This window comes from Xenopus laevis, chromosome 3L, assembly GCF_017654675.1.
Source record: "Xenopus laevis strain J_2021 chromosome 3L, Xenopus_laevis_v10.1, whole genome shotgun sequence".
NCBI classification, from domain to species: domain Eukaryota; kingdom Metazoa; phylum Chordata; class Amphibia; order Anura; family Pipidae; genus Xenopus; species Xenopus laevis.
In genome coordinates, this window is record NC_054375.1 from 151418463 (window position 1) to 151562641 (window position 144179).

Here is a 144179-nt window from a genome sequence, read left to right on the forward strand (position 1 = left end):
CCTTTAAATGCTGCCCTCGCTAGACCCACCCTCTGTTCAAAAGCATCTTCAGCCTGTAGCGTTAAATGAATGGAACAGAAAGGTAGGCCTACTGCGATCGGCCAATATCTGCCCATAGGTTGGATATTAAACAGTATCGGCCGCCTTTAAACAGAGGTGTGGGCTCTAGGGAGCGGATGTGTGTATAAAACTGTCTGAGGCTGCCGAGCACTCCGATAAATAATGTGCAAATAGGTAGATTCGATAGCCAGGCCACACCAGTCCCAGTACACAGACTGGATTCAAGAAGGCACGGCCCCAGCTCATTTCATTCACATTCATCTGCCTACAGAAAATACAATCCAAAAATGCCTCCAAGCAGGAGTTTGTTTTACTGATCTCAGGCCCCATCCCTCTACCCTCTGCCCTCTCCACAGAAGGAACAATTAAAAGGAGAAATCCTAAAAGAAAATACCCTTTTTGTCACGGCATGTACAGAGCCGGGTATTACCCCATTCCTTCAATAGCTCAACCAGAGAAAATTCCTTCCCATAAGAAGAGGCTGGTAAGTCAGGTTATGAAGTGGTTAACTTTTGCAAGGGCAAATAAGCGGGTTTAGAGGAGGAGCCACTGAGATATCATTAAAAGGGGGAGGACAATGTCAGGGGCTCATATTCATTTGCCTAAAGCACAGAGATGTGACAGAGATCAGTGAAACAAAACGAGGGTATAAAGACATCTACAAGGTGCTGTCGGGGATATGAACCAATGCAGGTTATGTCTGCCCCAGTCTTGTTACCCCTAGCAACCAGTTTTCCGATTCCAACAGATCCACAAATCAGTAGGTAGCCCCTGCCAAACGAGTGTACACAGCTGGAGCCACGGAATACGGGTCCTTCACAACGTACAAGCGCACAGCCAGGTATACAAGCGTGGGAGAGTGTACGTGTGTATGCACATTATATACATACATTTGTTACATCTGTGTGTGCCAACATATAAAGCCTTCAGCTGACATTTCCCTGTTTGTCTGGGCTATAGCGTATACATAGACAATGTACGCAGGAGGATGGTTTATGGATACGATAAAAACATACAAAGTCTATCCTTCCCACAGATAAAACCAGTGTGTGTTTGTGTTGGGGGGGAGGTCAATATACATACACCGCCAATAAAATGGTCGCTATTTCACAATGTATGTATATCAGTGGGACGGCATGGCCACTCCCCCCAGGCAGGGGGCGGGGTTAGCAGTAGGCCTCGTCGTCGTCCTTGTCGTCCTTTAACCCTTTGAGTCGCAGGCGAGCAAAATCCTCAAACACGATATCGTCATCCTGGGCAAAGCTGCAGAGACAGAAGAGATGAGTGAGTCAAGGAATATTAAAGAAAAAATATACCCCCCCCCCCCGAACAATAGTTCTCTATAAAAAGATATGGCATAAAACAGCTTATACGTAAAACCCTGCTTTGTGTAAATAAACGATTTTCATAATAATATACTTATTTAGTAGTATGTGCCACTGGGTAATCATAAATAGAAAACTGCCATTTTAAAAAACAAGGGCCGACCCCTGGGATCGTAGGATTCACGGTGCACACAAACAAACCATACATGTTAGGTCACATGAGCCAATTAACAGACAGAGTTGTGTCTTTTGCTTCCACACTTCTTCCTGTTACAGTTAGAGCTGCAGTATTTCTGGTCAGGTGATCTCTTCCTGTTACAGTTAGAGCTGCAGTATTTCTGGTCAGGTGATCTCTTCCTGTTACAGTTAGAGCTGCAGTATTTCTGGTCAGGTGATCTCTTCCTGTTACAGTTAGAGCTGCAGTATTTCTGGTCAGGTGATCTCTTCCTGTTACAGTTAGAGCTGCAGTATTTCTGGTCAGGTGATCTCTTCCTGTTACAGTTAGAGCTGCAGTATTTCTGGTCAGGTGATCTCTTCCTGTTACAGTTAGAGCTGCAGTATTTCTGGTCAGGTGATCCCTGAGGCAGCACACAGACCATCACAAAATGTTGGCTCAAGGCAAGAGATGTAAAAGGGCAATATTTACTTAAATATATATTCCAGTTTGATAAGATTCTTTAGTATGTCACTTAATATGATATAAACTATCTGTTGCTCAAGTGTTCATTTTGGGGGTATAGTTTTCCTTTAATGGCAGGAGAATTTGAATAAACAGGTGAATGCCCCCCGTGCTTACTTGGTGTCGAACTCAATCAAGTTGGTATCAACTGGCACATCTGTCTGAGGGTATTCTGTGAGAAAGAGAAGGGATAACACACATGAGCTGCCATATACATAAAGCTTCCGTCAATATCATGCCGCCTGACTCACACACGAAAGGGAGAGATTACATAAGAGGAGAGAAGAAAAATAAGCATTCAGATCTCAAGAAAAAAAAATCTGTTACACAGATCAAGTGAGTCTGAGAAGCCGAGAGCTATTGAAAGGGCAAAGTGGGAGGATCGGTTGAGGAGAGGTTACAATAGCAACACCACACAGTATGGACACACGGGAAATGGGAAGGGGCATGTTAAAGGGATACTGTCATGGGAAAACATGTTTTTTTTCCAAAAAACATCAGTTAATAGCGATGCGATGCTCCAGCAGAATTCTGCATTGAAATCCATTTCTCAAAAGAGCAAACTGATTTATTTATATTTAATTTTGAAATCTGACATGGAGCTAGACATATTGTCAGTTTCCCAGCTGCCCCCAGTCATGTGACTTTTGCTCTGATAAACGTCAGTCACTCTTTACTGCAAGTTGGAGTGATATCACCCCCCTCCCTTTCCCTCCCAGCAGCCTAACAACAATGGGAAGGTAACCAGATAGCAGCTCCCTAACACAAGATAACAGCTGCCTGGTAGATCTAAGAACAGGTTCCACTGAGACACATTCAGTTACATTGAGTAGGAGAAATAACAGCCTGCCAGAAAGCAATTCCATCCTAAAGTGCTGGCTCTTTCTGAAAGCACATGACCAGGCAAAATGACCTGAGATGCATCTACACACCAATATTACAACTAAAAAATTTATATTGTAGAGTGAATTATTTGCAGTGTAAACAGTGTAATTTAGAAATATAAACTACATCATAAAAAAAAGCATGCCAGAATCCCTTTAAATATTGGAAAAGGCCCTACCCAGATGGGAGTGAATTCAAACGGAAACTAAAGTTTTAAAGGGGATCTATTGTGAAAATTAAAATGTAATAGAAGCTTCATCTCACTGAAATAAGAAACTTACTCTCATATGTAATAAAAGGCACTAAGTTTGCCCCGGAGCAGTAACCCACAGCAGCCAACAAGATGCTTGCTTTTAAACAGGTGACCAGTAAAACCTACCTGCTGATTCGTTGCTAAGGGTTACTGCTCCTGTGCAAACTTAGTGCCTTTTATTACATAACCCCCTTAATCAATTAAAAAAATTCTGTACCATTTATGAAATAATCAAGTTACTCTTCACTCTCCACCTCTGAGCAACCTGTCGCTCTTCATTGTGTCTTCCTTAAGTAGAAGGAGTCAGTTTTTGATTGACAGTTAGGTCCAATACATCCTGTGTGTGTGTGTGTGTGTGGGGGGGGGGGTTCACCCTTAAACTAGGTGCTCACTCTTTAAAAATAACCGACTTTGATGGAAATCCTGTTTCTCTGTGAGCAGGGTGTTTGCCAGAGTCTGTTATTTTGTTTATCTTTTGTTTGTGCTGGAGTTGGTTGTTTGAGTTACTCTGCTAAGAAAGGCAGGCCCCCTATAAGACGTATTAACCCTACATCTTACAAAAACTGACTCTACCTATTGCAGGAAGACAGACTGAAGAGAGACAGGTTGCTCAGAGAGGGAGAGTGAAGAGTAACTTGATAATTTCATAAATGGTATGGAGTTTTTAACTGATTGTACATCGAAAGTGTCATATCAGAGAGATGAAGTTTATATTAAATTTATTTTTTTCAATAGATCCCCTTAAAAGGGGATATAAAGGCAAAAAAAAAAATAAAATCCCATTTTTACTTTCTTTAATGAAAAAGAAATCTATCTCCAATATAATTAAAAAATGTGTGCCGCTTTTACAATAAACCTGACTATATGCAGTGAAATTCGCCCTTCGTTTTACTTGCTCTGACTGCTGTGGATAGAAAACTTCAGACTAGGGATGCACCGAATCCACTATTTTGGATTCGGCCGAACCCCTGAATGCTTCGCAAAAGATTTGGCCGAATCCGCCAGGGATGCACCGAATCCAGGATTTGACCTTTTTTAAGCAGGATTCAGATTAGGCCGAATCCTTCTGCTAGGCCGAACCGAATCCAAATCCTAATTTGCATTTGCATATGCAAATTAGGGGCGGGAGGGAAATTGTGTGACTTTTTGTCACAAAACAAGTAAAAAATGTTTTACCCTTCCCACGCCTAATATGCATATGCAAATTAGGATTCGGATTCGGTTCGGTATTCGGCCAAATCTTTTGGGATGGATTCGAGGGTTCGGCCGAATCCAAAATGGTGGATTTGGTGCATCCCTAGAATCCGCATATGCAAATTAGGGATGGGAAGGGGAACACATTTTTACTCCCCTAATTTGCATATGCAAATTAGGATTCGATTCGGCCGGGCACAAGCATTCGGCTGAATCCAAATTCTGCTGAAAAAGGCAGAATCCAGAACCGAATCCTGGAGTAGGTGCATCCCTACTTCAGACGGTCCCTAACTGCTCTGCAGGAAAATGATCATACTTTCAAACTACTTCCCTGACCTCAAGCAGCTTTGTTTGTTTCTCTGTAGAGCAGCCGGCGACTGTGTAGAGATTAGTACCTGCAGACCCAGTGCAGTCTGTATATTCTGATTATTAATCAGTCTTGCTGTATCAGCTTCTGGCAGATATTATTTGACTTGTGCTGTTTTGATAATTTATGACGGTCCCTAAATTTAACCTACCAACTAAAGCCCAGACCACACCGAGCATGTGCATGATCTTGCAAAGATGTATAACAAAGTTACAAGATGATGAGAGCATAAATCATTTGTTTAATTAGGCTTGGGGTGCAGTAAGTTCATATTTATGTTTAGTATACAAAATACAGCATTTCTAGCCTTATTCTATTTTACACTTAAGTTCCCCTTTAAAGAATTCGGCTAGAAATACTGCACTTTATGGTCAGGCTTCTGTATCAACCCAAGGCAACCCACGAGCCCTTTAGCAGGAAAGATCTGAAGATCAGTAGACATAGAGTATTACAAATAGATAAAGGCACAGAGACATAAAAAAAACTCATCTCCCGAAATGCTGCTTACCCGACAAAGGTCGTGAGATGTTCTCTGGTGGCTTTGGATGCATAAGGACAAAGGGCAGCTCTACAGCCACATCCCTGTAAGAGATTTGCGCAGACATTATGAATCCATTATGGTTAGGTTTATATTAAAGGAACAGTAACACCAATAAATTAAAGTGTTTTTAAGTAATGAAAATATAATGTACTGTTGCCCTTCACTGGAAAAACTGGTGTGTTTGCTTCAGAAGCACTACTATAGTTTATATAAAAAAGCTGCTGTGTAGCCATGGGGGCAGCCATTCAAGCACAGGATACACAGTAGATAACAGATAAGTACTACTATAGTTTATATAAACAAGCTTCTGTGTGGCCATGGGGGCAGCCATTCAAGCACAGGATACACAGTAGATAACAGATAAGTACTACTATAGTTTATATAAACAAGCTGCTGTGTAGCCATGGGGGCAGCCATTCAAGCACAGGATACACAGTAGATAACAGATAAGTACTACTATAGTTTATATAAACAAGCTTCTGTGTGGCCATGGGGGCAGCCATTCAAGCACAGGATACACAGTAGATAACAGATAAGTACTACTATAGTTTATATAAACAAGCTGCTGTGTAGCCATGGGGCAGCCATTCAAGTACAGGATACACAGTAGATAGATAAGTACTACTATAGTTTATATAAACAAGCTGCTGTGTAGCCATGGGGGCAGCCATTCAAGCGCAGGATACACAGTAGATAACAGATAAGTACTACTATAGTTTATATAAACAAGCTGCTGTGTAGCCATGGGGGCAGCCATTCAAGCACAGGATACACAGTAGATAACAGATAAGTACTACTATAGTTTATATAAACAAGCTTCTGTGTGGCCATGGGGGCAGCCATTCAAGCACAGGATACACAGTAGATAACAGATAAGTACTACTATAGTTTATATAAACAAGCTGCTGTGTAGCCATGGGGCAGCCATTCAAGCACAGGATACACAGTAGATAGATAAGTACTACTATAGTTTATATAAACAAGCTGCTGTGTAGCCATGGGGGCAGCCATTCAAGCACAGGATACACAGTAGATAACAGATAAGTACTACTATAGTTTATATAAACAAGCTTCTGTGTGGCCATGGGGGCAGCCATTCAAGCACAGGATACACAGTAGATAACAGATAAGTACTACTATAGTTTATATAAACAAGCTGCTGTGTAGCCATGGGGCAGCCATTCAAGCACAGGATACACAGTAGATAGATAAGTACTACTATAGTTTATATAAACAAGCTGCTGTGTAGCCATGGGGGCAGCCATTCAAGGCTGAAAAAGTGCAGTGCGTCTTACCAGAGCAGGGCAACACTACATTATTTTGTCATTCCTTTAAAACACTTTAATTTTTTTTGGTGTTACGGTTCCTTTAATATGCTCTATACTTCACAATCACTTACATTTCCCCAAGACAATCCTAAATATTATATGACATCATCTAAAAACCTAGTGATCCTTTCCAGCACAAACATGAGCTAATACAGAAAAAAAAGAGCAATATATTACATATATCATCAGTATCCCCCTTGTTCCTGCAAAAAAAAAAAAAAAAGAATACTTACCCCCCACGCGACACTACAAGTTTTACTTTGACTCTATAGGACACCAGAATACCCAAAACCTCCTTGCTGGAGCCTTCCTTCACACTGCAGAACAAAGAGAAGCCAATGAGATCCAGCAATTCATACGAAGAGAATAACAGTGCAGGGCTTGGGCACTTACATGGTACTGGATGCAAGGTTGGTGTCCTCGTGTTTCAGCTTTCCGTCCAGAGCCAGTCCCCTCTTCTCCCGATTATTGGACAGCAGAGGGGTCAGGGTGTAAACTTTACAGAATGTGGAACTGGCGGCCACCAGATCACTGAGGGACACAGGCAAAATGATTAGTCAGTGAGGGTATATTTATCAAAGAGTGAAGTTGTAAATCGCAGTCCTCGAGTGAAATTCCAACTCTCTCCATTCATTTCTATGGGATTTTGAAAGGAGTATTTATCAAAGGATGAACTTTCACTTTCACCCACTGATAAATATTCCACAGAAATTTATGGAGTGGCGGAATTTCACTCTAGAGGACTGTGGCGACCTCTAACTTCAGTCTTTGATAAATACACCCAAGACAAAAAGATATTTGCACTCACATATATTCAAAACATTTTCCAGCTTGAAGAATTGCCCCCCTCATTCATTCACATGAGAATCGCTTGTTTTACCACCCACCCACGAGCTGAAAAAACATTTGGCACTATTTGCCCATTCCCTTCAGGCACCATGAAGAAAAGAGAAATTCAGGCACCATGAAGAAAGAGTGTATATATATATATTATATATATATATTATATATATATATATATATATATATATATATATATATATATATATATATATATATATATAATATATATATATATATATATATATATATATAATATATATATATATATGTATATATATGTATATATATGTATATATATGTATATATATATATATATGTATATATATATATATATATATATATATGTATATATATATATATGTATATATATATATATATGTATATATATATATATATATATTATAGAATGGCTAATAGTAATTGTTCAATTGGTTTTTTTTTTATAGTTTTTGAGTTATTTGCCTTTTTCTTCTGTCTTGTTCCAGCTTTCAACAAGACAAATGCTCTGTAAGGCTACAAATGTATTGTTATTGTTACTTTTTATTCCTCATCTTTCTATTCAGACCTCTCCTATTCATATTCCAGTCTCTTATTCAAAGCAATGAATGGTACCCACTAGTAACCCCTATGCTACTGTGGCCCCAGCCTTCAGCAGTACCCCCGCACTCCACCCCCCTCTGTCACTCACTCCATTTCTCTGTCAATGTGTGGAAACTGGGGGGTAATAAATCCCTGCTGCTCTCTCTCAAGACCAACCGGCACTCCAGAGTCAATGCGTATAAGGCGCAATAGCTAGAGAGAGACCAGACGCCGAATACCTTGGCGCGAGCACTGGGAGGAGGGGCAGGACTCGGATCGATGTCCCTGTTTTGGATCACGCCCATTTTGTCCATGGCGTTAGCACAGAGGACTGGCAAGCTGCAGCGGAGCGGTCTAGTGCAGGGGGACTACCACTTGACTCCGCTCACGCACACTGCTCACCTCTCAGGTGATACCCAATAGCAGAAGGTAGGCCAGTGGGATTATTCACAAGGGCGGGGGGGAGAGAGTACCCACCACAGCACAGGTGACATACTTTGCCTGTACAAAATGTCAAACTAAAATTACAGGGGGCCAGAGCCTGTTCAAGTGACAGCCCCATTCCTACAGTGGCACAGACAGAGAACGACAGTGCAGAGAATCTACCTCAGAAACCAGGGCCCAGTCGGGCACAAGACCAACCGGCCCCCCTCTGGGCAGTCCAGCTTTCCCAGTGCCTGGCCTCTCTGCAAGGTCTGCCCGCTATTGCTGACCATTTAGGAAAGGCGCTGGCCAAGTTTAACCAGAAGCCTTCCAGCAAGCGCACAGATGACGCTAAGGAAGACAAATTACTGCACACATCCCCCGACGAGTCGTTGGCAGAACAGGTTTCTTCAGAAGGTGAAATTCCATTGTCAGATGATTCCTCGGAAGAGGAAAATCAGGATGGTGAGAGAGACTGTGATTCCCAACATGATATAGAAAAAATCATTAAAGGGGTTCTGGAAGTACTTAATATCTCACAAGTACCAAAGCAACAAGCAGAAAACCACGATTGTTCAAAAGGCAACATAAATCCACAAAATTATTTCCATCACATGAACAGCTGCTGGAGATAATACAAGATGAATGGAACATCCCAGAGCGAAAGTTCCAAGCTACAAAGAAATTTTCCAAATCCTACCCCTTTCCTAAATAACTGGTGGATAAGTGGACTAATACTCCAGTGGTGGATGCCCCAGTTTCCAGACTGCCAAAGTTTCCTACCCTTCCAGTGACTGATTCAGCAGCTTTCAAAGACCCTTCAGACAGGCGTTTGGAAGGGTTTCTACGAGCCATTTAACGCCTCTGCTGGCTCAACATTAAGGCCTAGTTTGGCTTCCGCTTGGATTTCCAGAGCCATCCAGGCATGGTCAGAGTCACTAATCAAAGACATCTAAGAAGGAGTACCCAGAACTGAATTACTGTATTAACTACAGCACAGACAATCGCAGAGGCATCAGCTTGTCTGTGTGACACCTCCCTCGATACCTCCCAAATCACAGCCCGGATTTCAGCCTTATCCATAGCGGCACAAAGAACCTTATGGCTTAAAAACTGGTGAGCTGAGCTTAGTTCCAAGAAATCATTGACATTGCAACGGTTATTTGGTGAGGAACTTGAGAAAATAATCTCACAGGCAACCGGAGGGAAAAGCACCTTTCTTTTCGAAAAGCAGGTCAACGGGAGCAGCCAGACGCGGAAATATTTTTTGTGGCCAAAGTGGACGATATACTCACAAAACCAGTCCACCTCAATGCTCACACTTTCGTAACAAGTCCAACGATAAGAGTCGTAACACATGGAACAATAACAAAACCTACAACAAGCCGTCAGGAGACAAGTCTACCTCTGCCTGACAGGCCACCCCCCCCGAATCGTTGGAACAGATAGGGGGCAAGTTACTACGATTCCGGGAGGTGTGGACCCAGCACTCCTCAGACACATGGGTCAATGAAATAGTCACGGAAGGCTACCATCTCTACTTCACAAACCTAACCCCATGAAAATTTTTAATGTCCAGAGTTCCATCTCACCCACAAAAGGCACAAAAGGCATTGCATTTCAAAGTTGGAGCAAACCAGAGTAATTGTACCAGTACCACGGCCAGAGAGATTCTTGGGGTTCTACTCCAATCTGTTTATAGTACCAAAGAAAGACGGGTCCTTCAGACCAGTGTTAGATCTCAAGCAGTTAAAAAAGTTCATACGAGCCGTTCGTTTCAAGATGGAAACCCAACGGTCAGTGATCCGAGGAATGGAACAGGGTCAGCTGATGATGTCCCTAGACATAATTGACGCATACCTTCAAGTACCGATTTGGACTCCCCACCAGAAGTACCTTCGATTCGCATATCAACACTACCAATTCGTAGCACTACCGTTCGGACTCTCACCAGCCCCAAGAGTGTTCACCAAACTTATGGCGGTAACAGTAGCAAAATTACGTCTGCAAGGAGTGTCAGTGACCCCCTATATGGACGATCTCCTTCTGAAAGCCAGATCAGAGGAGAGAGCCAAGCAGGACCTACATCAGACAGTCCTGCTGCTGCAGAGATTCAGCTGGACCATCAACTGGTTGAAATCCAACCTACAGCCCAGCCATCAGATGATATTCCTGGGTCTGGAATTCAACACAATCTCACAATCAGTATGTCTCCCACGAGACAAACAACACAAGATCACACACCAAGTATGCTCCTTGCTGTCCAATCAGAGGCCAACTGTTCACATGGCAATGAAGGTATTAGGGCTCATGGTCTCGGCCATCGAGGCGGTTCCCTTTGCACAGATTCATCTGCGAGCCTTACAAGAAAACATACTATCGTCATGGAAAGGTGGCCCTCTTTATCGAGCCCTCAATCTGTCTTAAACGACAAGGGAGACTCTCCAGTGGTGGCTGAAAACAAACAATCTGGCCACAGGGCAATCCTGGGCGACTGCGGACTGGGAGGTAATTTCAACGGACGCCAGTCTGAAAGGATGAGGAGCTTCATGGAACAATCTATCTGCACAAGGTCAATGGTCTCTAGAGGGGGCCAAACTACCCATAAACATTCTGGAGTTAGAGGCCGTAAAACGGGCACTAAACCATTGGTCTCTCCATCTGCAGGAAAAGTCAGTTTGCATCCAAAGCGACAACGTCACCACAGTGGCATACATAAATCATCAGGGAGGAACACGCAGCAAGGCAGCTCTGACAGAAGCCCAATCAATAATGGGGTGGGCGGAAACCAACAGAGTAAGATTGTTGGCCATTCATATTCCAGGGGTGTCAAACATCAAAGCAGATTTCTTCAGCTGAAATCAAGTGCATCCAAGCAAATGGGAGATTCATCCAGAGGTGTTCATGGAGCTAGTAAAGCATTGGGGCCAACCACAGATAGATCTGATGGCATCCAGAAACAACCGAAAGGTGCACACATTCTTTGCTCGAAGTCAAGACGGACTAGCAGCAGGGGTAGATGCCATGACTCAAACTTGGATGTTCGATCTAGCATACATCTTTCCCCCTCTACCAATGTTGCCTCGGGTCCTCAAGAAGATAAGGCAATCAGCCACCACGGTCATTGTGGTGGCCCCCTATTGGCCTCGCAGAACATGGTTTTCAGCTCTGCAGATGTCAATAGACCAGCCAATTTGTCTGAAATGCAGGCCAGACCTTCTCAGACAGGGTCCACTGACACATCCCAATCCCGGCCTGTTCGCTTTGACGGGATGGCTGTTGAGGCAACCATCTGGCGAAGAAAGGGGATAGAAGAGGAGGTTATTTCAACAATGCTAAAGGCACGTAAACCCACTTCTTCGAAGTCTTATCACAGAGTGTGGCATTCCTTCTGGTGTGAAGAGCTTGATCTGCCCTTTCTAGAACTCAACATTCCCAGAGTGCTATCATTCTTACAAAGAGGTCTACAGCTAGACCTAAAACTCAGCTCCCTAAAAATCAGCCTTGTCCATTCTGTTCCAACATCGTCTAGCATCAGAAGATTGTATATGAACCTTTTTACAGGGAGTCGCAAATGAAACTCTTCTGTTTCTACCACCGGTTCCAGGTTGGGATCTTAATCTAGTGCTCGAGGCCCTGCTCGACCCTCCATTTGAACCAATGAGACAGTGTTTTTGGTGGCAATTTCATCAACTAGGACTCTGGATTGCGTGACTTCCAGATCCTAGCAATGACGAGGAACGACGGATCCACAATCTAGACGTAGTCAGAGCACTTAAGTGGTACCTTGAAAGGTCAAAGCCCTTTGGTAAATCTCTTTTCGTCATTCCAACCAGACCTCGCAAAGGTCGGCCAGCATCGATGACAACCATCACCAGATGGATCAGACAAACCATCAGACAAGCTTATTTGTCAAAAGGAACACCACCACCCGAGGGTGTCAAAGCCCATTCAACAAGAGCAATGGGAGCTTCTTTAGCGTGGCGAAATTCGGCCTCACTGGACCAGATCTGCAAAGCAGCTACCTGGTCCTCTGTTCATACCTTTACCAAATTTGACAGACTCGACACAATAGTTATTCAGTTAATTCAGTATTCCTGTTATAGTTTTTTTGGGACAAACTGATTGTTCAGCACTGTGTGCGGGGTTAAGCCAAGTAGGGCACGCCCCTTAATTAATTATTGTCAAGTGTCCTGCCTCCTGGAGGGTGGAGCTTAAACCTTCCCTAGTTCAGGCCTCACCAGAAAGTGCAGAGACCGGGTCAATATCACACCATGGACCCCAAACGTTGTCAAATTCGGTGGGTGAACCTCTAACTTTGTTTGTGAGTATGAAGAGTGGGGCAGCATTGTTAACCAGCTGCTTCCAAGCTCTAATGGAAGGTTGAGAGTTACCCATCCAGTACATCGTAACTGAGTAATAATATACGTGATCTTAACTTGGCGTGTTTGGCCACCCTCTATAACCCCCAGCAGACATATAGCTGGTGTTATTACCCTTGGGAAGTCCAGGTTATCCGCCAACTAATTGGCTCCAGAAGTTAAAGATGTTTGGGCATTCCCACATCAAGGGGAAAAAGTCGGCTGCTGGTTCCTGGCACCTAGGTCAACCTGACTGTCCCATCTCAGCCTGTCAGAGAGTTTCTAATACTAACGGAATCCTGCTGCACAAATATGGCAACTCCCTCATAGACAAACATGGGGAATCAGAAGAAAAATTAAAGAAAAACTATACCCCCCAAACAATGTAGGTCTCTATAAAAAGATATTGCATAAAACAGCTCATGCATAATAAGTTTTTTTTTTTTTTTGGTTTTTTTTTGGAGTTTTAACTGTCCCAAAAACAAACAAAAATAAAATACAGATGCAAATTAACACCGTTTTCAATGACAGCCAGCATACAAACCCAGATATTTCATTCCGCCTGTGTGACATCTTGTTATTAATACAATATCTACAGATCACTTATGTCCAGCGGCTTGACTGGCTCTATGTTTTAATGTTACAAAGATCTGTGTAAAGTTACTATTACTGTAAAGTAATTTTCCCTCTATTTACACTACTGTCTTTCTTGACCCTGGGAAAAAAAAGTGTGTGCGTGTGTGTGGGGGGGGGGATGGATTACCCACTCATGAGTCAGCCTGAGGTAGCAGGCCTGGTAGATGTTCAGAGAGCCACAGAGACCACACCGTATCAAACTTTTTTGGGCAACCCCATCTCAAGTATGTAAGCTGATACATAGGAACGGAGGCTTTTAAAATTTCCACCCACTGTTTCCTCTTTGGGGATTGTTTTGATTTCCAATTGAGAGCAATAAGTCTCTTTGCTTGAATTAGAAGGTAACATAGTAATGCTCTTTCTGCCGGGTTAGGGGCGGTTTCCTCTACCTGGTTCAGTAGAAGGATTAGTGGATCAAGTGGGATTATGAGAGCCATTATTTTACTTATTTTGGTAGACACTTTCCCCCAATATTTCTGTATGTGCCGACAACTCCATACCATGTGGATGTAATCCGCCGGAGTGAGACCACAGTTTGGACAGATGTCTGGATTGTCTAAGTATGAGTTTCCCCAAAGGGGGAGGTGCAACGATAATATAGGTGGGAAGTACGCTAGGAGTTTGAGAACTAATAGCCAGGTTTTATGGGGGGTGATAAGAGTAGCAGGTAGTGGCTCTGAGTCTTTGGGTGGCGGTATGGGAAGTTGCAGAAGATACCAAAAGTGCCTGGAGTTGGGAATTGGGGTTATAAGGGGAGCATTTGTTTTTAGATAGGGTCTGTGACCCCATTTGAAACCTGGAAAGAGTCAGAAGAAAAAGGCAAATTTAAAATCTATATATAAAAAAAAAAAAATAACGAAGACCAATTGAAAAGTTGCTTAGAATTGGCCATTCTATAACATACTAAAAGTTATCTTGAAGGTGAACAACCCCTTTCATTTAAAGGTGACCAACCCCTTGAATACAGCTAGACAGGAGGGCAGGCAGAGAAAGGAAGGAGACATAAATGGGAGGTACTCACTCCAGTTCGATCTGAGCCACCGGGCACTTGTACTGCGCAGTACTGAACAGGCAGATGTCTGCGTATTGTCTGACTGCAGGATATAAAGGAGGAGTGAGTATATCACATACGTGGCTCAGTACTATTTCTATGTATGTCTGGCCTTTACAATGCAAAGTACCTACCTGACACTTTCACCCTCTTCACAGTCTTACTGGAGTTGTTGGTCACATGCACATTCACATTAATTGCCTCTCCGTGGTAATAGAGCTAGAAGCAGAAAGAAAAAAAAAAACACCTAAGAGGCAGATTTATCAAGGGTCGAATAGAAAATTCTAATTTTGAATACTAATTTTCAATTTTTTTTATGGCCAAAACTGTCAAATTAGACTAGGGAAATGTTAAAATTCTTGAACTATTAAATTCAAATTGGGAGCAGAGTCAGTAAACATTAGTGATATACATGCCGGAGACCTCTAGTGACCAAACAGAGGTAAAACCATAAACTCAATAATTTCTCCAAGGCATGCTAGTAAGTAAAAAAATATACTTTATTTACATCAATAGTTAAATCACATGAAATGTATCCCCTCTAACGCGTTAGAGGGGATACATTTCATGTGTTTTAACTATTGATGTAAATAAAGTATATTTTTTTACTTACTAGCATGCCTTGGAGAAATTATTGAGTTAAATGTTAAAATTCGATTTGAGTTGTTTTTAAAAAAAATTTGAATTTGATTTTCGAGGTTTATCATACACTGGCCCTTTAAGAACTCGAATTCGACACCTAAAACCTGTCGAATTGCTGTTTTAGCAATGGGAGACATCCTGGGATCAATTTGGAATTGTTTGCAGCCTTCCTGACAGGGTTTTTTTTTTTTGGAGAAAAAAAACTCGACTCAAATCGGGTCGATCCTATTCACCAGAGTTTGGAAAATTAGATTTTTTAATAAGTTTGGATTTGTCGAATTTCGAGTTCATAGGAGTTTTTAAAAACTCCCATGAACTCGAAATTCGACCTTTGATAAATGTGCCTCCCCGTGTCCAGACCTCTCCACCCCCTCTGTAGCGGATTTATTCTGTATTCCTGGGGGATTTTTTGCTAACCCACTTACAGCTCTACTGCCATTGCCAATCTCTTCAGCTTGTCAGTCAATGGATTTGAGAGCCCAACTGACATTCTCCTGTATAATTGTGCTTGGTACAGGGGAATACCTGCGCTGGCATTACTTAAAGGAGAAGGAAAGCTACTGAGGCAGATTATTGCCAATAGATTAGACCCAATAGTGCAAGCTATAACCATATAATTATTCTGCAGAATGATTTACCATACCTCAGTAAACTGCTCTAGAAACTCTGTTTTCTTAAGATAGCAGCTGCCATATTATCTTAATGTGACATCACTTCCTGCTCACTCAGTTCTGGGCTTAGATTACAGCAGAAACGGGAGGAGAGGAGTAAACTGAGCATGCTCAAGCCCTAGCCCTGGAGGTTTAAGATGAAACCAGGAAGTCTGATACAGAAGCCCATGTGTACACAATAGAAGGAAGATATGCTGTGTTTACTATAGTTCATATAAACAAACTGCTGTGTAGGTTTCATCCAAGCACTGCGGGCTTCCGGCACCTAAATTTATAAATTTGTGCCTGCCTGTTTTGTGATGTCACTGCAGGTCGGGTCTATAGAGGGGGAACAATGGGCCTGGTACAGGTTGGGAGGGGGCACACCACTACTTTGTAGCAATGGCAGAAACTGAAATAGTGGATAACAGATAACATTATGTTTTACAGAGCCTATCTGCTGTGTATCCTAATGTCAGGGCCCGAAGGTGCAGTTTGTAGTGTGGACCAAGGAGGAAGCAGTGTAGAAATAACGCAGTTTGTGGTACAGAAGGGTAAGGCAGAAGAATCGTCAATGAGGCAAAGGGTTGGTTCAGGTGGCAAGGTTTCGAGGTCGAGATTCAGGCAAGAGGTCAAAGATCAAGAGTTCAATCAGTAGAACCTACAATCGGGCACTGTCTGTAGGGCTCAGGCGTCTTTTATAGGCAACTATTGCGCCAAAACGTGTGTGGTCACGTCATGCGCTGACATTGGGTGCTGACGCTGCACGTTTTGACCCTGGCATTGTAACGTTCGATGCTGGCGTCAGATGCTGAGGCAAGGGTGTCAGCTAACCACTTGGCTTCCCCTGGGCACCGCCATCTTGGATGGGGTGCTGCCACGGAAGGACACGCAGGCGAGCGCTCCTCACACGTGAGTCTTCTCTACTTTGAATGGCTGCCCCTATTTTTACACAGCAGCTTATTTATATAAACAATAGTAGTGTTTCTGAAGCAAACACAGCAGTTTTACCAGTGCAGGGCAGCACTGCATTATATTTTTATAACTTTAAAACACTTTAATTTTTTGGTGTTACTGTTCCTTTAAGCAACTGCAAGCTGAGGCAGTACAAGACCATATATAGAAACAGCATGGTATCACCCACTGGAAATAATTGAACCTATACAGGTAAGCCAAACTTGCATTAGTGCATCCTTACACCCATTCCATGCTGAAAACGTACCTCTTTATCTAACGACGCTTCTAGGTGCAGAGACCTGTCAGACATCAGGAAATGCCGCGTTGTCTCCGCCACTGGCTGGGGTCCGGGCTTCTCTGGTGCAAACTGCACTTTTCTAATAACCAATCGTACAGAATTCCTGCCGGGTAAAAGGAAAACACTGGGCTCGGGTAAACTTGTCACAATAAAAATACCAGGAACCAAACAAGATAAACCCAATAAAATCTCCATTTCCCAGACGCACTCAAAGGACAAAGAGATATCACACTTCAACTTGGCAAAAACAGAAAATCCACATGACTGATTTATCCCTTAAAGGAATTGTTTAGTGTAAAAATAAAAACTGGGTAAATAAATAGGCTGTGCAAGCAAAATAAATAATGTTTCTGATATAGTTAGTTAGGCAATCATGTAATGTATAAAGGCTGGAGTGACTGGATGTGTAACATAATAGCCAGAACACTACTTCCTGCTTTTCAGCTCTCTAACTCTGAGTTAGTCAGTGACTAAAGGGGGGCCACATGGGACATAACTGTTCAGTGAGTTTGCAATTGATCCTCAGCATTCAGCTCAGATTCAAAAGCAACAGTTATGACCCATGTGGCCCACCCCCTCAAGTCACTGATTGGTTACTGCCTGGTACCCAATCAGTGGAAACCAAGAGAGCTGAAAAGCAGGAAGTAGTGTTCTGGCTATTATGTTACACATCCAGTCACTCCAGCCTTTATACATTACATTTTTGGCTAACTAACTATATTAGAAACATTTTTTATTTTGCACAGCCTATCTATTTACCCAGTTTTTGTTTTTACACTGAAGAATTCCTTTAAGCAGGCCATACCCACACCAATAAATGTATGGTAACCCAACAAACTGAATACTGAATTGAGTTGGCTGGTGAATGGCCACTTCAAGGGCAACAGCAAGATTGTATAGTCTGAAATACGAACACACACTTGCTGGTGCCTTATCCTGCGATGCCATGGCTACTCCCATCTCCCTTAGCCACTTGTGTAGCAACTGCTTTGGACTTCCCTACCGTCATTTCAATATTTATGCATGTGATAACTCGTTGTTTACAAACACCAAACAATATACACATTTGCAAATACAGCCTTTTTTTTTTTTTTTATAAAAAAGGGGTAACTATTGCAAAAACGAAAATTTAATTTAAGCTTCAGCATACTGAAAGAAAATTTCTAAATACAATAAATTAAACATTCTGTATTCTGAAATAATCAAGATTATCTTCACTATTCCTCTCTCAGCATCTGTTTCTCTTCATTCTGTCTTCATTCAGCAGTTGGGTGTCAGATATTCATTGACAATTAGATCCAATATATCTTATAGGGGGGCTCCTTTTGCCTAGAAGATGTATTAGAGCTCACTCTATTAAAATCACCAGACATCATGTCTCTCTACATGCAGGATTTGTGCAAAGGCAGTTATTTTGTTACATTTTGTTTGTACTGGAATCAGTTATTTGAGTGAGCTCCAAAACATCTGCTATGAAAGGAAGGCCCACTATAAGATATATTGGATCATTCATCTCACACCCAACTGCTGCATGAAGACAGAATGAAGAGAAACAGATGCTGAGAGAGAAACAGTGAAGATAAACTTGATTATTTCAGAAACCATACAGGATTTTTAATTGATTGTATTTAGAAAGTTTCTTTTTTCAGTATGAGGAAGCATTATTCAATTTTCACGATAGTTACCCCTTTAGGACAGAGACAAACGTGGAGATACAGGGAGATGCAGTTGCCTGGCGACAAATAGTCTCTTCTTCGGCGACTAATTTCCCCGAAATGCCTTCTCGCCAGCTAGAATCTAAATTGCAGACGGGTGGCACTCAGAGCGCTTTGTTTTCCGAAGTTGCCCCATGAGGAAACTTCGGGCGACTTTGTAAAACGAAGCACTCCGAGTGCCATACCATCGGCAATTTCAATTCTAGCTGGTGGGAAGTCATTGAGGGGAGATTAGTCGCCTGAAGAAAAGTGATTTGTCGCTGGGTGAATAATCTCCCCCAAATAGCATTGTGTGCCTCTACCCATAAATATATACTGAAGAGCGTTGTCAGCCCAGCGTAAAAAGAAAGCAACTATTTTAACTGGGGGTGCCCAGTAAATTGACATCACCCAGTGAAATTCACTTTCCTTGTCTTTTTAAAAGAATGTTTTTCACTGCTCCCGCTGTCCTGTTTGGGCCGTACACATACTGATAATAAGAATTGTTATCTGCTGAGATACTGTTGGCCAGTGTTTAAGCAGATAAAGAAGTGAAGAAGAGATAAGGCTCTGAATGTTCAAGTGGTTGAGCTCAACCGATGGAACAATAGACCATACCATGTATTGTAGGATGGATATTGAATGGTATTGGCCATAATAGGTGACTATTTGCTCATTTTGTATCGAGCACATATTTTGTGTGTCTTTTTGCATAAACAACAATATGTTGGATAACTTATTATAGACGACGGAGGCTCAAAGCAGTGTGCCATTCATCATACTCAGACTGCTCTGATTAAAGGAAAGCATCAGTTAAAAGAACAGTAACATCAACATATGAAAGTGATTTAAAGTAATGAAAATATCATGTACTGTTGCCCTGCACAGGTAAAACTGGTGTGTTTGCTTCAGAAACGCTACTTTAGTTCATATAAACAAGCTGCTGTGTAGCAATGGTGGAAATTGAAAAAAAAGGCTACAGTATATGGCAAAGGTGAAATAGTGGATAACAGATAACATTATATTCTACAGAGCTTATCTGCTGTGTAACCTGAGCATTTTCTCCTTTGAATGGCTGCCCCCATTGCTACACTGCATCTTATTTATATAAACAATAGTAGTGTTTCTGAAGCAAATCAGTTTTACCAGTGCAGGCAACACTGCATTATATTTTTAATGTTACTGTTCCTTTAAGAAAAGAGTTTGGGTACAGATAGTAGTTGGCAGAATATACCCTATAAATTTTTATAAGTATGCATGGGAAAGATTCTCCCCAGGGAGTAAAGGCCAGTCAAAGTCAGTAACCAAATCTGTTTATCTCTAGCACATACAAGGAGCTTACAATCAAAAGCACCTACCTGCAAAAGGCAGATCTTTATCATACCCAGAGAAATGACAGAACCATGACTTAAAGGGATACTGACACTAAAAATTTTCTTTTCAGTTACATATAGGTCCTGTTGATCGTTTTTCACCGAGAGTTCTGCTTTTGTAAGTAATTGCCACTTGAAGTTCATAAACCTGACTGTCCCTTCTCAACCTGTCAGTTACAGTTTCTAATGCTAACGGACTCCTGCTGCACAAATATGGCAGCCCCCTCATATAGAGGAACATGGGGGTAGGAAAGGTGATGGAAAAGCATCGGGCAAATACATTTATGGCAAAATTATAAATAGCATTCAAAGACAATGTTATGATAGACAATAAAAAAGGTTATTTTCTGGTGTCAGTATCTCTTTAAAGGAACATTGGCACCAAAATAAAAAGTGGGGAGTTTATTTGCTGGGCATCAAAGTGGCTCTCTATACTTACTTTCTGGCAGGAAACAGAAATGTAAAATATCACTAACCTTTTATGCATCTTTTCTTCCATGTTCCTGGCACAGAAGGCACGAATTTCATAGTCCACGCCACAAGCCTGATGGGCAAGCAGAAGAGAGTGAGACTTGCACTGTGCAATATATACAGGCACCAATTAATGCGAGTATGCCAATTAATGCCCACCTTCCCTGTGTCCTCTGGTCCTGGCTGCAAAGTGACTGAGCACGGCAGATTTTGTGGAATCTGAAAACAACAATGGGAGAGGCAGTTAAAGGGGTTGTTAACCTTCCAAACACTTTTTCTAGATGAGTTGTTTCCAGCTTGTTCTCCTTAAATAAAGACTTTTCACTTGCTTTCCATTTTTTTTTTTTTTTTTTTTTACTGTTTTTTCACCGTTCGTGTCTCTAGTGTTTCATGTCTGGCAGCTCAGTAATTCAGGTGCACATTTCTGAACGGTTACAATTTTGCAACTTTTAGGGGCAGATTTATCAAGAGTCGAATTTTGAGTTCATGGGAGTTAATTAAAACCTCCATGAACTCGAAAGTCGACCAATCTGTATTTATAAAAAAAAAAGAATTTGATTTGAGTTTTTTCAGTGCAAAAAACTCAAATGTCAGGAAGGCTGCAAACAACTCCAAATTCATCCCAGGACATCTTCCATAGGCTAAAACAGCAATTCGGCAGGTTTAAGGGGGCGAATAGTCTAATTCGAGTTCTTAAAGGGCCAAATTCGATATTTTTTTTAAAAACGTGAATTTTAACTATTCCGTAGTCGAATTTCAGAGTTTTGACCATAAAAAAAACCTTGAAAATTCAAAATTTCACTTCCACCTTTCATAAAATCTGCCCATTAGTTGATCCATTTCTCAGCAGTATCTGTGGAACATTAGCAACTATTGTATCAATTCTAACAGCTGCCTTTAAGGGTAAGGTCACACTGTGAGATTCGGGGAGATTTAGTGACCCGGTGACTAATCGCCTCTTCTTTGGGGGCGACTAATCTCCCCGAACTTCTTCCCCCTGTCTTCCGCCTGCTAGAATGAAAAAAAAAACGCACTCGCGTCACTTAGTTTTCCAAAGTCTCCCCGAATCTCAGTGTGACCTTACCCTAATGAAACCCAGAAATTCTGCTCAGCAGGAACAAAGATAAGAAATGTATCAACTAAATGTATCAATTTAGAACAGTGACCCCAATCCCAGAGCTGCTTCAGAAGGTGAAAATTTAGACTTTACACTTCAATATTAGAAAAACAGTCACAAATAGAAAATAGAAAGTAATTGGGAAAAAACTTAATTTTTGGTGAACTGTCTGAAAACAGCTGAACTGGAAAAAAAGTGTTGGAAGTTTAACAACCCCTTTAACAGACAATGAGTGATCAAAAGGCATAGCTGTAGGAGGAAGGATTAAAACTAAAGGGGAAGCAACAGAGTAAAGAAAAGAAGAATACAAGTCTTATAAGGAAGGGAAGGATAAAGATACAGGAGGAGCAGTGGAGGGTGAAACTGACGGTAAAGTAGAACGGGTGTGCTTGTTCTCCCAGCTTCTTGATCAGCCGCTCCTGCAGGCGGGTGAGGGGTTTCTTTTCCTCCGGGAGGGGTGGGTAAGCTTGGAACGTGGAAATGAAAAGATCCTTTCGAAAGGACAAGCCCAGGACATCCAGGTCCTCCCGTCCATATCGGAAAGCACAGGTCAACGTGACGTAGACTGAAGCAGGGAAAGAAAAAGTGGTAAGGGAGGACTAGGGGTTCATCGGTAAGGTTGTGAGGGGAGATGGAAAGAAATATGGGGGGGGTATGTTTAAGAAGCGAGACGGCTACAAGTTTAAAGGGCTGCTATACCCTACGATTGTTCTGCACCTTTGTGTTCAGTTGAGGGGCAATGTAAAAGTTCTGAGAAGGCTATAACAGATGAGAAATGTTGAGGCTACAAAGATAATGGCAGATTAAGCTGGCCATACACAAACAGATCTGCTTGTTTATCGATGTCGCCAAATGAGCGGATTTCATTTAGGGCCCAACGATCGGATCATAATCAAAGGTATATTGGTGGGGGCAGGGCCACATTAATGAACAGATGCAGTCCGCAATCCGAAAGGATTTTTACCCCCGCCCGATCAACATCTGGCCGACTCTCGGCCAGATAGCGATCGGGGTAGCCCGTCGGAGGGCCCCATTCACGGGCCAATAAACTGCCGACTGGCCACCTTAAAGGTGTGAAAATAAAAACTGGGTAAATAGATCGGCTGTGCAAAATAAAAAAATGTTTCTAATATAGTTGGGCAAAATGTAATCTATACAAATTGGAGCGACCGGATTCTAACATAATAACAAGAACACTACTTCCTGCCTTTCAGCTCTCAGTCAGTGACTGTAAGGGGCGCCACATGGGACATAACTGTTCAATGAGTTTGCAATTCATCCTCAGCATTCAGCTCAGATTCAAAAGCAACAGTTATGACCCACTTGTTCCCCCCCCTCAAGTTACTGATTGGTTACAGCCTGGTAACCAATCAGTGGAAACCAAGAGAGCTGCAAAGCAGGAAGTAGTGTTCTGTTATGTTACACATCCAGTCACTCCAGTCTTTTTTATTTTTATACTGAACAATTCCTTTAAGGCAAGGCTGAACCCCCCCCCCCTTTATAGGGAAATAAGTATACATGCACCTCTTAATATTTCCAGTAAAAATGATATAGTAGCCCTTTAAAACACAGGGAAAAGCTTTCGGTCATAATAAAAATACAGGGCAGTGGAGCAGAAAATGGGGAAATGGGACTTACCTTTCCGATCTTTCAGATAATCTGTATCCACAAGGACGACGCCATCTTGAAAAGAAAAAAAAAAAGAAAGAAGAGAAATGTTGATGCACAGCAGGAATGCGCAACCACAACCATTGTCGACACACTGCCTGGCATTAAAACAGTAGCTGTAGAATGCCAGGCATATAAAAAAACACACACACACGTCATTTATAAACACTGGGCACCTGGGCAGTTACCCATGGCAACCAATCAGATGTTGGCTTTCATTGTTCTCCTTGCAGCTGGCTGAAAGAAAAAAATCGAATCCCTGATGGGTTGCTACGGGTTACTGCCCAGGTTTATAAATAAGGCCCACGGTGTATCGGTCTATGGCATAAGCAATGTATATTTAGGGTGTCCTTACCCACAGGATCAACCCGATCCAGGTGATCGACAAAATCTCGCTTTCCAAGGTACACGGTGAGCTGGAAAAAAAGATGAAGTTTACGGTCGTTAGCATTAATAGCCGGTAATTAAAGGAAATCCTTCCACCTCTACCACCACCAGGACTGTGGGGCTACTACACCAGTCACTGAGCATTACCACGGAGCCCAGCTGTTTCTTGTATACAGTAGTACCACCAGGCACCACACAGCTAATCCGTTCCAGATCCAGAGGTTCCATATTTACACAACGTCCCTCTTATCACTTTACGCTACTGCTGACACATCTATCTGAATTTTTTCCTATTTACCTCCCCACCCCCCTCTCACCCCCAGGGAGACATTTCTGGCCTCCTGAGATAAGGTTCTACTTAGGATTGGCAGAGGACAGGGGCCGGGGAAGCTATGGTGACACAAACACAACTGAAATATTAACCCGTTCATTGCTAAACTGTTAGGAAATCAGGCGGGGGGGGGGGGGCATCTGTTCATATCAGGAGGGAAGTAGGTCCCAGATACTGACCTTGCAGTTAGGGCTGGATTTCTTGAAAACCCTTGAACAGAGAGGAGAGAAATAAAGATCATTAGCATTTACATTTATTGCTATTATTCATTAAAGGGGATGTAAAGGCAAAACAAATAAAATCCCATTTTTACTTTCTTTAATGAAAAAGAAGCCTATCTCCAATATACTTTAATTAAAAAATGTGTACTGTTTTTATAAGAAACCTGACTGTATGCAGTGAAATTCCCCCTTCGTTTTACTTGCTCTGACTGTTAGGAAACTTCAGACAGTCCCTAACTGCTCTGCAGAGAAACAATCATACTTTCCAACGACAGGGGGGAGCCCCCCCCACCTTACTTCCCAGAACTCGAGCAGCTTTGTTTGTTTCCCTGTAACAACTGTGTGTAGATTTGTATCCACAGACCCAGTGCAGTCTGTATATTCTGATTATTAATCAGTCTTGCTGTATCGGCTTCTGGCAGATATTATTTGACTTGTGCTGTTTTGAAAAATGTATGATGATCCCTAAGCAGCCCAGACCACACTGAGCATGTGCACAGTCTTGGTCTTGCAAAGATGTATAACAAAGTTACAAGATGGTGACCCTCTGCGGCCAAATTTGAAAGCATAAATCATTTGTTTGATTAGGCTTGTGGTGCCTACATAAAATACAGCATTTCTAGCCTTACTCTATTTTAGACTTTGGTTGCCTTTAAAATGGATTTTGTTGATTGCAATTAGTGTATCATTAATAAATACAGTAAAGGACGGCTATATCAAGGGTCGAATTTTTAAGTTTTTTTTAAGGGCAAAACTGTGAAATTCGACTTGGAAATTGTTAAGATTCGATTCAAGTTTTTTTTTATAAATTCGAATTTTCGAGTTTTATCATACTCTGGACCTTCACTTTACGTTAGCTTTTAGTATGTTATAGCATGGCTAACTTTTCAATTGGTCTTCATTTTTTTTCTTTATTATAGTTTTTGAATTCTTCTTCTGATTTTTCCAGCTTTCAAATGGGGGTCACTGACCCCACCTAAAAATAAAAATGCACTGTAAGGCTACAAATGTAATGTTATTTCTACTTTTCATTGCTCTTCTTTCTATTCCGGCCTCTCCTATTCATAGTCAAGGCTCTTATTCAAATCAATGCATGGTTGCCAATGGAACTTGTACTCTAGTAACCAGATTGCTTAAATCACAAACTGGAGAGCTGCTGAATAAAAAGCAAAATAACAAAAACCACAAATAATGTCAAAACTTTAAAAACTCCCATGAATTTGAAATTCAGCTTATGAGTAAGTGCCCCAACAGGCACGATAAGGTTTAGGCCTTTGCCAAATATGTCCTAATAAACATTTTGTATTTTTTTACTTGCTGGCTGATTTTCTTGGAGGAACTCACATCCACCGGTATGTAATTTGAAATTAGACCCTTGATAAATCTGCCCCTAAATGTTATATTATCATGTAAAGAAGCATGTTTTTCAGCAGACGCAAACGTTGTGTTGTTTCATGGCACCCCAGACTACTGCATTCTATGGTTCCCCTATAGCAAGGTGACTGTTACCCCAATGTTTCTATATATCTGTAACCTTGTTATGAGCTAAGGGGGCCCAGTCTGAAGGTCAGTTAGGGGAGATTTGGGGTGAGTGCTTATTTGTGCCCTGGGTACCCCTGGAACTATAGCAGGGTGACTGTTACCCCCAATGTTTCTATATATCTGTAACCTTGTTATGAGCTAAGGGGGCCCAGTCTGAAGGTCAGTTAGGGGGAGATTTGGGGTGAGTGTTTATTTGTACCCTGGGTACCCCTGGAACTATAGCAGGGTGACTGTTACCCCAATGTTTCTATATATCTGTAACCTTGTTATGAGATAAGGGGGCCCAGTCTGAAGGTCAGTTAGGGGGAGATTTGGGGTGAGTGCTTATTCGTACCCTGGAACTATAGCAGGGTGACTGTTACCCCAATGTTTCTATATATCTGTAACCTTGTTATGAGCTAAGGGGGCCCACCCTGAAGGTCAGTTAGGGGGAGATTTGGGGTCAGTGTTTATTTGTACCCTGGGTACCCCTGGAACTATAGCAGGGTGACACCCCAATGTTTCTATATATCTGTAACCTTGTTATGAGCTAAGGGGCCCAGCCTGAAGATCAGTTAGGGGGAGATTTGGGGTGAGTGCTTATTTGTGCCCTGGGTACCCCTGGAACTATAGCAAGGTGACTGTTACCCCAATGTTTCTATTTATCTGTAACCTTGTTATGAGCTAAGGGGGCCCAGTCTGAAGGCCAGTTAGGGGGAGATTTGGGGTGAGTGCTTATTTGTGCCCTGGGTACCCCTGGAACTATAGCAGGGTGACTGTTACCCCAATGTTTCTATATATCTGTAACCTTGTTATGAGCCAAGGGGGCCCAGCCTGAAGTCCAGTTAGGGGGAGATTTGGGGTGAGTGCTTATTTGTGCCTGGGTAACCTGAAACAATGTAGCAGAAATCAGTTCTCCTGCAGGTATGATAGTCAGCTGGCTTTTGCTACAGGAGTTATAGAGAGCAGTGCAGAGAATATAAACAATCAGGGAGCTTCTGCTTTCAATAGCAACTGCATTTACAAATAATGTTAAAACCAGTGAAAATTGGTAAATTGGCAATAAATGCATATCGGATAGTTGCTTAGAATTATACTGAATGCCATTATATGAAAGTTTTAAGGTGGCGTTCCCCTTTAATTTAGAGGCTAACTTCCCTCGGACCTGTACAGAAACAAAGTTGCACAAAACATGATTTGGGGTTTCCTGAGTGTCATACGAGCATAGAAGTTCCTTCCTGAAAGCCCAACACCCAGTAACGAGCTGCTAACCAGAGCGGGTGCCGAGCGGGGGAGCTGAACCTTTGTAAGAGGACACAGAGAGCAGAAGGGGAAGAGGAAATGAAGATAGAAGACAGAAAACAACATTAAAGAGGCAAAGTGTGAAAATCTGCATTTTTTTTATGGAAAAAAATAAAAATGCTTTAAAAAAAACAAAAAACACACACTAATTATATTGCACTTGCTGAGGGAGTCACTTTCTCTTGCCCTCTGCTTTGTGCTCAGATGCCTCTCAAGGTGCAGCATTTAATAACGTCCCTCTGTCTGAAGCACACTGCATGCAGCACAATGTGTTTTTTTTATTTTAAAAAAGCATTTTCAGATAAATGTGGGTTTTTTGTGTTGTGCTGGTTCACACCAGCAGTACCTTTATTTACTCAAGTGGAACCTGTATTCTGCCGTACAAATTTGCCCATGAAATGAAAGGGGAGCATAGAAGACATCAGGCCTGGAGGAGACCGAGAAGAATGTAAAATGGGAATATTTAGCCTGTGGCTCAGACAACAGTTTGGGAGGACGACCAATCAACCGAGCCAACAGTTTGGAAGCACGACCAATGAGCCGAGCCAACAGTTCAGCAGCGTGACCAATCACCTCTGACTTAAAGGAGAACTAAAGAAGAAGCTAGAAATGTTGTACATGATGTTTTGTGCTTCTGTACCAGCCCAAGGCAACCACCGCCCTTTAGCAGTAAAGATCTGTGTCTCCAAAGATGCCCCAGTAGCTCCCCATCTTCTTTTCTGCTGATTCACTGCACATGCTCTGTGCTGCTGTCACTTACTGAGCTTAGGGAGCCACTCACAATATACAGTACACATAGAATAGAAATGTCACAATATAAGGCTGATTAGTAATTAATACACATAATTACTACATGGCAGCACAGAAACCAGTGCAATTAGCATCAGAATTTAATAATCAGCAAACCTGTAGCATCAGCTTATATTACAGCCAGGGAAGCTCATTTTCTGCTGGATAATTAGTGACAAGCCCTAAGCTTAGCTTCTCAACAGCCAATCAGAGCCCACTGAGCATGTGAGTGTCACAGACACTTTCCAAGATGGTGACCCCCTGTGACAAGTTTGAAGTCCTGGATCATTGCTCCTATTGACAAGCTCAAACTTTAGCCTTGTGCAATAAGTTCACTATATAAAACATGGCATTTTTAGCCATATTTATTCTTACAGTTTAATTCACCTTTAAGCTGCCCCTACATGGAACAAACTGCTCATTTGGCAGCAGTTATTTGCCATATTAACCACTGCTATTCTGGGAAAAATAAGTCGGATCCAATCACTAGGCTGGGGGTTGAAGAACTATCAGAAGAGTATCCCAATAACCCTCATCTAGTCAATCCCCAATGAGATAGTGGTCTGCCAGTCACTATGGCCCCATGGATGTCAATAAACAGTCAATGTCAGCCTACGAATAGCTTAATTAACAATGAACGAAACAGCTGCACAGTTCCGCAATGGATCGAAGTGGATATGCGTAAATTATCTAGTTGGATGAAAGGTAAGAAAACCCTGCTCACCCGGTAACAGACGTGACCTGGGTGTAAAAACCCCAGGTCCAGCGCTTGATTCAAATAAACGGTCGCTGATATATAAGTGGAAAAACACTCACCCGTAGTCTTTAGTGGTCCGGGTGCATCGCCCCGAACCCGTAGCAGGGGGTGTGTGCACAGTCAAGTATAGAGGAAAAGGCAAGCACAGCCGGACGTCACTTCGTATGGATAAAATTTCAACTTTTATTTCAAATACATTAAAACCAGAATGTCCTGACGCGTTTCGTATCTAAGCGATACGTAGTCATAGGCATGCCTATGACTACGTATCGCTTAGATACGAAACGCGTCAGGACATTCTGGTTTTAATGTATTTGAAATAAAAGTTGAAATTTTATCCATACGAAGTGACGTCCGGCTGTGCTTGCCTTTTCCTCTATACTTGACTACGAATAGCTTAAGACTAACAACATCAATCCAGAGCTGCAATAGACTATACCGAGAGTTAAACCTTTTTATTCTCTGTCCTCACTGCTGGCTCTGACTACAGAAACACCATAGCAAAAGTCTTCTCTCCCACTGTTGATATCTCAAACAGGCTTGCATGTTTCCTCGCAGGTCTGTATCAATCAGCTGGCTTCTATTACATTGTCTCAGTAGTCAGGACCAGCAGTGCAGAGAATAGCACGGGGCGGGCAGACAGACACTACTTTCATTAGGAATTACATACAGAAACATCTGTAAAACCTTAAAAAAAAAAAACTCAGCAGTGAATGTACAATCATTTATTTTTGGGTTTACTTCTCCTTTAAATTTCCACTACAGCTTTCTAGAACTTTCAGTATGAGTAAGTGAGAAATATCCGCAGGCTGGAGAGCAGAGCGCAGGTATTCGGCATGCGATTTCATGTCTGTATACGTTGGGCCGCCTTTGCATGAACCTCAACTGCCATAAACATACAACTGTCAACGCAATTGCCACAACAGGACTTCAGGAGCATATCTGCTCGGCCCTCCCTGCTCATACAAAGTATATACTCTTCCATGCCTCAACCCACTAAGATATATAAAGCTCAGGAGGCAGACAAGCTTTTCACTCACATACGCCCGGAACCCGAAATACAATTTCTGCAGCAATGTTCCAAGAGGGTGAGGCCGGGGTGTGGGTGAGGATTAGCCTGTAAAGGTAAAGGCAGAGAAATTGAGGCTGTAAAGGGAGAAGGTTTGCAACAGCCACAAGGACACAGGCTACAAAGATCCATAACGCAGTATGTTACGTGTTTAAAGGGATACGGTCATGCGCAAAAAAAATATGTTCTGCAAAACACATCAGTTAATAGTGCTGCTCCAGCAGAATTCTGCACTGAAATCCATTTCTCAAAAGAGCAAACAGATCTTTTTATATTCAATTTTGAAATCTGACATGGGGCTAGACATATTGTCAGTTTCCCAGCTACCCCCAGTCACGTGACTTGTGCTCTGATAAACTTCATTCACTCTTTACTTCTGTACTGCAAGTTGGAGTGATATCACCCCCCTCCCTTTCATCCCCAGCAGCCTAACAGACCAATGGGAAGGTAACCAGATAGCAGCTGCCTGGTAGATCTAAGAACAATACTCAATAGTAAAATCCAGATCCCACTGCAACACCTTCAGTTACATTGAGTAGGAGAAACAACAGCCTGCCAGAAAGCAGTTCCATCCTAAAGTGCTGGCTCTTTCTGAAAGCACATGACCAGGCAAACTGACCTGAGATGCACCTACACACCAATAACTAAAAAAAAATACACTTGTTGGTTCAGGAATTAAATTTTATATTGTAGAGTGATTTATTTTCAATGTAAACAACGTAATTTAGAAATAAAAGCTACACCATAAAAATCATAACAGAATCCCTTTAAGTTGCCTTTTAAAAAAACAAAAACCCTCACACCTGCCTTAGCCTGTAGCCATATTACGAAGTCAGTGGGCACACCCAGATACTTCAGCAATAGCTGGAGGGCCTGCATTTTTTTCTCTCATTTACGCTCCTTTGTATTGGGACATACGCTGGCTCCCTGTTATTGCCAACTACAAAAAGAAAAACCCCATCGAGCTTAGGTAGAACGGCAATTGGGACAGACACATGGCGGCTCTCGCAGCCACCATCCCCTCCCCCACCCCACTGCAAAAGGGTTTGGCTATTGACCAAAAAAGGACACAAAATGACAAACCACAAATATGAATAAGTAAGTAAAAGGTCTTCCGCAATGAGCCACACTTCCTGCCTGGGGACGTGGAGCCTGCAAGCACCCAACATGACTTCCTAAAATTCTATGTTAAAGGGGGTCTACCCCCCCTTATTTGTATGCCAAGCCATCAGTATCTAGATCACATTAAATGCGTTTCAATTCAAATATATTCTCTAACCAAGGTCTGAGTGTACTTATTTCATGCATATTTATTACATATGGCTGCCGCCATGACGCTTGTTGATATGGGAACAGTTCTAAGACTAGGCATGCTCGAGGAGTCAGCTGATAGCAGCCTCCCTGCAGCAGGGGCTTTATTGGATGCTAATAAACAAGGCCTGGGTTGAAAAATATAACTTTCTTCCATTTGTACCAAACAATTTGCTTTACGTCCAATCACATCGCTTTGCAGAGCAAATGTGGGAGGCGGAAAGCCTATGTAATGAGAGATGCCTTACACATAAACCCCCTCGTGAGACAAAGGCAGTAATTAGGGAAAGGAGAGCACTCATTATACTAAGCTTGTTAGCTCTAATTAAACAAGAACTGATCACTAACAGGATAGACAAGCTGCTATCATCATTAGTCTTGTATAAAAGCACGAAAAAAAACAAAAAAAAACATATAGTTTTATACTTATTTGCCTTTTTCTTTTGACTCTTTGCAGCTTTCAAATGGGCGTCGCTGACCCCGTCTAAAAAACAAATGCTCTGTAAGCCTATACATGTATTGTTATTGCTACATTTTATTACTCCTCTTTCTGTTCAGGCCTCTACTATTCATATTCCAGTCTCTTATTGAAACAAATGCATGGTTACTAGGGTAATTTGGACCCTAGCAACCAGATTGCTGAAATTGCAAACAGCTGCTGAATAAAAAGCTAAATAATTCAAAAACCACAAATGATAAAAAAAAATGAAAACTAATTACAAATTGTCTTAGGGCTCTTACTGACGAGCGTTTTTACCTGCGCTCCCCTGCGTTCCGTTTTTCAGCGTTCAGCCGCATGGGAGCGCAGGAATAGACGCATTACATTTTTTCCAATGGGGCTGTACTCACACAGGCGCGTGTAGGCGCCGAACGCAGGAAAAATGCAGCATGTTGCGTCTCAACCTGCGTTCGGCGCCTACACGCGCCTGTGTGAGCGCAGGTAAAAACGCTCGTCAGTAAGAGCCCTTAGAATATCTCCATCTACATCATACTAAAAGTAATCTTAAAGGTGAATAACCCCTTTAAGGTGGCCATAGACACAGAGATCCGCTCGTTTTTGCGATGTCGCCAAACGAGCGGATCTCTCCCCGATATTCCCACATTGAAGTGGGCGATATCGGGCTGATCCGATTGTGGGCCCTGAGGTCCAACGATTGGACGGTGGTCGGATCGCGGGACTGCATACACGCTCAGATCCGGCCGTGATCCAACGGGATTTTTTTAACCTGCCTGATCAAGATCTGCCCGACTTTCGGGGAAACCCATCGGATGGCCCCACACACGGGCCAATAAGCTGCCGACTAGGTCTGCCAGGAGCTTTTATCAGCCCGTATATGGGGGCCTTTACTCAAGGATATTCTGAGACAATTTGTAATTGGATTTCGTTTTTTTTTTTTTTTTTTTTTTAATATCATTTGGAGTTATTTTGTTTTTTTTAAGCAGCTCTCCAGTTTGCTATGTTTGGCAGCAATCTGGTTGCTAGGGTCCAAACGGAATAGAAAGAGGAGTAATAAAAAGCAGCAATAACTAAACATTTGCATCTTTACAGAGCATCTTTTTTTTTTTCAGATGGGGTCACTGACCCCCATTGGAAAGCTCAAAAGATTCAAATGAAAAAGGCAAGTTGTTAAAAAAATTTTTTTTTATATATAAAAGGCCAAAAATAGCTGTAGATATTCTGGTAGGGCTCTGTTCAAGAATAGGTATGAGCTAAGGTTCCATTGAACAGGATGAGCGGGGCAGGGCTTTGTTTAGACAAGAGATAAAAGATGGCTAAGCGCAACAGAACCAAAGCTGCAATAAATACCAGAGCTTCTACGTCAAAGAAAAGCTAAATACAGGTGCAGAGAGAAAGAACAGCCTGTTAGGTCACACCAATAATGTCATTTTCTGTGGTTCTTTAACTCTGTAAGAGCCAAGCCCCAGTAGTAATGCTACTCTGCCCCAGGATACATATATATATATATACATACATATACATATATATATATATATATATATATGTGTATGTATGTATGTATGTATGTGTGTATATATATATATATATATATATATATATATATATATATATATATATATATATATACATATATACATATATACATACACATATGTGTGTGTATATATATATATATATATATATATATATATATATATATATATATATATATATATATATATATATATATATATATATACACACACACACCAACAGCCAATGAAATCAGACTGTAGTCGACTGAGCTGAAAAAGAGCCAATTAAAATGGGTTGTTCGCCTTTAAATGAACTTTTAGTATGATGTGATATTCTGCGAATATTAGCAATTGGTTTTCATTTTTTATGGGTTTTTTTTATTGAGCTTTTTATTCAGCAGCTGTCCAGTTTACAGTTTCAGCAATCTGGTTGCTAGCATCCTAGCAACCATGCACTGATTTGAATAAGAGACTGGAATATGAATAGGAGAGGCCTGAATAGAAACATAAGTAATAAAAAGTAACAATAACAATACATGTGTAGCCTTACAGAGCATTTGTTTTTTAGATGGGGTCAGTGACCCCCATTTAAAAGCTGGAAAGTCAGAAAAAGGCAAATAATTCCAAAACGATAAAAAAGAAAACCAAATGAAAAGTTCCTTAGAATTAGCCATTCTATAACATACTAAAAGTAAACTCAAAGGTGAACCAACCCTTTAATCGTATCCTAACAGCCTTTAAAGCAGGATTTACATTCGGATGAATCCAAGAGCCTGGCCAACCCAACAAAATGCAAAAGATTTTTCTTACACGCTCATTTTTATTATTTGTGGCTTTTGAGTTATTCAGCAGCTCTCCCGTTTGCAATTTCTGCCGTCTGGTTACTAGGGCCCAAATCACCCTAGCAACCACACATTGATGTGAACAAGGAATTTGAATCTGAATGGGAGAGGCCTGAATAGAAAGACGAGTAATAAAAAGTAGCAATAACAATATATGTGTAGCCTTACAGTGCATTTGTTTTTCAAAAGGGGTCAGTGACCCCCATCTTAAGCTGGAAAGAGTCAGAAGAAGACAGCAAATAATTCAAGAAGATACCAAGCATGTCTGGAGTTGGGAATTGGTGTTATAAGGGGAGCATTTGTTTTCAGATGGGGTCAGTGACCCCCATTTGAAAGCTGGAAAGAGTCAATTCAAAAACTATATATATATAAAAAAAATAATAATAATGAAGTCTAATGGAAAAGTTGCTTAGGATTAGCAGTTCTATAACATACTAAAAATTTAACTGAAAGATAACCCACCTCTTTAAGGTGTGGTTCAGCTTTTTGGTAAATTTTAGTATGTTACAGAATGTCCAATCATTAGCAGTTTTGCAATTGGTCTTCATTATTTACCTGTTTTACTTTTTTAGCCATTTGCCTTTTTCTTCTGACCCTTTTCAACTTTCAAATGGGGGTCACTAACCCCATCTTAAAAAACAAATGCTCTGTAAGGCTACACATTTAGGGGCATATTTATCAAGGGTCGAATTTCGAATTGAAAAAACTTCAAAATTCGGATTCATAAAAGACCAACCGAAATTAAGTTGGTTTTTTTTTTTTTGGTCAAATAGGTACGTTTTCGATCCAATAGGTACGTAGTCGACCGAATTTGAACCATACGCAGCGAATGAATAGCGCATTCGATCGAATTCAACGTTTTTCCTAAAAAAAAATAAAACTTTGATTTTTCAAGGTCCACCAATTGACTCCAAATAGGTTCTAGGAGGTCCCCCATAGGCTAAAACAGCAATTTGGTAGGTTTTAGATGGTGAATGTCCGAAGTCGAATTTTTAAAGAGACAGTACATGATAAATTTCAATATTCAAATTTTTTTCAAATTCAAATCGAATTTGGACTATTCCCTAGTCGAAGTACACAAAAAATAGCTTGAAATTCGATTTTTTTCATTCGAAAATTCACCTCGACCTTTGATAAATCTGCCCCTTATTGTTATTGCTACTTGTTATTACTCCACTTTCTATTCAGACCTCTCCTGTTCATATTCCTGTCGCTTATTCAAAGCAGTGCATGGTTGCTAGAGTAATTTGGAACCTAGCAACCAGATTGCTCACACTTCAAACTGGAGAGCAGCTAAATAAAGAGCTGAATAACTCAAAAACCAAAAATAGAAAAAAATGAAAACCAATTGCAAATTCTCACAGAATATCTCTACGTCATATGAAAAGTTAATTTAAAGGTGAACAACCCCTTTAAAGGCATCTCACATTCCAATATCAAGCACTATAGATCACGTGAAGCCGCCAGGTGCTGTTACTTAAATATACAAAAATGTCCAGCAAATGAGGCGCCACACGCTCGGTATCCCTACAAATTAGAAGCAAATAAAATGCAAATATAGGCACAGTTTAGGAAATGAGGGGGAAAGCAGGACAAAGCATGCAAAGTTAAAGGGGTGGTTCACCTTCAAGTTAACTTTTAGTATGTTATAAAATGGCTAATTCTACGAAACTTTTAAGTTAGTCTTCATTATTTATAGTTATTGAGTTATTTGCCTTTTTCTTCTGACTCTTTCCAGCTTTCAAATGGGGGTCGCTGACCCCATCTAAAAACAAATGCTCTGTAAGCCTACAAATGTATCGTCATTGCTACTTTGTATTCTAAATCTTTCTATTCAGGCCTTCCAATTCATATCCCAGTCTCTTATTCAAATCAAATCATGGTTGCTAGGGTAATTTGGACCTTAACAACCAGACGGCTGACATTGCAAACCGGAGAGCTGCTGAATAAAAATCGAAATAACTCGAAAACCACAGAATCAAAACCAATTTCAATTTGTCTTAGAATCTCTCTCTCTACATCATACTAAAGTTAATTTAAAGGTGATCAATCCCTTTAATAAATGATACAGAGAGATAGGGAATGTCTAAACAGGTCGGTCCATCGCAGCCCATGGCCAAGAGCCTCCCAGAAATCACCTCCAAGAGGTTGATATCTCCATATCTGCCCATTGCCTTTCACTAATATCGATGCTTCCTCTCAAATTGAAAGGAAACAGGAAGTTGAGCAACAGACATGGCTGCCACATCTCTGCTGCACACCTCTTGTCTGTCTGTCAGATACCGGCCATGCTGGGATGTCAGTTCTGTGAGGGTGGGGCCTGTGCAGAAGTCCTGTGATTATGGTATGGGTTTCGGTAGTGGATTCCATAGTATTTTAAATTTTCAGAATAAAAAAATTGACAAATCTCCGCCAACTGTCGCTTCCTACATTGTACTAAAAGTTCCTCTCTAGATGACTCACTCTATTGCAAAATATTTTTACTCTTGTAGTTTTGAGCGTCGTATGTGGAGTGTGCGGAGCCTAGAGTTCTGCTGATCTGAGCAGATAGGGCGGCTGTTGGTGGATGCCACAGATAAGAGAGGCCTGCGCACACCAGAGCTGATAACACCACTGCAACAAAGAAGTCAGGACATGTGGTGCCCGGGCAAGGGACCATGATGCCTTCTCAAACAAAATGCCCTCTCTTAACACTCCATTAATTTGCCCCGAGAGTAGGGGGAAGAATTCCTTCCCATCACTAAATGGGCAGCAGTTGGACTAGTCAGCAAATCAGCACAATACTCCCACTTTCCTATTTGCTAAACTGTCATACAGTACTTCCTTATATACACCTACTGTATCTGCCAGCACAACTGGAGTTACACCACAGAACCTTCTCCACAACATATTAGAAGAAACCTCCATTTTTCTAAATGGCAAGAGATGCCTGTGTGCCCCCCACAGACAGACATTCTGGGGGCCATAAACGAACCACAGCTGCTGCATTTGTCCCAGGCTACTATTTACATGGAATTGCCCCAGAAACACACAGTTCCTTGCACATTCATGCAGTTCCTTTGCTTCATGCACTTCCCTGCCACCCGCGTGAAATACCATGCAGTGGCCACCACCATTCAATCACCAACCATTCCACCACCATTCCCAGGTACCACTCCACTTTATGTCCCTGTTCCTGCACCACACACTCCAGCACTGTGTTTATCCTCATGTGCACCAATCATGCGCCACATCTATCCACGGTGTTACTTTTACACACAAGCATCGAGCTGCCCCACTGCACAACGTTATCACCAGTGCAACCTGCTGCTCCAATGCACCACACTGACCCACCTCATACATTTATCCCCCCGCAACAAACGTTTCATCCTGGAGTTTTATACTGTGTGACCTACAAGTCTTCAACATGATCCCCCCCAGTGTGTGCAGACATATACACACACACACACACACACACACACACACATATATACTGTGAGCCCTAGTATCACTCATCATGCAGCTCTAACCCCCAGCCAATGTTACCCCTGACATCATGAGTCTTCACTTACCAAAATGAATGATGTACAGCCCCTGCGCCCCACTTCTCTGCCGTGCAGCTCCTTAGCTCCAGTGCCCCCCTTCTCTGTAATAAAGCTCCACAGCCCCTGCAGCCCACTTCTCTGCCGTGCAGCTCCTTAGCTCCTGTACCCCGCTTCTCTGCAGTACAGCTCCACAACCTGCTTCCCAGCCCCAGTTTCTCTGCAGCACAGCCCCACAGCTCCTGCTTTTCTCACATAAGTGGCTCAAGAAGAAAGTATGGGAGTGGCACAAAAATCATAAAGTGCCCATATAACAGTCAAGGTGTGAGTAACAGAAGTCCTACGGTCTATACACAGTGTGAGGCAAATACACACACAGATGGAGTCAGACCATACACAGTAACAGGAGTGATATGATCTACAGAGACAGTGTGAGGGGAGCAGTCAGTCAGTCAGTCAGTCAGTCAGTGAGTGAGTGTGAGCTGAGGGGGTCGGTCAGTCAGTCAGTGAGTGTGAGGGGAGCAGTCAGTCAGTCAGTCAGTCAGTGAGTGTGAGGGGAGCAGTCAGTCAATCAGTCAGTCAGTGTGAGGGGGTCAGTCAGTCAGAAGGCGCGGTACATACATTTCCCTCACAGAGTCAAACACTCACCGGGTCCCCGCCCTCTCCCCCATCTTCCCAGCTCCTCCGCTTGCTCTGGGTTCACGCGCTCCAATCCCACCTCCGCGGAGTCGCGCACGGTTCCAAACGCACAGTAGGAAGGGGCGGGGTCGAGCGCTTCTTCCCATTTCCTGCGCGCTTTCATTGGCTGGGCGGATTCCCTCGCTTGTGACAGTCAAGGCAGGACTCGGTCACAGGTAGAGATCCCGCCCCTTCTCCGACCTGTGGAAGGAGGGGCTATGGCGTGACGTCAGTGATAAGAGGGCGGGCTGTGCCGCTGGTTGGACAACAGGGGAAGCGGTGTGATTATGCAAACGAGCTCTCAGGGCAAAGCGGTGGGAGGGGCTTCCTGGGAATAGGGAGTGCTGATTGGCTGCCATAAAGGTGTGAATGTGTGACGTCAAATAAAAAAGATAAGAGGAGCCCTTATTAAATACGGTAAGAATGACACTAGATCCACCGACACTGCAGTGATATGTAAAGAGCTACTTCAGTTTTACATCAACGTGACCCATAACAAGATAGTGTTTTATACACGTTTAGTATGACGTACAGAGGATATTCTGAGACAGTCTGCAAATGGCTTTTAGTATTGAGGTTTATTTGTCTTTTTATTCAGCAGCTCTCCAGTTAACAGTCTCAGCAGTCTTGTTGCATACCTCCCAACATTTTGGAAGTAAAAAGAGGGACAAAAAATTTTTTTCCGCACGTAGCGCAGCAATTTTTTTGACCACACCCCTTTCTGTGGCCACACCCCTAATTACCATGTTTGTTTTACAAAATTTGGCAGGTTATGAAAGTTTGAAAATATTTCTCCTTATCTAAACTGTGTTTTTGTGTCTTAAATTTGTTACAAAGTATCTTATTTGCAGCTGTGGCTGTTCTGGGCTCTCTGCTAAAAGCCAATTAAGTGAGAAACTTTGTTTCTTTTTCTGGCTGTTCAGTGCAGAGAAAAGAGGGACTTTCCAGTACAAATGAGGGACTGCGGGTTGAGCTGTCAAAAGAGGGACTGTCCCTCCGAAAAAGGGACAGTTGGGAGGTATGTTGTTGCTAGGGTCCAAATTACCCTAGTAACCGATCTGAATATGAGACTGGAATATGATAACAACAATACATGTGCAGCCTTACAGAGCATTTGTTTGTTTGTTTTTTAGATGGGGTCAGTGACCCCCATTTCAAAGCTTGAAAGATTTAAAAGGTTGTGGCCAATAATTCAAAATCTCTAAAAAAGAAATAAATGAAGGCCAATTGGAAAGTTGCTTAGAATTAATTTAATTGTTAATTGAAAGGTGAATCACCCCTTTACATTGCAAGATAGGACGGGGCAGAAGAAGGTGGAAAATAATTCAAAAACTAGATAAGGAGAGATAAGGAGAGGTAGAGATAGAGCAAAAGAGACAGACAGTCAAGGCAGATAGAGAGAGATAGATAAGAGATAGATAGATAGATAGATAGATAGATAGATAGATAGATAGATAGATAGATAGATAGATAGATAGATAGATACATCAATAGATAATAATTAGATAGATAGATAAAAAGAAAGATAGTAAATATATAGATAATAAATAGATAATTGGACAGGTTAAAGGGTTGGTTCACCTTTAGGTTAAATTTTAGTATGTTATAGAATGGCTAATTCTAAGCAACTTTTCAACTTGTCTTCATTGTTTATTTATTTTATAGTTTTTGCATTATTTGCCTTCTTCTTCTGACTCTTTCCAGCTTTCAAATGGGGGTCAGTGACACCCCCATCTAAAAAAACAAATGCTCTGTAAGGCTGCAAATGTATCGCTATTGCTACTTTTATATGACTCATGTTTCTATTCAGGCCTCTCCTATTCATAGCCCAGCCTCTTATTCATATCAATGCATGGTTGCTAGGGGAATTTGGACCCTACCAACCCAATTGCTGAGCTTGCATACGGAAGAACTGCTGAAAAACAAAAAAAAACCCACAAAAAAAATGACAACTGATTGCAAATTGTCTCAGAATATCACTCTCTACATCAGACTCATTTAAAAGTGAACAGCCCTTTTAATGGACAGAGGCACAGTTTTCATGGTGTGTAATATTTCCGAGGAGGGCCCTTATGATTAGACACTGCAGTTAATTACAGATATGGTTGTGGAGTGTTACTTATTATACACAGTGCTGGCGGCAGGTTTCCTACAATACACCCAGAGGATGCCGCCTTCTTTCTAATCATATTCTCCTCTCTTGTGTATTGAGGTTACGCAGTATCACGGCCTGTGTTCCATTATTGTTACTTCTAAATGTGTTATTTTCCTCCAGTATCTCGAGACACCCCTGGGCCTCCCGGCATTCAAATGACCTGAGTTGCAGCCGGCAGAGAAATGCTACGTGTGCCATTAGAGTTAGAGATTTCTATGGGGTGTCAAAATGGGTGAGCAGTGAACTCAACTATAATAACTATACAGGAAGCAGACCCCACAGATGAAAGGGGGGCCCGGGAAAATGGACAGACGCGTCTACTTTCTCTATCGTTAAAAAAGAACCCCTACAGAGACACGTGGCCAGTGCCGCCGCTAGAAATCATGGGGCCCCGTCCAACAAAACTTCACATCACAGTTAGAAGACCATACAGACATCAGCGCTATAAAAGGTAACCCCCTCCCCCCACACACACACAGACAGACAAGTTATTACAAAAAATATTTGTATTTTTAAAAAAACATTGGTGGCAGGGGCCTATAGAATATTAAAATAATACATTGGTGGCCAGGGGATCCAAAAAAATTAAAAAACACAAATTGGTGTTCAGAGAAATTGAACTCATGGCTTCAGGACTTCAACTTCGCCTCCTTTTGTGACTTAGGCTTTTTTCGCCACTTCGGGACTTCAATTTCGGCTGTTTTCATGACTTAGGGTCTTTTTGCTGCTTCGAGACTTCAATTTCAGCTGTTTCCGTGACTTCGGGCTTTTTCGGCATTTTGGCTGTTCGGGACTTCGGAAGGGAGGCATGGTTTAAACGCTGTCAAGGGGGCCTCGACTCTTTCGAGTTCAGCACTACCGAGCCCCCCTTCAGGCCGGGGCCCAGGACACTTGTACCCCCTGTGCCCCCCTGATGGTGGCCCTGCACGTGGCAGAGAGTGGGCGGAGTCTGGGTATGGAGTGGATGGGGTCTGGGTGGAGAGTAGGCAGGGTCAGGGCAGGAGGATGTGGATCGGAGTGTGTTGGGCCCCTTTAAAGATTTTTTTGCAGGGGGGCTCGGCACACTCTGGTTACACCACTGTGAGCAGGTCTGGACTGGGAAACAAAATAGTCCCTGGCATTTCAGGTACACAGAGGCCCAAACAGCCTCCCACAGGCCCAATAATTAGTGATTGTCTATGGCATCTCACAGCAGCTCCTCTGGCATTTGCCAGAACCCACAGATTGCTAGCTGGGCCTGCCTTTTGTCCCAGGTCCATATTGTATTATGTATTCTCATTGGCTAATATGAAAAGGGGTGGTTCTCCTTTAAAGGGGTGGTTCACCTTCATACAACTAGTTGTTTTCAGACAGATCACCAGAAATAACAACTTTTTCCAATGACTTTCTATTTTCTATGTGTGACAGTTTTTCTAATATTGAAGTGTAATTTTTCACCTTCTGAAGCAGCTCTGGGAGAGGGGGTCGCCGACCCTGTAAACTGTTCTAAATGGATACATTTAGTTCATACATTTCTTTGTCCCTGCTGAGCAGAATCTCTGGGTTTCATTACAGGCAGCTGTTAGACTTGATACAATAGTTGCTAATACTCCAGAGATGCTGCTGAGCAATGGATCAATTCAATGTATCAACTCAATGTATCGACTAAATGTTGCAGAATTGTAACAGTTCAGAATCAGCACCTGAATTACTGAGCTGCCAGACTCAAACACCAGAGACAGGGACATCAACTTTAAACTTTTTTTTTGAAAAAACAGTAAAAAATAAATAATGGAAAGTAATTGCAAAAAGTCTTTATTTCTGGGGAATAATCTGAAAACAACTGAATTGAAAAAAAGTGTTTGGAAGGTGAACAATCCCTTTAAGTTAATTTTTAGTATGTTACAGAATGCCCAATGCCAATCCACTTTTCAATTGGTCTTCATTTTTTCTTTTTTTTTTATAGTTCTTCAGTGATTTGCCTTTATATTCTGACTCTTTCCATCTTGGGGTCACTGACCCCATCTAAAAACAAATGCTCTGTAACATTATAAAATTGTTATTGCTACTTTTTATTACTCATCTTTCTTGATCTTCATCATTTATTTTTTATAGTAATTAAATAGTTTATATGCCTTCTTCTTTTAATCCTTTCCAGCTTTCAAATGGGGGGGGGTCACTGACCCCATCTTAAAAAACGAATTCTCTGTAAGGCTACAAATGTATTGTAATTGCTACTTTTTATTACTCATCTTTCTATTCAGCCCCTCTCCTATTTATATTGCAGTCTCTTCAAATCAATGCATGGTCGCTAGGGTAATTTGGACCCTAGCAACCAGATGGCTGAAATTACAAACTGGAGAGCTGCTGAATAAAAAGCTAAATAAGTCAAAAACCAGAAATAGTAAAAAACAAAAACCAATTACAAATTGTCTCAGAATATCCCTCTCTACATCATACTAACAGTTAATTTAAAGGTAAACAACCCCTTTAATAATAGACACAGGACATTCCAGATCCAGATAGTGAATATTAAATGACTGGCACAGCTGTGCTATAAAATAATAACAACTTGTATGGAGTCTGTGTCATCCGAAGTTCATATAAATAATTCACAAGTTTTACAAATAGAGAAATAACTAGGGATGCACCGAATCCACTATTTTGGATTCGGCCGAACCCCCGAATCCTTGGCGAAGGATTCGGCTGAATACCGAACCGAATCCGAACCCTAATTTGCATATGTAAATTAGGGGTGGGAAGGGGAAAACATTTTTAACTTCCTTGTTTTGTGACAAAAAGTCACTCAATTTCCCTCTCCGCCCCTAATTTGCATATGTAAATTAGGGTTCGGATTCGGTTCGGCCGGGCAGAAGGATTCGGCCGAATCAGAATCCTGCTGAAAAAGGCCGAATCCTGGCCGAATCCCGAACCGAATCCTGGATTTGGTGCATCCCTAGAAATAACTAAGGATGATGTCCGCCATTGTGCACGACATTTTACTCCATCGTACTAACTCACAGGGATTGATGGATAATTGTCTGTATAATAAAATGCACTGGGGTGTGTACTGTGTGCGTCGTTATCTCCAATGACATGGGCTCAGTTGACTTCTCTCTGCCCGGATTGGATCATTATCCTTTTAAAGAAACAGGATTAGTCAGCTTCATGTGCACCAATGGATCATTTTCTCCCTTACATGGGGAACCACATAGAAGGGTCTAGGAAACCCCTTAAGGGGAATTCATTGACAGTTAGATCCAATATATCTTATAGGGGGGCTCCTTTTGCCTAGAAGATGTATTAGAGCTCACTCTATTAAACTCACCAGACATCATGTCTCTCTACATGCAGAATTTGTGCAAAAGGCAGTTATTTTGTTAGATTTTGTTTGTACTGGAATCAGTTATTTGAGTGAGCTCTAATACATCTGCTATGAAAAGAAGCCCCCCTATAAGATATATTGGATCTAACTGTCAATGATTATCTGACACCCAACTGCTGCATGAAGACAGAATGAAGAGAAACAGAGGCTGAGAGAGGAATAGTGAAGATAAACTTGATTATTTCAGAAACAATGCAGAATATTAAATTGAATGTATTTAGAAAGTTACTTATTTCAGTATGCTGAAGCTTATTTTCAATTTTTATATTTGCGATAGTTTCCCTTTATGGCCTCCATACATGGACAGATATAAGTTAGGTTGCCACATCACCCCTTTAAAACCAAAAACACGTGGAATCCACAGCCTGCGTGGCTAATTAGTAATTAATTTGGATGCAGTTCAGTCATGCATCTAAATGAATTGTTAATTAGTCACGCAGGCTGTGGATTCCACGTGTTTTTGGTTATAAAGGGGTGATGTGGCAACCCTAGATATAAACTGCCGACAGATTAAGTCGGCAGTTTATTGGGAAGTGTATGGGGCCCTCCAACTGCTTCCCAGTTTGATATCTGGCCTAACGTCAGATGTCAATCGGGAGGGTTTTAAAATCCCTTCGGATCAAGGACCTCATCGGTTTGTTGATTCGGCCCTCGATCCAACCGCCCGTATTATTTTTGTTGTGAGACGATTATTGGCCCACGATCGGATCAGCCTATCGCCCACCTCAAGGTAAGCATATCGGGAGAGATCCACTCATTTGGTGACATCATCAATCCAGTGGATCTCCCTATGTGTGGCTTCAGCTTTATCTCTCTTTTTTCAGCATCCAGCTCCCCCAACCCTGCAGGACATGGAAAACTCTAAACATGGTGGACTCCTTTATTTCCCCTTTACTGGTGACCCCTGCCGACAGGATCTCCCTCCCCTAGTGACTGACGCTTAGTTCTGAGCATCACATAATGGGCAGGAGGGATTCCAATGAGCGAGGTGCTGGTATTGTCACTCCAGCTGAGACATGGCCAATAATGCAATTAGCTAAATCCGCATGATAAAAAGGCAGCAGGGAGGTCAATCAGCAATCAGTGCAGGCCGGCTAATTGCCTCCTGTGTACTTAGCAGCGCTCTGCTGATTTCTACCTGCCTCATTGGCACCATGCTGTTCATTAATAAGCAAGCTTGTGCGACCAGAACACTTATTACATGCTCTATTGGTTTTTATTATCATCCTCCCCTCCCCCACAGTACCTAGGAAGCAATACAGCAGCCATGTGCCGTGTAATGAACCAATTAACAATGTTATTGAAGGGATACTGTCATGGGAATGAAACAAAATGAATCAGTTAATAGTGCTGCTCCAGCACAATTCTGTACTGAAATCCATTTTTCAAAAGAGCAAACAGATTTTTTTATATTCTTTTTTGAAATCTGACATGGGGCTAGACATATTGTCAATTTCCCAGCTGCCCCAAGTCATGTGACAATGGGAAGGTAACCAGATAACAGCTCCCTAACACAAGATAACAGCTGCCTGGTAGATCTAAGAACAACACTCAATAGTAAAAACCCATGTCCCACTGAGACACATTCAGTTACATTGAGAAGGAAAAACAGCAGCCTGCTAGAAAGCATTTCTCTCCTAAAGTGCAGGCACAAGTCACATGACCAGGGGCAGCTGGGAAATTGATAAAATGTCTAGCCCCATGTCAGATTTCAAAATTGGATATAAAAAAATCTGTTTGCTCTTTTGAGAAATGGATTTCAGTGCAGAAGTCTGCTGGAGTAGCACTAATAACTGGTGCGTTTTGGAAAAAACATGTTTTCTGATGACAGGATCCCTTTGAGGTTAAAAAAATATTTATCTGACTTGCAGTACCACGTTCTACCTGTTGCTGGCAGCAATGATATTCCATAGACAGTAATAGAACACTGCCACCAATAAAAGTATCTGAAATGTGGTGCTCCACCCAGAAATCTCCAATTTTTTAATCAATGTGAACAGCCAAAACCTTGGCCCGCACTTGTTTGACCCGTGGGTCCTAGAGGTCTCAGCTCAGCCCCCATATTACTAATCTGCAGCCTTTGCAGCAGTGCTGTATTTCAAGGATATGTTTGTCTGCTGTTAGCTATTGCTGCCTGCTCCACCTAGTGGTCACAGGCAGGAACTACTAATAAATATCAATAAGGGAAAGGGGCCTGTCAGAAACTACTACTTGGATTTGTTGAAAAAAAAAACCTGCATGAAACCTGCATGAACATTGCAAAAAAAAATTCTGTACTTGTTCTGAAGATGCAACTAAACTTTTGAGAGAAATATGTAAATAAAAAGTGAAATAAAGAAAAAAGTGTTTTTATTTTGTTTTCCTGTCCACAAGACACCCCAATAATAAAACAGCGTTTTGTACAATTTTACATTGAACCAAAATGGATAAGTGCATCTCTATGCTAACGTGGTACAGGTATGGGATCCCTTATCCGGAAACCCGTTATCCAGAACTCTCCGAATTACGGAAAGGCCGTCTCCCATAGACTCCATTTTATCCAAATAATCCAATATGATAAAATGATTTCCTTTTTCTGTATAATAATAAAACAGTAGCTTGTACTTGATCACAACTAAGATATAATTAATCCTTATTGGAGGCAGAACCAGCCTATTGGGTTTATGTTTTTTTTTTTTTTTAAAAAAAACTCCCATAATTTCGAAATTCGACCAATCAAAATTGATAAAAAACTTGGAGGAATTTAATTGACCTGAAAACTGGAATCAAAATTAGATTTGAATTTAAAAAACTTGATTTGAGTTTTATCTCCGAAAAAGGAAGGCTGTAAACAACTCCAAACTCATCCCTGGATGTCTCCCATTGACTTAAACAGCAATTCATCAGGTTTTAGGTGGCTAATAGTCAAATTCAAGTTCTTAAAGGGCCAGCGTTTGATAAATCTTGAAAACCTAATTGGATTTTTTTTTTAAAACTCAAATAAAATTTGAATAACTCCTTAGTCGAATTTGACAGTTTTGACCATAAAAAAATTAGAAAATTTGAATTTTCAATCCGACCATTGATAAATCTGCCCCTTAATGTTAACATGATTTTCTAGTAGAATTAAGGTATGAAGATCCAAATTACGGAGAGATCTATTATCTAGAATAGGGGTACCCAAAAAGTAGCTGGTGATCAGTAGATCTCAAGACACTGTCAACAAACAGTTTGTTTAAATCGCCCTCCTGTTTCATGCTTTTCATTCAGATATTGTAGTTAAGGTTACATAAAAAATAGTTGTTTGTTAGCAATATACATTTTTTATACATTTTCTCCTAAATCGATATTTAAAGGAGAAACAAACCCTCAATAAAAAAACCCTACCCCCCCCCTACCCTACATAGACCCCCTCCCTCCAGCCTAAGTGTTACCCCGGGCAAATGCCCTTAACGTTTTACTTACCTCTCGGTGCAGATTCAAGCATTTGAGTTCATGGGCGCCATCTTCAGCCGCTTCGGTAATCTTCGGAATGAGACTGGCGCTTCGCAATTTTCGGCGCTTGCGCAGTTGCCGTGAAACAGAAAATTTCTCCAACTGCGCATGCGCTGATTCGCCGATCTCATTCCAAAGATTACTGAAGAGAAGAAGATGGCGCCTGTGAACTGTGCTGGACAGAATCTGCACAGAGGGGTAAGTAAAGACTTAGGGGCATTTCCCCTAGCATCAAATTTTTAAAAAAAAAAAAATTAATAGTATACTATGAAAAAAAACACATAATAAACTTTAAAATGGCAAAGTCTTTATTTAGAAATAACTTACCAAAACTCCGCTTCAGAAAAGACGGTCGGGTGATCCATCGTGCGGCGCTCGATTTCTCCTCCCTGCCTTTCTTATAGGAGATATCCAGGGAGGAGAAATTGAGCGCCGCACGATGGAAGAGGAGCGCAAGCGGAGTTTCGGTATTTCTAAATAAAGACTTTGCCATTTTTAAGTTTGATGTTACTGGTCCTTTAAGGGTTTGTTTCTCCTTTAATATTTTCCATGGAACAGAATGGCTTTTTAGAAGTTGACCTTGCATTAATAAAGTTTGGGCACTCCTGATCTAGAAACCCGCAGGTCCTGAGCATTCTGGATAACAGGTCCCATACCTGTATAAGAAATGGCCAAACCTGGGCAGGAGCCTAATAACATGTTTCCTTGTTTTCCCCTTCCTTCCCATAATGTGCAGCGCTATGGAAAATGTCAGCACTTTATATAAATAAGCTGTAATGATAACTCTGTATAATGGAGCTGCTCATAGCATAAAGGGGGTCCCTGGGGAGCAGACATACACCTGTGACACTCGCCTCAAGCTGCTCCGGCTGAGGGACAATAGGAAATGACGTGGGTTTCAATGGAAAACTAAACTGTGCACTAAAGAAGCATGAGCGCAATACTTTCCTTTTCTCTATATTTATACAAAAGGGCAACGCCGAATTTCCTAGATGGGCACCCCTAGGCCTAGCGCCCGCCCGAAATCCCCCCGCAAGTGGACAGGAGCATGCTCCCCAAAAAGCATCTGAGCAGCATGCCACCCCTAATATTTTGCTGCCCTAGGCCCAGGCCACACCTGCATAAGGGAAGGGATTTTATTGGAATTAAAACAATATACAAAGTTTTTTTTTAAAAAAACTTGAATTTTTCAAAATGTATTATACCCCGACCCTGGAAATAACTTGACTCCAAAAATACACCATCTGAGTCAACAGCAGAGGTCCCTTGAACAATATGAAGATGTTAATAGCCTTCATGATGTTCTGTTTTTAGGAGGGTTTTGTCCTGAAAACTTTCTTAAATTACAAACCGTTCATTCGAGGTCTAAAAAAAACTCTTTTCGACCATGGATAAATAACCCCCTAATGGTTTCGTTTGTTGAAGTTTTATGGACGGATCCTTTTTTTATATTTTTTTCTTGGAAGTATTCCACCCCCCCAGAACTGGCTGTCTTAACCAGAACCCCCTGTTCCTAAACCCACTTCCTCACTGACTTCCATTAGTTCCCCTTCATCAAAGGATTCCAAGTCCTGAGACTGCTCCTCCTGATCTTTCTTACCTTTCTTCCTATTCTCCCCAGCAGTACCATTCCTCTTCTTCTCCCTCTCTTCCTCTCCAGCTCCTCTGATTCCTCCTCCATCAGTTCTCTCTTCCCCAGCACCAAGAACCTCTTCTCACTTTCAACTGTCGTTTTCCACTGGTCTCCTTGTTCTTCCCTCTTTTCCTGATCTCCTCACCCACCACCTTCCAGTCCTTCCCTCTTCTGCCTTTATCCCTAATGGGCATATTAGCCTCCCTCCTTGGCCTCTCCTGCCCCCCTGGGGTAACATTGAACCCTCTGTAGAAGTGCTTGGGCCGGCCGTGACTCACCAAAATCTATGCTCATCAGTTCCTCTATACTGGGGCAAGATTTCTTAGACATAGTATGTAAAAAAACAACAATATGCCAGTGCATTAAACACTTTTAGGTATTGAAGGAATGTGCTTTAAAACGTTTCTGTTTACTTTAATACATTTTTTTTACAAAAACCCTACTAGCCACGCCCATCAATTCCTGCTGCCTCCTTTCCCAGGTTGTGCAGGGGACCACTCAGCTCACTGCACTGTAGGACAGGAACCAATCAGCAGCTAGGCTGACCTGATAGGGAACTGAAGCCTGTCTTTGCTTGAGTGACTGCAGGGCTGTGATTGGCTGTCCCCCTCCCCTGTCTTTCCCTATGCAAAAGGAGTTGGGCAAATGTCTCTGAACATACCCCTCTGAGTATAATTTCACTTGCACCTTGTAACCCCCCACCCAGGAACCTTCCTCATCAAAAATCCAGGTAAGGGTTGACAAGACTATACATAAGCAGCTGCCATACTGTCTGCCTTAGGGATTGCTCTTGCTCTTTACCCCTCCCAGGAAAATAAACCAATCCTTGAGTTACAGAGAAAACACCATGATTCACTCCTCTTATTGTAGCTCAGGCAATGATCACACCTTGACCTGCATACAATAAATACTGCGCCTTCTGTTGACTCCAATAAAAGTCCCACCTTAGGCAAACGCTGCAAAAGTTGGGACAACAAGTGTATTATACACATCACTCAATGCAGATTGGGCAACAATGTGACCTCACATGAGCTTTATATACAGAAGGCCAGAATACTTAAAGAGATACTCGCACCTGAAATTAAATCTTTTTTTTACATCTATCATATCATCATCTTTGCATGCTCTTTATACTTTTGCCATAAAAATATTTGCCCAATGCTTTTGCATTACTTATCTGATCCCCCATGTTCCTCTATAAGGGGGCTCAGTAGTCTGTTAGCATTAGAAATGTTAAATATACAAGGGACAGAAAAGAATGACCCCCGATTTGCACCGTCCCATTTATTATTCAGTAAATCCCATGACAGGAGGTAAAGCGTAAAACGTAACCTTTATTAAATTAGTTAAAATCGACCAAAGTGAAAGAAATTATTTAAAAATACAAAAAGGAGGAGCGCATCATTAACTGTATGCAGTGATCTAACCCCAGAGCTCTAATGACTGATCATATTATTATATAATATATATATTGAGATCATGTAGAGTAAATCATTCGTGGGATAGACTGCATCATGTCCTATACATCATGCCTAAAGACATCTGTAGTGGTACTCAGTACCCGAAGGGTTAATACACTAATATGTGCAGAAGGAGTTGTATGGGCAAGAACTGTGGACAATGTTACTATTGAGCCTCCACAGTATCCGCAACACCCTATATGTGACAGAAATGTGAGAGCCAGAGGTCTGTCATAGAGGGTTAAATGATCAGCGTTGCCCCAGTATGACCACTACAGTGTCATTCACCCGTCCTAACACGGTATACCCCCCAGTATTACTGGCGGGTCCGCAATAACGTCAATAGCGACACAAAAGGAACTTCGTTACAGTAAATGCGCTACCTGCCTAATTGAGCTAAAATAACTGAGAGGCGCCTGACGCGCGTTTCACTCGCACCCGCGAGCTTTGTCAAAGGCATTAGAAATGTAACTGACAGCTTGAGAAGGGACAGTCAGGTTGGCAAAACCGTCAGGTTTAGGAACTTCCAGTAACAATTCCTTAAAAAAGCAGCCCTATTGGCAAGAAACAATGAGCGTGACCTATAGGTAATTTTTAATGTACATTAATATTTTGAAGAGTAGTTTTTTTAGTGTCGGTATCACTTTAAATGGGTTGTGCATCTTTAAATTAACTTTTAGTATGACGTAGAGAGTGATACCATGAGACAATTTGCAATTGGTTTTCATTCTTAATTATTTGTGGTTTTTGAGTTATTTAGCCTTTTATTCAGAAGCTCTCCAGTTTGCAGTTTCAGCCATCTGGTTGCTAGGGTCCTAAATTGCCCTAACAACCATGCAATGATTTGAATAAGAGACTGGAATATGAATTGAAGAGGCCCGAATAAATAGCCTTACAGAGCTTTTGCTTTTTTAGATGGGGTCATTGACCCTTATTTGAAAGCTGGAAAGAGTCAAAAGAAGGCAAATAATTAAAAAAAAAACTATAAAAAAGAAAAACTGAAGGCCAAATGCTTAGAATTAGCCATTCTATATCATACTAAAATGTAATTTAAAGGTGAATCACCCTGTTAATAATTTGATTGCAAGCTCTACAGGGCAGGGTCCTCCTTTCTACTGCATCTCTTATCACAGGGCACCTAATCTCTGTATATTTAGACTGATTTATGATAATGCTTGTCCTACCTGTGGGAACTTTCCTACATTGTGAGATGGAACAGTGATGTGTCTACTTGTAGCACTTTATAAATAAAGTTATACATACGTAATATATATACTATGGGCAAGCTTAGCAGGAACAGTCCCTAAGTTTGCCCATAGTCTGTACAGAGAGATCCCATAAAACTATGGCAGCATAGGTATTCCCCTGTACTAAGCACAATTCAGCAGGAACAGTCCCCTAAGTTTGCTCATAGTCTGTACAGAGAGATACAATAAAACTATGGCAGCATAGGTATTCCCCTGTACTAAGCACAATTCAGCAGGAACAGTCCCCTAAGTTTGCTCATAGTCTGTACAGAGAGATCCCATAAAACTATGGCAGCATAGGTATTCCCCTGTACTAAGCACAATTCAGCAGGAACAGCCCCCTAAATTTGCTCATAGTCTGTACAGAGAGATCCCATAAAACTATGGCAGCATAGGTATTCCCTGTACTAAGCACAATTCAGCAGGAACAGTCCCCTAAGTTTGCTCATAGTCTGTACAGAGAGATCCCATAAAACTATGGCAGCATAGGTATTCCCCTGTACTAAGCACAATTTAGCAGGAACAGTCCCCTAAGTTTGCTCATAGTCTGTACAGAGAGATCCCATAAAACTATGGCAGCATAGGTATTCCCTGTACTAAGCACAATTTAGCAGGAACAGCCCCTAAGTTTGCTCATAGTCTGTACAGAGAGATCCCATAAAACTATGGCAGCATAGGTATTCCCTGTACTAAGCACAATTCAGCAGGAACAGTCCCCTAAGTTTGCTCATAGTCTGTACAGAGAGATCCCATAAAACTATGGCAGCATAGGTATTCCCTGTACTAAGCACAATTTAGCAGGAACAGTCCCCTAAGTTTGCTCATAGTCTGTACAGAGAGATCCCATAAAACTATGGCAGCATAGGTATTCCCTGTACTAAGCACAATTTAGCAGGAACAGCCCCTAAGTTTGCTCATAGTCTGTACAGAGAGATCCCATAAAACTATGGCAGCATAGGTATTCCCTGTACTAAGCACAATTTAGCAGGAACAGTCCCCTAAGTTTGCTCATAGTCTGTACAGAGAGATCCCATAAATCTATGGCAACATAGGTATTCCCTGTACTAAGCACAATTCAGCAGGAACAGTCCCCTAAGTTTGCTCATAGTCTGTACAGAGAGATCCCATAAAACTATGGCAGCATAGGTATTACTCTGTACTAAGCACAATTCAGCAGGAACAGCCCCTAAGTTTGCTCATATTCTGTAAGGTCTGTAGTCTGTAACTAGTGATAACTATAGTGTCTTCAGTTACTTTGCAGGTCCTTGTTGCTATGGGTTTTCTGATTACTAAGCGATGTCTTGTCATTATGACACCTATAGAACAATATACTGTCTCGATACAATGAAGTTTCTGGTTGCTAAGCGATACCTTGTTGCTATGGAGCTCCACTATAGCTAAGGAATGACGTGTGGCAGTGCTGAAGGGGTTGCTAAGGGGGAATGGGGTTGCTATGAAACGTCCAATGACGCGCCTGACTGACATCACGTGCTGTGTCGCGGCTTGATGACGAGCCGCTGCTGGCGGGAAGATGGCGGCCGTGTGTGTTGGGACCCGGGGGATGGAGGTGACAATTGCCGGGATTTTGGAGCGAGATCTGAGCGAGGGGGAACTGGCGGAAGCCATCCGGGGGCTGCGAGAGCATGGCGCCTTCCGGGGGGAGGTAGGGATATCGCTTTCCTCATTGGTCGGCGGGAGGGCGGTGTTTTGTAGACAAGCGGGGCCTCAGACTGTACTTACATGTGTCATGCACGTCACGTGGGCACAATTCATAGGGACTTCTGCCCCATTAGCTTCTTATTATAGGTCTTATTTATAATCACTGACTCTGCCCCTGTATATTCCTGACTCGTTATGTTTCTTATAGGAGGAGTCCCGGCTCATATATCACTATCTTTATCTATATCTATGTTTTGTGCTTCTGTACCAGCCCAAGGCAACGACAGCCCTTTAGCAGTAAAGATCTGTGTCTCCAAAGATGCCCCAGTAGCTCCCCATCTTCTTTTCTGCTGATTCACTGCACATGCTCTGTGCTGCTGTCACTTACTGAGCTTAGGGACCCACTCACAATATACAGTACACATAGAATAGAAATGTCACAATATAAGGCTGATTAGTAATTAATACACATAATTACTACATGGCAGCACAGAAACCAGTGCAATTAGCATCAGAATTTAATAATCAGCAAACCTGTAGCATCAGCTTATATTACAGCCAGGGAAGCTCATTTTCTGCATATGGCATTTTTAGCTATATTCATTTTTAGAGTTTAGTTCTCCTTTAAAGTCACAGCATCCTCCTACAACAAGGCTGAGATCTCTTATTACAGGAATCAGAACAATTAATTATAAAGCCACAAGTATTCCAACTTCCGTAAGAAGCCATAGAATCATGTGTATTACTTCAAGCATGTGGCATCTAATAGCAACAAGGAAATAAAGCCATATTATGTCCCACTTTTGGGCTGCACATGACACATTCTGGGGTATACTAACACTCTCTCCCTTGATTCAGGGCTTGCCGGCTGCCATGTCTGGTCTCCTCAGCAGCTGCAACTCTCGCCTGACGTCGGCCAGCTCTCGGTAAGTGCCCAATTCTCCGTGTGTGGTGAGTATTGGGGTAAATGCAGCGCAGAAGGATCAGTTGTAATACCCTGCTAGGCTCAGCACCCCACTATATGCCCCTCTAGGTTCATCACCCCACTATATGCCCCTCTAGGCTCATCACCCCACTATATTCCCCTCTAAGCTCAGCACCCCACTATATTCCCCTCTAGGCTCAGCACCCCACTATATGCCCCTCTAGGCTCAGCACCCCACTATATTCCCCTCTAGGCTCAGCACCCCACTATATGCCCCTCTAGGCTCAGCACCCCACTATATTCCCCTCTAGGCTCAGCAACCCACTAAGTGCCCCTCTAGGCTCAGCACCCCACTATAGGCCCCTCTTGGCTCAGCACCCCACTATAGGCCCCTCTAGGCTCAGCATTCCGCTATATGCCCCTCTAGGCTCAGCACCCCACTAAGTGCCCTTCTAGGCTCACACCCCGCTATATGCCCCTCTAGGCTCAGCACCCCACTATATGCCCTTCTAGTCTCAGCACCCCACTATATGCCCCTCTAGGCTCAGCACCCCACTATATGCCCTTCTAGGCTCAGCACCCCACTATATGCCCTTCTAGGCTCAGCACCCCACTATATGCCCTTCTAGGCTCAGCACCCCACTATATGCCCTTCTAGGCTCAGCACCCCACTATATGCCCCTCTAGGCTCAGCACCCCACTATATGCCCCTCTAGGCTCAGCACCCCTCTATATGCCCCTCAAGGCTCAGCACCCCTCTATATGCTCCTCTAGGCTCAGCACCCCGCTATATGCTCCTCTAGGCTCAGCACCCCACTATATGCCCCTCTAGGCTCAGCACCCCGCTATATGCTCCTCTAGGCTCAGCACCCCGCTATATGCCCCTCTAGGCTCAGCACCCCATATATAAAAGCTGTTGGAATCCTACCTTGTCTGATGGATAAAGACAATCTCCATGGCTCAGTCCGAGGTCTTTCCGTATGATCGTGCGCCTGAGAGAAGTGTGACTAAAAGGCAATGGGCTGGGAGGGCAGTCTCATTCCTTAAATACAGCAGAGAATGGTTTATTGAGGAGGTATAAATATCGCCTTACATTGATGACTTGCAGTCCCTGCTCCCTGGGGGGGACACCAGTATCTCCCTGTGGGTGCTGTCTATTTTATTGTTCAGACGCACGTTGCCTGTACCTGTCTCTCTCCTGGGATTGGAGTGCAGCTGTTTCTTTATGCTCTCTTGTTCCTTCTCAGGATTGAGGGGCTGTCTCTGTTGGCCTTGGCGGTTGAAGAGTCTCCCACGGATGTGTTTGTGCAGCACTGTGTGTCCTGGCTGCGCAGTCTCCTGCAGATTATCCAGGTGAGAGCTGCCATACATATAGACAGTACATACATATATACATAGATATATAGAGTACATAGATATATAGAGTACATAGATATATAGAGTACATAGATATATAGAGTACATAGATATATAGAGTACATAGATATATAGAGTACATAGATATATAGAGTACATAGATATAGAGAGTACATAGATATAGAGAGTACATAGATATAGAGAGTACATAGATATAGAGAGTACATAGATATAGAGAGTACATAGATATAGAGAGTACATAGATATAGAGAGTACATAGATATAGAGAGTACATAGATATAGAGAGTACATAGATATAGAGAGTACATAGATATAGAGAGTACATAGATATAGAGAGTACATAGATATAGAGAGTACATAGATATAGAGAGTACATAGATATAGAGAGTACATAGATATATAGAGTACATAGATATATAGAGTACATAGATATATAGAGTACATAGATATATAGAGTACATAGATATATAGAGTACATAGATATATAGAGTACATAGATATATAGAGTACATAGATATATAGAGTACATAGATATATAGAGTACATAGATATATAGAGTACATAGATATATAGAGTACATAGATATATAGAGTACATAGATATATAGAGTACATAGATATATAGAGTACATAGATATATAGAGTACATAGATATATAGAGTACATAGATATATAGAGTACATAGATATATAGAGTACATAGATATATAGAGTACATAGATATATAGAGTACATAGATATATAGAGTACATAGATATATAGAGTACATAGATATATAGAGTACATAGATATATAGAGTACATAGATATATAGAGTACATAGATATATAGAGTACATAGATATATAGAGTACATAGATATATAGAGTACATAGATATATAGAGTACATAGAGTACATAGTACATAGAATTATAGAGTACATAGATATATAGAGTACATAGATATATAGAGTACATAGATATATAGAGTACATAGATATATAGAGTACATAGATATATAGAGTACATAGATATATAGAGTACATAGATATATAGAGTACATAGATATATACCGTATATACAGTACATACGTATATACATAGATATATACAGTACATACATACATACATACACACATACAGTACACGCATATATACATGCATACATTACCACATACAGTACACACACATATATATATATTTCTCTGTCGTCTCAGGGGGACACAGGGAACAGCTGGGGTTAAGCTCCACCCTCCGGAGGCAGGACACTTGAATAATTGATTAAAGGGGCGTGACCTAGGGTCTGGCTTAACCCGGTGCTACGCCAGCCTAATCAGTTTTTAAGTGTCCTGCTTGGAGGTAGGACATGCACTTCTACATATATCTACAGAAGAATTCATCAGACAAGGGTCTCCCCCAGAGCAGGGCTACCTGTTTCAACAGGGGACCTCCTTCGTTGGATTCATACCGGGGTCTCTTCCTAGCCCTTGGGCTATAACGACCATCCACTAATACCCACTCCTGCTAAGGATACAGGGTCTCTGGGCCGGTATGACTTCTGTGAGTAACCAGATAACCGGAATTATCTTAACACACTCACTTGCCTGCTCAACCTCCCCCCCCCCCCCTCTGCCTTGCACTTATGCCTGCCGTGGTTCTTCTATGGGACTCACAACAGGCGCAGACTGGCAGGACTCCTAACTGTTTTGAGCCTGTTTGCTTACTTCTGGCATGGCCCTGCCTGCACGCTGCCCTAAGGACGGACTCGTAGCTCTCAGCAGCGACGCGAGTCTCCCTGCTTCTTCTCCCTGCGCGTGGACGCCATTTTCGCTGCGCGCCGTAGCTGGAACGCACACATGCGTTCCACGGCGCCATTTTGGATTCACTCGCGCCGAAAGCAGCGCATTCTCTCACACGCTGCGGGTTACAGCAGGGGCATAGACGCACAAGTCCTTCAGTCCTGGGATATACTCTCTACCACTAATAGAGCAGTATTCAGCCTTAACAATAACAGCTGTGGCACTTCTCTGCAGGTTCCCAGTACCTTTGCCAAACCTATTCAGCAGGTACCATAGACATTGCAATGGCAGAAGGTAAGTCAGGGGGGCTATTCCCAAGGCCGGGGGGGAGAGCAGCAGCAGTGGCAGCACCAGCTACGGTCACTTATTTCATGTGCACCAAATGCAATGCTAAAACTTCAGGGGGTCAGGGCGAGCCTCTCTGCAAATCCTGTTCCAGGGGGCAGGGTTCTGTTTCCATTCCAGGAACCTCTCCTTCAGGGCCTCCATCTGATATTTCTAATATAGAAGACATCACCTTAGATGGGGGCGCAAGCACTTCCGCAGCTCCAACGGCTCCTCCTTGGGCTATTCAGCTTTCACAATCATTGGCCTCTCTTCAAAGTTTACCCGCCATTGCAGACAACTTGGGAAAGGCTCTAGCCAAGTTAGGCCAGAAATCCAGCGGCAAACGCAAAAGAGCAGACCCCTCTAAAGGGGAGTCTTCCTTTGTTCCTCATTCGGACTGCTCATCAGCAGGAGCAGATTCATCTCACTCCGAAGGCGAACTTCCTCTTTCTGACGTGTCTTCTGGAGAAGAGGATGAGGACGAAGCGTCCAGACACCGTGAACCTCAACATGACGTTGACAACATTATCAGGAGTGTTCTAGAAGTACTAAAAATTACTCCTTCACCTGATCAACAATCTCAAGAGGCCAGCTTATTCAAGAGGCAACAAAAAGCCTCTACGGTTTTTCCGGCTCACGATCAACTCATTGCCATAGTTAATGACGAATGGAATACTCCCGAACGAAAATTTCAGGCTTCCCGAAAATTCTCCAAATCCTATCCCTTTCCAAAGGACTGGGTGGACAAGTGGTCCATGCCACCTATGGTTGACGCTCCAGTTTCTAGGCTTTCAAGAACCACAGCTCTTCCAGTCACTGATGCGGCGGCATTCAAGGACCCTACCGATAGACGGCTGGAGGGTTTCTTGAGATCCCTATACTCATCTGCCGGATCTACACTACGCCCTGTCCTGGCTTCTACCTGGGTATCCAGGGCCATACAGACGTGGGCTGAGTCTCTCGTCAAGGACATTCAAGAGGGAGTTCCCAGAACTGAACTTCTCTCCACAGCACAAGCGATTGCTGAAGTCTCTGCATATATGTGTGATGCTACTCTGGATGCTGCCCAGATTACGGCTCGCACTTCAGCTCTATCAGTAGCAGCCCGTAGAACCCTTTGGCTTAAGAGTTGGACGGTAGATATCAGTTCCAAGAAGTCCCTTACTTCACTGCCTTTCAAGGGTCAGAAACTCTTTGGAGAGGAATTAGAGAAGATCATCTCTCAGGCCACTGGAGGAAAAAGCTCTTTTCTCCCTCAGCCTAAATCCAAAACACCTTCCTCCTTCAGGCGAGGCAAAAATTTTCGTGGCCAAAGTGGTCGTTACACCAGGCGTAGCAATTCCCCACACCGTTCCAACTTCCGAACAAAGACCGGCGATAAGGGACGTTCAGCGTGGAAACCGAACAAGTTCCATAACAAGCCTCCAGCAGACAAGTCCACTTCAGCTTGACGGGTCACCCCCTCCGGGGTCACGGCAACCAATTGGGGGCAGGTTGCTTCAATTCCGGGAGGTGTGGACAAGACATTCTTCGGACAATTGGGTCAACGAGATTGTGTCGGAGGGGTATCATCTGGACTTCTCTTCCCCCCCCTCCAACAAATTTCTGATGTCCAGGCTCCCATCCGCCCCAAGCAAGGCTCAAGCCTTTCTGGACTGTATTTCCAAGATGGAACACAACGGAGTAATTGTCCCGGTACCTCCGCAGGAGAAATTCTCCGGGTTTTACTCCAATCTCTTCCTGGTTCCCAAAAGAGACGGTTCCTTCAGACCAGTACTCGATCTAAAGTACCTCAACAAACACATACGGTCTGTTCGCTTCAAGATGGAAACGTTACGGTCTGTAATCCGAGGAATGGAACCGGAACAACTGATGATGTCTCTGGATATCAAGGACGCCTACCTCCACGTCCCTATCTGGCCACCTCATCATCGCTTCCTGAGGTTTGCCTTCAAGAATCGCCATTATCAGTTTGTGGCTCTGCCATTTGGCCTCTCCTCCGCCCCCAGGGTCTTCACCAAATTAATGGCGGTGACGGCAGCCTCTTTGCGCCTTCAAGGGATATCAGTGACCCCCTATCTGGACGACCTGCTCTTGAAGTCCAGGACAATGGAACAAGGCAAATCGGATCTCCAAAGGGCGATCCTACTACTGCAAGACTTCGGCTGGACCATAAACTGGGACAAATCCAATCTCATTCCCAGCTATCAGATGACATTTCTGGGGTTGGAGTTCAACACCCTTTCCCAGCGGGTTACTCTTCCACTGGACAAACAGAGAAAGTTGAGAGATCAAATTCGCCATCTAGCTTCTCTCCAGTTTCCCACAGTTCATCTGGCCATGAAAGTATTGGGATCGATGGTCTCGTCCATGGAGGCGGTACCATTCGCACAAATTCGTCTGAGACCTCTCCAAGCCAACATACTGTCCCGCTGGAAGGGAGGTCAACTCTCTCAGAAGATCCCTCTTCTACAGTCGACAAGGGACTCCCTCCTGTGGTGGCTGCAACGGGACAATCTGTCAACGGGCCAGTCCTGGGCAATCCCGGATTGGACAGTGATAACTACCGACGCCAGTCTTCTAGGCTGGGGGGCGACATGGGACAACCTATCCGTGCAAGGCCTATGGTCCGCTCCCGAAATACTTCTCCCAATAAATATACTAGAACTTCGGGCAGTCCGACTGTCTCTCCAGCACTGGACGCAGCAATTGCAGACAAGATCAGTGAGAGTTCAGAGCGACAATTCCACCACGGTCGCCTACATAAACAGACAAGGAGGAACCCGCAGCAAGGCAGCTCTAGCGGAGGCCCAACAGATTCTAAGCTGGGCAGAACTAAACTCAGTACGGCTGTCAGCCATCCACATTCCAGGGGTGAACAACACGAAAGTGGATTTCCTCAGCCGAAACCAACTAGACCCAGGAGAATGGGAGCTTCACCCAGAGGTGTTCTCCCTCCTAGTCAGTCAGTGGGGCCTTCCCCAGATAGACCTGATGGCCTCCAGAAACAACCGCAAAGTACAATCGTTCTTCGCTCGCGCCCGGGATCCGTTAGCAGCAGGAGTGGATGCCATGACTCAAAGTTGGCACTTCGACCTAGCTTACGTCTTCCCTCCTCTGCCCATGTTGCCCAGGGTCCTCAAAAAGATACGACGATCGAACATCAAGGTCATTGTCATAGCCCCATATTGGCCCAGAAGAACTTGGTTCTCCGATCTTCAAGAGATGTCGGTGTCTCCACCAGTGCGACTACCAGCCAGGGACGATCTCCTTCTCCAGGGGCCCATAGCACACCACAATCCGGGCCTCTTCGCTTTGACGGCATGGCTATTGAAGCGGACAATTGGCGGAGACGAGGCATATCTGACGAGGTCATTACCACAATGTTGAAATCTCGCAAACCTACCTCGTCCAAAGCCTACCATAGGGTATGGCGCAGCTACTGGAGTTGGTGCCAAGAAGCCGGGTTCCCTTTTCTGGATTACGACATACCAAGAATCTTGTCCTTTTTGCAACAGGGTTTTCAACTGGGTCTCAAGCTTAGCTCACTGAAGGTACAAGTGTCGGCACTATCAGCCCTCTTCCATTCTCGACTGGCCCTCGAAGATACCGTTCATACCTTCCTGCAAGGTGTTGCCCATGCGGCACCACCGTTCCGCCCTCCGATTCCAGGTTGGGATCTCAACCTTGTCCTTGCAGCCTTACTGGATCCTCCCTTCGAACCCATGGGTACTATCTCTGACAAGCTGCTTACCTGGAAGGTAGTGTTCCTGGTGGCGATTTCGTCGGCACGCCGAGTATCCGAACTCAGTGCTCTCTCCTGTGATCCAGCTTACCTGGTTTTCCACAAGGATAAGGCAGTTCTGCGCACTGTTCCTTCCTTCCTACCCAAGGTTGTGTCTTCGTTCCACATCAACCAGGAAATTATTGTACCTTCCCTTTGCCCGGATCCGGCTAACACTAAAGAAAGACGACTTCATAGTCTCGATGTCGTCAGAGCGCTCCGCTGGTATATAGAGAAATCGAAGGCCTTTCGACGTTCCCAACGTTTGTTTGTGATTCCCGAAGGATCCCGCAGAGGCATGGCAGCCTCTAAGACTTCCATTGCACGCTGGCTGAAGGAACTCATCCATCTAGCTTATGTCTCTAAAGGAAGATCTCCTCCCGAAGGAGTGCGTGCTCATTCCACCAGAGCTATGGGAGCTTCCTGGGCATGGCGCAACTCGGCTTCCCTGGATCAGATCTGCAGAGCGGCCACCTGGTCCTCTGTGCACACATTTACAAAGTTCTACAGACTTGACACCTTTTCTTCCTCTGAGGCCTCGTTTGGCCGTAAGGTGTTACATTCTGTGGTACAATAATGTGTACCGATCTCTTCCGCTCCCACCCTGCTGTTCTCGGGGCTGCTTTGTTAAGTCCCCAGCTGTTCCCTGTGTCCCCCTGAGACGACAGAGAAAACAGGATTTTTTGATACTCACCGTTAAATCCTTTTCTCTGTAGTCGATAGGGGGACACAGGGCTTCCCGCCCCGCGGCGAGATGTTGACCAAGTTGGTCCATAAGGGAATACTCCCTGAGTTACCGTTCTGCTCATTCAGTTTTGTTTTTTCTTATGCTAGCAGTCTCTTTGGTACAAACTGATTAGGCTGGCGTAGCACCGGGTTAAGCCAGACCCTAGGTCACGCCCCTTTAATCAATTATTCAAGTGTCCTGCCTCCGGAGGGTGGAGCTTAACCCCAGCTGTTCCCTGTGTCCCCCTATCGACTACAGAGAAAATGATTTAACGGTGAGTATCAAAAAATCCTGTTATATATATATATATATACACATACATACTTACATATATACAATACATACACACGTACATACATATACACAGTACATACATACATACATACACACACACACACACACACACACACACACACACACACACACACACACACACACATACATACATACATACATACAGTACACACATATATTACCGGTGGCAAATCAATTCTTGGAGGCGGGCCATAGGTTGCCTACATGTCGCTACATAGCCATTGATCATATCCCCCCACTCAGGAGATGGGGGTAATAGATCAAACATTTTGCTTCAGAGAGAGGTGTTCTGGATTAGGGAGTTGTACACTCTGGCACCGGCAGGGTTAAATGAGCATTGCTCTTTCTTATGTTTTTTGAATCTAACTGGGCAGGAAGCCAATTACTGTGTAATGTAACTTTTTATAAGTCATGATCTAGTAATTGATACATTTGCAGATGTCATCGACACATTCTTAGACAAGATAGTGGTAATTGAACAGTTTTGTTACTTTATTACCAAGAATGCAACCTTAAGTAAAGTATTCATTTGACGGAAGCACCAACATTGTCCATAGTTTGACACGGTTTTTTTATGGTTAGCACAGCCCCTATCAGGGGAGTGGTGATCCTGATCACATGGGCCATTCTAGAACACGTGGTTGGCTGAGTGTAATTGGTTGTAGCTATTTATTCACAGTACATTTGTAATGCTGTATGTATGGTCTTGAGAATGGTCTTAGGCAAAGACCGAAACGTTGACCTGTTTTTAAAGATGTATTAAATAAAGAAAGACATTTTTAATTCTTTAAGGGCTCCTGGTGTGCACCTCACTTTTTTGCTATTTTGTATACTGCTAATGAGAGTAGCACCGGGTCATTTTCTACCATATGGTGTGCTGAACCCACTTGGACTAACATACATACATATATACAGTACATACATACATATGCACAGTACATACATACACACATACAGTACACACATATATATATACATACATACATGCATACATACACACATACAGTACATACATATATTCAGTACATACAGTACATATATACAGTACACACATACATGCGTACATACATACATACATATATACAGTACATACATATATATACACAGTACATACGTACATATATACAGTACATATATACAGTACATACATACATACATATATACAGTATATCTATCTATCTATCTATCTATCATCTATCTATCTATATATATATATATATATATATATATATATATATATATATATACACATATACACACAGTACATATATACAGTACATACATACATACAGTACACACATACACACGTACATACATACGTACATACATACATACATACATACATACATATATACAGTACATACATATATATATGTATTTATACATACACACACACAGTCACCTGTTAGACTGTCAGGAGTTCTTCTGGGTATCTCAATATTTCTCTCCTCTCTTTGCAGTCTCAGGATCCCCCGCGAGTGGTCAGTCTGGCTGTCTTTGTCCTGCGCTCCCTTCTTGCTCACTCCTCTGCATTGCCAGAATTATCCCGGGAAATCTCCACCAATCACATCCCAGGTCTGCTCACCTCCCTGCTGGGCCTGAGGCGCCAGGTAAGGGGCAGTAAAACTGGCAGGGGCTGGAGTAGGAATTGGAGGATGAGTGAGGGGACTATAATGTGATTTGACTAAACACCATGTTTTGTTCCTTGTAGTGCCTGGTCCCAGCCTTAGAGGGAATCCGATCCTGCTTTCTCTCCTATCCCAGAGCCTGTGGCTCCTTACGGGTAAATATTCCCTTCACACAAGCAGACTTGTATTTCAGCACCCACTTCCCAACATTGGCCACAGCCACTCCTGCTAGAGCCCCGCTCATTCCTAATCTATTGTCTCCTGACTATATTAAAGGGGTGATTCACCTTTAAGATAACTTTTAGTATTTTATAGAATGGCCAATTCTAATCAACTTTTCAACTGGTCTTCATTATTTACGTTTTATAGCTTATTTATTTGCCTTCTTCTTCTGACTCTTTCCAGCTTTCAGACAGGGGGTCACTGACCCCCATGTAAAAAACATGCTCTGTAAGGCTACACATTTATTGTTATTGCTACTTTTTATTACTCATCTTTCTATTCAGGCGTCTCCTATACATATTCCAGTCTCTTATTCAAATCAGTGCATGGTCGCTAGGGTAATTTGAACCCTAGCAACCAGATTGCTGAAAATGTAAACTGGAGAGCTGCTGAATAAAAAGCTAAATAACTTTAAAAAAAAACATATAATAAAAAATGAAAACCAATTACAAATTATTTCAGAATATCCATCTCTACGTCAGACTAAAAGTTAACTCAAAGGTGAACAACCCCTTTAAAGGGGAAATAAACCATGTATACTTTTTTTTTTTTTTAACTATTTGGTACTATAGGTATGGGATCTGTTATCCAGAATGCTCGGAACCTGGTTTCTCCAGATAACGGGTCTTTCCGCAATTTGGATCTTCATACCTTAAGTCTACTAGAAAATCATGTAAACATTAAATAAGCCCGATAGGCTGGTTTTGCTTCCAATAAGGATTTATTATATCCTAATTTGGATCAAGTACAAGTTTTATTATTACAAAGAAAAGGGAAATCATTTTTTTCAAAATTTGAATTATTTGGATAAAATTCTATGGCATACATCCTTTCCTATACGTGTGTGTGTGTGTATATATATATATATATATATATATATATATATATATATATATATATATATATATATATATATATATATATAGGCCGAGGTAATTCTGCAAAATACTATATTATCTTTATTGTCACTTGTTATCACTCGGCACACTTGGTCCTAATTACTCTGCTCTTTCAGCGATGATTCCTATACTTCGGAATCCCCTCTTGGCCTGTCTTCACTCCCTTGTAGTTAGTTAAAGTCTTCGCTAACTTTTTCCCACGTTACCCGATTGATCACGTTTATATTTTGCAGGGGAAACTCACTGCTTTTCTTCTGAGCCTCCTGGATGCTGAAAACCAGCAAATCCAAGAGGTAAGCACTCCGCATCTGTCTAGAACTAGGGCAGAGCACTTTAAGACATTGCTGCGAGTAGCATGAGTACAAATAGTAGCCACATTTGAGAGTGCATATACGTAGTGTTGCCATCACAAATCACGGGCTCAGTACAACATAATCATCTGGGCCCCCCATCCTAAACGTTATTAAACAAATCACACATTAGTGGCTAAGGTTTAAAAAAAAAAAAAAAAGCACAGATCGTAAGATTCAGAAATGTTCACACAATGCTAAGTAGGCCAATTTTATTTATGTTAAATACCAACTTTTTTAAAATTATCATTTCTACTAAAATACAATTGTGTGGGCTTTAGCTTTCACGAACAATCAATTTCATGTTAATAACTTTCATAACAGAAAATACTTTTTCATAATAGAAAAAAGGACATAACAGAAAAAAACATCTTGCCTGATTTAGTTGCTCAGTACCATTAAAAAAGCTCGCTCTGAAACCCTATATTGCTCCAAAGCCACCTACACAGAGACACAACAGTTAGAATTCTTGCACCCCATTGATTTCCCCCATCTGACACCTGAAGAAGCAGCTGACCCTTCATTCCATGCAGCAATCATAATTCTGATACATAAAGACCACAAGGATCCAGAACAATGTCCCTGATCAACACTGACAGATTTATGCCAAAAAACTAGCGATTAGACTGGTAAAGGTGATCTCTTCCATTATTCACTCCAATCAATCGGGGTTCATGCCTAAAAAATCCACCTCGACCAACCTTAGACGGGTGTAAACACACCTACGAACCCAACATGATAACACTGGTGACAGGATAGTGGTCTCCTTAGACTCAGCCAAAGCGTTTGATTCAATAGAATGGCCCTATTTATGGGAAACCCTAAGACACTTTGGTTTTGGCCCCACTTCATTGGCTGGATCCAGCTACTGTATCATCGACCGACCGCACCAATTAAAATTAATGGGTCACTATCCTCCCCCTTCCCGTTGACACGGGGCACCAGGCTAGGCTGTCCTCTGTCTCCGCTATTATTTGCCATTGCTATTGAACCATTGGCCCTACATATCAGACAGAACCCCAACATACGAGGATTTCGAATTGATACACTGGAGGACAAACTTGCATTATTGCCGACGACTTCTTGCTATTCCTGGCAGATCACCAAGATTCTTTACAAGCAACCCTGGAAGCACTCCAGCACTTTGGAACGTATTTAGGGCTTAACATAAATAAAGACAAGTCGGTGATCATGTCAATTGACTCAGTTCCACACCAGCCAACAAGCACCCATGGGATTAAACGGGTCACCAAATTTAAATATCTGGGAATTTTAATATCAGCTGATCTAGCCACATACATAGAAGACAACATCGAGCCCATCATAGACCAGTTCCGAACCACAACAACAATTTGGTCCAATCTACCTCTTACTTTTTGGGGGAGGGCGAACCTGTATAAAATGATATTTTTACCCAGATTCTTGTACAAACTCCACAACTCCCCATTGTGGGTCCCAAGGACAATATTCCGCAGGACAAACTCCATTCTCATCCCTTTCCTATGGGCCATCAAAGTACCCCGTCTTTTGTGGAACCTGCTTATAGCCCCGATAACAGGAGGAGGACTCGCCCTTCCACATCTTTATTACTATGTTCTGGTTAGTCAAGTTCACCATATACACAACTGGCTACATATAGATGCAGGCTCAATTCTTCTAGCCCTCCAGCTAGGATCGTGGGAAGCCCTCAGGAACTTGTCTTATAGAACGCTAGCAGACGATACCTCCTGTCCAACAACAATTTCAACTCCATTTAAGAGTCTGGGCTGCTTCTCGTAAAGAAGAACTCCCACTTGCAACACTTTATAGGGCTCCAGGATTTCCAATAGGGTTCAAGCTATTGGGAGACCTGCTGGTGGAAAATACCTTTCCCACTTATACACAGTTGAGGAATAAAGTTGGTGCCCACCCCGTACAATTTTACAGGTACCTACAACTACGACACGCATTCATGGCCCAATTTGAGTACATCACCTTTCCGGCTGAACCCATCCTTAGGGACCCTCAAACCAGAAAGCTTACATCTCGCCTCTACCGGGCCCTGATTGGCTCAACCCCCTGCCATTTGATAGAGCAAAAACAAAATGGCTACAGATACTGCCAGCTATAAATGAAGAACAATGTTAGGAGGCAACGGATTCCCTAATAACCACTAGGGACTAAATGATCAAATTCAAGTTTCTCCACCAGATATACACACACCTATAAAACTGCAAAAAATGGGTGGTTGTTCAATGGCTGAATGTCCCAGATGCCAAGATCTGAATGCCTCATTCCTCCATCTGGCATGGGAATGCCCCCAATATATTGATTTTGGAGGGATTATTATTCAATCTGGAGAATAGCCTAGATTTTCCAAATTTACATATTCCTGAAACTTGTTTATTAGGCCTGGTAGAGAACTACTTCCCACTAAATAAAACAAGGTCCTTGGTCGGAGTACTACTATTCTATGCAGAAAAATGAATCATAATGAATTGGATGGGCAGCAACGCGCCTACAGTGGACCAGTGGGTCAACCTTGTCAACAAAATCCTTCCTGCCATTAGACTCCCCTACGAAAGTAGAGGCTGCCCAGCCAAATTTGAAAAGCTATTGTCCCCTTGGCTAGAAATCCACCCAACAGATAAGGAAAATCATCAATAAATCATAAATGAGCCCTGGCATTCCACGAGAGACGGATTAGGAACTCTGTGTAACTATGTATGTAAAGAATTGGCTATTGGCGGATGAGAAGCAAACCAGATGTACACCATCTTTAAGTTGTCTTGTTATTCTGTGGCCGGGCCCCCTCTGCTATCAGGGAGCTGCAGAATCGGGTAGGATGGGCAGACCTGTAGCGCCTGCACGTTCCTTCCCAGTTTCTATACTACTGGTTTTCTCTTAAAGGGATACTGTCATGGGAAAACATGTTTTGTTCAAAACGCATCAGTTAATAGTGCTGCTCCAGCAGAAATGTTGCACTGAATTCCAATTCTCAAAAGAGCAAGCCGATTTTTTTTTTTTTTTCTATTCAATTTTGAAATCTGACATGGGGCTAGACACATTGTCAGTTTCCCAGCTGCCCCAAGTCATGTGACTTGTGCTCTGATAAACTTCAGTCACTCTTTACTGCTGTACTGCAAGTAGGAGTGATATTACCCCCCCCCAGCAGCCTAACAACAGAACAATGGGAAGGTAACCAGATAGCAGCTCCCTAACACAAGAAATCAGCTCCCTGGAAGATCTAAGAACAACACTCAATAGTAAAATCCAGGTCCCACTGAGACTGATTCAGTTACATTGAGTTGGAGAAATAACAGCCTGCCAGAAAGCAGTTCCATCCTAAAGTGCAGGCACAAGTCACATGACTGGGGGCAGCTGGGAAACTGACAATATGTCTAACCCCATGTCAGATTTCAAAATTGAATATTACAAAATCTGTTTGCTCTTTTGAGAATTGGATTTCAGTGCAGAATTTTGCTGGAGCAGCACTATTAACTGATGCGTTTTGAAAAAAACATGTTTTCCCATGACAGTATCCCTTTAAGTCCCGGTAGATCGGCACAGGGATTGGATAGGCTGGAGGTTGAAATTTGACCTTCCCTCCCAGCTTATCCAATCACTGTATGGCTTTACCGGGACTTCATGAAAATACCAATCGTTTAGAAGCTGGGGAGGGGAAAGAATTGTGCAGAAGAAGCTCTGCCCTCCCCAACCGATTCTGCAGCTCCCTGACAGCATATGGGAAAGTCCTGTTTTTCTCTGCACTGAACAGCCAGAAAAAGAAACAATGTTTCTAACTTAATTGGCTTTTGGCAGAGAGCCCAGAACACCCACAGCTGCAGATAAGAAACATTTAAACCACAGAAATGTTTAAACTTTTATAACCTGTGAAATTTTGTAAAATGAACATGGTAATTAGGGGGTGTGGCCACGTGTAGCAACTTTTTTTGTCCCTCTTTTTATTTTCATAATGTTGGGAGATATGCTGACAGCAGTGGGGGCCCGGCTACAGAGTGAGTACAGCGGCCAGGCCCAGGACAACTGTCCCCCCCTGATGGCGGCCCTGCATATACGTACAACCCCTAGTACAAATGGGGCAAAGCTTGGCCCTTTCTCTCAACCAATACTGACCCTCCTTCCTCTCTGTGTGCAGGTGGCCTGTCAGTGCTACTCTCTCCTGCCCTCCCTCGGCTCTGGATTCTCACAGGGGATCAAACACACTGAGAACTGGGAGAGACAGATCCAAAGTGTCATTTGCTCCCTGCACTCTGTATTCCTGCAGCTCTACCAAGGCTCCGAAACTGGTGAGTAATGACGGGCACTTAGAGGCGGCACAGAGAGCTGCTGGCATCGTTCTATCTGTTGCCCAGATTTCTTTTATTATTATTTATTATATAATTAATACTATTATTTATTATCATTTATTTAGCCCAGATTATTCTACAGCTCAGTCACTTCCCAGTGAAGCTTTCTCTCTCAATTAGCTTTGAGCTATCATCTAGGAGTTAACACTAAGGGCCTTATTTATTAAAATTAAAATTTTTCTGAGTATTTAAATAAAAAAAGTCTGACCAAACTAGACTCCACTATTGGACCTTATTTATTATTAAGAAAGCACCATTTAATTGAATCGGTGACAAACACGCAGAAATCTGAGATGGTACGATTTTTTTCAGATATTTTTCCCGAATCACTATTTTTTTCGGATTTGTTTTTCAAAATACTCAGATTTTCGGTTTAATTCCAGCGCAGACCACAGATAATTCCAAATAGGATAGGGACCTCTGCCAATGACTTATATACAACCTCGGTAGGTCTGAGATTCCGGATTTTCTGATTTGGACTTTTTCCATCCCTGGGGTATAATAAATCTCGAAAAAATGCAAGCCCCCCCCACCACAAAAAAATCGGATTTTATAGTAAAAAAAAAACAAACGGTTTTTGGTGAAATACAAGACTACTTAAGCTTTGTACTCAGAACTAAAGATCTGCACTAGATGGCGATCTCAGCCCCACAAGATCATTGGAAAGATGTGTCTTTATGGGAATTAATATAACGTGAAAAAGTTTATGCGATGTACATTCATTATTTATTTTTTTAATTCCAAGATATTAATGGATACATGTACTGTTAATATGAATACATTTTCAGAAAGGTTTAAAATTTTTCCTAAGCAGAAGAACATCAGAGCAGCCTCTTTCTTTCTCCTGACAACTTCCTTGACTACTTGGTGGTCAGACTGGTGGGAAAATGACCAGCAGGTGGCGGTGTTGTAACAAAGTTCATTCATATTAACAGTACATGTATCCCTTAATATCTTGGAATCAAAAAATATTAAATAATGAATGTACATTGCAAAAGTGCTTAGAATGTTACATTCACTTATTTTTAAGGTTTACTTATCCTTTAAGGACAGCTGCCAGTCACTGTTCCCTGTATGTGCATTGCTCTCCATGTGAGTCTTCTACTGAACTTCCTAACACACTGTGTGGCCTTGTGCCTTTATATACTATGAGGTAAAAAGCAAACACAAGCACAAGAGCTGACTTTTTTGTCTTTGTGCCCTACAGTCTCCAAACTTAGACTGTTAGCTCTATGGGAGAGGGGCTGGTTCTTCTTGAATACCTATGTTTGTTCTGTGCTATGGAAGTTCTTTATAGTCATACATAGAATCTAATGAACATTCTTCTGTCACTGAGGTTTCTGTCGTTCTTCTTTGTGCCCAAAACAGACACGGCTCGCTACGAGGGATCTGGCACTGAGCTGGAATTCCCTTCTGTGGAAGATGATGGGACTCACGGTGTGCTGCAGCTGGCTCGAAGATTTACAGCCCTGGGCCAGTGTATGCGCCTGCTGCTTAGGTATTTCTGGGGGTAACATGGGTGGACCCCAGAATAAAGAACAGTCAATTACAAGGCGCTCTCCATTTCCAATAGGGATGCACCGAATCCATTATTTTGGATTTGGCCGAACCCCCCATCCTTCGTGAAAGATTCGGCAAAATACCGAACCGAATCCTAATTTGCATATGCAAATAAGGGGTGGGAAGGGAAAACATTTCTTACTTCCTTGTTTTGTGACAAAAAATAATGCGATTTCTCTCCCCGCCCCTAATTTACTTATGCAATTTCGGATTCTGAATCCTGCATTCAGTGCATCCCTAATTTCCACGTTGCAGTAAACTGCCATTAAAATAAACAAGTGCCACTTTTCCCTTTGACTGGAGCTGCCGTGTCTTTGGCTGAATTTCTTGCCTTCCCTGCCAGTTGTACTAACCTGCAACAGGCACTTGTAGTTATCAAGTCAACTGCCATCGACCCTTGTCTCTCTCTCTCTCTGCTTCTTTCCTCATCGCTGCTGCTTTATGTTCTTTGTTATTGTGCAGGGAACAGTTTCCAGCTCCAGTGCGGGTTCCAGTGTCGGACATTCTGAGTCTGGTCTGCAGAGTGGTCAACGTCAGCCCAAAAAACCTGGTAAAGTTCAAAGCCCCGACAGATGTTTAAACCAATGGTTCTGTGACCCCTTTCTAGCCATAACCATCCCTACAAGCTGATAATTATACCTTTTATATTTATATCTCTGCTGCTGGGATTCCCCAAATGATCCCACTACCTGGTTCCTCTCAATGCCCAGACCAGTAACTGGCAAAGAATGGAGAATTCACTTACTTTGTATATGTTTTTCTTTGAGTAGTAACCCACTGCAGCCAACCAGTTGTAAGACAACCAATGAGTATCTGTGTAGTAACCAGCAAATTTTTTGTTGGGTGTGTTAATAAAGGCAGTTTGACCTTTTTCTACTGGGCACTGTGTGCTACATATGGGGATGTAATGGAGATGTGTCTTCACTTTGATAACAGGCTCAAATAAAGGGACTGTAGGACTAGAACATCCGCCCCTACCTCAGTCTTTGTGCATCTCCCCTTTATTCTCTGTTCTTCCCTACAGAGCTGGCATGGAGAGGAATCTCTGAAGTTGCTCCTCCTCCCGCGGGTTCACAGCAGCATCCTGGAAATTCTGGAAGCGACCATTATAGCGTAAGGAATGGGGCAGCCCTGTTTCCGCATGTGTGTGTGTGAATGAGACATTGTCCATTTTGGATGAGAGTCTAGGAGGAGTTTACAGAAGAAGATACAGGCCTTCCAATCCACCCAACCCCTGCATTGCCCACCCATGCCTTCCATGTGCTGTATTAGTGCTTGTGTCGGCCCCTGTGCATTCTCTTGCACTAGGCATGTGAGAGGCATCTCTTTAAAGGGATTCTGTCTTGATTTTTATGATGTTGTTTTTATTTCTAAATTACACTGTTTACACTGCAAATAACTCACTCTACAATATAACATTTCATTCCTGAACCATCAAGTGTATTTTTTTTAGTTGTAATATTGGTGTGTAGGTGCATCTCAGGTCATTTTGTCTGGTCATGTGATTTCGGAAAGAGCCAGCACTTTAGGATGGAACTGCTTTCTGGCAGGCTGTTGTTTCTCCTACTCAATGTAACTGAATGTGTCTCTGGGACCTGGATTTTACTATTGAGTGTTGTTCTTAGATCTACCAGGCAGCTGTTATCTTGTGTTAGGGAGCTGTTATCTGGTTACCTTCCCATTGTTCTTTTGTTTGGCTGCTGTGGCGAGGGTGAGATATGACTCCAACTTGCAGTACAGCAGTAAAGAGCGACTGAAGTTTATCTGAGCACAAGTCACATGACTGGGGGCATCTGGAAACTGACAATATGTTTAGTCCCATGTCAGATTTCAAAATTAAATATAAAAAAAAATATGTTTGCTCTTTTGAGAAACGGATTTTAATGCAGAATTCTGCTGTTGCAGCACTATTAACTGATGTGTTTTAAAAAAAATCATGTTTCCCCATGACAGTATCCCTTTAAAATGTATTCCCTGGTACACAGGTGTGGCCCTCGGCTCCTTCCTTTCTCTGCAGTGATCTGCAGGTTATTTCCTCAGCTGTTACTTTCCTGGGCGGCAGTGAAGGGCATAACTGGGATCCCGTCGGGTCAGGAGAGGCCGTACAGGTGGGTACTGGGACACGGAGCTTACATGGATAGGGATCACCTGCATTACAAGGTATTCACCTGAGGCTACTGCTTTCTTACGGCAGTTCCCTCCGTTGTTCCGTGTACCGAGTGCTGGAAACGTGGGTGACAACGTGTGGCATCTCCTCTGGAGTCCTGCAAGGGCCGATGCATCATTCAGACATCCTATTGGCCAATCTGCTAAGTGACATCACTCCACCCACAGACGCCATTAAGGTGACAATGCCAGTGCCGCCTCCTTTTTGCTGTGTATTTTCAGCCAAGTTGTGTCCCTCTCTCAAATCTTCACACAATTCCCATGCACACCTATTCACTTACGAGTCATATTCACTCCTTTCCTGTATTCTGTGTTGCATTGTGGGATGCTCGGCCTAGATGTCTACGTTTGTGCAGCTTGGAGCAAAGAAGCAGAAAGTGTCGGAAGTAGGGGACGACGATTTTCAGAGTCACCGCAAACGGGACAACACTGCAAATGTTGAGCTGTGTGCTGCAGCCCTTAAAGGTGAGCATTCTACCTGCTGCAGATGCTAAATAATGATGACGTGTCATTAAAGGGGAACTATCGCGAAAATGCTTCAGCATACTAAAATAAGACGCTTTCTAAATACAATCAATTAAATATTCTGTATTGTTTCTGAAATAATCAAGTTTATATTCACTATCCCTCTCTCAGCATCTGTTTCTCTTCATTCTCTCTTCATACAGCAGTTGGGTGTCAGATATTCATTGACAGTTAGATCCAATATATCTTATAGGGGGGCTCCTTTTGCCTAGAAGATGTATTATAGCTCACTCTATTAAAATCACCAGACATCGTGTCTCTCTACATGCAGAATTTGTGCAAAAGGCAGTTATTTTGTTAGATTTTGTTTGTACTGGAATCAGTTATTTGTGTGAGCTCTAATACATCTGCTAGGAAAGGAGCCCCCCTATAAGATATATTGGATGTAACTGTCAATGAATATCTGACACCCAACTGCTGCATGAAGACAGAATGAAGAGAAACAGATGCTGAGAGAGGAATAGTGCAGATAAACTTGATTATTCCAGAAACAATGCAGAATTTTTAAATGATTGTATTTAGAAAGTTTCTTATTTCAGTATGAGGAAGTTTATATTAAACTTGCATTTTCACAATATTTCCCCCTTAAGATGTGGTTTTGGGGAAAACAGCCCTTGTTCACTACTTTGTCTTTCAGGGCTGTGCTGTGTGATTCTTCACTGTGGGTCGGTTATTAAGGAAGATGTTCACAGGGTGAGTGAAATTTATACACTGATACTCCTGCTTTTATATGGCTTGTCACCGTGCCTGCACCCACTGGCTTGTAATTCTGTCTTTATCTAATGGAAACGGAAGGAGTCAATCTCTTTTTATTACTATGAAACAATGCCACTTCTGTAAGCACAATTCAGCAGGAACAGCCCCCTAAGTTTGCTCATAGTCTGTACAGAGAGATCCCATAAAACTATGACAGCATAGGTATTCCTCTGTACTAAGCACAATTCAGCAGGAACAGCCTCCTAAGTTTACTCATAGTCTGTACAGAGAGATCCCATAAAACTATGGCAGCATAGGTATTCCCCTGTACTAAGCACAATTCAGCAGGAACAGTCTCTAAGTTTGCTCATAGCATGTACCAGGCAACGCCAGCATTGTTATTTCCAAAGTGAACTTTTCCTTTCTCTATTCCCAGAGACTTCAGGAGCTGTCCATCCCACTGTTGCTTCGTCTCCAACAGGGGTCTGACCAGTGGTTGGGTCCGTATATCAGCAGTGATTGTCGGAAGGAACTGTACAGACTTCTCCTGTGCTTGACTCTGACTCCTAACCCTAAGCTTCCTGCTCCTCTGCACTGTGCCATCAGGATATTCAGAGGAGGAACCACAGAGGAGAGCTTGCAGGTGAGAGCTGTTCAGCCTCAAAGCAGGGCAGGACTGCTGCTTACAATGGGGATCAGATAGGATCTGTGCAGCCACTGGGACAGGATGTTCTGTTATACAGATAGCTAGAATCTCAGCTGCCATAAAGCAGGGCAGGACTGCTGCTTACAATGGGGATCAGATAGGATCTGTGCAGCCACTGGGACAGGATGTTCTGTTATACAGATAGCTAGAATCTCAGCTGCCATAAAGCAGGACAGGACTGCTGCTTACAATGGGGATCAGATAGGATCTGTGCAGCCACTGGGACAGGATGTTCTGTTATACAGATAGCTAGAATCTCAGCTGCCATAAAGCAGGGCAGGACTGCTGCTTACAATGGGGATCAGATAGGATCTGTGCAGCCACTGGGACAGGATGTTCTGTTATACAGATAGCTAGAATCTCAGCTGCCATAAAGCAGGGCAGGACTGCTGCTTACAATGGGGATCAGATAGGATCTGTGCAGCCACTGGGACAGGATGTTCTGTTATACAGATAGCTAGAATCTCAGCTGCCATAAAAGAACTGGGTAAATAAATAAGGTGTGCAAAATAAAAAAAAATTCTTATATAGTTATTTAGCCAAAAATGTAATGTATAAAGGCTGGAGTGACTTGATGTGTAACATAATAGCCAGAACACTACTTCCTGCTTTTCAGCTCTCTAACTCTGAGTTAGTCAGTGACTATAAGGGGGGCCACATGGGACATAACTGTTCAGTGAGTTTATAATTGATCCTCCGCATTCAGCTCCGATTCAAAAGCAACAGTTATGACCCATGTGGCCCCTCCTCAAGTCACTGATTGGTTACTGCCTGGTAACCAATCAGTGGAAACCAAGATACTGCAAAGCAGGAAGAGTGTTCTAAGTTTTCTACTGAAAAATTCCTTTTGAATTGATATTCACACTGTTTATAATTAACCCTCAGGTGTCCAGATTCTCCACAGAAGCACTTGCCATCTGTCGCATTCTCATCCATCCCCGAGTTCCCTCTCTCCAACGTCCTCTGCCTCATCTTGCTCCTAGACCTCCTGTCCAATCAGATGCCCCCACTCTTCGGCCTCCTGCTGCACTGTCTACCTTTCCTGCTATGCCTCCAGCCAATCACCTTCCTCCGAGACCCACGGTGCCAGCCATGTCCACTGAGCCTCCTATTCCTGCCGCAGTGCCGTCTCCTCCCCCTGAAGAGTCATTTGGGGAAAAGCCTCGACGTGCCGTCTTCATTCATTTTGATAAGGAGGAGCCGTCCGACGTAGAGATTTCCTTGGAGAGCGACTCGGATGACAGTGTGGTCATTGTACCTGAAGGGCTTTTTGCTAAATCAGATTCCAAACCAGAACCTTCTCCACCTGCTGTAAAACCTCCTACAGAAGAAGTGACGGAACAAGTGGCCCCGTCTGCAGTTCCCTCCTCAAGCACAGCAGCTCCGCCTCCTCCTCCACCACCACCAGCACCACCAGTATGTGCTGGACCCTCCTCTGCCCCAGTTCCCATTGCAGAGGCCCCGCCTCCACCCCAGCAAGAGGTGGACACTGTCATCAACATCAACAGCAGCGATGATGAAGAGGATGGAGAGGAGGATGAAGAGGAAGGCTTATACGATGATGAGGATGAGGAAGATTATTACGATGAAGAGGAAGACGAGGATTTAGAGGGTCTGGAAGAAGATGATTATGAAGAGGACGAGGAAGGTATTACGGAAGAAGAGGAAGAAGATCTGGAAGAAGAAGGGGAAGATGATGAAGAAGAGGTAGAGGATGAGGAATGCCTGATGCCAGATGAGATGCAGATTGGCAGTGAGGCAGAGGAGATTCCTGACGGGATAGAGACCAGTTCCCTGCATGAGGGGGAGCTGGAGGAGGGCCCACCTCGCTTGTCCCCGGTGCAGGAGGATGAAGCCGTGGATACTGGCTTGTTAATGCTTGTGGAGAGTGAAGACAGAGAGCCCTCCGGAGAGGCCCCAGGTGAAGGCCTTCCAGAAAGCGACCTCACCAGAAGCCCCCCTCAGCCTCCGGTTCTCACTCCTCCATCACCTCCAGACGAGCCTCCACCAATGGAAGAAAGCGACGTTCCCCCACTTGAGGAGCCGGACCTTGAAGTGGCCCCTGTTGCCGAGGAGCCGGTGGAAGAAACAGAAGAGAAGAAGCCAGAGGAGGTGACTGTTGAAAAGCCTGAGCCAGAACCGGAGGAAGAGGTGAGTGCACAGGTTACACTCCGAAATACACCCGGTGCCACCCAAACTAATCGATGTTTGTCATCTGATTTGTCACAGGAGCAAATTGCCGACGCAGACGCCATGTTGGCAGATTTTGTCGACTGCCCCCCAGATGACGACAAGCTGCCCGAGCCTTGCACGTGACCAGTCTCTGGATGCTCATTGGTTCTCCACCCTGTATTACATAACTGACAGTATGGGGGGGGTCCTCCCAGCACTAGCTTTGGGTCAGTATCCTTGGTGAGATAGCGGCGGGATTGTTACTGGGTGTAAAGGACACAACCTTCCCTAGCACCCTGCCCACCTTACCCACAATGCAGCTCTTTCTACACCTCTATGGTCATCACCTGCCCACCCCCACCCCAAGTGCAGTCCAGTCATACTAAACCCACAGTCCTAGCTCAGTGCCAATCTGGTGCCAAATCTCCAGCCGCCCGTATTTCACTACAACTGAATGTGAAGATTCCACAGAAACCTTGTCCCAGTGGCGCCCCCTACAGACAGAAACAGTGTCACACATGGGCTCTTTCTATTTTTATTGTTTTCATTTTTATTGTTAAATTCTGATTTGTCAATAAAAGCGGTGGTGTGTGACTAGCATCCAGCATGTAGTCTTTGTCCTGCATTTGGGGGGCAGCATGGCACCCCAAATAGAATAACTGCTGGGGTTCACTATCAGATTAGTATTAGCCAATGAGAGTGTGGATTGGCTAAAGGGATTGTGTCCTGATTTTATGGTGGTGTTTTTATTTCTAAATTATATGTTTTACACTGCTAAATTACCTTTTAGCATGATGTATAGAGGGATGCTCGGAGATAATTTGCAGTTGGTTTTTAATATTTGTGTTTTTTGTGTTATTTAACTTTTTATTCAGCAGCTCTACCAGTTTGCAATTTCAGTAGGGTTGCCACCTTTTTGAAAAATCTTTACCGGCCAGGGAAGGGGGCGGTTCCACGAGGTGGAGGATCGTTCTAAAAATGGGTGGGGTTGTGATGTCATGGGGGGGCATAGTGCTGTCACTGTGGGCGTGGCCATGGCGTCAAGGGGCGGGCCAGAGTTGTGGAGCGTGGAATAGGTAAGTACTTTTTAGGGTAAGGCCAGACGAGGAGATTCGGGGGGAGATTTTGTCGCCTGGCGACTTATCGCCACGTCTTTTGCGCGACTATCTCCCCGAACTGCCTCAGCGATTTTTCCCCATAGGCTAGAATGAAAAGTCGCCTGTGCTAATGCACACGCAGCGATGCGTTTTCAATAGTCGCCCAAAGTTGCCTCACTAAGGCAACTTTGGGCGACTATTGAAAACGCATCGCCGCGTGTGCATTAGCGCAGGCGATTTTGCGATGTAGCCTATGGGGAAAAGACGCTGAGGCAGTTCGGGGAGATAGTCGCGCAAAAGACGTGGAGATAAGTCGCCAGGCGACAAAATCTCCCTGAATCTCCTCGTCTGGCTTTACCCTTAGCTATAGACGGAAGAAAAGAGTGGGCTGAGGCCTGTGTGCTGTTCTGTGCTGTCAGTTTGTCAGGGAGGCAGTCCGCACAGTCTCCTGCTCTTCTGCTTATGTCAGCACGATCCTCCTGCACTCGCATCTTTAAAGACGCCCACAAATTGCATCACGTGAGATTGTGACGTCACAACGTCACGTAAGCGCCGTGAGGTCCCAGGCGCCGTAGCAAGCTTAGCTGGGGATATTGAGCAGGGAAGCTGCTATGGCCATTTTACCGGCCTTGTAATTGTCGGTATTTCCTAAATACCGGCACCGGCCTTGCAACCAGTTTTTCTGGCTGGGCCAGTTAAATACCGGCTGGGTGGCAACCCTAGCTATCTAGTTGCTAGGATCCAATGAATTCACCCCAGCAACCATGGATTGATTTGAATAAGAGACTGGAATTAGGGTTGCCACCTTTTCCGGAAAAAAAACACCGGCCTTCCTATATATTTATCTTATTTCCCTATTAATAACATTGGGATCAACCATCATTTATACCGGCCAGTCCGGTAAAAAACAGCCAGGTAGCAACCCTAACTGGAATATCAATAGGAGAGGCCTAGGAGTAATATAAAGTCGCAATAGCAAAACATTTGTAGCCTTACAGAGCAAAAATAAATAATGAAGACCCATTGAAAAGTGGATTAGAATTGGCCATTGTATAACATACTCAAATTTTACTTAAAGGTCAACCACCTCTTTAAAGGGGATTCATAGCAAAGCCTATTTTGGCACCACATTTCTTTTATAAATGGGACTGGGGGCGGTTAATGGGCGAGCGAGGATGTGGAAGGGGTAAGAAAGCTCCACAGAAGGGAAGACATCATTTTTCAGGCCTAGTTTCCGGGAGAGAACATTGTCTGCGCCAGATAAATATCTGAGGTAAAAATGCTCAGTCGATGGAAAGCTCAGCAGTGCTGGATCACGTGAGTAACGCCTTCCTTGTAGTCACGTGCCTACCAAAAGGTTCCTACGGAAAGAGCGCTAAACCTAAAATAATTTTCACACAGTGCAAACATTTGCCGTCACAGGAGAGGCCCCTGATATCATTCCCTCCATTCCGCGCGATTCTTATATTTCCATTGTCCCTGGATAGTGACTTGCCCATAGCAAACATGGCGTCTGCAGTTGTAATCGTCACGGCGTTCCGCCAATCAGAAGGCTGTTTGTCAGTGCGAGTCAGCTGACTGTGCGTAGACAGGAGGTATTAACCCGGCTGAGAGAGAGAAGAAGGAGAGCTGTTCGGTGTCGGACATGGTGTCGCTGCTGTGCTGTGGGCCCAAACTGGCCGCCTGTGGGATTGTGCTGAGCGTGTGGGGAGTCATCATGTTGGTAACTATCAGCGCCATTGCCTGACCTTTACTAAATTATAATCATTATCTTCTATGTGGGACTCACTCACTGCTCTTACATGTCTCCTGGGGGCTGCTGGGAATTGTAGTTTAATAGGAATGTAAAGGGCTGCAGGTTGGAACCTCCCGATTTAAAGCTACTGTATCTCCTCTCTGTTATCCCTTTATACTCTGTGTATTGTGTTTTATTGTTCCTTATTCACAGTAATGTCTCCTGTACCCCCCACTGTAATCACATGTCTCCCCATCCCCCACTCACCCATAGATTTTATATATAATCCCCTCATTTCATCATCTCACACTTTTTCCTTCCCCTTTTCCAAGGCTCCTGCAGCTTCCTCTGTGTCGTGTGACATTTATTTATTTATTTATTAAAGGGAAAATCAACCCTTTATTTTCCATAAATTCATCCTGTCATGTATCATTCCTTGTATACACTGCTTAGTGATGTCATATGACTCGTAGGCTATTCATAGAAACTCTCAGTGACTTCTAATATCCTTATCATTTACAGTAGGGGGTACATTATCCCTTATAATACATGAGTGATACTCAGAGTTCCCTGTATAACTCAGCCTGCAGCCTTGTGCCTTTATATGGTCACAGAACAACCCCTCAGTGACTTCTAATATCCTTATCATTTACAGTAGGGGGTACATTATCCCTTATAATACATGAGTGATACTCAGAGTTCCCTGTATAACTCAGCCTGCAGCCTTGTGCCTTTATATGGTCACAGAACAACCCCTCAGTGACTTCTAATATCCTTATCATTTACAGTAGGGGGTACATTATCCCTTATAATACATGAGTGATACTCAGAGTTCCCTGTATAACTCAGCCTGCAGCCTTGTGCCTTTATATGGTAACAGAACCCCTCAGTGACTTCTAATATCCTTATTATTTACAGTAGGGGGTACATTATCCCTTATAATACATGAGTGATACTCAGAGTTCCCTGTATAACTCAGCCTGCAGCCTTGGTCCTTTATATGGTCACAGAACAACCCCTCAGTGACTTCTAATATCCTTATCATTTACAGTAGGGGGTACATTATCCCTTATAATACATGAGTGATACTCAGAGTTCCCTGTATAACTCAGCCTGCAGCCTTGTGCCTTTATATGGTCACAGAACAACCCCTCAGTGACTTCTAATATCCTTATCATTTACAGTAGGGGGTACATTATCCCTTATAATACATGAGTGATACTCAGAGTTCCCTGTATAACTCAGCCTGCAGCCTTGGTCCTTTATATGGTCACAAAACAACCCCTCAGTGACTTCTAATATCCTTATCATTTACAGTAGGGGGTACATTATCCCTTATAATACATGAGTGATACTCAGAGTTCCCTGTATAACTCAGCCTGCAGCCTTGTGCCTTTATATGGTAACAGAACCCCTCAGTGACTTCTAATATCCTTATTATTTACAGTAGGGGGTACATTATCCCTTATAATACATGAGTGATACTCAGAGTTCCCTGTATAACTCAGCCTGCAGCCTTGGTCCTTTATATGGTCACAGAACAACCCCTCAGTGACTTCTAATATCCTTATCATTTACAGTAGGGGGTACATTATCCCTTATAATACATGAGTGATACTCAGAGTTCCCTGTATAACTCAGCCTGCAGCCTTGGTCCTTTATATGGTCACAAAACAACCCCTCAGTGACTTCTAATATCCTTATCATTTACAGTAGGGGGTACCCCAGATATAAATGGTACAAAGTTAATATATGGAACAATTCAGTAGCTGGTATATAAGGAGTGGGTGTGTTTGTGTAGGGGACAGTGTGTTTGTGTGATTGCTGGGCAAACACAGGACAGTGTTGTGTATACAGAGAGTGTTTATATACAAACACAGAGCCACAATCAGGCTATAGTCGCTTCTGTCTGGCTGGGGTTAGTGGGGATGTGAGAGTTCAGTATTTGCAGTAAACACATGAAACTCAAGCTGTATCTGTCTGTCCTCTATTAAGTCTGTAGCAGCAGTTGATACTCAGGAGCATGGTCAGTTGAAGAAAGATCCAGATTCTGTGGGTACAGAGCCTTTAGGAAACTGCCTGGTTTCTACCCATTTAGCTGCCTCTTGTTATGATTCCTGCCTCTCTCTCTCTCTCTCTCTCTCTCTCTCTCTCTCTATATAATACACAAAAGCTATGAATATCTTCTATAAATAAATAATAAATGATATCCTTATAAACGGTGCTTAATGATGTCATCAGTTATAAACGGTGAGGATATCGAAGTTCCATGACCTGGATAAAAACACTCGGCCTTTGGCCTCGTACTTTTATATGGTCATGAAACTCCTCGGTAACTTATAATATCCTTATAATTTACAAGAGGGGGTATTTTATTATATAATGCACAAAAGCCATGAATATCTTGTAAATTATATATAAACGGTGCGTTCTGATGTCATCAGTTATAAACGGTGAGTTCTGATGTCATTTCTGTCACATGACTCACAGAAACTTGTGTATTATAATAAATAAAGTACCCCCAGTTGCAAAATATGAGGATATTAGAAGTTACCTCGGAGTTCCATGACCTGTATAAAAACACGGCCTTCGGCCTCGTACTTTTATATGGTCATGAAACTCCTCGGTGACTTATAATATCCTTATATTTTATAAGAGGGTACTTTATTCACTATATAAACGGTGCTTAGTGATGTCATCAGTTATGATCGTAGTGTAAAATATATAGTGAATAAAGTACCCCCTTTTGTAAAATATAAGGATATTATAAGTCACCGAGGAGTTTCATGACCATATAAAAGTATGAGGCCGAAGGCCGAGTGTTTTTATACAGGTCATGGAACTCCGAGGTAACTTCTAATATCCTCATATTTTACAACTGGAGGTACTTTATTTATTATAATACACAAGTTTCAAGGATTCAGTTTGGGATTTGGCCTTTTTAAGTAGGATTTGGATTCGGCCGAATTGAATCTGAATCCTAATTTGCATTTGTATATGCAAATTAGGGGCAGGGAGGGAAAGCACGTGACTTTTTGTCACAAAACAAATAAGTAAAAAATGTTTTCCCCTTCCCACCCCTGATTTGCATAGGTGGATTCGGTTCAGTATTCGGCCGAATCTTTCGCAAAGGATTCGGCCGAATCGGTGCATCCCTAGATGTCATGGCTTATAATTGCAAAAAAATTAGGATATTAGAAGTTGTTTAGGAGAGCTTCGGCCTCGTGTTTTTATATGGTCCCAAAACTCCTCCGTAACTTATAATATCCTTATATTTTATAATAGGGGGTACTTTATTCACTATATAGATGTTTATTGCAATGGTTTTTATGCGGCAGGTCCTGCTGGGGGTGTTCTTTAACGTCCATTCGGCGGTTCTGATCGAGGACGTGCCCTTCACTGAAGCAGATATGTTTGAAGAGTAAGTATTGGGCCAAACCATATTTCTTTTTTGTAACTTATATTTTATTGCACTTATAGTTATAACAATATGGGCCAAACCATATTCTTCCTTCCCCTCCGTCCCTATATCCTGTGACGTCAGTCTCATTCTCTCCGCAGCCCCAACCCTCCGGCCAAGATGTACCGCCTGTATGAGCAGGTCTCCTATAACTGCTTCATCGCAGCCGCCATCTACATTGTCCTGGGGGGCTTCTCCTTCTGTCAAGTGAGACTGAATAAGAGGAAAGAATACATGGTGCGCTGACCTGCCCCCCCCCCCCCCGTTCAACTAGAAGGTGGTCTGACCCACACTGAAACCAACCCTCCCACTTCTTCTCTATGTTTCAATCAAGCCACCGCCCACAGACCCACTTAAAGGGGTTGTTCACCTTTAAATGAACTTCTAGTACGATGAAGAGAGGGATATTCTGAGACAATTTCTAATTGGTTTTCATTTTTTATTATTTGTGTTTTTTTGACTTATTTAGCTTTTTTTCAGCACTACTCTAAATTGCATTTCAGCCATTGCTTGCTAGGGTCCATGTTACCCTAGCAACCTTGCATTGATTTGAATAAGAGACTGGAATATGAATAGAAAGACAAGTAACTAAAAGAAGAAATAATTACATTTGTAGGCAACAGAGCGTTTTTGTTTTTTTTTTTTAGATGGGGTCAGTGACCCCTGTTTGAAAGCTGGAAAGAGGAAAAAGGCAAATAATTAAAAAAACTATAACAAATAAATAATGAAGACCAATTGAAAAGCTGCTTATAATTGGTCATACTATAACATACCAAAAGAAAACTTAAAGGTGAACCTCCCCTTTAATGGCAACTTGTTTCTGCCTGGAGCAATGTATAGGCAGCATTCAGTAATGTAAATGCATGACTACAACTCCCAGCCTCCACTATTCTACAAGGATGAGTGTAGTTCTTCAGCAGCAAGAACTGGAATGAGGATCCTGGAGCAGGGAGCCTCTTGGGACTGTATCTGCTTGAGGAAGGTCAGTCCAGTTGTTCCTGATTGGCCGGTCTCTCACTAATCCTATTTTTGCCATGAAATGACCCACTGGGACCAACCCCATCCCCTTGAGGTCCTATTGTGTGTTTGTATTTATGTGACTGTGCAATAAAGTGACTGTTCTGTGACCAACCCTTGTCCTGTGATTATCGCCTGTAACTTGAGGTTCAGGTCAGTGGCCCGAGGTACAAGGTAAGTGCCCACAGCATTGCTAAGTGGCCTCTACAAGGAACTTACATGAGACCTGCAGCTCTTGTACTCCTGCTAGCTCCCAGCATCTATAGGTTATATATCATATCATGTTTTTCACATGACAGTCCTGATTTTGACACCTCAGCCCGCAGTCCCGGATTGTTACTGATTGTTTCTTTGATCTCCTGCACTGAACAGCCAGAAAAAGATACAAAGTTTCTAAAGCTTAATTGGCTTTTGGCAGAGAGCCCAGAATACATGGCAGGTGCACTTAGATACTTTTGTACCAATTTAAAATAAGCAAAGAAACAATTGCAACCATTTAAGATAAGCAAATCTCTTGGGGAAACTGTGACTTGCATCTCAAAGGAAAACTGTACCCCCAAAATGAATATTTAAGCAACAGTCTATATCAAATTAAGAGGCATATTAAAGAATCTTATCAAACTGGAATATATATTTAAGTAAATATTGCCCTTTTACATCTCTTGCCTTGAGCCACCATTTTGTGATGGTCTGTGTGCTGCCTCAGAGATCACCTGACCAGAAATACTGCAGCTCTAACTGTAACAGGAAGAGATCACCTGACCAGAAATACTGCAGCTCTAACTGTAACAGGAAGAGATCACCTGACCAGAAATACTGCAGCTCTAACTGTAACAGGAAGAGATCACCTGACCAGAAATACTGCAGCTCTAACTGTAACAGGAAGAAGTGTGAAGGCAAAAGACACAACTGTCTGTTAATTGGCTCATGTGACCTAACATGTATGGTTTGTTTGTGTGCACAGTGAATCCTACGATCCCAGGGGGCGGCCCTTACTTTTTAAAATGGCAGTTTTCTATTTATGATTACCCAGTGGCACATACTACTAAAAATCAATAGGTGAATAGGCTGTTTTCGTTCGAATACGAATAGAAGTAACCGCTTATTCGATTCAAAGTTTTTTTCTAAAAAAAAACTTTGATTTTTCAAAGTCCACCAAATGATTCCAAATAGGTTCTAGGAGGTCCCCCATAGGCTAAAACAGCAATTCGGCAGGTTTTAGATGGCGAATGGTTGAAGTTAAAGTTTTAAAGAGATAGGACATGATTAATTTTGATATTCGAATTTTCAATTTTTTTTCAAGTTCGAATCAAATTTGAACTATTCCCTAGTCAAAGTACACAAAAAATGAGCTCGAAATTCAAATTTTTTTAATTCGAATTTTCACTTCGACTTTTGATAAATCTCTCAATGTCTGAAGGAATAATGGTTTGGGTTTCGGCCCTGGTTCCAGTGAAAGCAAAACGTCAACATAGTGATATTCTTCTTAGACAATTTCCAATTGGTCATAAATTTCTTTTGAAATTTTTTTGTGGTTTTTAAATGATTGTGCTCTCCAGTGTGGCATTTCAGCAGCTATTTGGTTGCTAGGGTCCAGTTTACCTTAGTAACCAGGCAGAGAGACTGGAAGATGTGTAGGAGAGGGATCAGAGAGAAAGGGTAATAGCCCTAAGGAACTAACCTAAATATTAAGTCACTGTTTATCCAAGGATCATGCCAGGGCTGTAAGCCAGTGCAGTGCTACAGGAAACACAGTTTATTATAACAGGTTTATTAATATCATACCCTGGGTACACTCTGCCAATCAGATAAGCCGAATAGACCCACTAACCAATAGGATATAGTCATCGCCAGTTCAACCACTAGGGCCGTCAGCTCTTCCAATACCATGAAAAGGGCGGGAAGGAAAACACGATTGATTAAACCTGCAGCCAATAGGGAAATCCGTCCCAATTGTAAAGGCGGTGCCAAAGCTTTTCTTGTTCGTGTAGGGACGCCAGGCATCGCGAACCAATACCAGAGAAGAAGCGTTACACATACAGCCAATAGGAAGCCGCGGAGACGCTCCCGCCCAGAAAGAACAAGTAGTTGCTTCACCGTGACAATAACAGCAGCGTCCGTGACTGCCGGTCACCTCGGGAATATCGAGTTTTCTCTCCCTGCAGCCATGACGTCAGCGTCCACTAAGGTACCCGGGCACTCGGCTCCTGATTGGCGGGGCTGGGGCATGTGACCTGTTTGTGGCCTACGGCATGCTGGGAAATGTAGTTGAAAAATATCTATTTTTACACCTAATTGAGATATGTAAATTAGCAGTGCTAATCAAACCCCTTAAGGTGAATGATGTGAGCCCTGAGGGGGTGTTAGATGTGCTGCAAACGCCTCATACTTATTAAATACAGGAGCCTAAAGCCTGAATCTGATGGTGAATGCTGGGAGTTGTAGTTCAGTATCAGAACTAAAGTCAGGGGAGTGCAGAGCATTACTGTGACAATCTTGCCCTTCCTTCACTACTAACCTCACAACCCATTGCCCTAATCTGTCACTAGGGTTTCCTACTGACCTTCCTATATATTTATCTTTATTCCCTATTAATAACATTGGGATCACTGACCTTCCTATATATTTATCTTTATTCCCTATTAATAACATTGGGATCACTGACCTTCCTATATATTTATCTTTATTCCCTATTAATAACATTGGGATCACTGACCTTCCTATATATTTATCTTTATTCCCTATTAATAACATTGGGATCACTGGCCTTCCTATATATTTATCTTTATTCCCTATTAATAACATTGGGATCACTGACCTTCCTATATATTTATCTTTATTCCCTATTAATAACATTGGGATCACTGACCTTCCTATATATTTATCTTTATTCCCTATTAATAACATTGGGATCAACCATCATTTTTACCGACCAGACCATGTGACAACCCTATCTGTTGCCTTTATTATTCCCCTTATTAAAGAATTGACCCCCTCGCTATTAACCCTCGTTGCGCTGGATACTAATCCCATGTACTGTCACATTAGTCTCGTATCTGTACCACTAGGAGCCGCTCTATGTACATTATACACAGGACCATACAATGTTTTCTTGAACCAACACATTTCCAGGCATAAGGCAGATGTAGTAGAGTCAGTGACCAAAGTAAAGACGTGGCCCAGGTGCTCCAGGCCCTCAGCTCAGGGGAGCTGACAATCCGTATAGAAAAAGCATAAATGTTGGTGCCGGTCACACTGGCAGACTCGCGTATTGATCAGACCACAAAAATAGTAAATTAAAAATTGAAGCTTTATTATATAGTCATCTCTCGCCTGACGCGTTTCATGTCACTAGGACACTTAATCATACAATACAATGCTTTGCCTGCGCCATATTAGGGACAATAATATTCCATGTGTTTCATTGGTCCCTCCAGGTCGGGGAGATCTTTTCTGCTGCCGGAGCTGCATTCACTAAACTGGGAGAACTGACCATGCAACTCCATCCTGTGACTGATTCCTCCCCCGCTGGGTAACACTCTCCCCTTATAAACATCGTCTATAACTGAATATGAGGAACATCTCACATAAACGACTTGTTACAGGCCCCTCCCACTTACCCATCATTCTGTGTGTGTGTGTCACATGGTATAAGTGTATCTGTGAGGTGAGACCCACCTAGATATGAGGAACATCTCATATAAACGACTTGTTACAGGCCCCTCCCACTTACCCATCATTCTGTGTGTGTGTGTCACATGGTATAAGTGTATCTGTGAGGTGAAACCCATCTAGATATGAGGAACATCTCATATAAACTACTTGTTACAGGCCCCTCCCACTTACCCATCATTCTGTGTGTGTGTCACATGGTATAAGTGTATCTGTGAGGTGAAACCCACCTAGATAGGAGGAACATCTCATATAAACTACTTGTTACAGGCCCCTCCCACTTACCCATCATTCTGTGTGTGTGTCACATGGTATAAGTGTATCTGTGAGGTGAGACCCACCTAGATTTGAGTAACATCTCATATAAACTACTTGTTACAGGCCCCTCCCACTTACCCATCATTCTGTGTGTGTGTGTCACATGGTATAAGTGTATCTGTGAGGTGAGACCCACCTAGATATGAGGAACATCTCATATAAATACTTGTTACAGGCCCCTCCCACTTACCCATCATTCTGTGTGTGTGTGTCACATGGTATAAGTGTATCTGTGAGGTGAAACCCACCTAGATAGGAGGAACATCTCATATAAATACTTGTTACAGGCCCCTCCCACTTACCCATCATTCTGTGTGTGTGTCACATGGTATAAGTGTATCTGTGAGGTGAAACCCACCTAGATATGAGGAACATCTCATATAAACGACTTGTTACAGGCCCCTCCCACTTACCCATCATTCTCTGTGTGTGTCACATGGTATAAGTGTATCTGTGAGGTAAAACCCACCTAGATATGAGGAACATCTCATATAAACTACTTGTTACAGGCCCCTCCCACTTACCCATCATTCTCTGTGTGTGTGTCACATGGTATAAGTGTATCTGTGAGGTGAAACCCACCTAGATATGAGTAACATCTCATATAAACTACTTGTTACAGGCCCCTCCCACTTACCCATCATTCTGTGTGTGTGTCACATGGTATAAGTGTATCTGTGAGGTGAAACCCACCTAGATAGGAGGAACATCTCATATAAATACTTGTTACAGGCCCCTCCCACTTACCCATCATTCTGTGTGTGTGTCACATGGTATAAGTGTATCTGTGAGGTGAAACCCACCTAGATATGAGGAACATCGCATATAAACTACTTGTTACAGGCCCCTCCCACTTACCCATCATTCTGTGTGTTCACGACCCCCCATTTCACCCGCACCCCATGTGTGACTCCTGGATTCCTGTTGTGTCTCCCCAGGGCCCGCTGGACAGACACAGAGATTCAGATGTTGCATTCGGCTGTGAAACGCTTCGGGGAGGACTTAAATCAGATCAGCTCAGTTATCAAGGAGAGGACAGTGTAAGGAAAGCCGTGTGACTTTCCAGAGAAAGGGGGAAAGGCTTAAAGGGCAAATAAACCCAAAACTACAATGTTGCCTAAATGTCACCTCCAAATAAATATTCACTGCACATTTTTGGGTTTACGTCCCCTTGAAGGGCAGCCTCGGTGGCTTGGCTGATAAACGCTCCACCGTCTGTAGGGAGAAGAGCTGCCATGTTGCTGTTTGTCCAGTGCTTATATCTACGGGACCAGGGCTGAGCTTCTGTTGGCCAGTTCTAGCCATGTGACGTCTGACAGACAGACAGCCATGTCCCTGTACACTGGTCTTTTCCTAGCAGACAGCTAGAGGTCAGCACATTAGAGGAGGACACAGGGTGTGTCATAGAGATGCTGTATGGCAGCTTCCACCATAACATTAATACTCTGGTTTTTGACTATAAATGGAATTTAATTAGCTAATGGAATTTCTTGTTGAAGCATTGATTGGGGGGTCAGGGCCCTGAAGTCCCTACTTCCTGTACCCCATTATTCCTTTGCCCCTTGTGTTTCTGCCCCCATCATTTCCTCCCCTATTCTCCTCTTATCTACTCTCTGCCTCCCCCTCACGCCCCCTTTCCTCCTCTCGCACCGCCAGGGCCCAGATCAAGTTCGCTGTGAAGAGGAAGATGTACGATGATAATGGCGTCCCCCTGTCCAGTGACTCCCCAAGGAAAGCGATAAAGAAAGCGTCGCCCGTCTCCTCTTCTGTGGCCCCCAACATGTCTGTATCGGCGCCGCAGGTCACAGGTAGCACCTCTCTCCCCGAGGGCTCGCAGGGTGCCATGAAGAAGCGCAAGTCATCAGGCGAGTGTAGCGACAGAGCATGAACGGTCATTGCACTGCAGGGGCTACGGTGGCCTGGAGGATATAGAGAATGCTGCTCTATGAATCTAGGGGTACCCCAGCCCTTGGCCAATAAGGAAATCTTCAACAAGCCCCTTAGTATAGCCTTATAGTTATATAACACTCATGAATATCCTCTACATTCTATCCTCATAAATGGTGCTTAGTGATGTCATCGGTTATAATCGGAGCTTAGTGATGTCCTTTCTGTCACATGACTCACTGAAACTTGCGTATTATAATAAATAATGACGTCACCTCGGAGTTCCATGGCCTGTATATGTATATGGTCATGGAAATCGTCAGTAACTTATAATATCCTTATATTTTACAAGTGGGGGGGGCATTTTATTCACTATATTACCAGGCTCGTGGGAAGGTTTTTTTTAGATTGTCATAGGGCTGCTGTACTCCTGGGCACATGCAGTCTTATTAACCAGGCTGAACATTTTTAGAGCTTTAGTTGCCCTTTCCTTTTAAGAGCCCGTCCCCACATCCATAAAGCCCTCCCCCACTCTCTCGTTTCAGCAGACGTGACTCTCAGCGCATTGAATGACTCCGACGCCAACAGCGACCTGGTGGATATAGAGGGCTTGGGCGACAGAAGTACAGTGAAAAAACTCAACTTTGATCAGGGTGTGCGACATGCAAATGTTTCCCCTTTTCTTGCCTGCCCTCAGACTCTTGCTTATGATTTCATCTCCCTTCCCCCCCCACATGTACCCCTACCCCAGCTCTCTACTGCCCCCATTCTCTTCTTCTCTCCTGAATGCCTTATTGAGTCTTCTCCCCATGTTTGCATGGGGTCCCTCCAGGTACCCCAATATCCTCCTACACCCCAAATACATACAGGCAAATTCATTGGCTCCTGATAGAATTGGCCATATTGTGTGAATGTGATAGGGCCCTTCATTGCAAGATGCTTGCACTCATTGGCTGCATGACAGGGGTCCCTATTACTGCATCTCCTCCCTCCCTCTCTCTCTCTCTCACCCACGTTAATTCTCGCCCCTCTCCCTTTCAGATAGTCTAAACCTGGACCCCAGCTTCATCATGAACTCCGGGGACCTGCCGCTCTTATCTCGCTGATGATCCTGACCAGTGTCGCCCTGTGTCTGTGTAAATAGGATTTGTATAATCCCTTGCCCCTCCCCCCAAGTGCTTGTGATCGTATCTGGAGCCCTAGCAGCCCCTCCCTGTTCCAGGAGTTGCAGGGAGTGGCCGCTGGAGAGTTGCGGGGAGTTTGTCCCTTTTAGTAGTGACCAGTGATGTCAAATACTGACTGAGGCTTTTTTATATTGATAAGAATAAAGCGTGTAAATAAAGTACAAGTGTCTGTCAAATGCTTTATATCAATAGGGGGTCCCCCTTGTCCACAAACATATATACAGTTAGTGTTGCCACCCGGCCGGTACTTTACTGGCCTAGCCGGTAAAACACCTGCCAAGGCCGGGGCCGGTATTACAAATTCGTCAAATACCGGCAATGTAGTTGCCAGTAATTTATAATACCCTTAAAAAAAAGCCCTTGGCCCGCCCCCAATTCGCTCAGTACTTACCTTTTTTTTTTCATGCTACTGGCCATTGCGTGTGTTGTTCCACCCTCTTTTACATCAGGGACCACCCTTTTGTTCCCACCTCCCCACCGGCTCCCCAACCCTATATACAGTATATCTCTGTCTCATACACGGACTAGAGTCCTGCACGGGACCAATTTATAAGACCTCCAACCCGCAGCCTGTGGCCCAAACCGCAACCCGCATATTTACCCACTTTTATCTGCTACCCGACCTGCATTTGCCTTATCTGCAACCCGATCGGCAGCCGGCTGACCACCATTAAACAGGAAGTGATGTTGCTGTAAACCGGAAGTGACATCACAAGTGGGCGGGGACAGAACATTTTTTTGTCAAATTTTTAAAGGCTTAAAATGTAGACAAAAAAAATAAGATCCGAAATTTAGATGAGACCTGCAGCCCGACCCGCATCTATACGCGCGCCTGAAAATCCTATCGTCATCCTGCAGGGTACCCACTTTTTTTGCGGGTGCCTGACCCGCTGCAGGACTCGAACACGGACTATGGATGGTGAGCCATCTGCTGGTGGAGGTGGGTATTGCAGAATATGTCCTCTTGCTTTTTTTCACTGCCAGGGCGAATTCTGGGCATCATTTCGTCACCACTTACATCCAAGGTGGACATCTCACGCCGTCTTCAGCTGCCATTGTGCGGATTCACCCAGCGCTCTGAAGCAGCACAAACAGAACTGGCAGAGATTTAGGGTGGAAACTGCCAATATCTGTGTGCTGCTATAGAGAGGCGGGCACTGGCTAAATGTCATCTGTACGGTGGCACCGGCCTTGTCACCATTATCCGCCTCCTTGGAAACTGCCAGATTTCACATTCTGGTCTAATGGGACAGTGAGTGGAAATGAACTGGGTGCTGCATAGACGGGCATTTCTTTTTGGGCCACTGTAAAGGTGTGCAAATGGCATTGCCAGTGTGGTTGTAACCTCAGCAATTAGTGACAGTATGGGGCAGATTTATCAAGGGTCGAATTGAAAATTTGAATTCGAAATTTGAATTTTCGAAAAAATGTTATGGTCAAATTCGAATCGGGAGTTATTCAAATTTGATTTGAGTCTTTAAAAAATTCAAATTCGATTTTCGAGATTTATCATACTCAAATTCGACTATTTGCCACCTAAAACCTGCAGAATTGCCGTTGAAGTTAATGGGAGATGTCCAGGGATCAATTTGGAGTTGATTGCGGCCTTCCTGACATTCGAGTTATTCGAATCTAATTTGATTTGAGTTTTCGGGTTGGGTTTAGGTCGAGTTTGAAAATACATAAATTTTGATTGCTCGAATTTCGAGTTTAGGGGACTTTTTAAAAACTCACCTTTGATAAATGTGCCAACACGTGTGTTTAGCCATAAGAGAGACTGGCACTGTGGGGGTGGCCACAACAATGGGGGTGCACCGGTGCTGAAATGATGCGAGGGGCATCACAGAAATTGGCATCAGCGCTGTGTATTGGACTGCAAAGAAATGACTATGTAGAGGTATGAGATCTATTATCTGGGGACCTGTTATCCGCACAGCTCTGAAATACAGCAATGCCATTTCCAACAGTGCCCTATTCATGTATTAAAGCTCAGTGCCCCACATTACAGAAAGACCCCTTATCTGGAAACCCCTGGTATTTTGGATAACAGATACCAATACCCTATACCTGTACAGGACTGGGGTGAAATAAACACTGTCTGGGTCAAACACTGGCACTCTATACTGTCTGCTATAGAGACATGGGCGCGGCACTTAGCATGTTCTGCTATTCAGAAATAGATCTGAACTGGGCACACGAATGATAAACTGAGTCGGACAGAGGCTGGCACTGCCCAAATCAGAGACATGCCAATGGACAAATATATATAAATCGGGAAAGACACACAGGTTTAAAAAAAAAAATGGACCATTTTGGGATAATTAACCATATCTAGTTTTTTTTAAGTTAATTTCAGGAAAATTCACCTTTTTAGAACTGATAAATAATTTAGTGAGTTTTCCCTGTAAAATTTCTCCGAAAAAAATCTGCGCCGAGCAGGTGCCAAAAGCCTCGGCTGGGGATTATTTATCCGTTTTATCCAATGGAGACCCCAGCAGGGCTGTTGGTAAGGGTGGTGTGAAACAAAAGAGACATAGATACAGAGAGGCACTGGCACTCCCTGCGTTAACATCCCAACCCGTTAGATTGCAAGCTCTTCGACCAGGTCAGAAAACAGGCAGGAAAGACACAAAGAGAAAGAAAAGAACCTCCACGTTCTATAGTTTCTTACCTCCCTTCTGGCTTCAGTCCTTCCTACCTCTCCCCTCCCAACGCATTTCTTCAGCTCGATTTCCGTGTGCCCCCCCATTTTCTGCTTATTGCCCCCGCTTTTCACACCTAATATAACCACCGAAATTGTCAGCCCCCTTGCCTTCTTCTCCCCTCCCTTCCCTGCGCATCCTTTCCTTGAGACATGTCTGTGGGACACCCAGCTCACCTTTTGCTCAGTCCCTTGCACCCCTACATTCAGGGATCTGCTATCGGGGCGTTTATAGGGCGCATCCCCTGAACCCCCTCACTCTCCGAAGAGACGTTGCATCCAAACTGAGGTCTCTCTCTCTCACTCTCTGTCTTTCTCAGCAGAAAGCTCTCTTCTCTCCCCCCACACAACTTTCTACACTTAAATCAAATGCGTTTGGAGCCACCGAAAAATCCCAAAAAATTTAGGGGCGTAGGGTAAAGGGAGGGGAGCCTTGCCTCCAGTTTTGGGGGACCCAGGGTGAACGGCGAGCGAGATAAAAATATAAAAGCGAGGGCAACTTTTCAGGCCCTTAGTTAACTAATCTGACTCGTGTTTTGAACGTGTGCCAAGAAAGGAAAGCGGCAGCGAGGGGAAGGGAAAAGGGGGTGGGAGAAGGGGGAATAGAGAGGGAACGAGAGAAAACTAGTAGGGAGGACAAAAAGGGAGAAAGTAGAAGGGTAGTCATAGGAAATGGAGATGGAGAATGAAGGGCACTACTCCAGAATACAAATACTAAATTCATTACTGGCTCTCAATATATATAAGGTTGGGGTCATGGGCCTTCATATTCATATCATAAAGACCAAAAAGATTGGCCTAGGCCCCCACAAATGGAAACTCGATCTCTGCCGCGATCTGCCACTGAAAACACAGAGACAATCAAGTCCCGAGTTCCTGTATTTAGCACCTGCAGCTGTTTCGGGCCTGGGAGACACTATAACAATATAGTTATATACACTGTATGACCAAAAGTATGGGGGTACCTGCCTGTCCCCAACATCGCATTCCCAATCCAAGGGGATTGATAACATTCCATTTATATGTTAGAGGTTGGGCAGTGATGTTGGGGATCAGGCCTGGCTCACAGTTGGGGTTCCAATTCATTCCATGGGGGTTATGTTGGGTTAAGGTCAGGGCTCTGTGCAGTCAGATTCTTCCCATCTTAATAAACCCATTCTGTATGGCCCTACCTTTGTGCATGGGGTTATGTTTGTGCCGAAACATTGAAAAGCCTTCCCCAAACTGTAACCACAAAATACAGAATTGTCAAGAATGTCACTTGATGATGTAGAGGCACCCATGTCTGCAAATATGGATGTGGCTTAAGTAGCCTATTCCCATAAATATACAGTATACTGTATAAACTGTAAATATATAGATATATAGATATATATATATATAGAGCAGAGGTGTCCAAACTGCAGCCCGAGGGCCACATACAGCCCAGGATGCATATGAATGAGGCCCAGCCTGAGGTTCCTGAGGAAAGTCATGTTATATATGGATATACTGTAGGAGAAGGGGGGACTCTGCCCATTGCCCAGTTAGTAATAATAATAAGTCTGTTTAGTATCCAGGTGTCCCATATTCCAGTGTATAGCTTCATCTGGTTATCCAACTGGTATTGTAGTTCTTGTCTGTGTATTTTCTTTACTTTTACAAATCAAACGTGTTTGTGTATTTGATGTGTGTCCCCAGACAATTTTTCTTTTTCCAATGTGGCCTGGCGAAGCCAGAAGTATAGACACCCCTGATAGAGAGAGAGAATAAAAAGATGACAGGGAGCTATGGCTTAGAAGTTGGGATCATGAGCAAGGTTAATGTTTATTATTACATGCCTGCAATCGTAATGTTGCTCTGATAGTATTGGATGAGGAAATTGTGAACAAAAGAAAGCGAACAAGTTAATAACCGATGATGTACTGTTTATATTTTGCTTTATTGTCAAATTTCTTAAGCATGTACTATTGCCACAAAGTTTGCTTTCAACTTGTGTACTCATATTTGCTTTTCCTTTCCTGTAAAAGAGAAAAATTACAATAAAAATTTAAGTTACAAAAAAAAAAAAAAAAAAAGATGACAGGGAGGAATGATGATGTTTGGATGGAGAACCACACACACCACAATGCAGAGGAGAGGGAAGGATGGAGGAAGAATAGGGGTGAGCTTAGCAGAGCAGGTAACAGAAAGCAGAAATGTGATGTAGAGGAGTACAGCAAATAAAGAATTGGAGAGAATGATAGAAGCAGAAGAGCGATACTGGTAGGGTGTGCAGGAGAATGGAGAAAAGAGATGGATGGAGGAAGCAGGAGGGTGGTGTTGGTTGGGTGTGAAGGAGAAAAAAGAAGGATGGAAGGAGCACGAGTTTGATGTTTGTGGTGTGTGAAGAATAATGGAGAAAAGAGATGGATATAGGCAGAAGGAGGGTGATGTTTGTTGGGTGTGAAGTAGAAAAGGGAAGGATTGAAGGAGCAGGAGTTTGATGTTTGTGGAACGTGTAGTAGAATGAAGAAAATATATAAATTGAGGAAGCAGGAGAGTGGTGTTTGTGGGGCATGAAGGAGATTGGAGAAAAGTGAAGGTTGGAGGGTGCAAGAGGGTGATGTTTGTGGCCTACAGGTTTTTGGCTGCTCTCCTTAACCATTAGGCCAGTAGAGCACTTGGTAATCTCTGATTTACTCTCATCTTAATTTATTTTCAGGTTTTCACCTTGCCCAACCATCACAACCCAGCAGCATTAGCCAATCAGAGCTGGCCGAGCGCTTTAATAACCCTTCCTTGACCTCACTTCCTGGACTAAACATTGGCCTAAATGCTTGAATACTGTTGTTGTGTCTGTGCCACCTAGTCTGGTCCCTTCACCTGCTCTGCCCTGCTCCTATTGTCCTGTTCCTGACCGGTCACAATAGCTAGACCTTAAGGACCCACCACTCATCTAATCCCTCAGGAGTGCAGCAGAATTAGGAAAGGGTCATAGGCAGGTCAAGGGCTAATGGAGTAGAATACAGAAGGATGAACATTAGAATGAAGGGACACAAAAAATAAATTTGGAGCATCCTTGCAACGAAGAAAGATTGTTGGAGGCTGAAAGGTATGGAGGGAAGGAGTGAAGATGAGGGAAAGTTGTAGAGGAGCAGAAGGGAAAATAAGGCTCCAGTGAGTGGAAGAAATGGATTAGGGAAATATGAGGGAGCAGAAAAGGTAGGATGAGGGACAGTATAAGTCACAGGAAGGGATAAGTTACAGTCATACAGCAAATATGTAAAGTTTGACATAATGGAGTTGAGGGGCAGATGGGGGTGTATGGGCTACAGCTGATGCAAAATGAAGATTCATTAACATTATATTATAATTAATTCTCATTGCCTTGTAATACTGCTGATTAGGAATCTTGTTCTGCACTGGCGAGGTCTAATATGAGTCTGAATGAGCCCTGCCAACGCTTGGCATCATGCCACTTGCACTGGAAATGCCTTCCCATGTAAAATTCACCACTACTGCACAACGACCACACAACTACTGCACCACCACTGCACCACTACTGCACAACGACCACACAACTACTGCACCACTACTGCACAATGACCACACAACTACTGCACCACTACTGCACAACGACCACACAACTACTGCACCACTACTGCACAACGACCACACAACTACTGCACCACTACTGCACAACAACCACACAACTACTGCACCACTACTGCACAACAACCACACAACTACTGCACCACTACTGCACAACGACCACACAACTACTGCACCACTACTGCACAACGACCACACAACTACTGCACCACTACTGCACAACAACCACACAACTACTGCACCACTACTGCACAACAACCACACAACTACTGCACCACTACTGCACAACGACCACACAACTACTGCACCACTACTGCACAACGACCACACAACTACTGCACCACTTCTGCACAACGACCATACAACTACTGCACCACTACTGCACAACGACCACACAACTACTGCACCACTTCTGCACCACCACTGCACCACTACTGCACAACGACCACACAACTACTGCACCACTTCTGCACAACGACCACACAACTACTGCACCACTTCTGCACCACCACTGCACCACTACTGCACAACGACCACACAACTACTGCACCACTACTTCACCACTACTGCACAACAACCACACAACTACTGTAACACTACTGCACCACTTCTGCACAGCTACTGTAACACTCTGGCACTGTTGTTACTGTTGTGAGAAATGAGCCAATGGGAATGCTTTATTCATCTCATAATAGATTCTAGGGATCTCAGGGTTACATTCAGTTTTATTTCATTGTCATGTGGTCCCACAGAAAGACTTTACACAATGCCGTTATAAAGTTTTTGCAATCTCATTCTTTTGCCTCCATTTTGCCTTAATCTCACTATTTTGTCCTAGTGTCCCTATCTTGTCCTGCTACCACAAGATTACCCCTAATTTCTCCATATCATCCTAATGTTGCCATCTTCTACTACTGTTTGCAACTTACCTTACAGTTGCCATATTATCATATTGTCTTCACCTTTCATAGTTACATAGTTAAATTGGGTTGAAAAAAATGACAAACAAAGTCCATCAAGTCCAGCCCCTCCAAATGAAAAAAAAAACATCCATACACACACCCCTCCCTACTTTCACAAAAATGATATATACCCATACCTATACAAACTATAGAGTTTAGTATCACAATAGCCTTTGATATTATGTCTGTCCAAAAAAATCATCCAAGTCCCTCTTATAGTCATTAACTGAATCAGCATCACAACATCACCCGGCAGTGCATTCCCCAACCTCACTGTCCTGACTGTGAAGAACCCCCTACGTTGCTTCAAATGAAAGTTCTTTTCTTCTAGTCTAAAGCGGAGGCCTCTGGTACGGTGATCCACTTTATGGGTAAAAAGGTCCCCTGCTATTTGTCTATAATGTCCTCTAATGTACTTGTAAAGTGTAATCATGTCCGCTCGCAAGCGCCGTTTTCCCAGAGAAAACAACCCCAACCTTGACAGTCTCCCCTCATAATTTAACTCTTCCCTCTAACCAGTTTAGTTGCACTTAGTCAAATGCATTTATATTATTTTTGCCAAAGTGCATAACCTACATTTATCAACATTGAACCTCATTTTCCAGTTTGCTGCCCAGTTTTCCAACTGGCACTGTATCAAATGCTTTAGCAAAGTCTAAGTAAATCACATCCACTGCCATCCCAGAATCAAGGTCCCTGCTCACCGTCTCATAAAAATAAATGAAGTCAGTCTGGCAAGAACTATTACACATAATCTTGTCCTACATCATCTTGCTTTACTGTCTCCTTCTTGCCTTTTTGTAGCCACCTTATTTTATTGTCTGCATCTTACTCAACTGTTGCTATCTTCTTCTGTTTCATCATCTGGTCATGCTGTCACCATCTACCCTACCTTCTCTATATCATTTTACTGTTTTCATTTTATCCTGCTGTCTCCATCTTACCTCAATGTCCCCTTCTTACCTTACTATCTCCATCTTGTCCTACTTCTCTATATTGTAGTACTGTTCTTGCCCTGTCCTCTCGTCTATTTTGCCTAAATGTCATTATCTTTCCCTACTGTCATCATCTTACTTTTCATCTTCATCCATCTTATCAAAATATGTTATTGTTTCCAGTTTGCCTTAATGTCACCATTTTGCCCAACTATTTGCATCTTGTGCTATTGTTATCATCTTGGCATACTGTCTCCATCTTGCCTTTTTGTTGCCATCTTATCCTACCATCACCCTCTAGTCATACTGTCACCATCTTGCCCTACCTCTCTATCTTGCCATACTGTATCCACCATGTCCTACTGTCTCGATCTAATCATACTGCCACCATCTTGTCCTACTATCTCCATCTTGCCATAATGTATACATTATGTCCTACTGTCTCCATCTTGTCTTACTTTATGCTCATACTGTCACCGTTTTGCCCTACCGTCTCCATCTTGCGCTACTGTATCCATCATGTTTTACTGTCTCCATCTTGTGCTACTGTATCCATCTTGTTGTACTGTCTCCATCTGGTCATATTATCACCATCTTGCCCTACGGTCTCCATCTTGCTCTACTGTATTCATCATGTCCTACTGTCTCCATATTGCCATACTGTATTCATCATGTCCTACTGTATCCATCATGCCCTATTGTCTCAATCTAGTCATACTGTCATCATCTTGCCCTACAGTCTCCATTTTTCTCTACTGTATTCATCATGTCCTACTGTCTCAATCTAGTCATGCTGTCACCATCTTGCACTACTGTATCCATCATATCCTACTGTATACTATCAGTATACCTTTAAAGACCATATACACAGCTATCTTTAAGTGCTCTATTGAGCACTGTCTATCACTGTTCGTGTTCCAATTGGCCTTTTTATTAAAATCTGTCCCTATAGTTTCCTCTAATCTATGTCAAATAATGACGTTAGGCTTTTATATCCATGGTGTATAATCTCCGGTCAATTCACTTACTTGATCACTAACAATTAAATGAATCTGGGATGCTTTAAGTTACTGATTAACAGTAGGCTGACCTGCCATTTATCTCCATCATTAGTCCCACCAGAGCCGGTCAATATGATGTACTCACTGGGAGTGGCTCAGGCGGCCTGTAGGAGTCCTTCAGACTGAAGATCAGGGTATTCATGTCAGTCTTATCTCATTCAAACAGAGAATGAGTGGCTTTGGGGGGTATAAAGGCAATTATCATTATTATCATTATCAGACTGGAGTAGTGGGGCCTACAAGGAAACCTTGCTTGGATACAAGGCCCACTCACCATTTAATTTCATTCTTCATTCATCTTCTCCCTTCATAACTTTATCCTCTTTTTTTCTACCTTATCCTTATCTCTTTTGACTTTGGTCCCCCCGACTTTTAATATCTCGCTCCTTCTCTTCCCTTCCTCACTTACTTACTCTTGTTCTACCTCCTCTTCTGTTCTCTCATTTACATTTGTCTGCTCCATAACCTTCCTCAGGTCCTTCCTGTAGAAGGCTTTATAGATTCCTACTGAGATTACCCATGCCCACAGCCTGAGGGAATAGTAGTAGAGTAGAATAGTTACAGCTACCCTCACTCTGCTTAACTACCAAACGCAACACCACATACAGTACCACATTTCTCACCCACTTAATTCGATCTTGCCCACTCCCACACCTTGTGTATTACTCCCTTGCCTTTAGAGTGTAAGCTCTTTCTGCATAGGGCCTTCCTCACCTTTTGTACCGGTATTGATTGTGATGTATGTAACTCCATATGTTTTATGTATATAACTCATGTGATTTAGTTGTATACTCACATTTACTTTACAGCGCTACGCAATATGTTGGCGCTATATAAATATATGATAATAATAACAACAAAACTAACAGTGGGATATCATGGAGCAAGGTGAGCATTCCATGAGCTGTATCGATGTTGTCGAACTACATTTCCCAGCATCGTTAGCCAGGCTCAATGGAAAAGGAATCAGCAGAGGGGAGGAGATTACATTTCAGATCTTTATATACAGCAGAGTTTATAGCCCCGGGGGCTGTTTCTTCCTGCCCAGATGAGACAGGCTGGCGGTGCTGCTACCGTTTTAGGATGAGAGATTTTAGCCAGATGGGATTTATAAGGGGAAATCTGGCAGACTGCCTGGGGAACAGAACATTCCTTACATTATATGGATTTGTCCCAGAGTTCACAGGCCCGACCATAGCTCAGTTGTGCTGGAATTAATGCAAAAATACCCTAGGAGCTAACAATCTTGTTTATATGCTGAGACCCTTTTTGGTTTATTCATGATAATTGTCCTTTATGGTATTCTGGGAGATGTAGTTTTAGATCAGTGTGCTAGCGCATGTCACTAGGCTAAACAAACAACTCTCACAGTAGCACTTTTGTGGTTATGTTGAGGTCTCTGCGCGTGAATATAGAGACTCCCTATTTCTGTCTCGCCCTGCGGGTGCTTTGGCTTGTACAGAGCTCAAGTCATCTCCCTCCTGTCTCTCTTTCCGATGTGCTTGGGAATGCAATGTGTCTTCTGCCTCGTTGTAGCACTTTCACTGCTGTCGGGGGCACCTACTGGAACTGGGAGTCTCCTGGGAAGTGGGTCGGACAAGAGCAAAGAGACAGGCTGAGCAGTAGAACATCTTCAGACCTAGAGCAATTAAGAGTCAATAGGAGAATTTAGATAGAGAATCTAGTATTAGAACCTTCTGGATAATTCAGAAGGCTCAACAATAGAATGTGTTATGGTGCCTACACACAGAGCAGAGACTGACTGCGCTGGAAGATGTCTCCTACTGGGTAAGGCTTCAAGTCATCCCCCTGGTTCTCCTAGGGCTTTTCTGTAGGCCACGGTGAGATCATGCCCTGCAGAGGTTTCAGACCTGGACTTCCCATAACTATGGGCCAACGCCAATGACAGTCTCCGTTGAGCCTTGTGTATGTCGCACAGCAGACTGTACTTATTTGCAAACTGCTGTGCGATATACACAAGGCTCAACAGAGACTGTCCTGTCTTCCATGCAGCATGTGGGTGGACATATTATTAAAGTGATCAGGGTTCCTGTATGTCCCACAGAAGCACAAGGAATAAAGCCGGTAGGGTGACCCCCATGACTGGCCCTGCATCCCATAATGACAGAGTTGCCAGGCAGCAGGAATAGCAGTGATATTACAGAACTAATGGTTTCCTTGCTAAGGAATCTGGAAAAGTTCAGGAAAAGCTTTGACGTGCCGATTGTGAAAGGGTAAGTGAGCCTTCTATCCTGCTGCTGTGCTAATGTATGGATATAAGGGCAGTCATGTTACCCCCTCCCTCCCTCTGTGTCCTGTGCTGAATCTGCTGCGCTCACTTGCTAGATGGGTTTACTCAGAAAGGGAACAAGGAAAGGAGGAGGGGAGATCCACCCCCCACTCACTCCCTCCCCGTGAATGTACAGCCTCCCCACTGTCATACACTCACATAGACACGTATACACAGCTATACTGGCACCCGGCACCCGTGTATTATATCAGCCCCTCTCTCTGCTAGCCACACACACAAACCTTCTGCAAAGGACTAGCCAGGGTACATCTGTAGTTACTTATTCTACATATATCACTGATCTTACCCTCTCTGTGGTTCCTCATTCTGTATGTGCCCCTCACCTTCCCCTCTGTCTGGGCAGGGTCCATCTGTGATTCCTTATTCTGTATGTACCACTCACCTTCCCCCTATATCTGAGCCGGGTACATCTGTGGTTTCTCATTCTGTATGTACCCCTCGATGTCCCCTCTATCTGGGCAGAGTCCACCTATGGTTCCTCATTCTGTATGTACCCTTCATTTTCCCCTCTGTCTGGACAGGGTCCATCTGTGATTATTCATTCTGTATGTGCCCCTCACCTTCCCCTCTGTCTGGGCAGGGTCCATCTGTGGTTCCTCATTCTGTATGTGCCCCTCACCTTCCCCTCTGTCTGGGCAGGGTCCATCTGTGGTTCCTCCTTCTGTATGTGCCCCTCATCTTCCCCTCTGTCTGGGCAGGGTCCATCTGTGGTTCCTCATTCTGTATGTAACAATCATCTGCCCTCTGTCTTGGCAGGGTCCATCTGTGGTTCCTCATTCTGTATGTGCCACTCACCTTCCCCTCTGTCTGGGCAGGGTACGTGGTTGCTACATTTATGCAGGTGGTGGGTACCTTTAGCAACCCAAGCCAAGTCACAGCTCGGCAGAGCAGCTAACAAGGCACTTCATGCCCCCTCTTCATACAGGAGCAGTTACTGAGCCTCAACCTGCATACATTGAGGGAAATAAAATAAATTCCTCTAAAATCTCATATGTTGCAGACAGGGCTAAGCCAAATCTTCTATTTTAAAAGGCAGGTGCAACTGTTTCTACAGTGAAAATACCTTTGAGGGATCTTGGGCGATCTGTTTGATGGGATGCTGTGTACAGTGATTTACAGCTCAGAGGAAATCAGCTGTTTCCTTTTCAAGGAGCTTGGGCACACTACTATTCCGTATTGTCCTTAATAAGTAATTTGCCCAATCAAAAATATAGCCCCTTCCCTAGAACCTTATGTGTAATACCTTCTTCGGCCTTTGATCAGGGCATCATCCTCCGAGTTCCGAGTTGAATGTTCCATGAGCCACTTTTGCAGCCTCCAAACCTCAAACTTCTTCATTGTTGTCTGAAGATGCAGTCTGCCTTACAACTGCCGTCTAATTAACACCACTGTTCCTACCACAACCCAGCCTACTTCCATTATAAACACTCCTGTGGGTGTAGAAGAGCCTGAGATTTTGACAATTTTTTGTGGCCCTTCCTCTTCTGACATCAAGAAAAAGAAGAGAACATTTCAGTCCAACCAGGCTGGCAGCTGAGGAATGGGCAGTAGACTTTTATAAGGGACCCCTATTCGAGGTCAGCAAAACACCAGCTCGTTAAGTGGTGACATTTTCTAGTCGTGTCAGACTGCACAGTGTTTCTTCCAAATCTAGTGAGGTCTATAATGTGGTCATGGGTCTGAAGAGCGTGGAACAGTTGAAGATGGGTTAGGGGACAGGGGTGCTACATCTGCCTCCAATACTATTGGACGTTTTGTCCCTGGATTATAGAGGGACGCCCAATGGGAACCCTGCAGAGTTGCCAGTCCCAGATGTTCTGAGCTTTGACTACAACCAGCCTCAATCTTTAGGTTTACTCACTCCTTTGAGTGCTGAGGCCAGTGCCAATGCCTTAAGGTACCTATCTCCTGGAGTGGAAGAATATTGGAATGACCCCCATTCAAGACCCCGTAGATTAACTGCAGAGGAAGATGGTACAACTGGAGCAGTTGATATGGAGAAGGGTAGCTAGGCAAACCCTAAAAAAACAGTTCTGAGGGGACTGCTTCTAATATGGACATGCCTCTTCCCAGGGCCGGCCTTAGGCCTATTGGACCAATTGGGCCCAATAGGGCCCCACACCTCTGGGGGCCCCGCACCACAGGGCAGCACAGATAATATTTCCCTCAGCACATGATGCTGCCTGGCCTGCCCCCAACTTTGAGAGTCCAGCCCATCCCAAATCCATAGGTCCAGCCCACCCCCAACTCTGATAAGCCAGCCTATCCCCCAACTCCATAGGTCTAGCCTGCCCCCAACTCTCATAGGCCCAGCTTTCCTCCAACCTTGATAGGCCCTGCCTGCCCCCAATCCAACCAAGCCTGCTCCCAAGCTGAATCAGCCCAGCCTGCCCCAAACTAATTGGCCCAGTCCACTCTCCTATTTCCTCCCTCTCTCTCTTACCCTGTGTGCCCATATTATGTGCCCCATTTCATCCCTCTCACTCTCTTACCTTGTCTGCCCCTTTCCTTTCTATTTTGTGTCTGTATGCCCTTATTTTCCTAAATACTTGGTGTGTCAGTAGCCAGCAACACTTTGTCTAGGGGCCCCGCCAACATGGTCCCAATTGGGCCCCACATTTGATAGGATCAGCCCTGCCTCTTCCCTTGCTTTCACTCACACCAATATAATTGCCATCCAGGCTGCCCAGTAAGTGCTGATAATGATGGAGGATGGCTATAAGAGATGCACTGAATCCAGGATTCGGTTAGGGACTCGCCACTTTTCAGCAGGATTCGGATTCGGCCGAATCCTTGTGCCTGGCCTAACCAAATTTATCATATTAGAATTCGGATTTGGTAAGGCCAGGCACAAGGCTATTGTAATCCACCATTATGTGGCACTGTGGGGCTTAGATGACCATAGTTGGGGATCTCCTGGATTTTGAGATGTCATCTGCGGTGTGGTAGTAGGTGGCACATTGGTTTCCTCACCCCCAGTGTCAATGAGATCAATAACTCTATCTCCCTCGGATCCTGCACCTTCATGGATGAGTTTTTAAGTGACAACTTGAGATCCCTGCTTCCAGCCATAATAATAGCAAACGAGCCCCAGCAGTCCCTTAAGGCTCCTCCATCCACTAACCTGAGCCGATTGAGTGGTTATACTATGGCATGGACACCCAGTGTCCTGTAGCAATTAATCCAATATACTTCTCCTGGCTTTGGTCAAACTAACTACTTTTAAGTCCAAGAAGTGTTTGATGGGGGATCCAGTTTGGCCTTGGTCTTTGTGCTGGCTCACTCCCTTACATGTGGTTCTCTGCTTGGTAGTCCCACATTTGGTTTCTGTCCACCTTAATCTTGTGATTCTACTGATTCTGTACCAATCACCTTACCCCCCTGTTTGGGGTTTATTGAACACTTTCACTTACCCAAGTAGCCTATAGTGTGGTATTTTGTAATTTTTACTAAATTGCCCCTACCTATGTGTGATATACAACAGTCAATTACACTATTATGGTTTTTTTCTTCTTCTGTGAAATGTATTCAATGGGCAGACAAGTGGTACTGCAAGGGACAAAGTGATCTCTAAACATCTTTTGACTAATAGTGACCTATAAATAGACCACATCCTTTCAATTTAACCAGCTCGATCAACTTTAAACAGTATTGGAAATAGGTGATATTTTCCCTTTACAAATACTACATGTTGCCTCATTTCCCAGTTTCCAGACTCTCATTTCTGCTTCAGATCTGTCTCTGTGATATTGCACTGTTCTTTGCTGGCAGGTAGCAGCGCCACTGTGTGGTCATATGGAGTACTACATAATGAATATTACCTTTTCCTGCACCCTATTAGTATAATGTGTGGCATAAATTAGTTTCAGGAGTCAGAACCTGCAGTGCAGAGAGTATAAACAACCAGACAGACAGATTTTGCCATCCTTAACCAAACAAAGACAGAAAAATTTAATTTGTCCCACTCCCACTGTGATGTGTAAGAAGATATGGGAGAAGGAATGTTCAGAGCACACAATAGACTAACCTTGGTATTTGTCCTGTTTAAAGGGGACATAAATAGTTGCTAGTTCATACTTATAAATAGATTAGAGCTGTAAAACTTTTTCCACATAGAGGGAGGTTATTATGTGTTTGTTGAGGTGGGGGTTATATTAAAATGACGATGTCAGGAGCACAGACAGACCCCTGGGTATCATAACAAATGGCACAAGCCTCTAAAGCTCTCTCAGCTGCTCCTATAAATGCACTGCTGTAGCCATGGGGCTTAGGGCCACAGCTTCTTCCTAATAGAAGAATAATAGATAGCTGAATTTCATATAGGAGAAAAGTGCTAAAGAGGTAGTAGAAAGATGAAAGCAATGAAGAGAATGGCAAGGCAGAAGGGAAGATAAAGGGGTGGAGAGAATGGGTTTAAAAACGGGGGAAACATTAGGGGAAGGGAAGAGCAGAAGGAGGCAAGAAGTAGGAAGAAGGAGGTACAAGATTAGAGGGTGGGATTATTAGAATAGAAAGAGTCAAATAGAACTGAAAATTGATAGAGATGGAGGGTGAAGGGAGAAAGAAGGGATATTAGAAGAGAATTACAAGAGGGATAAAAAGGAAGGAACAGTAGATGAACAATTGCAAAACATTGACATCAAGGGGCTGTTGAGTGGTGAACAGAAGGTGAGATGAAGACAGGGAACAGAGCAATGGAGAGAACAAAAGAAGAGAAGGGAGATGAGAAGAAGAAGAAGAGGAAGATGAAGGGGAAGGAGAAGAGGGGATGGGCCAGCTGGGAGAGAAAAATAAAGGAGAAAATAAAAGGGACGTACTGGCAGAAATGTAGTATTAGAGAAGAAAGTGTAAGAAAGAAAGTGTAAGAAAGTAGACAGCAGTGTAGTCATTATAAGATGAGAGCAGATGGTTGTGGGATGGAGGGAGCCATATATATATATTGAATAATGGGCTTGGTTGGGCAGCTTGTGGGATGCCATTCATTTTCATTCAAGGACTTTCAGAGGCTTTTTTGCCAGTGCTTAGTACAGAGCATTATTATGGACTCTTTACAACACCCCTGTATTTCTCTGAGCAGGCACTGGAAATTCAGATCTGAAATATTTACCCCCATCTCTCATCGCCCCCTCCGTGCTATTTTTTCTATACTGGTCCCAGCTGGCCGAGGAAGTGTTTCTACGGTATAGACAGCCAGGCTATGGAATTCATTACAATGGGAGGTGACCACGAGTGAGTGATTGATTGGCCAGGTTGATACATGGGTTGGAAACCTTTCTAGATAAATAGTCAATATGTTTGCCTTCCTCTAAATCAACACAGAAATGGATCGGCAATGGTGCTGCTTGCCGGGTAGTTTTTCCACATTCACGTGTATGTATGTAACGTAACTAAGGAACTACATGAGGATTACAAGAGGGGCTCTCCTGTAGCCCATGAGCTGGAGGACTTTGCTCCCTAGAGCCCTGCCGAGCATGACATTTAAGGCATTTTACATTTTTTTATGTCCGATACTCAAAGTCAATACCTTCATAGGTTCACAGGCATGAAGCTTTGTGTGTGGGTGTGTGTTTGTGCATGAGTGTGTTTGTATAGAATAGGGTTTGGTTGCTTCAATAGTTATTTAGTGATGAAGTCAAATAAACATCCCTATGAAATGCAGGTCTCATGTTCAGTCCCAAACAGGGTCAATCTGCTTCCTGATGGTGGCCAAGCTCTTTCAATGTGGTGGGTTGGGCAGTGTGGGCACTAGGACCACGCGGCCCAGGGGCGCTAGGACCGCGCGGAATAGGGTGGCGGCCTAGGGGTGGCCGAAAAGGTAAAAATGATGGTTGATCCCAATGTTATTAATAGGGAAAAAGGATAAATATATAGGAAGGCCGGTATTTTTTTATGGAAAAGGTGGCAACCCTAGTTGGGTGGTGGCTGGAATTCTGATCTAGATGTGACTAGGAAGAGTTCTCAGTAACCCAATATGAAGAACAAGATGATCTGATTCTGCTGGGTATACAATATGTATAAAGTAGGCTGATAGACTTTTATGAGGACTGCCCACCCAGAGCACAGTGGATGAGAGTCAAAAGCCTGGGGTGAAAAACTACTTCTTCGTATATTCTGTGTTTTATGGTGCACACCATATCCTTGTATTTAAGGGCAGATATAACCAGGTCTTAATGGTCAAGGTTGCACCACTTCTTCCAACTGTCATTGAACTCATTGTGTAATTGTAAAATGGGCAAAGAGCCCCTTCACACTGATATGTCATCTCAAGATGGCAGTAGGATCCTAGACCCTAGGGAAGGCAGTCCTAGGACTGAAAAGTGCTGGTAATGTCCACCTGGTACAGAAGTCATATGATGTTGGCCTGGCAAAACTGAGGTCCTGAGTTCACATCTGACCAGGGTCATATCGCAAATGAGTTTGTAAGTTCTCTCTGTGTCTATGTGGAACTCCTTCCACACTGCAAAAAGTAATTGTTTCCAGATATTTCAACCCTAGTATGTGTATATGGCAGGAACCATAATCTCCTCTCAATGAAGAACAATCTCTATCAACATATCTAACATGTCAGTGTCACATAACCAATAATAATTCATGTCAAAGAAGAGTAAGGCCTGTCACCACCCTCCCAACCCATGGGTTTATCCTGCTGGATTTGGGCCTTGCAATACTAGTTAATGAAAGACTGTTCTGATTGTTACCCCTCCTTTTAATCAAAACTTGTCATGTCCCTCCTCAGAAATAACTCCACCTACCACCACAAGCCACTGCACAAACTTACTGCTAGATCCACATGCAAGTGTCTTATACACAGCCCATTGAATGGCTAATATTAGGCCAATCACAGTCTCACTGTGGGCGATTCATTTAAACTGAGAAAAGTCCTTGTTTGTATTGGTACATCCAGGTGGCAATGTGCCTGTGAGAAATATGCAAATGAAATATTTGTAGCCTTGATGTTGAACACAAAGGCAATGGGGTAATTTAATAACAAAAGAGTTGAATGATAAATATTCCAGTATACTATATATTTTAAAGGTTCCATAAAGGCAGAGGTATATATTAAAAGGTGTATGCTGTCATAGATAGACAGAAACAGTACATTTCCCACTGTGGACCATGTAAGAAGATGAAGCATCTCCTCCTGAAGACTCATCACTCATTGTATCCTAGTTCATGGGGCATCCATTGTCCTTCTGGAACATGCTTTAAAGACACGTGTCCCACTTTCCTAGAACCAAGTATACTTGTCAGTGAGATTGTCTATTCAAATAAATGCTCCACAGTTCAAGAGCTTCCATTCACACCCAAGCAGGGATTGTCCATCTAGATATTCATCTTCACAAGCCCAACACAGCCATCTTGTCTCATGCAGAAAGCCCATCACCTGGAGGACCAATATTACTCAGGGTTGGTCTCTTATATTTTGTACACCTCAGGGGAAAGCAGGGTAAATATTGCCCCAGACCTGGGACTCCTTTGATTGTCCCTTCTTGCCCTCTTGCTTTGAAATAGGCTCTCCTTTTTTGCCCCTGTTCCCTCGACCACAGGGTTCTTTGGTTAAAAAGTATAACAAGGCATTGAGAAAGGCGTTGGCACTGGCTAGGGGTCTAGTAACCTTATAGCAGACAGCCACCACTCCTAGTGCCCGGCATCCACCCAGGGCAGCTCCTCCTGCTCTCAAGGCCAAAAATATTGTGCGGGTCACATGGAAGGGCAAAAAGCAAAGAGCAAAAAGAAGGGTGATTGTGACAATGGTTCGGATTGATTTGCGCCTCTGAGCAACTCCAGGCACAGGCCCAGGCACCACACCCCCCTTTAATGTCCGGCACAGTGTACGTACCACCCGGGAATAGCACCAGGCAGTGAGTGAGAATGGCAGAAAGAAGCCTGATATGTGCAGGAAAACCCCATAGGGTACATATTTAGGAAGGTCTTCATCAAGGGCGTCATCCCAACATGTTACTCCATCAACTGGACCATCTAGGGGTCCTGTCCGAGCAAAGAACAGAATGGGTGATGTCAACGCAAATACAAGGGTCCAGACCAGCACACAGGTAGCCCTCACCCATCGTAGGGTCTCTATACGCATTGTGCGCATTGGGTGGCAGATGCCCCTGTAGCGATGGTATGAGATGCAGGTGAGGAATAATATACTGCAGTAGAGGTTAAAGTAAAAGAGGAAACGAACTAAGCGACACATGGGGTCTCCGAAGAGCCATCTATCACGGGAGATGTAGCTAGTGATGAGAAAGGGCAATGACAGACTATACATCAGGTCGCTGAGAGCCAGGTTGAACATGTAGACCAGAGATGGGTTCCTCGGGTGACGTAGGCACTGTGTGAGGACCACAGAGTTAAGGCCCAGGCTAAGCAGAAATGTAAAGAGGTAGCAGATGGGGAGGAAGATGTGCTTGTAGGACTCATCCAGCTGGCAGGCCGATCCCTGGGAGGATGAAGTGGGGAGGGAAGAGTTTTGGGAAGAGGGTGAGGGAGAGAAGGACATACTTGATAGGGAGAAGTAGAAGGGTTAGTTAGGGAGGTCTAGGCATCACAGGGACACCTGAGAAGAAATCAAAGACAGTAGAAGAAGGAGAAAAAGAAAATTGGTTAAATATAGATTATAAATATATATATATTTCACATTCAGAAAGGTGTCATGAACAATGCATAAAGAGACAGTACTTTTATTAGTAATGTAACAAATATTGAGCTCCTTTCTTACATGCCTTTGTACCAGAACTTGAACTAATAGTACATGTTCCCAGTGACCCTTCACCCAACACCAGTGTTGCATTTGGGGGAACACAACAGAAATCTAATTAACTTTTTTTGAGGTGTCAATGAAGCACTGCACCCTTTATATTGAAAGAAAGATGCAATCTCGCCATACACGGACTGACAGATGCTGGGACACTGGGTAACTGTTCTACTATTTACAAGTAGTTGAAGGGTTTGGGTGCCTATATATGTTTAGCATATATAAAGATCGTAGATACATTAAGGTAGATATGTTGTACACAGTAGATATATGATAGATAGCAGATGATAGATAGATAATAGATAGATGATAGATAGATAATAGATAGATAGATAGATAATAGATAGATAGATGATAGATAGATAGATGATAGATGATAGATAAATAGATAGATAGATAGATAGATAGATAGATGATAGTATATACATAGATAGTTTAGATAGATAGATGATGGATAGGTGATAGACCTGTTAGATAGATACACCAATAAGAAAGATATATAGTCGATAAATAGATAATAGATAGATAGATAGATAGATAATAGATAGATAGATAGATAGATAGATAGATAGATAGATGATAGATTGAGAGATAAATAGATAGATGATAAACAGATAATAGGTAGATGATAGATATATAGTAAATATATTATAATAGATATATAGTATATATAGATAGATTAGATAAATGATAGATAGGTGATAAACAGATAATATGTAGATGATAGATACATAGATAGATAGTAAATAGATTATAATAGATGATAGTATTTACATCGATAATTTAGATAGATAGATGATGTTAGATAGATAGATGATAGATAGATAGATAGATGATAGATAGATGATAGATAGATAGATAGATAGATGATAGATAGATAGATAGATAGATAGATGATAGATAGATGATAGATAGATAGATAGATAGATAGCTATTAGACTGATATACAGTCGGACAGAGAGCAGAGGGGTAAATATGAAGTCACATGGTTTCCTAGGCACCCCCCCATGGAATAAACAGATATTTGTCTCATGCTGCTGAACATTTCTCTGGCTGCTCCTGAGTCAGCATTTCCAGTTCATTAATTTCTCTTACTGAGTAACAGGGCAAGGCCTGAGTGACCCCTGTCCCCTCTGCTTATTCCCTGCATTCTACCAGCTGTCAGGAACCAGCCAGGCTTTTCCATGACATGCCACGTGCCCCTGTTATACCCGCTGCTTTATTGGTTTATATAAATCTATAGGCTTTCTCTTCCAGACAAACTACATTTCCCAGCATTCCCTACTAGGTGACGGCAGGAGCTGTAGCTTTGATTGAGCTGCAGTGACAAAGGTTAACCACCCCTGATGTACTGTATAGATCCTTGTAACCCTTACACACACGTGTGACCATGATGTTCTACTACATACCAACCCCTGCTTGAAGCATGTGGTCCCGTAATGTTATCAGGCTGATACAAGTGATGGTATATTGGTTCAGCATTAACCTGGGCAGTTGCAACTACTCTCCATCTGGCCATGGAATTGCGTTCATCTGTGCTGCCTACTTCACATTATAATCCCTTCTCTTGGTCAGACGCAATTTCAATTTCAATTTTGCTTCCCCTTTAAAATCTGGCACATTTTAAACCTATACCCTGCATGGCTAAGATGGTTATTTGTAATACTGAAATAGCAGGGCACCCAGGATAATATCACAAAGTTTATTACTACATAGAAACAGCCCAACACATTTCAACCCCCAATTTAGCTTTCCCTTTAAAATATTGCAAGTATTAAACCTATACCCTGCATGGCTAAGATGTTATATGTAATATTGAATTAGCGGGGCAGTCAAGTTAAAATCAGTAAAAAATCAAAGTATATTTTTACATAGAAATAGCCCAACAAGCTTAGACCCCCACCAGACACTGGGTTGAAATGCGTCAGGCTTTTTCTATGTAAAAATACAATTTTATTTTGGACTGATAATATCTGGACTGCCCTGCTATTTCACTATTATCTGTATTAATTTGGGGATCTGCCAGGGGACCCCCACAGTGAGTATCACATATATGACTGGATAACAACGCTGCGAAATATGTTGGGCTTTTTCTATGTAAAGATAACCTTTTTTTTAAAAAAAAACTAACATTATCCAGAGCCTCCTTCTTTAGATGCCAAATACAGGTTGTTGTAGTTCCTCAAGGTTTGGTGGGATGAAGCACTAACTATGGCACAGACGACTGTATATACCACTGCATATATATATATATACACCTCCATTTGTTTCAGTGTCATGTAGCAGCCGAACTTGAAAATTCCTATTTGGCTCCAATAGGGCAATGGGATTAGTCCCTGGATGAAGTGGCTACTAAGAGTATTAAACTCAGCAGCCTACTATTGTCTCATTTGCTAGAAAAGGCACCCGACCCTTTCTTGAAACAATCTCATGTATGTGCCGGTAAGTACAGCCGCTTCAGGCACTTACCTGTGCTGTCGGTTGTTAAAGTGTTACAGTCAGGGCTCTGTCTCTCTGTCCCTCCTTCTGTCTGTCCGTTATCTCGCTGCCCGTCTTATCTCTTCCTCTCTCCTTGTTCTCTCTGCCGCTTCTCTCTTCCTCTTTATTCATTTACCACTTTCCTTCTCCCTCCGTCTCTTCCTTTTCTTGATCCTCTTCGTACTTCGCACTTTAGGGATCACTGCCTGTCGTTGCTTCTCATTATCAGGCTGCGTTGCTATTGGCTCCTCCGCCTCCCCCCTCCCTCCCAGGTAAACTCACTGCTCCTCAACGACCCCAATCCCTTGCTCTGAACCCGTTCACATCTCAGGCACTAGAACCCTGTTTCCCATATGCAACACTTTACAGATTTCAATTGCAATTTTCTTAGAAATTAAAGGGGAACTCCAGCTTTAATTGAGTTGGATGAACATGTTTTTTTCTTCTGTTTTGGTTTATAACTTATTACTAAGAATACAGGACACTCATCTGCACTCTCACACTCACATGTTGATGCCTTATTCTAAATTTTGAGGGAGCTGACCTCTCTGGTTACTGGGGAATTGCTGTAATTCGAAGCGATTATGCCAGGAAAGTGCTTTTAGTTGTTGTGACAATCCATCATTTCTCACTACATTCAACAAACATGGCACTCGAATGCCCGACAGTGGACAGATGGAGCCACCATCCGGCGTTTTGTTCTTATCCTGGCAGGACACCGTCATTGGCTTTTCCTGCGAATAACTAATAGGGGGGGAGACACTAATTAGGTGTTCTCAGAATACATAACGATTTCCATCAGCGATTGCTTTATTTTGCCTTGCTTCTATGAAGGTGCTACTGACTTAGCTTGTAGTTAGTGATGGGCGAATTTCTCCTGTTTTGCTTCACCGAAAAATTCAGGAAATCATGAATTCAAGAAAAAATCGTGAAATTCGGACGTTTTCACGAAAAAACAGTGAAATTCTAACGGTTTCACTAAAAACTGTGAAATTTGAAGCTTTTCACAAAAAAATCTTGAAAATCGGAAATTGTCGCAGGTGAATCTTCAGCGAATTTTCGTGTGAGATTTTGAATTTATTAGGTGGCGAAATGCAGAAATTCACAGCGAATTCGTGCCAGGTGAATTTATGCGCCCATCACTACTTGTAGTCTATCCCAATCAGAAGGAGAGTTCATTAGTAGCACCATATGTTAGAGTCCTACACCTGGTCGGGTGCCCTCAGAATACCCCAAAAGTGGTCGTGTTTTGGGCAGAAAGTGCAGATTTCCTGGTCGTGTAAGCAGTCTGTGGGTGACCCGCCTGGGTACCCAGCTAAGGTGCAGGACTGATCCCTCCCACCCTTCCCCGTGGCGTTAGAAATGTTTTCCATTGTCCTGTAGAGACGTCACTTATGTTCTATAATGACATCACTTCTGGTTTCATGGGTCTTGGGACGGCAGGTAAGTTTACTCTTTTGGGTTGGATTGTGGATCTGGGTGGGGGAATGTGTTGGGTGGTGAGTGCGGGTCAGATTACGGCTCCGGGTCGGGCACCGGTCTGTCCAATTGGAACCGTGTATGACTCTACCCTAAATTTGCTAATAGCCTTTTAAGCCGTTGAACGGCTAATACACAATTTTTCTATATATTCAACCTTCTTATGAGCTGGGGGGGGGCTGACCAACACTTGGATCTTCAAGGGGGCTTAATACCCAGGAGGTGGAAGTCTACCCATATCCCAAGTCTACATGAACTGATCAACAGATTCAAACTTATCCCATGAGAAACTAGTGACCCTACACTCACCACCTTCCAGCAAACAGAGGCTCACTCACCAAGTACAGCAACCTGGGAACAACAACCATCCAACTTAGCACAAACACAGACTTCCCCACCATGAAATAGCCCATGGCTAATGCAGCAGAACAAACAGTAGCAGAGACTCAACAAGCAGAAAACCCCCACCCACCCCCAAATACCTACCTCTTTACCTCTCTTCCTTCCTATTTTCTTTCTTCCTTCTAAGCTCTCTTCCTTGAAATCTCTTTGTTGAACACAATGCTGATTTACTTTACCTTAAAAATTCATAAAAATCTCAAATACAAAAAAGAAACAACAGAACAACCACTGTTATCCTCTGCTGTGACACAGAATTGCTTCCAAGCCTAAGGGGTTATTTTTACAGGTTTTAGGAACTGGAATTCTGGGTTTATTACTAGAAGAACAACATATATTCGGGAATTGATAGGACCTGTAGCCAACGGAGCATAAAAAAATTCCCAGGGCAAGATGAGAAGGGTAGCCAATTGGAACCTTACAATGTCCCAGGACAAGGCCAATATCCAAACTAAAAGTTCTTAGGACAAGCCTAAAGTGTAGCCAATGGGATTGCTAGAATGTTCCCAGGGCAGGACCGAGCTTTCAACTTTTTGCCAATCAGAACATAAAAACATTCCCCGGGTTAGACCAAAGAGTAGTCAATGGGATCGCTAGAATAGACCAATCTGTTGCCAATCAGAGCATTAAAATATTCAGAGGGCAAGACCAAAGCGTAGCCAACTAGAATCTTACCATGGCATCCAATCAGAATATAAAAAGTTCCCAGGACTAGGCCAATGGAATTGCTAGAATGGTCCAAGTGCAGTAGCTATTTGGAGCACTAACCCATGATGTACCCAGTATTTTTTGTAGGACAAGTGTAGCCAATCAGTGTAATATAAGATCAACATGTGGTCAATCAGAACAAGTGCATGCTCACAGGGCCAATTGGTGCAAATAAAGTCCACATACTCAGTATTAAAACACAGCTAACGGACACAGTGGGGTTTACTCTTCATTTATTGATTGTTGCAGATACAACTTTATTCTTCTTTCTCACACATGCAATACAACAGCCTAGTGTCTGGTCCCACTCCACTTACTAAAGGGCAGGTCCAGGAGTGGAGAGCTTAAACCACACCACGGTTTATGGTCGATTTAGGGGGAGCCATTTATATTGACCGCTGACCTTGCCAATAAGAGAATGGAGGAGAATGGAAGAAATTCTCAGTTTCAGTAGACGGTTCCCCCTGATGATAGAGGTCTCATAAACTGAGTAACAGCATTTAGTACATACTCTAAGAACAGAGAGACTAATATATATATATATATATATATATATATATATATATATATATACTGGATAACAATACACATAGAACATAGAATATGTACTTACTCTCTACAGACCACACTTTGTACATATAATTTGTTATAGGGCAACAACCATCATCCTCATACACAGTCATGAATATTGATGTCATTGATCTTGGCCTGTTATGAGTCACTCTGCCTCTATCATTATAGTTCAGCTACATCTCCCAACATCCCTGAAATAAAACACAGCTGCCTTGCTGGGAGGTGTAGTTCAAAAACAGCTGAAGGGTCACAGCTTAGCTTGACTCTGTTATGATTTGTATTCTAGAGTGAGCATAATACACATATATACACATTTAGTTATTAGCAAATACAGTGCTGTACTTGGTGGAACAGCAGATTAAAGGGTAGATATAACATACTCAGTTGGTAGATCAATATATTAAAGGGTAGGTATAACATACTCAGTTGGTGGAACAATATATTAAAGGGTAGATATAACATACTCAGTTGGTGGAACAGTATATTAAAGGGTAGGTATAACATACTCAATTGGTAGATCAATATATTAAAGGGTAGGTATAACATACTCAGTTGGTGGAACAATATATTAAAGGGTACATATAACATACTCATTTGGTAGAACAGTATTTTAAAGGGTAGGTATAACATACTGTGTTATTAGAACAGTATTTTAATGGGTTTGGGTTGAAACATACTCAGTTGAAGTATACTAAAAGATAGCTATAATATAGTTGATGGAGCAGCATATTAATAGGGAGATAAAATACAATAGGGTAGGTATAATTTAGTCTCTCTAATATAAGTATTTCTAAAACAACTGGACTTGCTGAGTAATCAATGAAGACGTTTCACTACTCATCCGAGCAGCTTCTTCAGTTCAACTGACTGGTGTGGGAAGTTCTCGGCATATAAACTCTTCCACTAATCCACGGATTTCAGAAGTCACCTCACTGAAGAGTTACAATGTGCCATTGTGATTGGATTAGTGGAAGAGTTTATATGCCGAGAACTTCCCACACCAGTCAGTTGAACTGAAGAAGCTGCTCGGATGAGTAGTGAAACGTCTTCATTGATTACTCAACAAGTCCAGTTGTATTAGAATTACTTATATTAGATATACCATAACCTGGATGAATGAAACTCTTCAGAGTTATAATTTAGTCTGTTACTGCATTCAAATATTAAAGGATAGTTAACATTCTCTGGTAATGGACCATTCTAGTGAAGGGCAGGTATGAGATGGATACAGCAGTATATAGAAGAATAAGTATGTTGTTATTGGATTAGTACAGGCATAAAATACTTGCTGAATGCTGGATCAGTATGTTAAAAGTTAGGCATAACATTCTAAATTACTATATCAGTAGGCACTCCTGGAGCTACTACACCTCTGTATAATAGGTAACCCCAAATCACTGGCACAGGCTAGTATGAGTGTTAATTGTAAGGATGCATTTAGTCATTTACATAACCATATCATGCCATATCGTAACACAAAATAACATCATGTTCTGTATCCTTGGCTGCTTTGGTGGAGAATGCGGGAAGATGCAGTTTGGCAAATGGACTATATACTATTCTGAACGATGCAACTATATAAAAAGTTTGGATGTTAAGTATATTTACTCACTCAGTGCAGGGCTTGAATGGAGGTGATGGGTTTCAGCTAAAGGACCACCCAAGTGATATATATGTGTTGGTAACAATTCTATATGGGTGGTCTACATAACAGTGTTCTAGACTAGCAGTCAATTCTAAATGGGTTGGCTCGATAGGATTGTTCAAAGCAAGCAGTGGAATCTAAAAGGGTTGGCCGCATTGGATTGGGTGCAGTCAACCCAGCGTTGCTTCGTGGGATTGTTCCAAGCAATTAGTGGGGTCAACCTGGTGCTGCTATAAGCTATAGGATTGTCCCTGGCGAGAAGTGGACTCTAGATGGGGTATCTACATAGGTTTGTTCCTGGAGTGGTTCAGTATAGATTCATACACAACATATACACATTCTAAGAGTTGTTTAGTAGTGTAAGCAAAACACACAATGTTATAGATTGGATTAAAGCTCTCTAAAACAATATACAGTACAGTAGGGTGAATATAAAATTCATGGTGTCCACATGATTGCTCACATAATATTGCACATTTAGGATATATTTGGCATCTAGTGAAAAGTTTTCTTTGAGGTCAGACATTTATGGCATCACAAATAAATAAAATACAAGTAGGTTTCCCTCTGTCTCTCTATATATTATAAATATGCATATATATATTTATATCTTATCAACAAACACTTTATACAAATGGACATGCGAGGGACAATAGCGAATGACAAAAAACACCCCCTGTGGAGGATTTGTACAGTACAGGGTATTAGCATTAGTCACATGATGGTGCGTGTAATTGTGTTTCAATGTTATGGCAGCAATGCTGAAATGTATCTCCGCTGTGACATCACTGTGCTGTCATAATGACGTCACAAGCTGCTACAGTGGCTCTGCTTTCCTGAAAGCGAAGACGTTGCCCAGTGATCTCACGAGGATGTTGTTATCACTGCACGTCTCGCTACAGTTCCATGGCTTCTACGGCAGGTTGTAGGGTGATGTCACAGTGAGGTCACAGCTCGCTGCATCGCTCCTGCTTACTGTAATGGTCAAACTGGTTCTTCCATCTCATCATGTAGGTGCTCCAGCGATGGAACTCCTCTTTCCACTGCCGCTCAGCCTCATCAACATTGTCTGGGAGAAGAGGAAATCGGAAAAGGAGGGAGGAGGAGAGAAAAACAAGAAATAAACAGTCAAACAGAAATAAAGTGAAAGAGGACGAGAGAGTTCAGAAGCAGATAGTGACAACGAGTAGAAAAAAAAGAAGAGGATAAGTCATATACTTGGGTCATTATTTATTACCAGTTGAGACACATGGTCCAGTGTAGACACTACGATAAGAAACAAAGATCACATGATGGAAAGGGGAGTGGCTAAGGGAGGTGGAGTCCAGTATATCATTAGATCAATGTGGTTTAACGAACAACAAAATATTATTTCCCTGTGAAGGCAATAAGTAGAAGGAAGTGGTAGTTGGAGGCACCCAAGTTTGCGGCAGGTGCTCTGCAACTACTATAGATAATTTAGTTTATTGCCTAGTAAAGTACCATTAAATCCATAAATGTGCTTAGCTGTGGTTCATTGATTGGAGTGATAACTGTAAAATCAATATTTGGAGATCACTTCAAGGCAATCCATGGGAAGATAAACCCTATAGAAGAATCACTTAGAGGTGTGAATTATTCATGTCGGCAGCAAGAGCCATGAATGTGGAAAGCGAGAGAAGAAAGTATATGAGAGAGTGGGGCATACCTGCCATCATTCCCAAAAAAGAAATGTCACGCTAGCTTGCCCTAACTCCACCCAGATCCTCCTTAACCCCACCCACAAACTGGAACGTCCCAACCCTCAAATGAGGAGGCAGGACATGATTGACCCCACCCAGATTTCGCAACCAAGTTCCAGCAACATCAGCCCTCATAGATGGCAGGTATGAGAAAGAATAAGGAATGAATTACACCAAGGAAATAAAACAAAGGGTTACATGAAAATGCAAATGTTTATTGTAGAGAATTAATGGTAGATAATATGAAAAATCTGAGACAGCAGAATGATGGAATAATGAGAGGACATGCTGAATGATTGGAGAAAATAGAAAATCAAGGCACAGTTATTAATGGGTAAGATTTTGACATGGTGGGAGGAACATCTAGATATCTTGGTTCTCTAGCTTCCTATCAACCATAAGAGTTAGATGTACCTTTGCCTACCAGAGGTTCCTTTTACATGGCCAAAAGTATGTGGACACCCCTACCCTGAGGACTTTCTAAACAATTCCATGCTTCCTATTTTGTGGCCATACAGAATGTGTTTTCATAGAAGAGAGCAGAAGAACCTGACTGGCCTGAACGGAGCTCTGATCTCAACCCAACTGAACCCACTGTGGAATGAATTGGAACCCTGGCTGAGAGTCAGGCCAGATCTTAAGTAGGAATGAAAGCAAATCCAACCACAAATGTTCCATCATCTAGTGGGAACCTGCCCTGAAGAGAAGAAGTTGTTATTGTAGCAATGAGTTTTGGAATGAGATGTTGGACTGGTGGGTGTCCACATACTTTTGTCCATATACAGTTCTTCTGGATAGCTTTCATAGGAGAAAATGCATTGGCTTGAGAGCTCAGCAAATAATGGGAGCTGTACTGAGGGCAGCTTTGTGTACTAGGACCATGTGAGCAGGTGGCCAAGGAGTTGTTCACCTTTGAGTTTACTTGTAGTAGGCTGTAGAGAGTGATATTCTGAGACAATTTGCAATTGGTTTTATTTGTTTATTATTTGGGTTTATTATTTATTATTCAGCTATTTATTCAGCAGTCCTCCAGTCTGCAGCTTCAGGAATATGGTTGCTAGAGTCTTGAGTTATCCTAGAAACCATGCAAGGATTTGAATAAGAGACTGGAATATGAATAGGAGAGGGCTGAATAGAAAGATGATTAATAAAAACATTTGTAGCCTTGCAGGGCATTTGTTTTTTAGATGGGCTCAGTGACCCCCATTTGAAAGCTGTCAGAAAGAGTCAGAAGAAGAAGGCAAATAATTTAAAAACTATAAAAAATAAATAATGACGACTAAATGAAAAGTTGCTTAGAAGTGGCCTTTCTACAAAATACTAAAAGTTAACTTAAAGGTGAACCACCCCTTTAACTATCAGGGTGCAGAAAAACCACTAGCATAAAGTAGAAAATTATGCAGAGTACTGACCAAAGATGATAATGATGCCATACAAGGGTTTTAACTATATGGTGGTCCCCACTTATATACTGAGATCCCCATTTGTAACTCCCACCCTTTACATTTACATCTAGTGGTGGTGTGGAAGGAGGGGGGGCTTGGGTCTCAAGTTACTCCACTGTCCCCTACTGTAAATTATAAGGATATTAGAAGTCTCTGAAGAGGCACAAGGCTGAAGGGAACTTGGAGTACCCCTTGGGTCTCAAGTTATTATATACCCTCCTACTGTAAAATGTAATCATATTAGAAGTCTCCGAAGAGGCACACGGCTGAAGGGATCTCTGAGTACCCCTTGGATCTCAAGTTATTATATACCCTCCTACTGTAAATTATAAGGATATTAGAAGTCTCTGAAGAGGCACAAGGCTGAAGGGAACTATAAGTACCCCTTGGGTCTCAAGTTATTATATACCCTCCTACTGTAAATTATAAGGATATTAGAAGTCTCTGAAGAGGCACAAGGCTGAAGGGAACTATAAGTACCCCTTGGGTCTCAAGTTATTATATACCCTCCTACTGTAAATTATAAGGATATCAGAAGTCTCTGAAGAGGCACAAGGCTGAAGGGAACTATAAGTACCCCTTGGGTCTCAAGTTATTATATACCCTCCTACTGTAAATTATAAGGATATCAGAAGTCTCTGAAGAGGCACAAGGCTGAAGGGAACTATAAGTACCCCTTGGGTCTCAAGTTATTATATACCCTCCTACTGTAAATTTTAAACATATTAGAGTCACTGAGGGGATCTTTGACCTGTTTTTCTCAAGTCAAGAAAAGCCTATAAAATATAAACTGTTTCCAAAGTCCATTCAGTATGCAATCTCTTAATGAGTAAGTCAATTTGTGCAATCTGGTTTAGTCCCACCAGGAACCTCCCCGTGGTTAAGTGAATGAAGTCTCTCCCAAGTACTTACCGGGATACAGAGCTCTGACTCAATGTAGACTGAGCAAAAGATAGAGGCCAAAGCTCTATCAACTTGCTTTACTCTGCCTGCAGAGGTCAGTGCAATAGGATAACCCTCTACTAACTAATTGGGTCCAAGCCCCCCAAAAGGGAGCAGCAGAGGATCAGGAAGTTTTCTGAGCTCTGAATACTGAATATACGCAGAGTTGGTTTAGTTTTGGTGTTCCTTTATCACAGTTACAGAAGCTGCTTTGCGGTAATCCAGACAAGGTGGCAGTGTTAAGTATTGTACTTTGCTAACAACACACCCAGTATGGGCAAAGTCAGGAGGGGGCTGATTCGGGAGCAACTCGAGCAGGGCCCTCTGGTCACTATAAGGGAGAAAGTCACATGTCAGAGAAGGGCAGAAATCTTATTTGCAAGGGAAATTAAACTCTTATTTCTAATGAGGGTTGTCGCTAACCCTTTCCCCCAAGAAGTTTTCTTTTTAAGGTATCTCCTGTCTCCTTCTGTACCCCATTCTGTGTAAAAACCAATGTTAGTTAGGTAGTAACATTTACTACTCCAATGCAGTTACAATCAGCAAATCAATAAACCAAAAGTAGCTCATTCCAGTCTAGTGCAGTCAGAAATAACAGTAGTACGGGTTTTTGGTACTGGGGCACATTTTTTATCCGTATTCTAAAATTTCTTTAAAATAATATCATGGTAAAAAAAAGAAAAGGTAATACAATAAAATCGGTTCCTATATTTTTTAAATGTATTTGTGTTATTTATATATAAATGCATGTTTAATTTATTTTATTTTTCTATATTCAATTTTTTTTAATATTCTATAATGCCCTTAAAATAATATTATGGAAAACAATAGAAAAGGCATTATTATATTGATAAAACATTATACTGATAATAAGAAAATTGGTTATTATATGTTCTTATTTATTATTTGTGCTTTTTTAAAAAATTTTTAGGGGCAGATTTTTCAAGGGTCGAAGTGAATTCGAGGTAAAAGAATTCAAAATTCGAAGTAATTTTTAATTTTAATTACTTCGACCATTGAATAGGATACTACAACTTTGAATTTACTTCGACTTTGATTCGAAGTAAAAATCGTTCCACTATTCCACCATTCGATAATCGAAGTACTGTCTCTTTAAAAAAAACTTCGACTTCAATACTTTGGCAACTTAAACCTGCGGAAGTGCTATGTTAGCCTATGGGGACCTTCCAGAGCAATTTTCAAAGTTTTTTGCATTCGAAGGAAAATCGTACGATAAAATCGTTCGAATCGTAAGATTCGAAGTACGATTGGAGTACGATCGGAATACGATCGTACGATGAATAAAATCCACCGACTTCGAATTCGAATGTTGCAGGATTCTATTCAATGGTCGAATTTCGAAGTATTTTCCACTTCGAAATTCGACCCTTGATAAATCTGCCCCTAAATGTTGGTATAATTTATTTCATTTTTATATTTTATTTATTTCCATATTCTATAATGTCCTTAAAATAATATTATGGAAAACAATAGAAAAGTCATTATAATATTAATAAAACATTAAACCAATAACATTAAAAAAATTGGTTGTTATATTTTCTAATTTATTATTTGTGCTTTTATTTATAAATGTATGTATAATTTCATTTATATTTTATTTATTTCCATATTCTTATAATGTCCTTAAAATAAATATTATGGAAAACAACAGAAAATGCATTATTATATTAATAAAACATTATACAGACAATAACACATTTATTTATTTATTATATTTTAGAATTTATTATTTGTGTTTTTATTTATAAATATAGGTATCATTTATTTTTATATTCATATTTAAAATGTTTTTATATTATTATTCCTTAAAATAATATTATTAATATATTATTAAAAAGTTACGGCATTATTATATAGATAAAACATTGTACAGATAACCTAATAAAATAGTTTATAATTTATTTAATTATCATTCATTTATTTTTATATTTAATTATATTTATTTTTATATTATTTTTCCATATTGTAAAATTCCCTTAAAATATTAATATGAAAAAAGAAATGCATTATAATATAATGCATTATAATAACATAACATGGCAATAACATAAGATAGTCGGTTATTATATTTTCAATTTTTTTTTAATTTATAAAAGATTGTACACTATTTTATTTGTATATTTATTTGTATATTTAATTTTTATACAATGTCTTAATGTGTTTATGTTTTATTAACCATATTAAACAATAATAATTATTTAGTAATTTTAATAATACTTATTTAAATTAGAAGGAAAGGTTAAAACTAAGTAAGCTTTATCAGAAAGGTCTATATAAATACACCAGTAAATTCTCAAAGTAATGTTGCTCTGAGTCCTCTGTCAAAAGAAACACCACATTTCTTTCCTTCTATTGTGTACTAATGGGCTTCTGTATCAGACTTCCTGTTTTCAGCTTAAACCTCCAGGGCTAGGGCTTGAGCATGCTCAGTTTGCTCCTTTCCCCCCTCCCTCCTTGCTGTAATCTGGGGCACATTTACTATGGCTCGAATATCGAGGGTTAATTATCCCTCGATATTCGACCATCAAAGTAAAATCCTTCGACTTCGAATATCGAAGTCGAAGGATTTACCGTATTTAGTTCGATTGAACTATCGAAGGAAAAATCGTTTGATCGAACGATTAAATCCTTCAAAACGAATGATTTGAAAGACTTTAATCCATCGATCGAACGATTTTCCTTCGATCAGAAATGTCTTAGAAAGCCTTCCCCATAGGCTAACATTGGTGCTTGGTAGGTTTTAGGTGGCGAAGTAGGTGGTCGAAGTTTTTTTTAAAGAGACAGTACTTCGACTATCAAATGGTCGAATAGTCGAACAATTTTTAGTTCGAATCGTTCTATTCGAAGTCGAAGTCGTAGTTGAAGGTCGAAGTAGCCAATTCGAAAAAAACCTTCGAAATTCAAAGTATTTTTCATTCTAATCCTTCACTCGAGCTAAGTAAATGTGCCCCTATGAGTGAGCAGGAGAGACTCAGGCAGGAAGTGATGTCACAGCAAGCTAATATGGCAGCTGCTATCCTAAACAAACAGACAATGTCTAGAGCTGTTTACTCAGAAATGGAAAACCATTCTAAATAATAAAAATGGTGTTCTAGCTTGCACTTCTGCAGCTAATCTATTGGCAGTAAATTGCCTTGGTGGCTTTCCTTCTCCTTTAATGTCCTCAATTTAATATTCAGACAGAAAAAAATCTAGTTAATAAACTACATTTATCATTTTATATTTATGTATCTATATTTATATATATTTGCAATTATCTATTATTTTCTATGTTTATTTCTTTAAAATTGCTGGAGTGTTCAAAAAGGCTTACACAGAAAAGGAGGTGGTGTTATAGCAAGATGCAGATGGTTAGGAGGTAATGTGATTGCAGCTAAACTCTACACCTACCTGCTACAATCACTTCTTATGAGGGAAGTTTTGCAAGTTTCCCTGCTAACAAGTCTTGTTGGGCCGTAATGACAGTTGTTATCCTGTCTAAACGCACAACTTGTGTCTCATTGTCCTAAATGTCAAACTGGATAAAGAGAAACGAAACCCAAGTTGAGAAGTTGAGGTTAAGGGTTGGGTTATAAGGGGTTAAGTCAGATATGCAGGCGTAAACTGCTGATAAGTTATCAAGCTATACAAACAAAAAATGCGCATTGTGTAAGAGCCTTCCATCATAAGTTGTTGTTAGAGCATAAAGGTTTAGTAATGACAAGGTTAGAAACATTCAGTAGTTACAAGTTCATTAGTGCAAAGGTAGTCTTGGGTTTTATGGCTCACAACGCATTTGGACCACTGCTGTCCTCTCAGGAAGAATCAGTGGTCAAAATTGCAGCCAATTCCCATTTATTATATCATATGGGGCTCACTGATGACTGCTTAAGATGCCATTCCTGTGTGACCTGCCCCTCCTGCCATTGGCAATGCGTTTCACGTTCCAGGAAATTAGAAGCGCCATGAAGACTACCAACTTGGAGTCTGTGAAGGCTAGTTTTTAATTATCACGTTTAGAGTTAAAGGAGAAGGAAAATCATCTTGCACTTGGGGGTGCCAAATGTTAGGCACCCCAAGTGATTGTATTTACCTGAAACCACAGGCCGGTGCTCCTATCAGCAGAAAACTCCACCAGCCCATGGTTATACCAGTAAGCACCATGGAGCGATCCTCTTCCTTCAAATTTGCCGCAGCCAACGCATGCGCAGTTGAACTTTAAAGTTCGGATTTTCATTCTACTGCACATGCACAGCCATGCGAAGAAGGAGGAAGACTGAAGAAGATCGGGCCGGTGCAGTTTTCTGCTGATAGGAGCACCAGCCCGGGGTTTCAGGTAAGTCAATACAATCACTTGGAGGTGCCTAGCATTTGGTACCCCCAAGTGCACAAAGCCTTTCCTTCGCCTTTAAAGGCTGAGAAATTTGGGGATGCATAATTCAGTCAAATAAAAGCCAGAAGAAACTTCCTGATACCTGTAATGTTGAGCAGTTTAGGCAAGAAACGATTCCAGAACATGCACGTTTGGACTCGGATGCCCTGCAGATCCTGTTGTGGCCTGTTGTTAAGTGCTATATACCTCTGCTCGGATGCAGTGTACAAGGGCCAACGCTGTTGACGGGCATCGTTACCCTCGTTAGGGTCACTGAAAGGCAAGAAAGAGCATGAGAACAATCCAAACAAGACTTCATCAAGAAAGCAAATGCAACAGGAGCTCATTCATATAAATACATACACATGGGACCGTTGTACAAGAATGTAGGATGTGATATTCTAAGATACTTTACTAATAAAAAGGTGAACTTTCCCCCCTTAAACTGGTTGCTAATGCTCCACTTACCTTTACAATTAGGTAGTGGTTTTAAAAAGAAGCTGAACTGAAGGTGAACTGAAAGAGTGACCCAAGTGTATCACTAAAGCTTGCTCCATCTGTACTTGTATTAAGTCATACCATAATCGATAAGGATACATTATAATGCTAAAGGTTAATTTTTTAATCTCATACCATGCCCATACCAATCCTATTTACCTCCAATGCCTTACCCAGTCCGTGCAAAGTTAGCCCAATATCTCATCATCTTGCGACTCAGAGCCTCCTCCTGTGGGTTATAGTTCAGATTTGCAACTAGGGGAAGACCGAAGACAAATTCAATTTCGTATCCATGTGGAACCCCCATCCACTGTGGCCAAGCCAAGTTGGATGCCCGGTGATCAAAATAATAAGTATACACCCGGTTTCCAGTCTCTGAGGCCTTCCCGGCAAAATAAGTGAGGGGGCAAATGACATTATGGTCTCCCACCAGCTGATCCATGGCCTCTCTGTTCTTGATTCCTGCATGCTCGTCTGCCCAGTCTGTGTACTGCATCACTACTGCCTCCAGGGCAATATCGTTGGCATGTGGAACACTCATCTTGACCCCACCGAGGAACTCTTCTCGATTGATGAGACTCTCGTTGTTCTTACTAAAGCCAGGGGCCCCATACAGTAGGAAGTATGAACCTTCATTTTGGTTGACTCCCATCAGCAAGGGGCATGGCTTAAATCTGCCCATATTCATCAAGACCTCAGGAGGCTCTGGAAAAAAGTCTCCATCTGGCACCGGCACAAAGGCAAAACGAAAGACACTGGGTGCTGGAAGGACAGAGAATTCATGATCAATTAATTCCTGGGGTTGCTTGGCTCTTAGACAGTTCAATAACTCTGTATCATTTCCCATTCTGCAGTCCAATTTTTTTCCCATCATCTCTGTGCGGCGTCTAGCTTCTTGTGGGGTGATTGTAGCCCAGGGTGTGTTGGGTGTGCCACTCTGCAATGCAGCCTTGGAAAAGAGATGGTGGCTTCCAGGGGAAATAACGTGCATACCCACAGAGACGGCACCAGCACTTTCCCCAAAAATCATGACAGTCCTGGGATCGCCACCAAAGAAAGCAATATTGTCCTGAACCCACTGGAGAGCAAGACGTTGGTCAAACAATCCAACATTGCCAGGAGCATCAACACTACCAGGTGTCAGGGTCAGAAAACCAAAAGCTCCAACGCGGTAATTCATGGAGACCACAATGACATTTTCTGCATGGCACAGGTAGCGTCCATCATAAACATCAAGGGAAGAAGACCCACTGTAGAAACCTCCACCATATATCCATACCATAACGGTAGCATTGGAGGGACGTGGGTGTGGTACCCAGATGTTAAGATATAGGCAATCTTCACTCATTGGCCGGTTAGGATTCCACATTTCCATGCCAGGAAAACCAGGATACAAAGTGTCAAAATATTGATAGCAGGCATCAGGATAGGCGGTTGCATCCCAAACATCTGTCCATGGTTTCTTGGGTTCTGAACGTCGGAAGCGCATTTTGTCCACTGGTGGTTCGGCAAAGGGAATGCCCAGGTAGGCACTTACTTGGCTAGAAAGGACTGGAAGCCTGAGGCCACGCACCTTCCCAGAATGAGTAGTGACCTGGAGACCAGCATCGCTCTGTGTGAGAGCCGGGGACAGGAGGAGAGAGAATGTGCAGAGGCACAGCTGAGCAAAGGGTACAAGTGCCATGGCTGCTCCTCTGTGGGATTACCTAAGAGCAGAGAGACATACCAGTTAGAAATATAAATGGTAGAAGCAGAGTGAGTGTAGAGGAACAGAAAAAAGGCAGATACTCCAACCAAAATGGAGCACTTACAGGAAGGTGTAACCAGAGATTGAAAGGAGAAAGAAGTGAGAACAGAGAGAGAAGGAGATAAGGATACTTATACTGAGCAACAGCAGAGAGAATTTGGCTTAAACTGGAAGAAATGGGAAAGTGGCAGTGACAGATGTATAACAAAGAGGGAACCTGGCAGAGAGGCACAGAGTGTTTATGGGAAAGCAGTGGATAAATCAAATAGAGAGTTCTGTCAGTTCTACAGAGAGTGACAGACTTGTTTATACTGCGGCGTTGGCTGGCAGACTACCAGACATGTACAGATTGCAGCAGATCATGCCATTCATGTACAGAGTGCAGCATCAGAGAATGAAGTGTGCGGTAGGAGAAGGGAACAGACAGACAGACACGTACAGACCTGCAGATGAGGAGCTCTGTGCACCAGGACAATCTGAAAATGACAGCTACGACTGCTGCCTCCCTTTTGTAGGCATCTACCCCACCCTTTCCCCTTTTAGCTGGTTTCTCCTGTCGGGCGAATTCTTCTTCCCTTTTGGCTTTGCTCCCTATATGTCCCCCTCTCCCCCAGTAACCAGCAGGGAGATAACAGCTGTGACCTCGCAAGCCAAAAACTATAGAGAGAAAGAGGAGTGTGAAGGGAGGAGGCTGTGGGGGCCTCCCTTATCTTCATTTACAGAACAACTGTGGGCGGTGGGTTGGGTGGGTATTTTATCGATGTCAAACAGATTCCCAAAGTGCTGTCAAACCTCTCCTCCTCAGGTTCATACCATTTGTGGATTCTGATAACCAGGTCTCATCATATGAAAGCCATGGCACCCTTCAGGATATAAGCATATCTAAATTCTGATTGCCACCACCCCCAAGACTTCATCATATCAAATCATAACCATTGTCGGTGCCTCATGACTCAACAACAGATATTTCTAGATATAAGAGGGTGTTTGCTGAGACTATGGGGGAAGTAAAACCTCCTGGCAAATTTTTAGTTTGTCCATGTCCATCTCCTACCCAACTACATCAGTTACACTTGCACCAACTTAACTGTGGGCCATTGGGCATCCAGCACTGCAAAGCCATTTTTGGCCATATGACTTCATTTGCCATCATGGATCTCTACTAAAAATGCTTTTCCAAATAATGCTTCCCTCACTTTTGTGGATTCCCGCCACCTTTATATTTCAGTTAGGGGCAAGGCCAGAAGGACAGGCTTTCTGACCAGGGAATGACTCTCATATCCTTCCCTGCTTGGTGCTCCATGCCATGATTGTTGTGATTGGTGTAGTAGACCACGAGACCTAAGCATACTGGGAAATATTAATAATTTAGAAAAATGAACCATAAAACCCCTCCACCTGGCTAGAACAGCAACATTTCTGGCTGGAGGATACTTCAGACCACAATGGTGGTTAAACCTCGAAATGTCAAAGCTAAAAGTCACAATCTCAAAAAATCTTCCTAAACATCAACGGTCACTATACAGCTAGTGAGACAAGCCCAATGCCAAGGAGAATAACGCAAATGCTCCTGATTGCTTGTTGCTGCCATAAATTCCACCACAGAATATTCTCCAGCAAGACTTTCACCTTCTATTGCTCCTCTGGCATCGGCAACTGCTCTCCATCCACGAGGAGCCCATCATCTCATTGTATAGGAGAAGTCTTAAAAAAAATGACTCCTAAATTAAATGCTCATTTTCATGTTGATAATCTGGCCACTGGAGGGCGGTGTTTCACAGGATGAGGTCAGAGCAATCATGGCTGCCTCCACTGATTTGTAAATATTAAAAAAAGCACTAAATTGAATAAAATCTAATTGCTTGACCCTTGCACCAAAGAACTGTGATGGGCAATTTAGGGTCAGAATTCTGGCTCATTATAAATCCCTATTAATTATAATAACAATGCCTCAGGCTTTGTCCGTGAGTTCATTCATATTCTAATAATCCAATAATTCATAATTAGTTCCTCACCTCATTAGGACAAGAGCAGCTTGAGAAGCTCAGCACAAATTGTCTAATTGTGAACCACATTTTCTGTACAAACATCATAACCCAAAAAAATCACACCCAGGGTCCATCTTCCCTTCTGCCCCAGACCCTGATACTTACATGAAGGGCAGTTTAAAGGTAACACCAGGCATAATGTCCCCCAGCAGGGTGGAAGTCCTGGCTCTTTTTGGGCTCTGCTCAGGTTATTTTGGCTATTTTTTTATGCTGACGACTTCAGCAGGGGAGAGTCATGGAGGGGTCTGTGGGGGGAGACACTTCCTGCAGCTGTCTCAGACTATTTTGGTCAGACTCAGATATAGCATTTCAGCTAACACAGATTTATACACACACATACATGCCTGACTGTGTACAGACTTTTAAGTGTGGGCATATGGGTACAGATCTGGCACAGGGATTACATGGGTACAGACCTGGGACAGGAGTTACGAGTATTTGTTTTTTTTTAGCAAAGGTGGCAACCCTAGCCCTGAAAAAGAGTTATAATGGCACATAGGGGAAGGGGTATATCGTTATAGACCTGGGAGTGGGGTTCTAGGCTATAAACCTATGTCACTATATCAAGTGATAGCTTGAATATTTGAATGTACCTGCCCTATAATATATAGCTGCCCATTAAATCTACTCATTTCTTATTCATGTGCCAATATGTCCATCTCATTGCCCATTTAGAGCAGGTGTAGCCACTCCATCGACAGTCTCAGTCACTAGTCACTGGTACATTCAGTTTGATCCATCACATTATCCATTCGTGTGTCTATATACTGTACCTCTACTGGATAGAACAACTCTCTCTCCATGTTCAGTTCTAATCACATGACTACATATCTATCACTGACCTGAACAGCCACCGTCTACCTCTACATCTGTCACTGTGTATCTACTGCAACATATCTATCCCTTATCTACACAACTCTTCTACATTTCCAACCTACGGATCTATCATCTACTGACATACCCACTTCTGCACACCTACCTTGTACATACACAGCTGTACTACATATAAAGATGAAGAAATGTAGTTCTTTTTTCAGGGCTTGTTCTGGCTGCTCTTCTGTATGAGTCGACTGCCCTGAATATGCACAACCCTGGGCTATACTAATGAGCCCCAGCAAAAGCTAAACCCATCCACTCATCTACCATCTATCTATATATCTACCATCCATCTACTCATTTACCACCTATCCACACATCTACCATCTATCCACACACCTCCCATCCATCCACTCATCGCCCATCTATTTACATATTACAAGCTGGGGGGGGGGCGGCGCCAGGCATGTACCTTCTCTGCCACCTACCCCTCTCTCCCCAACTGTCTGTTCCTTCTCAATGTCTATTCTATGTCTATGCGAGTGCACAGCCAATATGGCGACTGACCAGGTTGCCTAGGGCGCCTGGCAGGCCTAGCCTGGCCCTTCTCTCATCTCTCCACACATCTACCATCCATCCACTCATCTACCACCTATCTGCACATCTCCCATCTATCCACACACCTACCATCCATCCACTCATCTACCATCTATTAACATATTACAAGTTGGGGGGGCGCAAGGCATGTACCTTCTCTGCCACCTATCCCTCTCTCCCCAACTGTCTGTTCCTTCTCCATGTCTATTCTATGTCTAAGCGAGCGCCCAGCGAACGTGGCGACTGGCCAGGTTGCCTAGAGCGCCTGGCCGGCCTGGCCTGGCCCTTCTCTCATCTATCCACACATTTAACATCCATCCACACATCTACCATCCATCCACTCATCTACCATCAATCCACACATCTACCATCAATCCACTCATCTACCATCAATCCTCACATCTACCATCCATCCACTCATCTACCATCCATCCACTCATCTACCATCCATCCACTCATCTACCATCAATCCACTCATCTACCATCCATCCACACATCTACCATCAATCCATTCATCTACTATCAATCCACTCATCTACCATCCATCCACTCATCTACCATCCATCCACTCATCTACCATCCATCCACTCATCTACCATCCATCCACTCATCCACTCATCTACCATCAATCCACTCATCTACCATCCATCCACTCATCTACCATCCATCCACACATCTACCATCCATCCACTCATCTACCATCAATCCACTCATCTACCATCCATCCACTCATCTACCATCCATCCACTCATCTACCATCCATCCACACATCTACCATCCATCCACTCATCTACCATCAATCCACTCATCTACCATCCATCCACTCATCTACCATCAATCCACTCATCTACCATCAATCCACTCATCTACCATCAATCCACTCATCTACCATCAATCCACTCATCTACCATCCATCCACTCATCTACCATCAATCCACTCATCTACCATCAATCCATTCATCTACTATCAATCCACTCATCTACCATCCATCCACTCATTTACCATCAATCCACTCATCTACCATCAATCCACTAATCTACCATCAATCCACTCATCTACCATCCATCCACTCATCTACCATCCATCCACTCATCTACCATCCATCCACTCATCTACCATCCATCCACTCATCTACCATCAATCCACTCATCTACCATCAATCCACTAATCTACCATCAATCCACTAATCTACCATCCATCCACTCATCTACCATCCATCCACTCATCTACCATCCATCCACTCATCTACCATCCATCCACTCATCTACCATCCATCCACTCATCTACCATCCATCCACTAATCTACCATCCATCCACTCATCTACCATCAATCCACTCATCTACCATCAATCCACTAATCTACCATCAATCCACTAATCTACCATCCATCCACTCATCTACCATCCATCCACTCATCTACCATCCATCCACTCATCTACCATCCATCCACTCATCTACCATCTATCTACATACCTACCTGTACATATCTCAGCACATGTACCATGTTTACCATCAGTGTCAGTGTGTCAGTAGGGATGTCGCGGACTGTTCGCCCGCTAACTAATTCGCGCGAACATCGGCTGTTCACGTCCGTCGAATGTTCGCGAACGTCGCCAATTTGGGTTCGCCTTAGCTGGCGCTTATTTTTGCCCTCTCACCCCAGACCAGCAGATACATGGCAGCCAATCAGGAAGCTCTCCCTCCTGGACCACCCCCACACCCCCTGGACCACTCCCCTTCCATATATAAACTGAAGCCCTGCAGCGTTTTTTCATTCTGCCTGTGTGTGCTTGGAAGAGCTAGTGTAGGGAGAGAGCTGTTTAGTGATTTGAGGGACAGTTGATAGTAACTTTGCTGGCTAGTAATCTACTTGATACTGCTCTGTATTGTAGGGACAGAAGTCTGCAGGGATTTGAGGGACATTTTAGGTTAGGTAGCTTTGCTGGCTAGTAATCTACCTTCTACTGCAGTGCTCTGTATGTAGCTGCTGTGGGCACTGCTGCTGATCTCTCATCTGCTGACTGCTGCCTGTAACCCAATAGTCCTTGTAAGGACTGCTTTTATTTTCTTTTTTGTTTTTTTTACTTTGCTACTGTAAGAGCCCAGTGCTATTAGTCTAGCTGTGTTGGGGAGTGGGACTGGTGTGCTGCTCCTCCTAGTAGTTCACCACTACCAGCACCAACCAGAGTCAAAATTGTTACAAAGTATCTTATTTGCACCTGTTAGCTGTTCTGAGCTCTCTGCCAAAAGCTAATTAAGTTAGAAACTGTTTTTTTTCTGGCTGTTCAGTGCAGAGAAAAGAGGGACTTTCCAGTACAAAAGAGGGACAGGGGGTTGAGTGGTCAAAAGAGGGACAGTTGGGAGGTATGCAAGTGCCACCTAGCTGTGTGAGCTTTTTCACATTCTGTCTAAATAACAATAATAATTCCGTGTCCATAAATATCACCTGAGTGATGTTTTTACAGCAGCAATAATATATTCCGTATCCACTACTGTATACGTTGCCCTTGCAGGCATTGTTTGCCCAGTCTTTAACCAAGTGCCACCTAGCTGTGTGAGCTTTTTCACATTCCGTGTCCAGAAACATCACCTGAGTGACGTAGTGTGATTTCTGCCCTTTACAGCACAAAACGCAGCGCTGTGTCAACAATGGATTTTTCAGATACATTTTTGCCCTTGATCCCCCTCTGGCATGCCACTGTCCAGGTCGTTGCACCCTTTAAACAACTTTAAAATCATTTTTCTGGCCAGAAATGTCTTTTCTAGCTTTTAAAATTCGCCTTCCCATTGAAGTCTATGGGGTTCGCGACGTTCGCGAACCGTTCGCATTTTTGACGCAAGTTCGCGAATATGTTCGCGAACATTTTTTCCGCCGTTCGCTACATCCCTATGTGTCAGTGTTTGTCCATCTCTATATATACTGTATATGAGGGTATATACAGGGCTAAAAGCGCACATTCCTCTCATGCAGCAGCAGGCTCATTACTCTCAGTACAGATAAATATTTATACAGTTAATGCGTGTGCTTCTGGCTTATATAGTTAATTATTTCAGCTCGCTGTCAGGGCAGGAGTTCATTAAGTACAAACACACACACACACACACTTAATGAGATAACTTAATAAAACAACATCAGTCTTGTTAAAGAATAACAGGAAATAATAAAAAGTCCAAGGGACTGTGGGAAGGGCACGAGTGGATGTTTATAGAGAAAATGATATACACTGATTGTGTCACATATGGATTAATGGATATTTATCTCCCACTCTCTCCTGCTCCCCTTCTTTACTCACTGCACTCTCTCCCGCTCCCCTTCTTTACTCACTGCCACCTGCTGAGGGAACTGGCATTGGGGTGTAACACTAGGAGGCACTTGCGGATATGGTGATAGGGGTGGCAGTTAGAAAGCAAAAGCTGAGGGATTAGGGTGGGAATGTAACACTGACACTGGGAGGTGGTGGAAGAAAGTAGTGGGTCTGGTTGGGGTGGAGCCATGGGGCAGTTTTAGCAGCATTCCTGGGGTCTCTGGGGGGTGGAGCCAAATACAACGCACATATAATATCAGTTGATTGGAACCTTTCTGCCGGCCAATAGCTGCCATGAAATCACTGCCCGGGATGACATCACTGCAGGAGGAAGAGCTTTGTATATAAAAGCCCCAGATGCATCTTACATTCTGCTCAGTCCCATCAATGTTACGTTGAATGCAATATAAACATCATCACAGCACATACAGTATATACCCAAACTGTCATGGGGTTTCACTTTAACAGAACCATTACCATTAACCCATAGTCCCACAGCATAAACTCCACCATTAGGCTGCTGGACTGGGGCCCCTGCTCTTTACTTTGCTTTGCTGCAGCGTCACACACCTGAGACTCGTTCTACCTGTATCTACACTGACTGTCACCTCTTATGGACACACCTTATGCTGCTTGTAACAGCCAATCACATCGCAAGCACTCAGACATTCCTGCACTTGTTTCCGGCAAAACAAGCTGTAAATCTCATAATACCTTGTCCTGTAACTGGGGGTATAAATATAGAGGAGGCCACATTGGGACTACAGGGGGGGGCAGAAGGCATTGGGGGCCCCAGTGGGGACTGACTAATATGCAGTTACATGATTTTGTACATAGGCCGTCACTAGTTACCCAACTGACTAGAACCTTATCCAGACACTGGTGTCTCATCTGCAATCAAAGTTATGGCCAAATAGAATCTAAGCACCCACCCAGCATTCATTAGCTCATTCTGTATTATTGTCAGTCCAGTCACCCCAAACCAACTAACAGCACCCTATAGACTGGATTCTGCCCAATGGAATACTGAGCACCCACCCAGCGATCATCAAAAGTTGGCACAACCCCAAATCCCATTCTATCTTATCTTATATTCTGCTCTGTCCACTAAATCACACTCACCTTCATTCCCACTCAGTATTCCTGTACTCACACTCCAGGCACCCGTCCCTTATGCTTCGCTCCTCACCCCCCATATCCCTCCCAGTGACTCCCAGATACCAAATCCTCTATCCTTCCTTCTGCCATACACAACCAATAAGCCCCTCTAGTCAGCACTCACTCAGTATCCCAGCACTCACTCAGTATCCCAGCACTCACTCAGTATCCCAGCACTCACTCAGTATCCCAGCACTCACTCAGTATCCCAGCACTCACTCAATATCCCAGCACTCACTCAGTATTTCAGCACTCAATCAGTATCTCAGCACTCACTCAGTATCCCAGCACTCACTCAGTATCCCAGCACTCACTCAGTATTTCAGCACTCACTCAGTATTTCAGCACTCACTCAGTATCTCAGCACTCACACTCACTGGCACTTATCATCTTTTATCTGCCTCATCTTCTTTCTGTAATAATTTAAAATAACCCCACAACTCTCGGTCATCATCCCTTCACTCACACTCCAGGCAAGCTGTTTCCTTCCAGAATAACAACCTTCTGATGTTGATTGGATTCTGGGAGTTGTAGTCCAGTCATCTACCCTGCACCCTCACTCACTGTGCTAGCTCCTTATCACTTCCCTCCCCACCCCACATTCCCCAAATATTCCCATCCACCAAGTCTTCTATTCTCTCCAACCACCCCCATATACAGTATATACAATTACCCAATCTATCAGTATTAGCATTCCTGCACTGGGCACCCACACACCTGCCTTCACTTCTTTTTACTATACCCAGTCCCTTCTATGCCAAGCAGTCCCTGTACCCCTTTATTCCATGCCAGGCAGTCTCTGTACCCCTTTATTCCATGTGAAGCAGTCTCTGTACCCTTTTATTCCATGCCAGGCAGTCTCTGTACCCCTTTATTCCATGCCAGGCAGGCCCTGTACCCCAGTAGCAGTGTGACGTGCCTATAATAAGTATAAAGTGTTACAGGGGACCAGTAATATCAGCACTGCAGGTTCTGTGCCCATTCAGTAAGCGTCTGGAGTGGCACAGGGAGGGGAATACCAATACTCTTCCCCGGGGAACACCCACCACCCACCCAATGCACTGCCTGTCCCCCTTCCCCACTTGCACCGCAGTCTAATCCCCTATGGGTTCCCCCTGCTCTACCCAACAGTCTGGCACCAAGAGGGAGCTCACCTGGGCAGGCTGCGATCCTGTCTCTCAGTCTCCCTCACACCTTCTCTCTCTCTGCTCTCTGCCCCTGTCCTGAGCCGTCTCTTCCCTCCTCCTCCTCCTCCTCCTCCTCCTCCTCCCTCTTGCCTGACAGTCTCGCGAGGTCCCTCCCTGCAGCACAGCAGAGACAGCACCAGAGACAGCTCCTTGCCTGAAAACCAGAGAGTGCAGCATTCGTGCACATGTGGAGTACAAGCTAGGAGAGTGATCAGCATCAGAAGACATGCACATGGGGGTCTGAGAGTGCAGGCTAAGAGACAGCTTTCTGATCAGCAACAGGAGACATGAACATGGGGTCTGAGAGTTCAGTTAAGAGACAGCTTTCTGATCAGCAGCCAGACACATGTACACAGAGAGATGAGAGTGCAAGCCAGGAGAGTGCTCTATGATCAGCAGAAATAAACATGAACTTGGGCAGCTGAGGGTGCAGGCTAAGAAACAGCTCCATGGTCATTAGCAAGTGACATGTGTATGGGGGATGAGAGTGCTGGTTAAGAGACAGCTTTCTGATCAGCAGGAAGAGGTAAGTGACAGAGGGTAATAAGAGTGGAATCTGAGAAACTGTCCATTGATCATCAGATATGGGCTTGTGTATGGAGAATGAGAGACAGCTCCCTGCCAGACATGGACAGAGGGACTAAAAGTCGAGACAGAGAGACAACTCCCTGACCAGCAGCAGATAAGGGAGTGTAGGATTTAACAAGAGAAATTTCCTTGCTTATGTGTGATACCCAGAGACTACCCTAGAGAATACAGGCATGGCTAGAGACAGCTCCTTGCTGGACTACAAGGGAGAGCGACAGAAGGTCTGGCCTGTTGATGAGAATACAGGCCTAGCTAGAGACACCCTGCTCGGCTGCTACAGAGACATGGAGCAGAGAGAGATGTTTAGTAGTAGAGACCTTTACTGGCAGTTACAAACAAATGGAGCTGAGAGACAGACATCCATGAGTGGTGAGTGCAAGGTTATGAAAAGACAGTTCATGCTAACAGAGCTACAAACAGAGGGAGCTGCTTAGGAGCAGACAGCATGGGCCTAGTTAGAGGTCAGGATCTGTTCTCTGGAGTTAAGAGACATCCAAGGAAGAGAGGTGTATGACTAGCCACAGACAGCCCCACAGGGGGAGACAGACCAATCTGTGACACTCAAATCAATGGTAGCTCCTTAGTGGTTTATTAAATCCAGTTTGCCCTTGATTTTCCTTCAATGACACATGTATGATGAGAGACATGCAACAAGAGACAGCTATTGGAGAGATCACCAAGGAAGAACAGGAATGGAAGGGTTAATCAAACTAGAAGATAGATATTGACTGTGCAAAGGCCCTTCTCATTGATTGTGTAATAAAACCCCTGAACTGGGGGGTCAGGGTGTTTAGACTAATGAAAAAGAAAAGGATTTAATGTAAAGAAACGATAAGTTTAACCCCCGCACAATTCCTAATTCAATAAGGGAAGAGAAGGAGAGGAGATGTAATCAGCAGCAAAGTTCTGCATGGGGAAACGGCTAATGTGGATGGGCACCTACGCCCTGTCTGTAATGATTGGAGCAAGGTGTGTCCAGGGGGGTTGGCACTTCAAGGTCAGACAGTGACCCCTAACACTCTCAGCTGGGGGGTCTTCATCTCTGCTTGGACAGGACAGTAGGACACAGTGGAATAAAGGGGAATGAAGCAAGTGGACACTTAATCGACTTCTTAGATGGGGTGCAGCACAGCTATTGCCCAAACTGGTACCCACTGCACCCACAGCCTACAAATCATACAGACACGGTGAGGCCCAGGAGAGACACGCCGATTCAGCATAATATAGAGACAGCCCCCCAATAGCGAGACAGGGATAAACACATTGATCTCAGGGAAGGGCTCCCTGCGAGACAGCCGCATCCATCATAAGTACAGACATCCATCTCCAGTGACAGGCGCCTGAGTGGGAGCAGGAGAAAGACAGAGACAGCACACACAATGGATCCAGTACTGTGTGATCAGGGGGGCATTGCAGGGGGGCTGGGGCCCCTATCCAAAATAAGTCATTTAGATGTGTCCAACCTGCAACCCTCCAGCTACTGTACAAGTGCAACCCCCAGAGGTGCGTCAACAGATGGAGGGCCACATTCCCCAAAATGATATGTTTGTTGTGTTTTCATTAACAGAGCAATGCAGCATGTGGGTTTTCTAGGCGTCTGGTTTCCAGGAGGGGCCACATTACGCCTCATTCTTACCCCTTTCAGCTTTATATTTTGCACTTGGACGGGGGGCACTTAGCACAGGGGCATCTAGTGATCACTTTGTACTAAAGAGCTCAGCCAACCTGAGGCAAACGTGGCCCATAAGCTCAGTCCTGGAGTTTTGATCTCAGTGGATATCGCTGCACATGTAGTGATAGAAAACCAAGTTATGTTGGTAGAACCCAAAAACCGAGTGGCTTTAAATTAGCGGTGGGATTGTACCATGTGAAAGAGATTACTCTAATCCCAGTAAAATGATGGGGGTGACCTTGCCTGCGTGGGTGCTGTGTGTAGATAGACTGAAGTTGGGAGCAAGAAGCAAAATGATATTTACAGACAATTGTTGGAACAAAAATGAGTGTGTTCCCACATTGCCAACACAATTCCTTGAGTGGTTTCTGTTTCTATTCTGCTACAACTTGCTTGTGCAACTAAAGTCTCATAGATATAAAACCCCCATGCTGCAGGACTGATTGTGCAACTAAAGTCTCATAGATATAAAAAACCCCATGCTGCAGGACTGATTGTGCAACTAAAGTCTCATAAATATAAAACCCCCATGCTGCAGGACTGATTATACAATTCAAGTCTCATAGATATAAAAACTCCATGCTGCAGGACTGATTGTGCAACTAAAATCTCTTAGATATAAAAACCCCATGCTGCAGGACTGATTGTGCAACTAAAGTCTCATAGATATAAAACCCCCATGCTGCAGGACTGATTGTGCAACTAAAGTCTCATAGATATAAAAACCCCATGCTGCAGGACTGATTGTGCAACTGAAGTCTCAGAGACAAAAAACTCCATGTTGCAGGACTGACAATGAGCATTATTTATCATATAGACTTAACCTTAGAAGCAGTGTATTGAGAGTCTGCCCCAAGTGGCAGCCATATACCCTGCGCCGGAGATGAAGAAGAATTCTTGTTAAACTAGAAGAGGACTAAAGAAAAGTCTGGTGTGACATCGGATTGGGTGTTTTAGTTTAACAACAGATGGAGGGCTGCTCAGTAAAGAAAAGATACACCGGTCCTTACACAGTGTTATAATATGTATGCCCGTACCAAAGGAAAGTGGGGTGGCTACTAAGGGGCCATCTTGTCCCCATGCTAAAATTAGCCCTGAATTCCGCAGAGCTGACATCTTAAAGCCACTCTACGCAGAAGTTCCTATGAGGTGCCCCATTAGATATCATCAATAAGGCAGTAAATTGGCCACTTTGCAGAAAATCAAAGGTGCTGCAGAGTAAATAGGAGACAAATTCCCCATCAAGCAGTTTGTGTGAAGCAATTAAAGTGATTGGCTCATGTTTGTCCTGATGGAGTGTCAGACTGTTCTGCAACTACTGCACTGGTGCAACTCCACCTCATCTTGGACGTGACAACAGTGGGGATCTGAACTATGAACCTAAGGCCTTGCACCTTCAGACTGGCATCATGGGAGTCTTTTTAATTGATAAAAGGTCTCATTGGACCAGTATTTCTCATGAAACATACCCCACATACGGTGCTTCTCCAGTGGAGGGTCAATTTGGTCCTTTCATTCAACCCCTGAATGCTCTACCATCCACTTGTCTACCAGCCTACTTCTCCTGGCTCCTCTGGCTCAAGAGGGGCTTCCTACCAAAGTGCTTTATAATGATTACACCAGTCCTAAACCTATCACTGTAATCCCCATGCTGGTGAGGTACCGCTTGGATTATGATCTCCACTGAGTTCCTCAGTAAGGCCAAGTCTTGCCTCTCACCTTCTGAGAGTAGATATTACAGGTTTTGGCCTATCACCTGGCTTCCTTTCTGTATGTGGCCTACGGAAACTCCTGGCACCAGATCCTTGCTTCTTCTAAGTAGGGCCACTGATGCTGGACATGTGGGGCCTCCAATTTTGAACCTCCAATTTCCAGAGCTTTTTTGACCTGTCTCTCCTACACCAACTCCACAACCTGGAGCTTGCCCACTAGCTAGGGCATCTATCAATGTGAAGGGCTGTTTCAGGCCAATGTGGTGCCCCCCACCAAATGGCATCATATAAAACTGTACAGGTTGTCCACTCCAGAAGCTGAACATGGTTGTTCGTCAGGCTTGGTGTTGTTTAATTCCTTAATTAATAAAAAGGAGAGGCAAATGAAATCAATGGGCGTACATGTGCAGTAGGTATCCAGAGACGGATGAGATGCCGAGTAGATAATTGTATGGCTGTGCAAGTCAACCGCCGCACTACTAATTCCCTTAATGGACCTCCGGTGAAGGTTACCCAGCAGGCATTGCTTGTTTCCATTAGAGAAGAGCCACTTAAAAAGGTTATGTAATCAATGTATAGAGATACCCAAAGGGCCCATATAACAAATACTCATTAGGAACCTATTCAAGAAGAGACCTTCCCAGAGGACCCAAGGGCAAGTCTTCCAATGACAGTCAGGGAGGGTCCTTCCTACAGACAGGGGATGGTATAGCTGAGGAGCGGCAACTGTACTGGCAGATATAGTAGTAGTGAGCATCCTTGCATCTCTGCTTCTTATCATTTCTTGTTCTACATTGTGACCTCTGGATCATATAAGTCGAACAAA

General features: G+C 42.9%; 6 protein-coding genes across 14 annotated transcripts; 3 read left to right on the top strand and 3 right to left on the bottom strand.

Annotated features, from left to right (window-relative positions):
- Positions 1–1037: 1037 nt before the first annotated feature.
- Positions 1038–38258, bottom strand: arrb2.L (arrestin beta 2 L homeolog). Its single transcript, XM_041587318.1, has 15 exons — positions 38069–38258; positions 24293–24323; positions 23751–23811; positions 23366–23410; positions 22096–22292; positions 20770–20829; positions 20616–20683; positions 17040–17175; positions 14660–14744; positions 14496–14568; positions 7026–7163; positions 6866–6949; positions 5272–5345; positions 2182–2236; positions 1038–1323 (listed from the first exon to the last, which is right to left on the bottom strand). Exons 1-15 carry the CDS (start codon positions 38203–38205, stop codon positions 1227–1229), a joined length of 1341 nt encoding a protein of 446 aa, XP_041443252.1. The 5' UTR covers positions 38206–38258; the 3' UTR covers positions 1038–1226.
- Positions 38259–52881: 14623 nt separating this feature from the next.
- Positions 52882–78191, top strand: pelp1.L (proline, glutamate and leucine rich protein 1 L homeolog). Of its 2 annotated transcripts, NM_001095636.1 has the most exon segments (17): positions 52993–53094; positions 53949–54016; positions 55263–55368; positions 63779–63928; positions 64030–64101; positions 65301–65360; positions 69556–69706; positions 71135–71264; positions 71789–71876; positions 72351–72439; positions 73312–73434; positions 73521–73671; positions 73831–73957; positions 74655–74710; positions 75150–75356; positions 76305–77570; positions 77649–77735. In NM_001095636.1, coding segments are annotated over 17 exon segments (3033 nt in total).
- Positions 78192–80281: 2090 nt separating this feature from the next.
- Positions 80282–85014, top strand: rnasek.L (ribonuclease K L homeolog). Its single transcript, NM_001096808.1, is given in 3 exon segments — positions 80282–80411; positions 83762–83844; positions 83985–85014. Coding segments are annotated over 3 exon segments (306 nt in total). The 5' UTR covers positions 80282–80333; the 3' UTR covers positions 84130–85014.
- A 1807-nt stretch (positions 85015–86821) lies between these two features.
- c17orf49.L (chromosome 17 open reading frame 49 L homeolog) lies at positions 86822–92119 on the top strand. Of its 6 annotated transcripts, none has more exons than XM_041585214.1 (6): positions 86825–87088; positions 88338–88432; positions 89829–89930; positions 90547–90755; positions 91323–91430; positions 91823–92119. In XM_041585214.1, exons 1-6 carry the CDS (start codon positions 87068–87070, stop codon positions 91825–91827), a joined length of 540 nt encoding a protein of 179 aa, XP_041441148.1. In that variant the 5' UTR covers positions 86825–87067; the 3' UTR covers positions 91828–92119.
- Positions 92120–110845: 18726 nt separating this feature from the next.
- On the bottom strand, positions 110846–115112 carry LOC108711735 (P2Y purinoceptor 4). Its single transcript, XM_041587319.1, has 2 exons — positions 114732–115112; positions 110846–112064 (listed from the first exon to the last, which is right to left on the bottom strand). Exon 2 carries the CDS (start codon positions 112005–112007, stop codon positions 110937–110939), a length of 1071 nt encoding a protein of 356 aa, XP_041443253.1. The 5' UTR covers positions 112008–112064; positions 114732–115112; the 3' UTR covers positions 110846–110936.
- A 2430-nt stretch (positions 115113–117542) lies between these two features.
- ache.L (acetylcholinesterase (Cartwright blood group) L homeolog) lies at positions 117543–139439 on the bottom strand. 3 transcript variants are annotated; one of them, NM_001127860.1, is given in 4 exon segments: positions 117543–120613; positions 128128–128297; positions 128696–130228; positions 139349–139374. In NM_001127860.1, coding segments are annotated over 3 exon segments (1803 nt in total). In that variant the 5' UTR covers positions 130207–130228; positions 139349–139374; the 3' UTR covers positions 117543–120491.
- Positions 139440–144179: the final 4740 nt, after the last annotated feature.

Excerpts from the sequence above, each read along its gene's own strand:
- LOC108711735 (XM_041587319.1), bottom strand. The coding sequence starts at position 112,007 with ATGTCCTTCTCTCCCTCACCCTCTTCCCAAAACTCTTCCCTCCCCACT.
- pelp1.L (XM_018251187.2), top strand. The coding sequence starts at position 52,963 with ATGGCGGCCGTGTGTGTTGGGACCCGGGGGATGGAGGTGACAATTGCC. Across the intron at positions 64,102-65,300 it reads GAGCCTGTGGCTCCTTACGG|GGGAAACTCACTGCTTTTCT; the intron begins GTAAATATTCCC and ends TATATTTTGCAG. Across the intron at positions 73,958-74,654 it reads GTGTGCTGCAGCCCTTAAAG|GGCTGTGCTGTGTGATTCTT; the intron begins GTGAGCATTCTA and ends TTTGTCTTTCAG.
- arrb2.L (XM_041587318.1), bottom strand. The coding sequence starts at position 38,205 with ATGGGAAGAAGCGCTCGACCCCGCCCCTTCCTACTGTGCGTTTGGAAC. Across the intron at positions 23,812-24,292 it reads AATCCAGCCCTAACTGCAAG|CTCACCGTGTACCTTGGAAA; the intron begins GTCAGTATCTGG and ends CTTTTTTTCCAG. Across the intron at positions 6,950-7,025 it reads AACCTTGCATCCAGTACCAT|TGTGAAGGAAGGCTCCAGCA; the intron begins GTAAGTGCCCAA and ends TTTGTTCTGCAG.
- c17orf49.L (XM_041585213.1), top strand. The coding sequence starts at position 87,068 with ATGACGTCAGCGTCCACTAAG. Across the intron at positions 88,433-89,828 it reads ACTGATTCCTCCCCCGCTGG|GGCCCGCTGGACAGACACAG; the intron begins GTAACACTCTCC and ends GTGTCTCCCCAG. Across the intron at positions 89,931-90,546 it reads GTTATCAAGGAGAGGACAGT|GGCCCAGATCAAGTTCGCTG; the intron begins GTAAGGAAAGCC and ends TCGCACCGCCAG.
- ache.L (XM_041584809.1), bottom strand. The coding sequence starts at position 130,206 with ATGGCACTTGTACCCTTTGCTCAGCTGTGCCTCTGCACATTCTCTCTC. Across the intron at positions 128,298-128,695 it reads GCTAACTTTGCACGGACTGG|TGACCCTAACGAGGGTAACG; the intron begins GTAAGGCATTGG and ends CTTGCCTTTCAG. Across the intron at positions 120,614-128,127 it reads TAAACTGCTCAACATTACAG|ACAATGTTGATGAGGCTGAG; the intron begins GTATCAGGAAGT and ends CTCTTCTCCCAG.